The sequence below is a fragment of the Arvicanthis niloticus genome, chromosome 9, assembly GCF_011762505.2.
Source record: "Arvicanthis niloticus isolate mArvNil1 chromosome 9, mArvNil1.pat.X, whole genome shotgun sequence".
NCBI classification, from domain to species: domain Eukaryota; kingdom Metazoa; phylum Chordata; class Mammalia; order Rodentia; family Muridae; genus Arvicanthis; species Arvicanthis niloticus.
In genome coordinates this window covers 61,553,434-61,697,612 of record NC_047666.1, presented here as the reverse complement: position 1 = coordinate 61,697,612, position 144,179 = coordinate 61,553,434, and the positions used below count along the sequence as shown (strand labels likewise).

At 38.6% G+C, this 144,179-nt stretch overlaps 2 protein-coding genes and 1 pseudogene across 2 annotated transcripts; 2 read left to right on the top strand and 1 right to left on the bottom strand.

Annotated features, from left to right (window-relative positions):
• The first annotated feature begins 2,984 nt into the window (after positions 1 to 2,984).
• Positions 2,985 to 40,662, top strand: LOC117715317 (vomeronasal type-2 receptor 26-like). The gene is made up of 6 exons (XM_034512076.1): positions 2,985 to 3,190; positions 4,262 to 4,559; positions 8,621 to 9,430; positions 21,989 to 22,213; positions 35,347 to 35,470; positions 39,770 to 40,662. The coding sequence occupies exons 1-6, from the start codon at positions 2,985 to 2,987 to the stop codon at positions 40,660 to 40,662; spliced, it is 2,556 nt and encodes an 851-aa protein (XP_034367967.1).
• Positions 40,663 to 96,654: 55,992 nt separating this feature from the next.
• On the top strand, positions 96,655 to 135,503 carry LOC117715363 (vomeronasal type-2 receptor 26-like). Its single transcript, XM_034512141.2, has 6 exons — positions 96,655 to 96,879; positions 98,110 to 98,407; positions 102,968 to 103,777; positions 116,592 to 116,816; positions 128,087 to 128,210; positions 134,611 to 135,503. Exons 1-6 carry the CDS (start codon positions 96,683 to 96,685, stop codon positions 135,501 to 135,503), a joined length of 2,547 nt encoding a protein of 848 aa, XP_034368032.1. The 5' UTR covers positions 96,655 to 96,682.
• Positions 130,983 to 131,102, bottom strand: LOC117715870 (small nucleolar RNA SNORA17; annotated as a pseudogene).
• Positions 135,504 to 144,179: the final 8,676 nt, after the last annotated feature.

Genomic DNA, 144,179 nt, shown 5'->3' with positions numbered 1-144,179 from the left:
ATGTGCTCCAAAGGGGTGTGCTGTTGCTTAGTGATTGTTACATATGTTTAATAATAATAATAATAATAATAATAATAATAATAATAATAATAGGAAACGCATATTAATAGCAGGAATCTTTCCTAAAATTATGTCTCCACAGCCTTGCTGGATGGAGCACACTCGTTGCAGATTATATAATAATCCGAGGCAAGCATTTCAGGATGATCATCTGCTAATTATTAGTTGTCCCATTATGGCCCCTGACAGGTTTCTTTCACTTATCCACAGACCCTCCCAGAGAAAGGTTTGTGGCCTTAGGTCACATAGCACAGGTAGCAAAAGTAGAGGGCATGACTACAGGTCACAGAGCCTCAAGAGATCTCCTTATTAATGAGATACCTAAAGGCCAGAGTGTGTAGCTAATTAAGCATTCCTTTTTACACCCCCTCCTTGCAAAAGCTATTTAACATCAGGCCCACCCTGAGGACACAGGGTACTTCATCCACTTTCCGCCATGACAATAAACCTTTTAAAACCATGGACTTCCTTTTATACTTGGGACCTTCCTTAAAGAACCATAGAGGGGGCCCTCAAATCATGAGCTGCCACCTAATCTCCTGCTGGAGGACTTCTCTAGGTTCCAGCCATGGAGGCCCACCAACTCAAGCAAGCTAGTGGAGCCAGCCATGACCCAGCCAAGCAAGTCACTTCGACCAATAGTCTCATCAACTCCTTGGGGGCACCATTGGAGCTTCTCCCCCTCGCCCCTTTTGGCTACGGGCTGGTCTAGTCCATTTGTTCCTCATCTCAGTCCTTCTGCGGTTTCCCAGTGGTGCCTGGGTGCCCAAGGCCTGGGACCACCTGACTCCTGCCAGCTGCCTTGGCCCAGAGACCTCTGACCCAAGAGCTCTGCCTCAGCTGGACCTCAGACTGAGATCTCCCTGTGCCTGGAGTGGAGATTAGTGAATTTTCATAGCCCAGCCTTAGAAATTTGGATACAGTACTACTTGAGGTCCCAGCTATTCCATTCCAGGGCATATACTCAAAAGATGCTTCAACTTATAACTAAGACACATACTCTACTTTGTTCATAGCTGCCTTATTTATAATAGTCAGGAGCTGAAAACAACCCAGATGTCCCTCAACAGAGGAATGGGTACAGAAAATGTGGTGCATTTACCCAACAGAGTACTACTCAGTTATTAAAAACAATGAATAATGACATTCATAAGCAAATGCATGAAACTAGGAAATATTATTTTGGGTGAGGTAACACAGACATGGTATGTACTCACTTATATGTGTGTATTAGGAAAAATGCTCAGAATACCCATGATATAACTTACAGACAATATGAAACTCAAGAAGAATTAAGAAACAGTGTGGATGCTTCAGTCCTTAGAAGGTGAACAAAGTAATCACAGGAATTGAGATTGGGAGGGACTTGGGAGGAAGTGAGGAGGAGGAGAGGAAGGGGGGCAGGATCACATATGAGAGGAAACAGGGGAGACCTACAGAGTGTCAAGAAATTGAACAGAGGTGTATAGCAATGAGGGATGGGGAACTGGGGGTAGCCACCAGAAAGTCCTAGATCCCATGAAAACAAGAGGCTCCCAGGACCCAATGGAGATGTCATTAGCTGAAATATGCAACAAAGGGGAGAGAGAACCTGTCCAGATCATATTCATAGGTTAGGCATGGACCTCGGATGAGGGATGGGTCCACATACTCTTCTTAAAAACTTTAACCTATAATTGTTCCTGTCTAAAAGAAATACAGGGAAAAAGAGTGGAGTAGATACTGAAGGAAAAGCCATCCAGAGACTTTCCCACCTGGGGATCCATTCCATATGCAGCCACCAAATTCAATCACTATTGCTGATGCTAAGAAGTGCTTACTGTCAAGAGCCTGATATAGCTGTCTCCTGAGAGGCTCTGCTAGAACCTGAGAAATATAGAGGCAGATACTCATATTCAACCATTGGACAGAGCACAGGGACCTCCTCCATGGAGGAGTTAGAGAAAGGACTGAAGGAGCTGGATGTGTTTGTAATCCCATAGAAGAACAACAATACCCACCAACCAGACTTCCCATAGCTCCCAGGGACTAAACCACCAACCAAAGCATAGAGATGGAGGGACCCATGGCTCCAGCCACATATGTAGCAGAGGACGGCATTGTCTGGCATAAATGGGAGGGAGGCCCTTGGTCCTGTGAAGGCTAGTTTTCCCAGTGTAGGGAAATGACTTGTCAGTGAGGTGGAAGTGTGTGTGTGGGTGGTGAAGCACCCTCATAGAAGCAGGGGAATGGGATAGGGAGTCTCTGGAGGAGAAACCAGAAAAGGTGATAACATTTGAAATGTAAATACATAAAATATCCAATAAAAATACACAAGTTGATATTTGATCCAATATAGTGATGAGAAATAATGTTTTCTAATGTAAGGCTTTGGCTTTGCCTCACAGAAATACTCTAAAATGACACTTATGTTAAATGATTAAGGGTCCAACCCTTCCCCCCACAAACACTGAGTCTGTTGATGCTTCCTTCAAATGACCCTTCATGACTTAATTGTGCTTGAACTGGTCAGTCTCCCTTTACCTTGGACCTTGAGAAGTCTCAGCTCCGTGAGTATACACACACACCCTGCAGGTGTTTTAGAGGACTTCACACTTTTTCTAATTGTGTGTTTTCCTGCTGAGAATCAGGATTCCCAGGTGCCAAGTGAGAGGTTCCTGAGCCCTTTGAGACTCACAGTGACTCTGTGATGGGGACACAATATCTAGGGCTAAGTATGTGCAACACAGATTATCCTCCCAGGAACTGAGCGAGTGTTTGGTACTGGTGGGTCTGTACTGGACAAAACGATGCTTTATAACCTTGATTCACACTGACCAGACACACACGTTTTATCAGGTTGCTGATGTGCTGTTGGGTTGATTAGTCCAAGATTCTCAACTGAACAGATCTCTGGGTTTTATTAATTATTTATCAATGTTAGTATGAAATTACTCTCTCTCCTGATTGTTCTCATTATATTCCAGGAACAAATTTTTTGTTTCTCCTTGAATATACCTGCTTCTCCTGGCTACTATCAAGATGGGGATTTTGTTATTGGAGGACTCTTTTCCCTTAGAGTGACCTCTGGAGACAATAGATATACATGTAACTTTAATGATACATGGTATTTTCCAGAATTTGTTTATGAGTAAGTGTTTGGCTTCTCTAAGGATTTTCTACATGTATACAATGTATGTTGATCTCACCCACCTCTACTGCTTCTCCTCCCATGTCTACTGTCTTAAACTTTATGGGGTCTTTTTGTCTCTGTGCCTCTCACAGTCTTGCACACTTTCTTACCTTTTAATCTCCTGAGTTCCTTTAGACATGCCAGTAGTGCAGGAGTATAGGACATCATATAGAGTATAGGCAAGCTACTAGGGCAACCTCCTAAGGAAACTGATTCTCCCTTCCCCAGTAGCCTCCAAATGCCAAGAACTACTCAGCCATGATGGGCTCTCTGTGTGTCTCTCCCCTACTCACTCTGAGTTTTCTTAAATATGTAAGAAGGTTTTGAAAGCACTTTGCAGTCAAAAATAGTTTTTCTTTGTAGTTATTTAGTGTATTGTACTGAGAACATTTTAGTTTTCCTGTTTTGATGTATTTGACGCTATTTTCTTTCAATTGCTATGGTTGATCAAGCACTGTGAGTTTTCCTGAGGTTTATCCTATTTCAGAAGACCACATGAAATACGAAGTTTTAATGTTTGCTATTTCCCACATGCTTTACTCCTCCATTTTTATTTCTCAGACACAAATTGCACAGTAAAAAGTAAAAATTGTACATTTGATAGTATATGGTGGTGCAAACCTTTAACCCCAGAACTTGAGAAGCAGAGGCAGGTGGATCTCTGTGAGCCTGAGTTTAACCTATTGTACATAGTGAGTTTAAAGTCAGTCTGGGTTGAATAAGTGAGATCCTGTCTCAAAAAAATTAAAAAAAAATATTTTGAATTTGATAGTAAGTTGTACTATGAATCTTCTTTTTTATGACTCTTTTCTTTTAAATTTTAAATATAGAATATCTTGCTTGTATCTTGGAATATCATGAATATTCTTATATGACTTAGACTGTTATAAAAAATCCAGAATTTGGGAGATAGCATGGCAGGAACTGCATGGAGAAAAGAGAGGAAGGTAAAGGATGTAATTATCATCTAATTACAAATTCATAATAATAATATAACATAAAAATGGTCTTTCCATTTTTTCCTCCTAGGGATCTCACTAAAAATTATCAGCACATGTTGGCAATGGTTTTTGCTATAGAAAATATTAACAAGGACCAAAATATTCTATTCAATATGTCCCTGGGATTTTATCTCTTCAATGTTGACTTTATTGAGGTGAAGGCTGTGGAGAGTTCTCTGGCTCTGCTCTCAGGAGAGAGCCCCCCAGTTCCTAACTACAGCTGCAGGCCTGAGAAGACTGATAAGCTGGTTGCTGTGATAGGAGGCATTTCAACAGGAATATCAACTCAGATCTCCCTAGTGCTAAGTCTCTACAATGTCCCACAGGTATGCAAAGCATCATGGTTCTTTAGGTCAAACATAATAGCATAGTAATCAATGCTAATTAATTCAATCATTGTTTAGTGATGAGGTGCTTAATCACTTACTTTTTAGCTATCATTTTAAGTGTGAAGTATAATTCATTTATAAGATGAAATCATGTTTATATAATAAATGTAATTTCAAAACTTCAAAATTGAAAAAGTATAAATCAAAGTAATGACAGCCTGTATTCTTACCCCTCCAAGAAGAAATTCCCTTTGCTTTTTACCATTGTTAAAGCTGTCTTTCTGTTGTATCCAATTTTAGAGCATCACAAAGCACGAGAACTATAATAATTCTACTAACATATCTTCACAGTAACTACTATGGACATATTTCTGGCTATTTTACTGTTGTATTAGCTCAGTATTCATAACATTCATTTTTACAAAGAACCATGGGTCAGACTTACTCTGACTCGATGTTGGGGCTCTTTGTAATTTTCACCTGTTGGCAGGAAAGTTTTATGGTTTTGTATTTGTTTAAAAATCTCTCTGTTGATCAGTAAGGATTTCTTAGAGGCAATGCTAGACAGCTAGCATTTACAAGTCAGATTCATCTTAATTATAACAAAATTGAAAAGGGCTACTAGAAATCTACTAATTTGCAAATAACTGTGACCCAGCATGAACTGTTTCCTGATATTCTCAGTGAAGTTACTTAACTCTTAGTAAATGAACTAGGCCCCCATGGTGGTTTATATTTTTTATTTTTGATTTTTACCTATTTGTTCATTTCTGAGACAGGTTCTCATCATGCCAACTTACGTGGCCTTGAACATCCTATGTATCCCAGGATAGCCTTACAGCGATCCTCTGCCTTTGCTTCCCAGGCATGCACCATTATGCTCTATCTAGATTTTTATATTTATGAGATTTTATGAGTTAATTTTAAAAAATTAGTTATTTTATTTGTTTACATTTCAATGTTGTCCCCCTACCTGGTCTCAGCTCCCTCAAACCTCCATTCCAATGCCCCTGGTTTTGACTCTAAGAAAGTACTTCCCCAAATATACATGCCCTCTTGCCTCACCCCTCTAGCATCCTCCTTTGCTGGGACAACAAGCCTCCACAGGACAAAGTGCTTCCCCTCCCTTTGGTGCCAGATAAGGCAATCCTCTGCCAAATATGTGGCAGGAGCCATACATCCTCCAACGTATACTTTTTGTTTGGTGGTTCAATCCATGGGAACTGTTTTTCCTATGGGGCTTCAATCACTTTCAGCTCCTTCTGTCCTTTCTCTATCTCTCCCACTGGGGTTCCCAGGCTCAGGTCAATGGTTGGCTGTGAGTATCTGCATGTGTCTCAGTTAGGTGCTGGCAGAGGCTCTCAGCTTCTGTCTGCAAGTATTTGGCATCAGTAATAGTTTCAGTGTTTGGTATCTACAGATATGGTAGACTCCAAGGTGGGGCATCCTCTGGATGGCCTTTTTTTCAGCCCCCGTTCCATTATTTTGTCCCCAAGTTTCCTTTAGATGGGAACAATCCTGTGTTAAAAATTTTGAGATGGATTTGTGGCCTATCCCTCAACTGGTGTCCATTCTGGAGGTGTTCTCTTCAGTTTCTATCTCTCCTCTGTTGGTTATTGCAGCTAATGTCATCCCAATTGGGTGTTTGGAGTTTCTCACATCCCCTGCATTTGTACATATTATGGATGTTCTATTCTTTTCTCCAGCCTGAGTGCTGTATGTCTGTTCTCAATAAGTTCTGTATTTAGGTCTTCTGTTTGCAAAGTCAGACATCTTTGTTTCTGGATTCATTTTCATATTTTTCAGAGTGCATCCTTGATTTGAAGAAAGTTTATAAAGGTTGTTCAGTGGTGGTTTTTCATTTGACTGACTTGGATTTTAATTTTCAGCAAGTTTATTTGGTTATCTTGGTTTTTTTCCAGATTTTTTCCTCCATATTTTAAAATTTCTCCAGCAAATACCTGTTTGATAAGTTCTATTTAGATTCAGAATTGATTCTCTTATTGTATCTACATGCTTATGTGAGCTGTGCTTTTGATTATTTGTGAATATTGATTACTCTACACAACAAAGCAACTCTGGCATCTGCTTTCATGTCATTTTTTTATTCTCTTTGATATCTGGTACTGAGGAATTAACACTTCATGGAGGTGCCATAGTTGTTTGTTTTTTCTCTCTCTTAGTCTCCCTCCCCCCTCTCTGTCTATGTCTCTGTCTCTCTCTCTCTTAGCCTCTCTCTCTCTCTCCATGTGTGTACCTTCGTGTATGTGATTGTGTGTGCATGTGTGTGCATGTGGGCACACATGTGTGCACTTGTGGGTGGACATAAGTGTGTGTGTGCCCATTTGTGTATGGTTGTGCATGTTTGTGTGGTATGTGTGGCATGTGTGGTATGTGTGTGCAGGAATCATGTCAGTACACATGGATGCCAGATATTATTACTTTATCACTTTCTGCACTGCTGCCTTGAATCAGAGTCTTTTACAGAACCGGAAGCTTCAAATTTTGAGCTGACTAGTCAGGAGGCTCTAGGGATTTACAGTCTCTGCCCTGCTATGTTAGGGTATAAGCACACACAGCTGTGTCTGACTTGTTATGGGGATGCTGAGGATTCTAATGCAGGCCTTGAGCCACCTCCTCAGCCTCATGATTATATAATGCATGTATCTTACAAAAAAATGGACTTGTCAGACATCTTCAGGCATGCATAGCTCTATAGTTTACTTTTCAGTCCCCTCAGACTTGGGCCTATCAGAATCCACAGTTACAGTCTGATTCTGAGGTTAGTTCCTAGTCAGCAAGTTAGTGAACTAAATCCTCCTCCATAAACTGCCTGAGCCAAGCCTCCTCCTAACTCTTCAGTTTGTTATCATTGTGATTTTCCATTTCTTCTCCTCACCCACCCCTCTCCCCACAATCAGTTAACATATATTGAATGTCTGTATTCAAGTATCATGATTTTGGATCCAATAAGTGAAATGTTCACTAAAGATCTATACTTAGATGCCTGGGGAGAAAACAGTGCATAAACCCAGGGTATGAACTGTGCATGAGTGCATGACCTAGTGGGCATCTGATTTTAGGAGAATATTATTTAGGGAATATGTGTGGAAAGGGGATCAAGTCCCAATCTGAACCATGGGACACAAGGATATTCTGATACCACCAGTGTAGAGAGAGATGGAAAATTCAGTAAGGCAGACTGATAGTGTCGTCCAAACCTTGGAAATTCATTCCTTTACTAAAAAAGATTCCTGGAACTCATTAAAGAGCACATTTTAAGGAAAAGGATTGTTTCATGCCAATACTAGATTAAGTGAAGTGAATTTGGTAATTTGTCATTGGATATAGCAGATTAGGTAATTAATGATCTAGTCTATCCCCTCATCCCAAAGGAGATGCCCTGAAGTATGTAGGAATGACATTGTAGACAACTCAACTCAAGTTTTCTGTTAAAAAGGATAGCAATGTGATGGGAGTGACCAGAGGTTCCTGTTAAAAGAGAGACTTTACAACAAGCATTGTGGTAGATAGTCAGCCTTCCAACCTAAGCAAGCTTATTTTAGTTGACTATGCAATAAGCATTACAGAAAGACAAATACATAGGAACTTCTAGCCAAATATAGACTTCACTAGAGGATTTTACAATGCTTCTTAGATTTTTGTTTATTGATTAATTAGTGATGGATTTGTGACTTCAAGTGAAAGGGCCTTTTTTGTTAATATTTTTCCACTTTCATTATCAGGAAGATGAATGTTTTGGTATGGGAAGTGACAGATTGGCAAATTCTCATGTTTAGCTTGTAATTACCTTAACTGAGATCAGGAGATAGACACTCCGTGTCCCTTTTTGATATATTCTATAAAAGTACAATGATTAAGATACATTTCATGTACACAGTGAGTAGCAAGTGACATAAGTAACAAATTGGTATTTCTTAGTAAAGTTATTTAACTGTTTAATTTCTCCTAGAGTGAATAAACAGAAAAGGTAAAGCAAATCACAGGACGATAAATTTAATTGTCTTGACTTGAGTTGTAACTTTTTTTCTCTTTAGATCAGCTATGCTCCTTTTGACCAGAGTCTTGGGACCAGAGTCCAGCTCCAGTCTCCTTACCAGTTTCCTTCGCCCACTACAGTTCTGTATCAGGGAATTATTCAACTGCTGCTATATTTCTCTTGGGTCTGGGTTGGTCTGTTGGTTCCAGATGATATAAGGGGAGAAGTCTTCATTAGGGACATCACAGAGGAGATGACCAACCATGGACTTTGTGTTGCATTTGCAGAAAAGGGCGAATTATATAATGCAGAGGACATAGAATACTGGAAAACTTTTTTGAAAAGAGTCCCATTGCCACGTGTGATGCTTGCATTTGGTGTCACACATGATTTTCATACGTTTTTCCCTATCCTCAGTTTGTATAGTACTTTTGATAATGTGTGGATCACAACCTCTGATTGGTATATCACTGCATTACCCTTTGAACAAGATCTAGTTTATTCATACTTTAGTGCAGGATTATCATTTTCAGATCACATGAATGAAATTCTGGGATTCAAGGATTTTCTTGGAAGTGTTCAACCTAGAAAATACCCTCATGATATCTTTATGCAGGATGTGTGGTCGATCATATTTGAATGTCCACGTTTTTCTGAGGACAATGTCACGGAACTAAGTCAATGTGAGCAAAATGGCAGCCTGAGCACCCGTCCTCTGAATGTTTGGGATATGAATACCTCACCCCCGAGCTACAAAGTCCATGCTGCTGTACATGCCATTGCCCAGGCACTCCATGAGGAGCTGTCACTCAGAGTGGAAGGAGGCTCACTTGATAAAAGTGTCCTCCAGGCTCCTCTCCCATGGAAGGTAGTAGTAGTTGTTCTTATAGTTTCCTAGAGTGTTGGACCCTGGCTTGTAATTTCTGCATTTTGATTCATGATCTATCATAGTGTTAGAAAAATATTTCTTATGCTACCATGTTTCTTTATGCTACTATCTCTTTCCTCAAAGAATTCATGTTTATTTCAGTAGCATAAACTAGCATATAGATATAGAGTTAGAAAAAATACAATGTAGTGTTTAAAGTTGATCTAAAATTTATTTTTTCCTTTTATTGGATAATTTCTTTATTTACATTTCAAATATTATCTTTTTCCAGGTTTCCCCTTAAGAACTCTCTATCCCAATACCCCTTTCCCTGACTCTCCACCACCAACCTGCCCACTCCAGCCTTCCTGCCCTGGCATTCCTCTCCACTGTGGTATCAAGCCCCCCCCTTCCCAGGGACCACTCTTCCCACTAATGTCCAATAAGGCCATCTTCTGCCACATATGTGACCAGAGTCATGTGTCCCTCTATGTACACACTTTGGTTGGTGGTCTAGTCCTCAGAAGTTCTGGGGGTCTGGCAGGTTGACACTGTCGCTCTCTCCATGGGGCTGCAGACCCCATCAGCTCCTTCAGACCCTTCTCCATCTCCTCTATTGGGGACCCCACACTCAGTCTAATTGTTGGCTGTGAACATCTGCCTCTGTACTTGTCAGACTCTGACAGAGCCTCTGAGGAGACAGCCATATTAGGCTCCTGTTAGCAAGTACTTTCTGTCATCCAAAATAGCATCCAGGTTTGGGGACTCTATATGTGATAGATCCCCAGGTGGGGCAGTCTTTGGATGGCCTTTCCTTTGGTTCCTGCTCTACACCTTATCTCCATAATTCCTCCTGTGAGTATTTTGTTTCCCTTCTAAGAAAGAATAAAGCATCCCCACTTTGGTTTTCCCTCTTCTTGAACTTCATATGGTCTGTGAATTTTATCTTGATATTTCAAACTTTTGGGCTAATATGCACTTATCAATGAGTGCATATCATGTGTGTTCTCTTAGTGACTGGTTTATCTCACTCAGGATAATATTTTCAAGTTTCATTCATTTGCCTGTGAATTTCATGAAGTAGTTTTTAATAGCTGAGTAGTACTTCATTACATAAGTGCAGCACATTTTTCTGTATCCATTTTTATGTTGAGAGACATGTGTGCTATTTCTAGCTTCTGGCATTTATAAATAAGGCTGCTCTGAACATAGTGGAGCATGTGTCCTTATTACATGTTGGAGCATCTTTTGGGTATATTCCCAGGAGGTGGTATAGCTGTGTTCTCAGGTAGCACTATCTCCAAATTTCTGAGGCACCATCAGACAGTTTTCCAGAGTATTTCTTCCAGCTTGCAAACCCAACAACAATAGAGTTTCTCCACACCCTTGCAGTATCTGCTATTACCTGAGTTTTTGATCTTAGCAATCTCAGTGGTGTGAGATGGAATCTCAGGGTAGTTTGATTTGCATATCCCTGATTACTAAAGATATTAAACAGCTCTTTAGGTACTTCTTGGTTATCCAGTTTCCTCAGTTGAAAATTCTCTGTTTAGATCTGTACTCCATTTTTAAATAGAGATATTTGGTTGTCTGGAGTCTAACTTCTTGAGTTCTATGTATTATTGGATATTAGCCCTGTATTGGATGTAGAATTGGTAAAGCTCTTTTCTCAATCTGATGGTTGCCTTTTTGTCCTTTTGATGGTGTCCTTTGCCTTACAGAAGCCTTGTAATTTTATGAAGTCTTAGTGTCTATTGTTGTTTTTACTGCATAAGGCATTGGTGTTCTGCTCAGAAAAATTTCTCCTGTGCCCATGTGTTCAAAGCTTTTCCCCATATACTCTTCTATTAGTTTTGGTGTGTCTAGTTTTATGTGTAGGTCCTTGATCCTCCTGGACTTCAACTTTGTACAGGGAAATAAAAATGGATCATTTTGCATTCTTCTATATGTTGAACTCCAGTTGAACCAGCACCATTTGTTGAAAACTTCTCTTTTTTCCACTGTATGGTTTAATTCTTTTGTCAAAGGTCAAGTGATGGTATGTTCATTTTCTAGGTCTTCAATATTAGACCATTTATCCACCTGCCTGTCACTGTACCAATACCATGCAGTTTTTATTACCATTGCTCTGTAATATAGCTTCGAATGGTAATTTTCCCAGAAGTTATTTTATTGTTGAGAATAGTTTTCGCTATCCTGGGTTTTTTGTTATTCCAAATGAATTTGAGAATTACTCTTTCTAACTCTATGAAAAATTGAATTGAAATTTTGATGGAGATTGCATTTAATTTGTAGATTGCTTTCAGCCATATGGCCATTTTTACTATATTAATCTTGCTAATCTATGAGCATGGGTGATATTTCAATCTTTTGAGGTCTTCTTCAATTTCTTTCTTCAAAGATTTCAAGTTCTTGTTGTATAGATCTTTCACTTGTTTAGTTAGAGTCACACCAAAATATTTTATATTATTGTTTGTGACTATTGTGAAGGGTGTCATTTCCATTTCGTTCTCAGCCCATTTATCCTTTAAATAGAGGAAGGCTACTGATTTTTTTGAGTTAATTTTTTTGTTTGGCCACTTTACTGAAATTGTTGATTAGGTTTAGGGGTTCCTTGGTGGAAATTTTGGGGTCCCTTAAGTATACCAGATATCATCTAGAAATAGTGATATTCTGACTCCTTCCTTTCTAGTTTGTATTTTGTTGGCCTTTTTTTCTTGACTAATTGCTCTGGCTAGGCCTTCCAGTACTATATTGAATAGGTATAGAGAAAGTGGGCAGCCTTGTCTAGTCCCTGGTTTTAGTGGGATTGCTTAAGTCTCTCTCCATTTAGTTTGATGTTAGCTACTGGCTTGGTGTGTATTGCTTTTACTGTTTAGGTATGGGCCTTGAATTCCTGATCTTCCCAAGACTTTTACCATGAAGGGCTGTCGAATTTTGTCAAATCATTTCTCAGCATTTAATGTGATAACCATGGTTTTTTCTTCAGTTTCTTTATGTAGTAGATTACATTGATTGATTTTTATATATTGAACCATCCCTGAATCCTTGGGATGAAGCCTACTTGATCATGTTGAATGATCATTTTGATGTTTTTTAGGATTCAGCTTGTGAGAATTTTATTGAGTATTTTTGTATCAATATTCATAAGGAAAATTGGTCTGAAGATCTTCTCTTTCTTTGTTGGCTCTTTGTGTCATTTTGGTACCAGTGTAACTTTGGCTTCATAGAACAAATTGAGTAGTGTTCCTTCTCTATTTTGTAGAATAGTTTGAAGAGTATTGGTTATTAGGCCTTCTTTGAAAGTCTGATAGAATTCTGTACTAGACATGTCTGGTCCTGGGTGTTTTTAGTTTGGGAGACTTTTAATGACTGCTTCTCTTTCTTTAGGGGTTTTGGTACTGTTTAGATGGTTTATGTGATCCTGATTTAACTTTGATACCTGGTGTCTGTCTGAAAAACTATCCATTGTATCCAGAATTTCTAGTTTTGTTGAGTATAGTCTTTTGTAGTAGGATCTGATGATGTTCTGAGTTTCCTCAGTTTCTGTTCTTATGTCTCCCTTTTCATTTCTGATTTTGTTAATTTGTATACTGTCTTTGTGCTCTCTGGTTAGTCTGGCTAAGTGTTTATCTCTCTTGTTAATATTCTCAAAGAACCAGCTCCTGGTTTTGTTGTTTTTTTGTATAATTCTTTTTGTTTCTTCTTGGTTGTTTTCAGCCCTGTGTTTTAGTTCCTGCTGCTTACCACTCTTGGGTGTATTTGCTTCTTTTTTCTAGAGCTTTCAGGTGTGCTGTTAAGCTTCTAGTGTATGTGTATGCTTTCTCCAGTTTCTTTTTAGAGGCAGTGAGAGCTATCAGTTTTCCTCTTAGCATTGCTTGCATTGTGCACCATAACTTTGGGTATGTTCTGCCTTCATTTTCATCAAATTCTCAAAAGACTTTAATTTCTTTTTTTATCTCTTACTAGACCAAGTTATCATTGAGTAGGGTGCTATTCAGCTTCCATGTTTATGTGGGCTTTCTGTTGTTTTTGTTGTTACTATAGATCAGCCTTAGCCTGTGGTGATCTGATAGGATGTGTGGGACTATTTCATTCTTCTTACATCTTTTGAGACCTGTTTTGTGACTGATTATATGGTTTATTTAGGAGGAGGTACCATGAGATGCTGAGATTAAGGTATATTCATCTGTTTTAGGATGAAAAGTTCTATAGATATCTGTTAAATCCATTTTGTCTATTACTTCTGTTAGTTTACAATGTCTCTGTTTAGTTTCTTTTACTGTGATCTGCTCATTACTGAGAGTGGCATATCAAAGTCTCCCAGTATTCAGTGTCTGAGGTGCAATATGTGCTTTCAGCATTGTGAAGTGTTTTTTGAATGTGGCTGCCCGTGCATTTGGAGCATAAATGTTCAGAATTGAGATGTCTTCTTGGTAGATTTATCCTTTTATGAATATGAAGTGTCTTTCCTTATTTTTTGATAGTTTTGTTTGATAGTTGATTTTATTCAATATTAGAATGGCTATTTCAGCTTGTTTCTTGGGAACATTTGCTTGGAAATTTGTTTTCCCAACCTTTACTCTGAGGTAGTTTCTGTCATTGACTCTGAGGTGCATTATCTATATGCAGCAAAATGCTATGTGTTGCTTATATATTCAGTCTGTTAGTCTATGTCTTTTTATTGGGGAATTGTGTCCATTGATGTTAAGAGATATTAAGAAACAATGATTGCTACTTCCTGTTATTTTTGTTGTTAGATGCAGAATTATGTTTATGTGGCTATCTTCTTTTAGGTTAGTTGAAAGATGATTACTTTGTTGCTTTTTCTAGAGTGTAATATCCCTCATTGTGTTGGAGTTTTCTATCTATTATTTTTTGTAGGGCTGGATTTGTGGAAAGGTATTATATAAATTTGGTTTTTGCCATTGAATATCTTGGCTTCTCCATCTATGGTAATTGAGAGTTTTGCTGGGTATAGTAGCCTGTGCAGGTCTTTGTGTTTTCTTAGGGTCTGTATCACATGTGCCCAGGATCTTCTTGCTTTCATAGTCTCTGGTGAGAAGTCTGGTGTAATTCTGATAGGTCTGCCATTGTATATTACTTGACCTTTTTACCTTAGTGCTTTTTAGTATTCTTTCTTTGTTTTGTGTATTTGGTGTTTTGACTATTGTGTGACGGGAGGAATTGCATTTCTGGTCCAATCTATTTGGAGTTCTGTAGGCTTCTTGTGTGTTTATGGGCATCTCTTTCTCTAGATTAGGGAAGTTTTATTCTATAATTGTGTTGACAATAATTATTGGCCCTTTAATTGGGGGATCTTTGTTCTCTTCTATACCTATCAACCTTAGGTTTGTTCTTCTCATTGTGTCCTAGATTTTTTTTGGATGTTTTGGGTTAGGAGCTTTTGGCATTTTGCATTTTTTGACTGTTGCATCAGTGTTGTCTCTGGTATCTTCTGCACCTGAGATTTTCTCTTCTATTTCTTGTATTCCCTGGATGATGCTTGCATCTCTGTCCCTGATCTCTTTCCTAGATTTTCAATCTTCAGTATTGTTTCCTTTTGTTATTTCTTTATTGATTCTATTTCCATATTTTAGATCCTGGATAGTTTTGTTTAATTCCTTCACCTGTTTTGTTATGTTTTCCTACAATTCTTTAAGGGATTTTGTGTTTTCTCTTTTAACTTCTACATGTTTACTTGTGTTCTCTTGAATTTCTTAAAGGGAGTTATTTATGTCATTCTTAAAGTCCTCTATCATCATCATGAGATGTGACTTTAAGTAAGAGTCTTGCTTTTCTGGTGTGTTGGGGTATCCAGGGCTTGCTGTCTTGGGAGGAGTACTGGGTTCTGATTATGCCAAGTAGTCTTGGTTTCTGTTGCTTATGTTCTTGCCCTGCCTCTTGCCTTCTAGATATCCCTGGTGTTAGTTAGTCTTGCTATCTCTGACTGTGTCCTGACCCTTTTTCAAGCCTGTGTGTCAGTACTCCTGAGTGACCAATTCTTTCCTGGATGTATTTGGATATGGGGAGCTATGGTACAGGGTCAGCTCTGAGGGGCAGATGGAAAGTTGAAGGATCCTGTCTCTGGATGTTCCTTGTTTCCTGTGTCCTGATGACTCTGAACGTGTCCTTCTTGGGCCAGAAATTTGAACAGAAATGTTGGTATTACCTGTGCTCACAGATGTACCTGCACATCTGGGAGATGAGCTCTCTCCCAGAGATATTTGGGTATGAAGCAGTGTGGCACAGGATCAGCTCCAGGCACAGACAGAAACCAGAAGGATCCTTGAGCTAACATTTCTTTCAGAAAACAATATGTGAATGATGTTGAAAAGTGGCTTCCTAGTTTAGGCACATTCAAACAATAATATTTATGCTATTTAACCATCCCATCTTTTTCATTACTGATCTTAATGTTTTGTGATATAATTATAATACACAATAAAAGAGACTTGTACAAGTTTAAATATGGCATATTTTAAGGGATTTCAGGTACATTTGAGGTCAAAAGCTTGTTTTGTTTTGATCAACAAATCCTAGAAGAACACATAGCTTCTATCAGGCTAGACAATATCATCCATGACTGTTCTCCAGCCTATGGGTAGAGAAAGATCATGAGTTTGAAGACATCAAGGCTGTAGAGGCTCCCCTCAGTTGCAAGATGAAATCTTTCTAATGAACACTGGATTAGGCACTGCTTTATGACTTTATCAGAATATCCTTAGGAATTTGATCTTTGACTTGTTCCAGTTGTTGTGTTCTTTTGTATTTGTTTCTACCCTAGGTCTCTGAGCCACCCAGCTTCATGCTCATGGCCATCCAGGGACTGTCTTTCATGGGTTGCCTCTCATGGCTTGAGCCTTAAGTTAGACCAGTGCTTTGTCACTTTCACAAATTTGGAGCCCACTTGCACCAGCACATCTTGTAGTCAAGACAGCTTGTGGGTCCAAGGTTGTGTGAATTAGTTGGTGTCCCAGGTGTACCACTGGGAGCCTTGCCTGGTTACAGAAGATGGCCAGTTCAGGTTTCATATCCTTTATTACTATTTTAAATAGAGCCACTATGAACTAATTGAACAAGTGTCCTTGTGGTAAGATGTATAATTTTTTGTCTATATGCTCAAGAGTTTTATAGGTGGGTCTTGAGGTAGATTGATTTTCAGTTTTCTGATGAGCCATCTTATTGATTTCTACAGTGGCTGTACCATGCCATGTTACACTCCCTCCATCAATGCAAGAGTGTTCCCTTGCTCCACATCCTTGCCATCATGCGCTGCCACTTCTACTGTTTATATTAGTCATTCTGACATGTATAAGATGAAAGCTCAAAGTAGTTTTGATTTGCATTTCCCTAATGGATAAGGATATTGGATATTATTTTTAAATGTTTCTCACCCCTTTAAGATTCTTCTATTGAGAACTCTCTGTTTAACTCGAAACCTTATTTTTAAAATTGGATTGGTGGTTTGTTGATACCTAGTGTCTTCATGTCTTTATATATATTTTGGGTATTAGCTCTCTGTCAGATTTAGAGTTGGTAAAAAAAAAATTTCCTTTCTGTTGACTGCCATTTTAACCTATCGAAGTTGTCCTTTCTTTGAATAAGCTTTTCTGTGTCATGAGGTCCCATTTATTCATAACCTATCAGTGTTCTCTTTAGAAAGTTGTCTCCTGTGCCAGTATGTGTAGAATTAAATAAATTTTGACAGCTAATTCCACTCTACCTTTCCCAAAGCTCTGGGTTCTCAACTGAAATTTACACACTCAGCCTTTATATTTTAATATGACTTAAACAGCTCAATGGTTGTGCTACCTCCTAACCTCCATTTGGATAATCCACCTCCTTCAGATTATCCTGAGTTTTCCTTTATTACATTTTGTATTTTACCTTGGCTGTTCTGGACCCAGTTGGGTACACTTCTTTGGCTTCACTCTCTCTGACACCTACATGGCAGCTCTGTCTCCATCCTGAAACTTCTCAGTCAAGACATTTTTTCTTCTCTACCTCTCCTGTCATTGTGGCTCTCTTTCTCCTTCTTTTTCCTCCCTATCCCTTGCCAGGGAATCATAAAAGTCTTAATTCTCTCTGACCTGCTCTGACATGGGCTCTCAGCATCTTTCTTTACCAATCAGAACCAATTGGGGACAGGTTTTCAGAAGCTGTTTGCATGTCATATTCTCATGTAAACAGTCTTTTTTTGGGGGAATGTAATTAGCATTCATAATATAGGCAGTTATAAATATTTTCAAGGCCATTTTCTATGTTTTCTTCCATCAAGTTTAGTGTTCCCTCAAATCTGTTTTAATGTTGTGATTTTCATTTGGCCTTGAGTTTTGCACAGGGCTATCATAGCTCTATTAGTATTCAACATGGAGACATCCATTTAGACCAGCTTCATTTTTGAAGATGCTATCTTTTTTCTATTGTGTATTTCTGGCTTCTTTATAAAAAAGTAATGTGTTCAGAGCTGTGTGGATTTAAGTCTGGGTCTTCAATTTGATTCCATTGTTCAACATGTCTGTTTTAATGAGAATACTTTGTGGATTTTATTAGTACAACACTCTGGTACACTTTCAAATTAGGGATGGTGGTATGTATGTTTGGAAGGTTTTTGTTTTTTTTTTTTTTTACTTTTTATTATGTCAATTCTACTGATCCATGTGCATGGAAGATATTTTCACCTCTTGATATCTTCTTTAGGTTTTTATACATTTTTTAGACTTAAACTTCTTTTCATACTAGTTTTGCTTCCTTGATTTAGGTACCCAAAAATATTTTACATTCTTGTAGTTATTTGTATATAGGAAGGCTACTAATTTTTTTTTTGAGTTAATCTTGTATCCAGGCACATTGCTTACAATGTTCATCAGTGATATGAGTTCCCTGGTAGAATTTTGGTGTTTGGTTATGTACACTATCATATAATCTGTAAATAATGATATCTTGAATTTTCATTTTCTTATTTATATTTTTTCTCTCCTTCTGATATCTTATTGGTGTAAAGTCCAATTTGTTTATAACATCTCTTAGCTCCAGTATTTACTGTGTTTTTGTGTGGATATGTCATTCATTGGTGACAGTAGGGTATTATAGTCTCCCACTATCAATGTGTGCGATTGATGTGTGATTTTAGATTTAATTGTGTTTCTTTAGCAGGCTTGTATATATATGTTTGTGGCATATATGTTAACAATTGAGATGTCATCTTCATGGATTTGTCTTTTGATGAGTATAAATGTTCTTCCCTATCGCTTTTGATTAATTTTTATTTGAAGTCTATTTTCTGAGATATTAGAACATCTACACTACCTTGATTTTTAGGTTCATTTTCTTAGAAACTCTTTCCCCAACCCTTTACTCTGAGGTAACAACTATTTTGGATATTGAGATGTATTTCCTATGTGCTTTGGAAGGTTGGATCCTGTTTTCCTATCCATTCTGTTAGCTGTGTTTTTTATTGAGGAATTGAATCTATCGATATTGAGCGATATCAATAATGATTTTGTAATCTAGTTCTAGAAGTGGTGGTATGGGTAAGTGTGTGTTTACAACCATTTTTTGAGTTTGTTACTGTGATACTGTGTATTTTCTGTGTTTTCAAGGATATACTTTGCCTCCCAGTGTTGGAGTTTTCATTTTAGAACCATCTGTTGTGCTGGATTTGTGGATAGATATTTAAATTTTGATTTTATCATGGAATATCTTGTTTTCTTCATCTATGGTGATGAAAAGTTTGCTGGGTATAGTGATCTGGGCATCTATGGTATCTTAGAGTCTGCAGTGGAATTTCCAAGACCTTTCTGGCTTTTAGTGTCTCCACTGAGAAAGTTGAGCAATTAGAATATATTGAACTTTATATGTTACTTGGCCTTTTTCCTTTGAAACATTTATTATTTTTTCTTTATTTTATATGTTTAGTGTTCTAATTATTATGGTGCGAAATGAGTTTATTTTCTATCCAATCTATTTGGTGTCTGTATACGTTTGTATGAATTTGTATAGGAGGAGTTAGGATAATTTTCTTTTTTGATTGTGTTAAAAATAAGCCTTTGAGCTGGTATTTTTTCTATTTCTATTATCCCTATTTTTATTTCTATTAATTTTGTTCTTTCCCAGTGTCTTATATTTCTTGGAAGTTTTGTGTTAGGAACACTGAGATTCCCTGTGGATTTTGTGCTAACGAGCATACAGTCAGGTCTTAGGTCTTAGCAGATTTTTGTTGCTCTGGTTGAGTATAGTGTTTTACTGAATTTGTTCTGTTTCTCTTTTCTATTTGTTGTAACAGTTCTGTAAAATGTTTCATTTATCTAAAAACATAGCCACATGGTATTGTATTTATTTTGTGGTTCTGAGCAGAGTTTACTCTACTAGAGAAATTAAAAAAAACAAAATTCCCAATTTTACTACGGTATTCTGCTTCATTGCAATTCTTATCTCTATGTCAGTTTCATTTACTTGCTTATACAATCTTCCTTTTCTCTGAAAGTTTCCTTTAACATTGCTACAAGACTGGAACATGAACAAAATTTTATTGCTGTTTATTTTAAATCTCAGATCATATTCATTTTCTCTTCACTTTAAGAGGACAATTTTGTTGATTCAATCTCAAAAAGTAAATCATCCTCCTCTCTAAGGAAGGAATATTTTTCACTTATTTTTTTCAGAGAATTGTGGGGTTTTTGCTTTGTAAAACTTAAATGATTAGGTCAGACATAGTCATTTTTATATCTATCCTATATGGTCTATTAAAATAATGTATACTTTGACAGTAACATATAAGCATACCAGTACATAATAACTTCTGCTCATGCCCATTTCCCTCAGTCCCTTAGCTCTCTCCATCTTCACAGATCCTCCATTCTCCCACCATGTCCCTATCCTATAGTCATGTCTTTTGTTTTTTAATGACTGACTAGATTTATGACCCACAGGGTCTTCCATGTGGGCATGAATATTCAGCTATCCAATGAGGCAGAAGGAATAAAAAATGATGGCATTTTTGACCACAATGACTTCTTTTCCTTCAGAATCCTTTAGTTTCTAAGATTGCTCTTGTGAGGGGCTAGACTCCATAAGCCCCCTTTCTCCTCTGTGGTTTAACATTTTTATTGGCTCAGTCTTGTGCTGATCTTATAGAGGCAAACTTAACTGCATAAACACATGAGTTCCATAACCATGTTACACCTAGAAGACAGCATTTCATGGACCTTTTCCCCAGCATCTTTCTCCTGCATTCTCTTCATTCCTTCTTTCACAATGTCTCCTGTGCTTTGGGAGCAGCCACATGGCTGTCTCATTTCAATATGAGCCCTCAATAGTCATTTTTTCCCTCTAGCACTGATATTTCTGGCAAAGAGAAGATTCTCTGACAATAGGACTATTCTATGTATGTAAATATTCATGAGTCAATTCAATAATGTGTCTTCTTAGCTGAACAAAAGAAGTAGGCTCAGCCATAGGACTTCTGATCTCCCCAGACATGGATATTGAATAGGTTTGCAGAAACAGGCATGAGTCTCCTTTATAAAGAAGTCCTCAAATGTAATCAGTTAGCAGTTGTTTATTCCCATGATTATTGTGCTAGTAGTTTTTCAGTGTGCACATTGTATCTGGGAAGTTGGTATTATAGAATTCAAGGTCCATAGTTGGGAGAGGCCTCTGCTGAGTTTTCTTCCCCAGCAGCTTTCAGTTCAGCTTCTGCCAGTGTGAAATGTGCCAGACAGACAGACAAGCAGAACAGACAATGGGGAGAAAGTTTTCACCTTATTTCCAGCCTCACTATTGGATCCTCAAGTCAAGGTGTGTGGTGTCTTCAGCAATAAGGTCTTCCTATCTGATTTTTCTGTGTAACCCAGGGCAATGATCATAACCTGCATAGTGTTGGGGTCTTTTGGTGGCTTCCTAATGGCCACAGGGATATTTTATATAAAATAAACCGTAATAACTCTGTTCAAATTCTTTTTAAATTATATTGTTCTTTCTAACTAGCTTAAAGATGTAGCTATATGTATGACTTCTTTATATATTTTCAGGTTTGGTTAACCTTGTCCACTCTATTCTCTTTGACTCCCATCTGTCTTTGACACCCTCCATCACATGATCCTCTGCTTTTCTATACCCCATGTGTTCTCCTTTTTCTTCCTTCTTTAGTTACAACTTTCATATTTTAAAATCTGAAATTTTTATCTTATTAGAACTTTCTCAAGTAATTTATAGTTGAAAAAATATTGTAATTTTTCTGAAAAAGCTCTTCTGCAAATGTTTAAAATACTGCATTTAAATTGTTCTTACTTTTCATAAATATTAGACTCTGGTGGCCAGAGTATCTCTTTCATCACTGAGTGACTGAGAAAAGTTCAGTTTTCAAATTTGAATAGTGATAATAGTGTTGGTAAATAGCATCCATTAGCCTTACAATAAATGTTTTATTAATGGAACAAAAATCAAAGCCACAGGAACATACAGTGAGTGAAAGACGTGGCAGTTAAAGTAACCAGGTTTACTTGCCTCTCAATGACTTATACTGCAAGTTTTGAACATTATTTTCTCTTTCAGCTTCATCCATTCTTACAACAGGGCCAACTTGGGAGAAGCTCTAATACAGGGAACATTATGAACAAGGAGGTTTCAGCAACCAAGCTTGACATCTTTAATTACCAGTCTCTGACAAGTGGTACCAAAGCTCAAGTGAAAGTTGGCGAGTTTGTCTTTGAATCTCACAGAGTTCAGCGTCTTTCCTTAAATGAGGAACTCATAACTTGGGGTGAAAACCTCAGTCAGGTGAATATCTTTAAAGTCAGCACTGTGTGTTGTGCTCAGAGTAGAATTCTGCAGAGAACAGGGTTAAGGGGACTGCTGAGTGCCATCAGGCTGAGAGTGCCCTTACTTTGTCTTTTCTAATTCTAATTTCCACAACTTTCTGCCTGCAGATTCACTGTAAGAATTATTGATACGTTTTGGATTAATGCTTTAGATGGTTTTATCTTTATAATGATCAAATATACACATGGCCTACCTTGAATGAAAAAAGAAAAAAAGAAATATCTTGGGTAGTTTCTGAAAGGATCATAGTGATCAAGACTTTAGTGGAAGTAACTGCCTTTGGTAAATAAATAAAGATGTGTGGATGAAGCTAGTGTCTGCAAATAAGGATTTGTTAATATAACTTTGATTTTCATGAAGTTAATTGTCATCTCTGAGGCTTACTGCCTTTATATGCTAACCTAAGCCTATTTGTTGATGCATCTAGGCTCATTACAATCTATTCTAGAATGTTTTCAGCATTGAGACAGTTTTTGGATGCAATCAGCAGAGGTTTATTGGGGAGAGTTGGCTAGCCAAGGTCAAAACTGCTCATCCATGCAGGAACAGAATTTTGACAAAAGGCCAGCAAGCTAAGGGTTTTTTTTTTTTTTTTTTTTTTTTTTTTTTTTTTTTTTTTTTTTTTTTTTCAATAGCATGGGGTGGGGAAAAGAAGGAATTTTTTTGCAGTTACACATGATTGGTTGTATTTTCACGTGGTTACACATGATTGGTTGTTTTACAAATTTTGAACATCAGCAGGCTGTAACACTGGAAAAAACACAAAGGGGCGGGGTAACCAAGAAGAGTGGAAGATTTCAGAGGAACCCATCCTAAATGATTTAGAGCCACATGAAAATCACTCTGCATACTCATTCTTCTCAAAAATGTAGTTTTACCATGTCACTGTGCCATACCCTGTCATTACCAACTATTTCAAGTTAACTATTTCTCACTTGCCATAGCCCCACCCTGAGGCTTGAGGAATGTTAATCCAGCAAGTGTCCTCTGATTCAGCGATAATGCCCTCCACCCGGAATGTGTCCTGGGGCAGTGAAAGCCCGAAATCTTACATCTAGTTCCACTTTCTGGAACTTGCATTCTTTTGCTCAGGTTTAGGGTAAAGAAAAAGCCTATATATATTTTATAAAATGGTCTTTATAATTTTTCACTCTACATCCCCCATTTTCTGATTAGGTTAGCTTTTTAATCATAAAAACTCAATTATTAATAAGCCCATTCTCACCCCACTTTGTCTGATGTGGATCTTTACAAATGTTTAAACTCCAGTGTCATCATAATTATCATTTTCTTGACCTAAAGCTCTATATTGATGGTGTAACACAAAAAGCTGAACAGCACTCATCCTTCCTCTAACAAAAGTTACTAATCTATTTAAAATGCAAGGACCTATGGTTCACAAGTGGTCCAGCAAGGGAGGATAATAGGGTCGTCATCCAAGGGGACTTATTGAACCAACTCTCAAATCAACTTTGCTGCACCTATCTTTCTGTCTCTAGTCCAACCTTAACATTCTTCTCTTAGAGCAGCACACAGACCTTCTTCTTTAAGAAACAGCAAGTCTAGTCCTCTTAGCAGCACCTGTCTCCATACATGCGACTACTCCTAGTCTCAATGTAACAGCTAGAGTCAAGGAAAATAGGCTCTCTTCAGAAGCATCTAGGGTGCATCTCAAACTCATGTTCGAGAATACCTGTAGGGTTGTAGAAAACCTGGGGAACTAGCTGGACAGGTACACAATAATTTTGCTCTCATCAAAGATAGCAGTGGAGACACATGGTGTTAGCCCAGAGCTGCAAGCCTACCATTTATCTATCTTAGGCACTAAGTATCTGTTAGTAGGGGTCCTCAGGCTCTATTTTATTGACTAGGGGGTCTCAAAAAGTTTCTATTTCTTTCAAACACACTTTTAAAGTTGTCCTTTGACTTTTACATATTTGGTGACACATAGTTGTCTACATATACATAAAATCACATATATAATAAAGAGAAATTGCAAAAAGGAACAAATCTATATAACTGTAGATTCACATTTCAATTTCAATCTTGGAATCACAAGCTGTCATTTAACTTTGGGTGTATACACACTAAGCCCCATCCTCTAAGGTGGCATTTCCCCTGTACCTCCAGAGTGGGGATGTCTCAGGAGTCAAGTCCTGCTGCTCTTTGGCCTTGTAGAATAGCAGGTGACCTTGAGCTGCTCAGGCATCTGGATGTTCTCCAGTTGGCATCAGGCACAGGTGTTGGTGGACTTCAAGGAGGTCAGATGGTGACCAGCGCCAGGAAGTCTCTTAGTAGCATGAAAAATCATTTCTCACACAAAAGGGACATTCTGGGTGTGGAACAAGAACAAGGGACACTCTAGCCAGTGCCAGTTCCCGAGGGCAATTTAGTTTTAGGATTCTGTATATTCTTGCTACCTGTCTTGAGCTTTGGAGACAGTATAAACAGTGGAGCTTCTAATATTTCCAACAATTCCTGACTTACCTTAAAACTGCTATCTGATCTAATTACCTACGACACTTGAAACCTCAGGAAGGTCCCTATTCTAGGCTGTTTTCTCCTAGGTATTTTCTTATTTATTCTAAGTCTCACAAGTGTTTGCTTGCTGGCATATCTTACACTGTCTTATCATTTCTCTGGCCCCAAAACTGAGGTCCATTATATGCTTTAAATCTCTTAGCAGCTTGGTTGCACTCATATCTTAAGAGTCCATCTGTGCATTTAGTCTGGTAAGTCTTTTGTTTTCTGGGGAGTATAGTTCTCCCTTCTTGTGTGCACCATTGCCTCTTTTCCTCTAGATAGTAGCTGGCAGGATGGCTAGCAATCTGAGTTCTTTCTCTTACTCTGTGTTTCAAGTGAGGCCATCTCTTAGGCCCCAAACTGGAAAGGGCTCCTGTATCAAGCCACTTGATCTGTCCGGTTATTGCCTCAGGCCACCGAGTCTCCTCCCTTTTGGCATCCTGGGCAAAGAATATTTACAGCTGCTGACTTCATCAGGGTTTCCTCTCTTGGTATATAGCCCTGCAGTCATAGGCTGTGGCAAAAGCATACCTGCTTGTCTGCCCCAGGTTCCAAGGTTGCTCTCTGCACCAACGATCTCAGGGGTGGGGAGTCAGCCCAGATGACGTTTGTGTCCACCACAGTAGTGGTGCCTTGTCTCTGACCAGCATGGAGAAAACTGTTCCCATCTCTAAAACAGGTTTCCTTAGCTCTCAGTTGGAGTCAGTAGGAGAAGCCTTTCCTCTACCCTTGAGTTCTTGTCAGTTAGTTGCAGCTCTTCGGGTAGGAAGTGTATCTGGACGCCCATCCTGGGGAGTAAGTCTCAACCCAACAGAGGGTAGGAGCAGTCTAGGATGACCATAAATGAATGGGACATCCAGCCCATCTCTTAGTTCACCATTTTTCAGGTAGTCCATGAATACATTTTGGCCCATTGGCCTGGAGGAGGACCCTGTGTCTATCAAGAGTTGGGTGGCTCCAAGCCGCCCCATCTATCTCAATAGCTGTCTTCATACAGACCTAATATCTTCACCATTTGGGGTGTTTTTCAAGTCCTGGGATTTCCTGGCCTTGGCTTCTATTTGTTGGGGCCCTCTTGGACCATGATGCTGGCTCCCTCACTTGCAATGTGCACACTGGTCTTTTTAAAGGAGTTTCTCATCTTCCTTTGATTGGAGTCCCTCTTCTCTGCTTTCTGTAAATTCTTTTCCTGTTACCTTTCTTTTTCTTCACCTCTCTCTATTCTCAGCAACTTACACTAGACCTTTTATCTTACACTAAACCTTCTAATGACTTATCTTGTAGTCTCTCTACCCTCCCTGTTTAACCTCATGTACCTTGGTCAAAATTAATGGGGTCTCATGTAGCTTGCTCTTTCTCTCTCAAGATCTATCAATGGGATCTGGTGTGGGCCTTTGGGTGTCCCTTACCTTCTGTAACCTGCTATTGACCATGGCCTGATCAATTGATGGGGTCCCCATGTCTGAGGGAACATTCTTTTTCCAGTGTCTTCTCTTGTTCTTCACTCCTGAAGACCAGAACCTACAAGGGTCTTGCAGAAGAAAGGCTTTTTATGGGGGGAAGGGGATTCTTCTACTAGATTTATCTAGGTGACTATATTGGGCACTAGATCTAGGTGCCTGAGGCATCATGGCCTATCTATTGCTTTGATAACTAACTTACTTTTTACTATAAATTTGTATCTGTGCCAAAATGGAGGCCTATTCTTTTGGCTCTCTGACTCAGGACAGCCTGTAACTTCTTGTAGTAGGCATCCTGCCTGACCTGTCTGACCTGTCTGCAGGCAGGTTTGTTCATTCAGTGTTAAGCTGGAGACACATCATGTGACTTGTCTTAGTGCTACTTATTCATATTTTTCTTTTTTCAAAATTTCAGAGCTAGTCATTCACTATATTTTTGATTAAAAAAATATATAAATATAACTCTCAGGTGAATAATCTTTCTGGGACTGTTTGTCTAGTTGCCCTGGCTCCACTGTCAGTTTTTTTTTTTTTTTTTTTTTTATCACTTGGGCCCTATCTAACTTCATAGGTGGCAGGTGGAAAACCACCGAATTGTTACAGCAGTGACCCCAGGTTCCAAGTACAGTTATACAAACCAAATTAGGTGGTGGCCAACTTTCGTGGCTGGGTGGGTCAAGGGGGCTGTGCTGGGGAACCATGAGCTGTCGCCTGCCAAGTGCGGGCTGGGCAAGGGCACCCTCCATGTGGTGTTACCTGGAGGATACCCTATATGCGGTAGGCAGGCTTTCTGAACATGAACCTTGAACATGAACTGTGGTGGGTGCCCCTTACTAAAGGACATGCCTGCCTCTCTGCAGCAGTACTCTTGCACCATCGGCTTCATCTCTTTATCTGCCAGTGATCATGTTATCTCTTTTTAACTCAGGATGTTTAACACAGTAGATTCACAGCTAACACACAGACAATTTGCCAAGAAAACACACACACAAACAAACAAACAAAAAAAAAACCAACAGAGATAGCTCACCCCTCCCACAGGTGGCACATAAACCAGGTGATATAGACAGTTCTCGCCCCTGCCACGGGCGCAGAGACCAAGTTACACAATAAGGGCATAGAAAGATAGCCAGAAATCTGCCTGCCTCTGACTCTCAAGTAAGACTCTAATAACCAGACAACGTGGTCAGTCTTCACAGATTTAGATTTAACAGATTCAGACGACTTGGCCAGCCTATGCTGGACTAAGTCTAACAGATTTCTAACACACCAGAAATGAACAACCCAAAAATAGACACACCAGCATTGAGACTTAATGCTGAATAAGCTCACCCTCTCTACCTCTTTCTGAGCTCTGGCTGGCTGCTTCAACTTGGCTATTGTGGCTCAAACTTTTCTCCAAGATGACTAACTGGTTAAATCTGACTTCTCTCAGTTTCTGACTGGATTTGCTCTGCTTGCCTTAATAGTAATTTTGGTAATATGTTCTAATCTTTTGGCTCCTTTTCAAGTTCTGGCTTCTTTTGTCTTTACCTGTGGCTAGCTTGTTCTCTCTGCAACCTGTCTCTATACAACTGTCCTAGTAATACTCCCTGCATGCTCTGCCCCCAGACTTTATGCCCTGTTCCCTTAAGTTGCTGTCAGAAGTCATCTAGGAAAGGCTCTGACAAGGAAGTAAGATTTCTGGAGATATCCCACAAGTTTGGGTGGCTGCAATGGGTGCACTCTGAGAAGCAAAGATCCCAGAGATTTTGACTCAGATATTGCTTTTGTTTCTTCTCACGATTACATAGCTTCATGATTTTCTGGGTATTTACCCACTCCATTGGGTCAATTTCCTGAAGAATCAGTATGAAGGTGGACTTTTATGTAGTAATACTGTTTAAATGAATTGACTATTTCCTAATTTCTGATCATCACTTTATAGAGCTCCTTAATTGATACAAATATTCTCAAGCACCCTATAGAATAAAAGTTGCAAATAGAACTTTATATACCTTTATGTGTTATGGACTAATTGTACTAGGGAAAGAAACAGGATTTGAAGAAATGAATGAGCAATGAGAAAACATTTATTCTACAGTTGATCCAAGAAATAGGCCACAGGTGTTCACTGTGGAAAAGCAAGGCCATATGAAACTGCTGCTTTGAACTTATATTGAACTCACACAATGAAACACTGCTTTGAACTTAGAATATCCTTTGTGCTGTAAGCCATTTTCTTTAACATTTTATGGATGAGGTAATTTTTTTCTTACATAGAAGTTTTTTTTTTTTTAACTAAAAAAGCTATACAAACCTGGAACCAAATAAATAAATAAAGGCTTGGAGTAATCTTTTTCTGCTGTAGGATGCCAATCAATAGTGTCTCTTCATGACTACTCTTATGAGAGCCTATGGGTATCCTATCTCTGACTGATTCTGTCAAATCTTTCTCTGATTTGTCCTTCCATTTTCTGCCTCTTAATTAGGAGTTACTTTCAATCATGGATATTTCATTCTTCAAGCTAACTGTACTTTCTTTATTTGGAATTAAGGATGTATTCTAGAGCTGAGCCATACCACAACTAGAAACAGATTTTTTCAGTAAATAAAATTATCTCAGGGTTCACAGCATGATTAAATATCCTGTAACAGGCATTTTTGGATTTGAATTTTAAATCTATATGCACATTTACATTCTTTTTGTTGGATTTGCTCACCATGAACATCTCTGTGATTTGATAAGAAGAGGTAATACATAGTAATGCAGAACATTATGGTCTTCACAAGACCTGGTAAGTTTTCACCAATGTAAAACTCTGGGTACATCAACCACGCCAAGGTAGGACTCATGTTCAGTAGTAGTTGGACAGCACAAGAAGGGAATCCACAGTATATAAATATTTGGTTGTACTTTGGTGAGCTTTGTTTTGCTTTGTTTATCTTTCTGTGCTTTTATATTTTATTTTCTAGGAGTTAGGTAATTTGTTATGTGTAGGGAGCCGACAGAAGGCGGCTATCATCCTTGCAGCCATCTTGAGTCATATACCCTGATAAGAGACTTGGTTACATTAGCCTGCAACAGCTGAGCACACTCTGATAACATCTTGCTTTAGATACCCAGGATTTTCCCTTGGGTGTGTGAGACTTAAAGGTGTGTGACTTAAGATTGTGACTTAGAGATCAGATTTAGAGACAAGACCTAAGGGCATGATTAAAGACGTGACTTAGAGGCATGGCTTAGAAGTGAGACATATAAAAGGTGAGAGGCAGACAGGAGAGTTCAGAACAATTTGGAACAGAGAATCAGACACTTCAGAGAGTAAAACTTGGAGTAGGAATTAGGCATTAGGACAGTACAACTTGGAGTACAATTTGGAATTAGACATTAGGCACTTAGCACTTGGAAGAAGAAACTTGGAACTTGGAGGCACTAGGGACTAGGAACTAGGGACTTGGAGAGAAGAAGAGAGACTGAAGAATAAATGGGATTGAATCACACTCTGTCTGGTCTCCATTCTTCAAGTCTGTTCTCACTCTCTCTCTTGCTGAACCCTGACCCACAGACTGGAGCAGCTTTCGGCAGTAGGGTTCTAACAATTTAGCCCCCAAGGCTTTTGGCTGTGTGGTTTCAAACACTGACAGAAAGGACGGAGACATTTTGGCCCCCAAATGTGGGATAGTACAGTTCTTAACATTTCTGGCCCCCAAGTGTAAGGTGGCTTGGGCCGCGACATTTTTGGTGCCTAATGTGGGGCAGCAAGAATGAAAGACCCAGTGAAGGACTTTACAGAAAGAAGAATCTGAAAATTCAGAAGTGAAACAAAGGTGATCACTGCAAGAATCTGTGGCTTCGAGAAAGGTAAGTCATGTTAATGAAAATGGGTCAAGAAATAAGTCAGCCTGAACTCAACTCTCTGTTTTTGTTTTGTTGTTTGCTGCTCACGTGTGTTAATTGTTTGTTTTTGCTTCGTTGTTTGAATGCTGTCTTTCATGTTCAAAATAAAAAGAAACGTAAAATAGAATCTAAAATACAACTAAAGGTTGATGACAAATTCTTAGAGCCAGATTGTGCTGACCTAGAGGAAGAGGCAGCCGAATATTACAACCCTGAATGGCCCTCTTCTGGAAGACCCCCTCCCTATGTGCCTCCCCCTCCAAAATGCTCCCACAATGGAGACGGTGGTAATAGATCCCATAAGGGAGTTACAGGAAAAGATATCTGTTCTTAAACAACAAGTACAGTTAGAAAAAGAGTATCAGGACTTAAGTAATTGGCTACAAAAATTAAAGACAGGGAAGATGTCTCGAGAGGTAAACTGCGAAAATCCCCCAGCTTTTTGTGTTCCTCAACCAGGAGTCCAACGGAAGTCCCTGTCCCCTAGCTTAAGATTAGCCACAGATCATCCAGAGAAGGGAGATGCTCAGGCTTTCCCTGTATCAGAGACCAGAGACAATCAAGGGGTTGCTTGGAGACATCACACAGGATTTAATTTTCAAATTATTAAGGAATTAAAAAATGCAGTATCACAATACGGTGCCACTGCTCCCTTTACTCTTGCAATTTTAGAGTCTGCCCCAGAGGTGTGGCTGACTCCTAGTGATTGGAATACATTAGTGAGAACAGTTCTTAGTGGTGGTGACTATCTTATTTGGAAATCATAGTATCATGAGAATTGTAGAGAAACAGCTAGGAGAAACATTCAGGCAGGCAATGGTTTGTCCTTTGATGCCTTAGTAGGAGAAGGGCAATTTGCTTCTAGTGATAACCAGATGCAGTGTGACCCAGGATTATTTGCTCAAATTCAAAACGAAGCCATAAAGGCTTGGCGCAAAATCCCGGCAAAGGGAGACCCTGGTGCATCCTTAACAGCAGTCAGACAAGGACCTGATGAATGATTTTCTGATTTTGTTCATCGATTAATGACAACAGCAGGGAGGATTTTTGGTAATGCAGAGGCAGGTGTAGATTATGTGAAACAACTTGCATATGAAAATGCCAATCCTGCCTGCCAATTGGCCATTAAACCCTATAGGAAAAAGACAGACCTTAGAGGGTATATCAGACTCTGTTCTGACATAGGGCCCTCCTACCAACAGGGCTTAGCTATGGCTGCTTCCATGCAAGGACAATCAGTAAAAGATTTTTTGGCTAGTAGAAACCAAAAGGCCTGTTTTAAATGTAGCAAGCCTAGACACTTTGCAAGAGATTGTGAGGCAGAAAATGAGTTAACCCAGAGACAGCCCAGAAAACAGCCTGGGCTCTGCCCACTTTGCAAACGTGGAAGGCACTGGGCTAGTGAATGTAGGTCCAAAAGAGATGCACAAGGAAACACCCTTTTCCATAATCAGGGTAACGGGAACAGGGGCCAGCTTCAGGCCCCGAACCAATGCAAGCCAAAACAGGCTTATGGAGCAGCCAGTTTCATACCAACAAACAACAATCCCTGTCTGAACTTAGTTGAGCAACACCAGGAAGTGCAGGACTAGACCTCAGTTCTGCCACCCACATAGTATTAACTCAAGAAATGGGACCTCAGGCCTTACCCACTGGAATGTTTGGTCATTCTATCCAAATGTGTTTGATCTGATAGTGGGAAGAAGCAGTACTATTATGCAGGGACTGCAAATTTTTCCTGGAGTTATAGACAATGATTATGAAGGTGAGATTAAGGGAATGGCACAGGCAATTCAGAATATAGTCACCATTCCTACAGGAAGAAGGGTAGCTCAACTATTGTTACTTCCATTGTATGCTACTAATCAAAAATATAAGAATGCTAAAAGATTGGATCAAGGCTTTAGTTCCTCTGATGCATATTGGGTACAGCCTATAGTTAAACAAAAACCTATGATGACACTATGGCTGGATAGAAAGGCATTCCAAGGCTTGGTTGACACAGGAGCTGATGTTACTATCCTAAAACAAAGCAATTGGCCTGCTACGTGGTCTGACTCCAATCTTAACCAACCTAAGGGGTATTGGCCAAAGTCAAAATCCACAACAAAGCTCTAAGGTACTGACATGGAAAGATAAAGAAGGTAATACAGGGAATATACAACCCTATGTCATCAGGGGTCTTCCTATTAATCTCTGAGGCAGAGATCTGTTATCCCAGTTGCCATTGATTATGTGCAGCCCTAATGAAGTAATCATGGCTCAAATGACAAACTCTGGATTTTCCCCCAGGGAAAGAATTAGGAAAAAGTGAAGAAGGGATTATCTAACTTGGATCAGGCCATAAAGGCTCATGAGTTACATCACCTCAATTCTAAAACTTTAGAAAATTATGTTTAAAATTACCTGAGAAGAAGCTAGACAAATTGTTAAACAATGTGAATCATGAATTACACTTTTACCAGTTCCTCATTTGGGCCTAAATCCAAAGGGTCTGATACCAAACAGTCTCTGGAAAATGCATGTTACTCATTATAATGAATTTGGCAATCAAAAATATATACATGTATGTGTAGATACATACAGTGGTTTCATTTATTCAACATTACAATCTGGAGAAACAAGCAAGCATGTGATCACTCATATGCTTGCTACAATTGCTGTATTGGGTGTGCCTAAACAGATAAAGACTGATAATGGCCCAGGTTATACAAGCTCCAGTTTCCACCAATCCTGTGAAAAATTGGGAATACTACATAAAACAGGTATTCCATATAATCCACAGGGCAAAGGTATGGCAGGAAGGGCGCATTGAACCATTAAATGTCAATTTGAAAAAATTAAAAAGGGGAAATTGTACCCTACCAAGGGATCCCCAAGAAATATCCTTCATTACATGCTCTTTATTTTAAATTTTTTAACTTTAGATTCTGAAGGAAAATCTGCTGCAGATAGATTCTGGCATCCTGATACCAAATAGAATTTTGCAACAGTCCTCTGGAAAGACCCATTAACTGGAACCTGGAATGGGCCAGATCCAGTGCTTATCTGGGGAATAAGTTCTGTCTGCATATATTCCCAAACTGCAGATGCTGCACGCTGGCTGCCAAAGAGATTGATTAAACAAATAGACAACAATAACAAATCCAGGGAGAAGAACCCCCCTGAGAAGCATAACTTTTCTTTGCAGGAAACATGAAGATGCTTATCAATTGCCTTTAAAGTGGAACAGATCAACCAGCAAACCTGACTTGGGAAGTCCCCAGTGTAAAAGGAGACATCACCACCTGTACCTCCAGGGTGGCTCTATTGGACTCTTAGTTCCCCAACTTATGATTTAGTGGAGAACATTGTTTAGACCTAGGAGAAAACCCACTATCACAGTCACTATAGTTGTTTTTTGGGTTTGAGATTGACTAGAACAGGAACAGGGATTTCTCTACTTGTTTTGTTCAGATCAAAGCTATGATCAGTTTTGTATTTCTATAGATTTAGATTCTGATATAACACATTTGTAGACAGAATAGAAGAGAGTTATGTGTTGCCCTTAAAAAAGAATGTTGCTGTTATACTGACTGTTCAGGCATTGTTAAGTCACTTGTCTCTCGGGTCCATGCTGTTCACAAACTGATGGCTTTTGTTTCAAATGAAACCCACACAGGTCTGTTATTACAGGCTGGAAGTAGGGGATTTTAAAACTTCTGTCATCAAGAATAACGAGGTATATCCCCTAAATTACCCGCTAAGCCGGATAATCAATGACGGGTAAAAGAACACTTCAAGACCCTTGCCCCTAAAAATGTAGGCTTCACAATCCTAAGACAGGAGCTCAACCAATGGCTGTTGAGTCATCCAAAGACGGGAAAGGGAGGCTGGGGTCATTTGTTCCAACCAAAGACAGGCACGGTCTCTGTAAGTTTCCCCAGCCTTCCCTTTTGAAAAGGTATGGTGGTGCACGCCTTTAATCCCAGCACTTGAGAGGCAGAGATAGGCGGATTTCTGAGTTCGAGGCCAGCCTGGTCTACAGAGTGAGTTCCAGAACAGCCAAGACTACACCCTGTCTCAAAAAAACAAACACCTTTTGAGACCCTGTCTCAAAAAAACAAAACAAACAAACAAAAAAACAACAAAAACCAAACAAACAAAAAAAAGAGAGATCAGATTTAGAGACAAGGCCTAAGGGCATGACTTAAAGGCATGACCTAAAGACGTGGCTCAGATGTGAAACATAAAAGGCGAGAGACAGACAGAAGAGAGATCAGAGAATCAGACATTTCAGAGAGTACAACTTGGAGTAGGATTAGGCATTAAGACAGAACAACTTAGAGTACAACTTGGGAGTAGTTATTAGACATTAGAGAGAACAATTTGGAAACAACTTAGAGTACAACTTGCAGTACAACTTGGAACTAGAAATTAGGTTAGAGAGTACAACTTATAGTATAACTTGGTTAGCTATTAGACATTAGACACTTAGCACTTGGAAAAAGAAACTTTGAAATTGGAACTTGGAGGCACTAAGGACTAGGAACTAGGGACTAGGAACTCAAGACTTAGGACTTGGAGAGAAGAACAGAGACTGAAGAATAAATGGGATTGAATCACACTCTGACTGGTCTTTATTCCTCACATCTGTCCTCACTCTCTCTCTTGCTGAACCCCAACCCACAGACCAGAGCTGCTTGGGGCAGTGCGGGCTAACAAGTTAGTCCCCAAGGCTTTTGGCAGTGCGGGTTCCAACACTGACAGAACAGTCCTAGACACTTGGGCCCCCAAATGTGGGGCAGCTCAGGGTGCAACATTTTTGGTGCCCAACGTGGGACAGTGCAGTTCTCAACATTTCTGGCCCACAAGTGTAACAGTCATGTTTTTTGTGTTTCAGTTTTATTTTTGAGAAAGAACATAAATTTTGGTGGGTTGGGAGAGAGAGAGAGGACCTGTACAGACATAGTGTAGGGGATGTACTTGATATATGTAAACTTTAAAATTGTATCAAATATAAAGCAGGAGAGAGAGAGAGAGAGAGAGAGAGAGAGAGAGAGAGAGAGAGAGAGAGAGAGAGAGAGAGAGAAACACACTTTGTCTTCACGCTCTCTAAAAGGATGGTAAAAGGATGGTAGTTCGTGGTTGTCACAGTATACAGTTGTCCTGTTGAAAATTACCATCTGGATGCCAATACTGAATGTCATGTGTTGACTGCATTCCCTCCTCTCATGTCCCCTACACAGACTCCTGTATCTGTTTGCAGTCAAAGTTGTCCACTTGGATTTAGGAAAACACCTGTTGAGGGGAAACCATTTTGTTGTTTTGATTGTGCCCTATGTCCAGATGGAGAGATTGCAAATGAAACAGGTATTTATAAAATGATTCTTAATGTGAAAATTTCTAGAAATGTTTCTGAATGTGGAAATTTCTAGAAATGGTTCTGAATGTGGCCACTTATAAAAATGAGTCTGAATGTGGAAATGAGGTACACACAGGGTAAGGCTGAGTAACACAACACCTGAAGACACAGTTATATTTGTGTAGCTAAGTCCCAATACTTTAAAACATGTTCTTGTGAGGTGTAAGTGGCAGAGGCTTTAATCACAACTCTCAGTATGTGGATGTCTGAGTTCATGGCCAGCCTGATCTACAGAGTGAGTTTCAGGATAGCCAGGGCTACACAGAGAGACTGTGTCTTGAAAAACTCACCAAAAACAAACAAAAAAATCTTGATTTCAACCCAGACATTTTTGTTACTGATGTTTGTTTATCTGATTGTTTTATTTGACATGGTGTGTGTATTGGTCTCAAACTCCTGGGCTCCAGCAATCCTTCAGGCTCAGCCTCATGACTGACTAAGACCACAGGAATGTGCTCCTGCATAAGACTTTGTCTTCTGCACATCTGCAATGAGTTTAAGTTTCTTTTCTTTGTATTCCTGCTTTTAACTAATGGTTCAATTCCAGCTGTAGCAGTATTAATGAGTGAAGTTAGTGCTCTCTGTATATTGTAAACAGTTAGTGCTCCCTGTGTAGCCTAAACTATGAGATACATTATAAAATATGACCTTATCTCATGCTAGAATTAATAACTAAAAATAACCAACATTTTATTCACAGAAAAATTACATTTCAGAGAAACTCTATAAATTGCTATGATCATACTGTCCTCTTACTGCCTGGCTGTCACTTCTTCCTCAAAATGATTCTAATTTCATAGTCTCTCCAGAGTACAGCAACAAAATTTTCTTCCAGGTTTTTTGTATCCTTACTTCACATAAACATCTATTTCAAAGTAGATATGTTGTCATGACCATGTTATTTTCCCAAATGAAATCATTACTTACCAAAGTCTATGTAAATGATGTTCTTTGCCTTTTTTAGTAGCAAGGTAATGGGAGGCCAGACTATCTAGGTCCTGAGTCCTGGGCTTATAGATAAGCACTGCCAAGTCCTTATTCTTCATACTTGTTTTTTTAAAAAATAATTTTGTATTGGATCTTTGTGAATTTCACATCATACACCCTCATCCCACTCATCTTTCCATCCCTCCCTCATGCATGTCACTTCAGGGCAGTCAAGAGCTTTTCACTCTGCCATATTCTTGCCCTTGTGGATGGGCTCAGTTGTGCCCCACATCACATCTCGATGGTCAAATCTATTGTGCTGCTCACAAGTACAACAGGCTCTTTTTCCTGAGTGCTGCAGCTGCTGAAGGACAAAAGTGGGGACAAGTATCTCCCATCATCTACCCATTGCAGAGACAAGAGGTAGGGCTAAGTCTCCCATGGCGGGGTGCATGACTCCCCTGTTACTCCAGAGGTCTGTAGGGACCACCATCCTGAGTAATGCATCACTCCAGTCAGCTCTCCTGCTTTCATGTCCCCTGAGCCAGCTCTCCCACCATATTCAGGTAAGGGATGGGGCCATCATTACACAGCCCTCAGACATCAGCATATCTCTAGGTGGCAAGCCAGACCAGGGACATCCACCTGGCCTTGGTAACAGACTCCTGCTGCAGCAGGGTCACACAAATGGATGTGGCCTCCAGTGGCAGCACAGGCCAGGACCCAATCAGAGTCCCAGTTGGGACCTTTTCCTTATGGCTGTTTCTAATTACCCTCAAGGCTCCAGTTCTGCCTAAATTCCTTGTGTCCACAGCTATTTTTGTCTTTGTTTTCCATTTCTTCACCATTTCAAATACCACCATTTTCTTAGAGATACGCTGGTAGAGTAAAAAGACAAGAAAAGGTGTCTTCCTCATACTCCCTAGAAATAGCATCTCTTTAAGGTGCCTTTAGTTTACCTAATATGCTGTGGAATGTTTCCCTTTTTACCCCAAAGCAGTATTTTCTGAGCCATCAACAGAAGGCTTGATGTTTCCAAGAATATGTGACTGAATATCTTTTTTCTTCATAGTCTTACATCTACCAAATATTGATGTACAATTTCCTAGAACTTCAGTACTTTTAAATTCATAATCTGGAACAATAATTTTTGTGCTCTGCCTTAAAACATTAATTTTCAAAAAGCAGTTTGAAAGTATGCATGTTTACATTTACTGAAAATCAGGATTTTAGTTGGGTGATATAATCCCAGTTTACTAAATGAGTCTGAGAAAAATATTTTTATTGTCATCATGCATTTAACACTTTTTTGTGCTGGGAATAGAACCTAAAGCCTTATATATGCTAGGCATGAGCTCTAGACTCAGCTGTTTCCACAGATCATGCAATTATTGCCAGAAAAATGTTTCACTTCATAAACTAAATTCAATTGGATTCACCATATACTTTTTAAAATAGATCCAGTGCTGGTTCTTGGCCCGCTGACTTTCCAGTGGCTGCTAATACTCCACTATATTCCTTGTAGAACATTGCATCTATTCTCCTGTAGGAGTCCAACCAGTTTTATTCCAGTGTATCATTTTTCTTCAAACCGCCAATGTCTACCTTCTTATATCAAATGAAATGTTCTTCAAAATCAAAGAGGACAATGAGCAGAATTGATAGCCAAACACATAGACTTTGGATCATGACCATAAAGAAACCATTATCCCTGAAAACAATCTGTCTATAACACTGAAAAATCCTGGTTTGAATTCCCCTTTGGAAGAGGAATTAACAGTATAGAATGATCAATTCTTTGCTGGTATTTTAAAAAATATTTTGGGGCATATAAACTCAGTTGAATATGCAATAGTTTTTGGTCCTTCCTTTTTTCTTTTCTTTTGTTTCCTTTTCTTCCATTTTGTCTTATTTTGAGACAGGGCCTCACAGTAAAATCTTTGTGGTTTTGCCAGGCCTGTGGTGTGTAAACCAGGCTGGCTGTTAGACCTCCTGAGTGCTAGAATTACAGGTGTGCAGTATGGTGCCTTGCTGTAATTATTTTTCTAATTAACAATGGATCCCTGCAAGTGTCTTCAGAGTGGATGAAGTCTAAGGTTAGTGAGTAAGGCTTCCCATTCCACTGCATTCATCTTAAATATTCAAGACTTAGCTTTACCTGCATCCTTTTAAAAAAGACACTATGTGAAGAAAATTCCTAAATATTTATGTAAAAGTACAGTAAACTCAGGTAATTTAAATATAGGTAATAAATATTTATTGAAAACTAAGTGCAAAATTATTTTTCTTTTAATAAACTTATAATCAGTGTTCAATCAAAGATATTAAGGAACTCACCAAAGCAAGCAGGGTTTTTTTCCTAAGAAAAACTATTCAATTAAAATGTATTTCCCCTAGCACTATTTCTCAAACAATGATGTATCTTCTGGTAAAAATCAAAATGCAAGAATCAAAAGAAAATACCCAGTTTAAACATAGATGTCAGTAAATATTAGGAAGTTTTAGTTACTAGGCCTTCCTGTCCGAGGCCTGCTTTGAGAGTCTAGTTCTCTCTTGGAGGTAGCTGAGTGGGGAAAGAGTGTTGGGGAGGGGGGAACACTTGGTTTAAGAGATATTTAGGATTTCTGTTTAACAATGAAACATATCCCTGTCTTAAGTCTAAGTTACTTTGCAGTGGTAGCTGGCCTGCCTCTCTCAGTTCCTCTTGAGGAAAGAAACTGTAGCTTCTGACATTTAGCACCTCATAGCAGTTGGGGATTAAATAAAGTAGCCTTTGTTTTTATCTCTACAGGAACTTGGAGGCTGGGACTCCCAGCCTGCTAGGGAAAATCTCAGAAAGAAAATGGGACATTCTTCAAAGGGATTTTAATCTTTAGTTCTAAATTCTTCTCCTAATATTCTCTCTTCCAAAAACTCTGTCTCCAAAATTTTCTTCTGAATTTCTAAGTTCCCTTTTAATTAGTAAGTTATTCTACTCTGCTGTCCTTCTCCTTCCTGTCCCATGATTACATCCAAGCAGGAGAGAATGTAATCATGGCCTACAAGGTATTCATTCCTAGTATGTTGCAGTTTCTAGGGGAATAGATATTAGATCACATGGTTTTTCCAACCATGATTATTTTTTTTTTAACAAAAGTTCTCTAAAAGTACAAAAATAAATTCCAATCATAAGTGGAATGAGAAGTTTACAACAGAGATTGTTTACATATGTATCCATTTCCTTTCTAATACAACAATTGTTCTGCACAAGATATATGTCCCATAGGTTTATCTGGAGAGTGACTGGTGGAATGTAATAAACCAATCTGCCTCCCTTTCAGATATGGATCATTGCATCAAGTGTCCTGAAGACCAGTATCCAAATAAGCAGAGGAATCAGTGTCTCCCTAAAATTAAGGCATTTTTGTCCCATGAAGATACTCTGGGAGCTGTTTTGACTTCTGTGGCCATTAGTTTAGCTGCCTTTTCAGCCATGATTTTAGGATTATTTATCCGCTATCAGGACACACCCATTGTCAGAGCAAATAACAGAAATCTCAGTTATCTCCTCCTAGTTTCTCTAATGTTCTGTTTCTTTTGCTCATTAATATTCATTGGTCAACCTAGCACAGTCACTTGTGTCTTGAGACAAGTGATTTTTGGGGTTGTATTCTCTGTTGCTGTTTCTGCTATCTTGGCAAAGACCTTCATTGTGGTTGTGGTCTTCAAAGCCATCAAACCAGGAAGCACCTTACGAATGTGGATGGTGACCCGACTCTCAAATGCTATAGTCTGCTGTGGTTCCATCATTCAAGTGTGCATCTGTGCAGTCTGGCTGGGAACATATCCTCCTTTCCCTGATGTTGACATGCAGTCAGAGTTTGGGCAAATCATCCTGTTGTGTAATGAGGGGTCCACCCTTGCTTTCTATTGTGTTCTGGGGTACTTGGGCTTTCTGGCCAGTCTGAGCTTGCTTATTGCTTTTCTGGCAAGAAGGCTACCTGACAGCTTCAATGAGGCAAAAACAATCACATTCAGCATGCTGGTTTTCTGCAGTGTGTGGATTTCTTTTGTCCCCGCTTACCTGAGCTCCAAAGGCAAAACCATGGTGGCTGTGGAAATTCTTTCAATTCTGGCCTCCAGTGCTGGCTTACTGGGCTGTATATTTCTTCCCAAATGCTATGTGATCCTTCTAAAGTCAGGTGGCCATTCTAGAAAGAAGCTCCTTAAATGACTTCTTTAAGATGACGGAATTCATTGTGATTTGTGTGAAATGAACCATGTAGGAATATTCAAAAGAGTGGTGTATAGTCAATGTGTTTTACTAAATAATGGCAACTGCAATGGAGACAACTAGACATAGTAAATCAAGGCACCACAAATTAGATAGTTGCCACCTACAGGTAAATTTTTGGTGTGTCTAGTAGATGTTTTCTAAAACCCAGTTTTAACATCTTTTAAAACATAATGTAACAGGACTGAAAAGATTAAGTTTAAGAATGAGTCCATCATTAGTCTGAAAACAAAGTAACAGATGTTTACAAATGTGCTTCCTCGTTGTAAGTCATATGCAGGGCAACCCTTTGTATTCCACACAAAATAATTTCAATAAAATCACAATGCTACAACAAAAGTTTCATGGTCTTTTTCTCCATTTTGAAGGTACTCCCAAACAAGAGAAAAGAGAATGTAAATTTTGTAGTCTTGGGAGGATTCTGTGCTCTTCTCTATGCTCAGGTGGAATAACATGGATGAGAGCTTAGGCAGAGTCCCAGGGGAAACACAGACATCTTTACTTTGATGATATTCAACACTTCAGTAGATAGAGAGTCTCCCAAGAGAGCAAACAGCCTTCATGAGAAGTGCTTTTCTCTATTAGAGTTAGGAGTTTCATATTGTCTTCTTATAGTGAAAGTCATTTGCACATATTAGAATCTACTCTCAAGGAGGGAATGTATATGATGGTAAATGTGAGCATGGAGAAGTGGTATAAGGCCAGGGATTCAATAGGACATGGAGAATTCTGGAATCATGCGTCCTAGACCATGAGGATTTTCAGGATTTTACTTTTCTCTAAAAAATTTGCTGTACACATGATTACCAGATTATACCAAGGGCAAACTCAAGTTGGACTTGCAACATTTGGAGAAATCACTGTTCAACCATGGTCAAAAGCAAGCTCAGAAATGGCTACATGAACAAATTGGTTTTGTTTATGCTTTAGAACAACTTAGTTATATCTCCCATAGTTTTTAACTCCAGAGTATCTGAACACTATAACATTGGACACAGAACCATAGTTAGACCAAGAAACATTTAGGTATTCTGAGGTTACTTTGAGTCTCAATTATTGCTTATCTTTCACTTATGCAAACATTTCATATTAAACTGAGTTGCTTCAATTTGCCATAAAAACAGCACAGAATGTTCCATGGAATCTGCTTTGACACAGTTAAAATAAACTTTGCTCCAGTTGTATTACTTGATGGGCTTAGAAATACTTATGTTCAAAGCATCTGAAACTATGCACTCATGGGGTCTTACCACCTTAAACAGAAAGATACTTCACTCTGAACTGCTGCCAGGTAGATTGACATTATGAATATAAAGAAATCCCTGTTCACTAGAGCCAGTTTCTCTTCTGTAGCTGGGGACCATTATGTTACAAGCCAAGTAGAGGTGTGAGAGTGAGAGAGATAGAATTCTACAGGGGGCAGTTCTAGGTGGCTGGCAGGAATCTTACACCCTGGTTTGAGTATTACTGAAAGATTAAGTAACTATTCATCAAATATATGTTGCTCACTAAATGTTCAGACAATCAAGTGTGTTGTAAATGGGTACACTGTGGCAATCACTGTATGGTTAATGGAGACTATTCATTATCCAGTAATCTCTCAAAAGCAATACAAGTTTATTACTTAATTTTGACTTATGAGTACATGGAGGAATATCATCTTAAAATTTCATAAATTCTTTTGAAACTTTACATTATTTAAACAATCATTGTGTGCCACTTTCCCTAAGAAATATTACCACGATTGAAGCCACCTGTTTCCCCCCTTTAACCATGTTCCGGTCATTGCAGTTCTTCATAGGGAAGCCTCATTGAACCTTTGTGTTGATTTTTTTGCTCTGTCTTAGATATTAATTTCCATTCTTAAGTGATACATTGTAAAATTGCCAGTTTTCAGTGTTAAGTAAATATGGCATACTTTATGCATTCTCTGATTTACCACTCGTCTTAAGTCAGCGTTAGGAGTTTACACATGTAGTCATCTATAATGTTGCTATATTCAGTCTTCTCCACAGATGAGTATCAAATCTCTGTACATACAATTATTTGAATAGGTACCAGATTCTCCTCATGATACAAATTGTAACTTTTATCATTTTCCTATTGCTAGTGAAGTTTTTTCCATTTCTAGATTAGACTACTGGTATATAGGTATACAGATTATTTAGATTATTTAGAATTTTAATTTATGATTATTATTGTAGTGATAAATATTAATTTGTCAGTACCTACTGAATTATTTTCTAAATTATATTTGAATAATTGGGGCCTCAATACAGTGTCTAAAATATGCAATCTGTACAAATTTCTTACTCAATGTCAAACTTAACTTTGGTCACATTGGGATTATAAAATGATATTTCATTTTGTTTTAACTTACACTTACATAATGAATAATCAGATTGCTATTTGGAAATTCTAGATTTCTATTTGGAAAGTCTTCAGTTCCACAATGATATAAAAATAGTTTTTGTTTTCCATTCCATTTAGGAGTTTTTGGGCTTTCTCAATATCTAGACTGATGTTCTCTTTTCATGTCACTTAAATTATACTTTGTATTTCATTTGAGGATAAGAGCACATGATTATCTCAATGTATTTGCTGCTAGTTATAGGAGATAACAATTTCTTTAATATCATGTTTGTATCTTGATACTTTGTTGGACTTTTTAGAAAATGTGAATGGGGTGGAATTTTAGAATCTTCACTCACAGAACCATGCCATCTGAAAATAAAGACAAGCTGGCCTCTTCCTTACTTATTTATATTCTTTTAATTTCTGTCTCTTGTTTTATTGCTAAAGCTCTTAATTCAATGTGAGTAGAGATGACAGACACCCTTTTTTATTCTTGATTTTATGAGAAATCAAGAATAAATTTTTTGATTACCTCACATTCAGTATGATCTATGAATGATTAGCTGTGTATTTGTTAACTTTAGCCTTTTTTTGAGAAGTTTTTCTTCTCTTTTGAGTGTCTTCAGAGCTTTTGCCTTGAAGGAGTATTAAGTTTTATTAGTACCCTTTTTGATCTAATTGATGATTATGTGATTTTTGTGCTTGAGTTCATTTATTTCATTTCCTGGGGATTTGACACCCTCTTCTCACCTCTGTGGGAAAAAGACATACGGGCAGGCAAACACACACACACACACACACACACACACACACACACACACACACACACACACCATAAGAATAAATTAAGATTCGCAAGAGAAAAATCAAGATATGGTGGTGCACACCTTTTTTCCAGCACTTGGGAAGAAGAGGTACATGAATCTCTATGAATTCATTGCCAGAAGGTTCTCTATAGTGAGTTCTAGAACAGCCAAAGCTGCACACTGAGACACTGTGAGATATTTGGGTATCACTCTCATTTTCACATAGCTTTTACTCAGTTTCTTCCTTGCTGTATAGCAGACAATGCCAGTGTGGAGACTGCTTGCTTGAAAGCTCATCAATATACTTTTTAAAAGGAGAAAATTTATTTTGAAACAATGTATTGCCATAATGAGTATCATTGGCTAGCCTGGAACTCACTATATGAATCAATCAGCCTTAAACTCACAGACAGCTGCCTGCCTCTGCCTCCTAAGCCCTGGGATTGAAGGCATTTATTATGAAGAGAGAAAATACCTAGAAGAATAGCAATTGTAGAAGAAGATACAGAATTACCTCTATTGATAAATTATATAACCTTTAATCCAGAAAATCCAACATAAACTGTGATAAGATAATCAACAATGGGATACAAATAAAAAAAATCAAAGTGTCTCTATTTGCAGATGATATGATAGTATAAAATAGGGACTCCAAGTATTCTCTGAGAGAATAGTAGCAGCTGTTAAACAGCACAAGTAAAGTGGCTGGAAACAAAGCTAACTCTAAGAAATTGATTGCCCTCCATTATATAAATAATAAACTGGCTGAGAAAGAAAGAAATTAGGAAAACAACACCCTTTACAATAGCCACAAATAACATAAAATATCTTCTCTAACTCTAAGACATCAGAAGATGGAAAGGTCTCACATGCCCATGCATAGGTAGGATAAAATAGTGACAATGACCATCTTACCAAATGCAATCTACTGATTAAGTGCAACACCCATCAAAATTCTAAAGCAACTTTTTATAGACCTTGAAAGAGAAATTCTCAATTTCACATGGCGCACTTTTGCCTTTTGCACCTGCGCAGTTAGTTGTTTACTTGTGGGAGCACAGGATGCCCGCGCCATCTTGTAATGGTGAATGTTGTCACGCTCACTGTAACTCCTAACAGGGTCTCAATGGTAAAACACTGAAACAGAAAGCTATAAGATATTGTAAATAGTCAGTGTTGGTGGAAATTCACCAGCCTGAATAAGAACAAGTATTCATAGGTCTTGTGGATAGTCCTAGACCTTGGGTAACCTTGGTAGATAGTACCAACTTAGATAAGGACAAGTGAAACATAGGTGAAGTTATAGTGACCTGTCCTATGAACCTTCACCCAGCTGATACCTTATTCTGGAAGATATCTGTACTCCCCCTGAACACCTATGCTCCTGTGCCATCCCCCTCCCCACATCCTGCCTCTATGTGCATATAACCCTTGTGTGAAAAAAGTAAAATCATTGGTTTGATCAGACTAAAGACAAGCCGTGGTTCTTGGTATCTGCTTGTTTCCCCCATTCTCTCTTTCAAGTGACCTCCAAGGACCCTTGTTTAATGCCCCAATGGAAGAGTTAGTAGAAGAACTGAAGGGGCTGAATGGGATTGCAATCTTATATGAAGATCAGCAGTATCAACTAATGGGATCCATGCGAGCTCACAGGGACTAAGCTACCAACCAAATAGTATACTCTGTCTGGTTGGTGGTCCCTGCTACATATATAACAGAGGACTGACTTGTCAGGCTTAGTGGGAGGGGATGAACTTAGTCCTGTGGAGGTTTAATGCTCCAGAGAACTTGGATGCTAGAGAGGTGATTTATGAGTAGGGGAGTGGGGGAGTACCCTTTTAGAGGCAAAGGGATGGGCAAGAACATGGGGGGTTCATGGAGAAGGGACCTGGAAGGGGGAGTACATTTGAAATATAAATAAATAAAATTAATAATAAAAAAGAATCCTTATTTATGTGCACATCAGAGCTATCTCCCCTTAAGAAAGGATTTATGACATTCACCTTGAGCCATTTCCTTTTCTTTTTTTCTTTCCAATTTCTTCTTTTATTCTATATTTTATTTATTTACCTTTTAGATGTTATTCCATTTCCCCATTCCCCGCCTCCCAATTAAGCCCCTATTCCATCCCTTCTCGTTTTTCCCTTTTATACTGTTTACATTGCATGCAAATATTAAAGTCAGTTCTAGGGTGAGGAACTAGCAATACCATAGATGCAAATAGTCAAGGAACAAGCAAGACAATAAACCCAGATAGTAAAAGAACAAGCAGGACAATAAAGAGAGTCCTGTGATCACTATTTCTAAGGGCTTATTAAGATGACCAAAACATCTGAGCCTGCTTTCCTGTCCTAGCCCATAGTGATTTTCATGCCTGAAGCCTACTTCTTTCTTCTCGCCTAAGATTTAGATTTATGCCTGAAATTACTTCTTTGTTCTAGCCTAATGTCACATTCTTGCCTGCAGTTCATTTCCTTGTCCTTTACCAATGTTAGATTCCTCCCAGGCAGCCCCAAAAGCTCTCTACATCTCCCCCTTTTTATTGCATAAACCATACTGAGCCTGTCTTAGGTGGTTCTGACAAGAATTCCTTTCTTTCCCATCATGGAATATGCATTATCCAAAGCAATGTACTTAGGTTGTTAAGGGTCTGTGCAAAACTTACCCATCCTTGGCTTGCCAGCCTGTTAAATTAATAACTCTGTCTGAGGGTCCATTTTTCACTTCAAGTCATGTACTTTCCAACATGTTAATGTTGTTAGAGAGAAGCTTTAACAAGATGGGCATAAATAAAAACATTCCCAGGTCAAAAAGGGTTAGCATGATAAAGCTATATATGCCATTTCTGAGGTTTGACCAAAATGGAAATACTTACCTCAAGCCATAGATCATTTTATCTTCATTATCTGCAGCATCAAAGATCAGCAGAGCAGCATTCTTTAAATTCATAATCTCACTATGCAAATTTAACACCCAGAGAGGTGTTAGAATTATGCCAAATACCCTACAAGTGTCTTTAAACTTTTTTTCTAAATTATAATGATTATCATTGTAAATTTTAGGAGTAACACATCTCCAGTGGTATTTGTCACGACACTCGAGATGGCTCCTAACTCTTAAACCCTGAACCTTTTTCTGATAATTTGAGTTGGATATAGAGTAACAAACAGTTTTTCCAAGCACCTATATAAATCCTCTTGTATACTCAACACAGTAGTCAATTTTTTTGCTAAATGTTTAACAAAAGTAGCTGTCTTAACTTCCTGTGTCAAAGCTGTTGCATAAGCAGTGATGCTAGCAATTAATGTAATCAAAGCTATTATATCAGCAATAATCAAGCCCCACTACCCTCTTGCTTCTGCTTTAAGCTTAACTTACTTCTTCCAGCACTTGCAAGTTTTTTGTCAGAAAATCAAGGTTTTTTAATGCTCAGGGCAGTAAGACAAAATCTAATTGATAGACCCCCATAACAGACATGCCAGGTTTCAACACACTAACACATAGAAAGTGTACAGCCAATGTAACATACAATAAATACCATAGAAGAGAAAAAAGTAATTTTAATGTGACAATTAAAAGAGTCTTAACACATGCACTAACACTTGTTTGAAATCCAGATCCTGTCCCAACTTTATCTCTTGCTATCATAACGTCATAGAGAACTGCAGCTGATTTCCAAATATGTCTCTGAAAATGTCCAGATCCAGCCTTCCAAATGAAGACTGCTATTTCCAATATTGGATTGATTCCTAGTCCAATACATGATTGAGTCCAAATAACTGGTCACCTTTACGAAAACTACAAGAATCATTATCACTTGTCTTTTTGATTCTCTGTCTCTCAAGGTCTAAACACTTGGGACAAGGAAGGTTGTCCCATCTGAGATATAGGCAAGCAAAGGTGGGACAGGAACATATGTCCAATACAGCTTCCCAGTCACCCTTGTCAGGGCACTCAGTAAGCTCACAGGTCAGCATTATTATTCTTTTTCTAAGCAACAGCATGTCTCACCAATCATTCTGGCAGACACAATTATCCTTCAGCATCCTGCAGACAAAACACATAAATGCCCTCTTCCCGATATTATATACCTGGTCAGGATCATGCCGTATGCTAGTAAGTGGATCCTTCCTTTTCACATAGGCATAAGTATTCCTATTCACATAGGCATAAGTTATAGGGTGCCATAGACACTCAGCAAAAAGTTCCCTGGCATCCAAATTTTTAAACAATTTAAAATAAATAGAGTATGATTTAAGTAAATTTGTGATATATGGGGAATACCTCATCCTTTTGTATTTTATGAAGATATTGTTTTAAAGTTCCATGGGCCCGTTCCACCATACCTTGTCCTTGAGGATTATCAGGACTCCCTATAATAAATGGTTGACAAAAAGTCTCAAGTGCTCGACTACAACCAGTTTAATTACCTATTTTTTATTGGATATATTATGTATTTCCCTTTTATATGTTATCCCCTTTTCCTATTTTCCCCACAAACCCCCTTATCCCATTTCCCCTCCTCCTACTTCTATGAGGGTGTGCCCCCATCCATCCACCCATTCCTGCCTCCCTATTCTCAAATTACCCAGCACTAGGGCATCAAGCCTTCAAGGGACCAAGGCCCTCTTCTCCCACTGATGGCTGACAAGGCCATCCTCAACTATGTATACAGGTGGAGCCATGAGTTCCTTCCTTTGTGTTCTCAGGCTGAAGATTTAGACCCTGGGAGCTCTGGTTGGTTGGTATTGTAGCTCTCCCCATGGGGCTGCCAGCTCCTTAAGTCTTCTTTCTAACTTCTCCATTGGGGACCTTGTGATTAGTTCAATGGTTAGCTGTGAGCAGCTGTCTCTGTTTATGTCAGGCACTGGGAGAGCCTCTCAGGAGACAGGTATGTAAGGCTCCTGTCAGCATGTACTTCCTGGCATTCACAACAGTGTCTGCATTGGCTGACTATATATTTGATGGAAACTCAGGTGGTGTCTTTTCCAGAAAGTCCTTCCTCCAGTCTCTGCTCCATACTCTGTCTTCATACTTGCTACCATGAGTATTTTGTTACTCTTTCTAAGAAGGACCAAAGTACCCACACTTTAGTCCTTCTTCTTCTTGAGCTTCATGTATTCTTTGAGCTGTGTCTTAGGTATTGTGAGCTTTTGGGCTAATATCAACTTATCAGTGAGTACATATCATGTGTGTTCTTTTGTGATTGTGTTGCCACACTTAGGATGATATTTTCCAGTTCCATCCATTTGCCTAAGAATTTCATGAATCCATTGATTTTAATAACTGAGTAGTACTCCATTGTGTAAATGTACCATGTTTTCTGTATCCATTCTTCTGTTGAAGGACATCTGGGTTCTTTCTAGCTTCTATTATAAATCCAGCTGTTATGAACATAGAAGCACATGTGTCCTTGTTATATGTTGGAGCATCTTTTGGGTATATGCCACAGACCACCTAATGGGTCTCAGCATCGATTTAGGGAATGGGAAGATACTCAGGTGAGGGAACGGATTTGGCGCGACAGACAACACGAATACATGAAGGGTTTCGATGTTGTAAACTTTATTAGTTTCAGGCAAAAATTTATATATTCAAATCAGGAACTGAAAGGCTTGGTATTGTGTCAAGTCAAAGTATCAGCAATTTCTCTACAAAATGTATTGTATAAAAAATCATAACATCATGAACAACAAAAATATATTGTCTTGTCAACATGTCAGACAGTGGTCAGCCTATGTAGACAGCCTCAAAGTCTATTTATAGTTTGTGGGTATTTGTGGGCACAGGGTCTCATGACCAGTCTGTCTGTATCCTCTCTAATAATTGTGCCACTTCTGTAATGGTTGTGCACATTATTTTTGGACTAGGTGGCCATGTTCTGCACCACCTGTTCTCTGTATGTTTGTTGGTGGCATCAGTAATATCTCTCAGGACTTCTTCCTTTTCTTGGGGTTTTAACATACACCAAAGTGGCCTAAATCATTTTATTTTTTCTCACTGGCTTAAGGAATGAAATCAAATTATCTTTCTCCTGTATATTATCCATCTCTGTATATCTCTATCATATCTTCCTATAAAAATTTTAGGGGTGGCACTATAATAAGAAAACTCTATAAGGCCCTTTATTTTAAAAAGAGGAAAACAAAACAAAAAAAAAAGAATTATAGATAATACCCCTAGCATTAAGATATATTTCCCAATCTTCCCAGGAACGTGAGGCACTCGTCTCTATAAATATCCAGGCTTCTGCTCAACACTCATGCCCAAACATGGGTGTAAGTTTAGTGTTTTTGTAACACTGGAACTCCCCAGTAGCCTCTGCGTGCGCATTTTTGTCACACTGATGCCATAGTCAGCGTGGATGGCAAGGCAGGTGTGGCAGTTCTCGGTTTTTTGTTTTTAAGATGAATTTCCTCAAGATCTCTCCGGGCATGATATAGGGAAATTAGAATCAATCTAAAAAGAAAAGGAAATATCATAAACACCACAACCAAAACTAAAAGTAAAAATCTTCCTATAACCACGTAATGTCACCAATCGAGAGGATTAAGAGATTTAAGATTGGAGTACAAATTCTGGGCTAAGTCTTCAAAACTATAAGAGTCCAATTGTTGTTTACTCATTATTGATATTTGTTTTTGTAATGTCTGTAAATCATATGTGATATTAGCATCTCGCCAAACTCTCAACAAATGTGTCTTGGTTTTATTCCAATCATCTGAAGCATTATAAACCGTAGGAATCACATAAATATATTTAAAGGAAGCATGGCACTTTGTTGACATCTTGGTCTTGAGATTAGCCACATCCTGCCCCAGAGAAAGTACCACATCCTCTAATGTATTAAGCTTTGCCTCGAGCTTCTTATCAATAATATGTTGTTCTGTTAAGGCTAAGGTAATATTTTTATGTATATCATTTACAAAAAAAAATGCTGTCTGTACATTTCTAACCAAAGTGGCAACAAACACAGCAAAAGAAGTAAGAATAGCAATTAAGGCTGAAATTCCTAAAATCAAAGAAACAACAAATCTTTTAGGCTTGATCAATTGATTCAACTGTTTCAAAGTTTCTAACCCAGTATCCTCATACCAATGTTCATTCTCTAAATCTACAGGCAACATAATATATGGGGGTCTCTTAACTATAAAAAGAACATTAAAATCTTTATTCAAATCATTATTAGGACAGTTTGTCAACATACATGTAGAACATATAACATGAAAAGAACCAGAAGGCAATTGAGTAATATTTAAAAATCTCTGTCTTCCCATAAGAATTCCATATGGATAGCCTACACAAGCAGAAGCAGCTATTGGGGAAGGTTTAATTTCCTTAGGTTTTTGTAAAAGTATAATATCTGTGGCAGCCGCAAGGTGAAACAAACCATAATGAGGATAGGTAAGGTTATCTCCATCCTTTCCTGTCTAAATAGGCTCTACAAAACCTGCAGTAAAATGTCTATGTATCTTAGAACCTAAGGAGGGCGTATAGCCATTAAATTTATTTCCTTGAATCTTATTTTTAAAATTGGCACTGTAATTATAATTGGGAGAAGAAACAGAAAAATCTCAAACCTTTTCAGTGGTATCAGTAATGGGAAAAGAGATGTCTTTGTCTTTAAATCTACAAGGCAACCAGGTAGGTTCCTGGTTTTTATTTACCCACGGTCTATCTTGATTTCTGTACTTCTTTAAGCAGTCTAAGTATGGAAGCGGCTCTGTTTTTGTGGTAGTTTCATTTTCTTGAAACCATCTTAAAGTTTTAATCTGTAGTTTCCAGACTAAGCTCTTTCCTGTAGAGTCCTTTTTCCCAGAGGACTTGTGCTCTGGGGCGTCTGTCAAGAAGGTGCGGTAGCTTATAGGCAAGCATCCAGGCACCGAAGCGCCTGATAAACTAAGACAGATGGGGGCGGAGTCGGCCCTCCCCTCAAAGGAAACCACAGAAGATTGATTAACATTTAACATGAATGTGGGAGATCCCCCCAAAACTTCAGTGACATTTGTCATAACCTTAATATGAGTTTTTTCCTGTCGGGTAACTGGATGTAACGTAAGCCCAATATATCTCACCCTGAACCGGGGTACAAGAGAGTAGGGTCAAACATGCAAGAAGCAAAGTGACGGGTGACAAAGGTTTTCCCGCTGAGTTAACCACTTTCATTGCTTCAGCAACCAAGCTAATCAGCTGTGTCGATGATGGAAGTCCCCTCTCTCTGTCTTCTTCTCCGAGATCAGCAGAGCAGGAACTTTCATCTGAGAAGTTTCATTCTCTTGTAAATGTGTCTCTTTTTCTGACTCTTGGTTAAAGGGGCGGAGGAGGCGATCTGGGATCCAGATGGGTGAGTCTTCATCTTGTGGGAAAACACAAGCATATCTCCTGTCCGAGGTAATTAGAGGATCTGGTCCCCTCCATTTTCCTGTTAATAAATCTCTCCACCGGACCAGGGGTTTAACCCCTGAATTTTCTGGGGTCCAAGAATTTTCTGGGGTCCAATGTTTCAGCATCCGGGTCATTCTGGACTCTGATACATTGATATGATTCAAGATAAATAATGTATGTGTCAAACATGATGAGGAGTTAAATATTATTTGTTTCTCTCAACCTTTGTATTTGTAGTTTTAATTCTTGATGAGTCCTTTCTATGATAGCTTGTCCCTGTGGATTATAGGGAATGCCAGTAGTGTGGACAATGTTCTACTGTCAACAAAAGGAAGCAAAAGCTTGCGAAGTGTAAGCAGGGCCATTATCTGTTTTAATTTTTATAGGCTTCCCCATCATCAGAAAACAAGCAAGCAAATGTTGTAAAACATCTTTAACAGCTTCTCCAGTCCTAGCTGAGGCGTAAATAGCGTGTGAATAAGTATCCACACAAACATGTACATAAGACATTTTTCCAAATTCTGGCACATGTGTAACACCCATTTGCCATAAAGCATTTGGCTTTAGGCCTTGCAGATTTACTCCCATTTTGGTCCCATGATTACATGGTGGACAGGCAGAACAGTTTTTAACTCTCTGCTGAGCCTGGTCTCTGGTTATCTTATACTGTAACCTTAATGCATTAGCATTCTGATGATGTAGGGCATGGCTCTCCTTAGCTTCCTCTAGTGCTGTGGCAACAAGAATTTTTGTATAAAAATCTGTCATATCATTTCCATGTGCAAGTGGGCCTGGGAGGCTGGAATGTCCCCGAATATGGCCCACATAAAATTTTTCTGTTCTTTTCAAAATTTCTTGTTGTAATTCTATCAATAAAGTGGAAACACATGAAGAGCTGGAAATTAAAGCTGTCTCAATGGTAGGAAACAGTCCAGCAACATATTTTGAATCTGTATAAAGGTTAAAGGGTTGCATGTAATGTCTAAAGGCTAACAAAACTGTAGTCAGCTCAGTTTGCTGAGCAGACATTTTATCTGTTTGAGCCACTAAAGGGGACTTCCCTTTTGTCCAAACCACAGATTAGAGCCGTCTGTGAGCAGCAGAATTGTATTTTGTAAAGGTTCCATAGAACACTTTGTTGGGAAAATCAAGGGAGTTTCCTTAACAAACTCCAACAATGGATGTTTAGTAATGTGATACAAAATTTGACCCACATATCTAATTAAGGCAATACCCCAATCTTCATCTTCCTGTAATAAATATTCAAATTGTTTTCTAGTAAAGGGAATCATAATATTATTTACATCTCTGTCAAATATTTCTTTTGAACGGTTGTGTGCTTTCACAATTAAAAGTGCACACAGAGTAGCATAGGCCAACAGATTTTTGTGTAGGGAATGGGGAAGATGAATCCATTCTAACACTCCCTCCCGCCACAAACATCTTGTAGGAGTATATTTGGTTTTGAGGATCAACAGATCCCATGGTTTACTGTAACTGACTTGAGTCACTTTGGCCTGAGTAAGAGCTTGTTGTACTTTCTGCAATGCTTTCTTAGCCTCAGGAGTAAGTTTCCTAGGGGACCTTGGATGGGCATCACCAATTAAAATAGAAAAAAAGAGGACTTAATTCTCCCATTGATAATTTTAAATATGGTCTGATCCAATTAATATTTCCCAATAATTTCTGAAAATCATTTAATGTCTATAATTTGTCTACTCTAATCTGTAAGTGTTGAGAAGTAACATAAGAATCTATAATTGAATGTCTCAAATAATTCAAGGGTCTATTTTGTTGTATTTTGTCTGGAGCAATCAATAATCTGTAATGGGTCAGGCTCTCTGTCAGTTTTATTAAGATTAGTTGACCAATCTCTCTAACAGCATGTCCAATTAAAATATTATCCATATAATGGATTATATATGTCTCGGGAAATTCCTGCCTAATGGGTTGGATAGCCAAATCCACAAATTTTTGACATAACGTGGGGCTATTTTTCATCCCTTGCGGCAAAACTTTTCACTGATACCTCTTATAGGGCTTCTTATGATTAACAGAGGGTATGCTAAAAGCAAAACGTTTGCAATCTTCTGGATTCAACTTAATGGTGAAAAAACAATCTTGTAGATCTATTACTATAATATAATGTTCTTTAGGAATGGCCACAGGGGATGGGAGACCTGGCTGCAGGGCTCCCATATCTTTCATAGTCAAATTAATTGTCCTTAAATCTTGTAGAAGTCTCCATTTTCCTGACTTCTTTTTAATTACAAAAATAGGAGTATTCCAGGGACTAGAGGTCTCCTCAATATGTCCCTTGTCTAATTATTCTTTAACTATTGCCTCTATAGCCTGTATTTTCTCTTCTGTCAGGGGCCATTGATTCAGCCATACAGGCTCATCATTTTTCTAAATTATTTTGTCAGCATAATAAGTGCTGCCAATGACCCCTAAGTAAAATACTGCTCAGTCACAGGGTCTGTGGTAATAATGACATTTAATTCCTGCATTATATCTCTCCCCCATAATGAAAAAGGAAGCGAGGGGATCACATAGGGCTGAATATGGCCAGACTTAGTGCCTGAGCTCCAAGGTATCAAACCAGAGCTTTTAGCAACATTAGATGCCAACCCCAAGCCGGCCAAGGAGAAAGCTGTCCTAATGACTGGCCAAGATGATGGCCAATCCTTACCAGCAATGTATGTCTTGTCAGCTCCAGTGTCCAAAAGACCCTTGATCAATTTTCCATTTACCCTAACTTCTAGAAAGGGTCGTTCTGCAGTAACTTCCTGGGTCCATGTCACTATATCTGAAGAGCCAAACTGACCTTTCCTGTGGGGCATTAAAACTGGGTTTGGTGTTTTAAAATATGGCGATAAAAGCAGTTGGGCAATCCTTTGGTCCTTCCCCAGAACAACTGTATCTTTATTTGCTGTAACTACCACCTTGACAGTGGAGGTAGTATCTGAATCCAGAACTCCTGGAATAACTTCAAGCCCTAAGCCAATGTTAGAGCTTCTTCCTAATATTAGTCTCAACATTCCTTCTGGGAGTTTACCCAGGACTCGGGTCTCTATTAAAACTACCCCCTCCAAGGAAGAAATAACAGCATCTCTGCTTGCAGCAAGGTCCAAACCTGCACTCCCTGGAGAGGCCCTGGGCAAATCCTTGATCTCGAATTCCGGGGCTCCAGGGTTGAGTTCTGACTGAGGCTCCTTTTCCTTTCTTGGTGTGGGGCTAAGAGGACGCCCCTGACCTAGTTTTTTGTTTCCTCCTCTGTTTCCTGTCCAACAGGGGGCAACGGTGTGCCATCTTTATGGAATTTAGACTTACATTCATTTTTCCAGTGTCTTCCTTTATTGCATCTGGGACATGGTCCTGGGGCCGTTTTGGCCTTTCCTTTTCCTTTTGTTTTGGGGCAGTCATTTTTTACATGTCCTGGTTGGCCACAGCCATAACAGGTGGGGGACCTGTTACCTCCCCTATACGTCCTTTTAATGAATTTGCTCATAGGCTGCCCCTGCATGGCGGCAGCATAGGCCATTCCCTGCACTATGGCTCGTGAGGCGTCTATACAGGCTTTGATATAATCTTGCAATGATCCAGACCTCCTGATGGGACGAATCAAGTCTTGGCATAGGGAGTTAGCATTTTCCCACGCCAATTGTTTAATCAGCAGGTCTGTCCCCTCACTGGGAGGCATCATTTTATTGATCGCCTTTTCCAGTCTGGAGATGAATGTCTGATATGGCTCCTCTAATTGTTGTCTAATGTGAGCTAAGGTGGTCCCTTTCACTCCAGGAGGAGGAATAGCTCTCCAAGCCAGTACTGCATTTGTAGTAACTTCTTTAAGTATTTGCTTAGGGATTTTTATTTGACTTTGTTGATCAATATATTCACCTGTGCCCAGAAATATGTCCATTGTAGGGGGTTTAGGTCCTCTTCTATTAGCACTGGTTCCCAGCAGGTTCTTTCTCAAAGACTCCTTACTCCTTTCTTCATAATCTGTCCTCCACAGTATGTAGTCCCCTGGGGACAATGTGGACCGAGCTGTCTGATGCCAGTCACTTGGTGTTAACCATTGACTAGCCACAAGGTCAACCAGCTGCAATGTGAAGGGAGCTGAAGCCCCTGAGGACTTTACAGCTGATTGTAATTCCTTTAAAATTTTTAGAGACAATGGCTCCCACTGTGGTTCATCATCATCAAAATCAGAAATAGTAACCACTGGACATACCAAGGATAAATCTCCCTGTCGTCAGGCCTCCTGCACTGTGGCTTGAAACCCCATTGGTGGTAACAACTTTCGCCGCAGCTTAGGGACTAGAGGAGGTTTTTTCCCTTTCTTTGGGATAGCGGTCAGATTCACAGCTTGTACACGCCCACCATGGTGATCTCGTTCCTCTGGGTACATAGCTTCGTCATACTGCCTCTCTTGCTCCTCCAGGTCTCCCTCTTCATCATCATTATCTTCTATTTCTGCATAAGTAACCTCTGCTGGGTTATTAGTCCCATAGCCTCCAGAACCAGTAGACACTAAGGGGCGGCTCTCTTGCTCACTTAATGACTGTACCTCCTCAGCAAGTAACTCAAGGTCAGACTTGTCAGTTAAGGCGTCCCTTATCTGCAACCACGTAGGAAACATCTGTCTGGGCACTGGCTCCTCAGCGTGATTAGTGGCATACCGCTTTAAGTCCTTCCCCAAGCGCTTCCAGTCTGGCAAGGAGAGAGTCCCCTCCCGAGGGAACCAAGAAGCTGCCTTCATCATATACTCAAAATTCTCCTGCAATGTCATCAGACACTTTTAAGCCTCGCTCAGCCACCATATGTCTCAACACGGACAAGAACATTTGCTTGCCCTTACTATCTGACTGCCCCATTTTGTCCTTGTTCTGATTACCTGCCCTGTAACCAGTCAGCCTTTACCGGCGGGTCTGCAGAACCCTCAGCAGGAGTCTATCAGTTCCTGAAAGAAAGAAGGGAAAATTCTCACCTGTCTTCAAGTCCCTGTTCGGGCGCTAGCTGCTGCGGACCACATAATGGGTGTCAGCATCGATTTAGGGAATGGGAAGATACTCAGGTGAGGGAACGGATTCGGCGTGACAGACAACATGAACACACGGAGGGTTTCGATGTTGCTGCAAACTTTATTAGTTTCAGGCAAAAATTTATATATTCAAATCAGGAACTGAAAGGCTTGGTATTGTGTCAAGTCAAAGTATCAGCAATTTCTCTACAAAATGCATTGCACAAAGAATCATAACATCATGAACAACAAAAATACATTGCCCTGTCAACATGTCAGACAGTGGTCAGCCTATGTAGACAGCCTCAAAACCTATTCATAGTTTGTGGGTATTTGTGGGCACAGGGTCCATGGCCAGTCTGTCTGTATCCTCTCTAACAATCGTGCCACTTCTGTAATGGTTGTGCACATTATTTTTGGACTAGGTGGCCATGTTCTGCACCACCTGCTCCCTGTATGCTTGCTGGTGGCATCAGCAATATCTCTCAGGACTTCCTCCTTTTCTTGGGGTTCCAACATACACCAAAGTGGCCTAAATCTTTTTATTTTTTTCTCACTGGCTTAAGGAATAAAATCGAACTATCTTTCTCCTGTATATTACCCATCTCTGCATATCTCTATCATATCTTCCTATAAAAATTTTAGGGGTGGCACTATAATAAGAAAACTCTATAAGGCCCTTTATTTTAAAAAGTAAAGAGGAAAACAAAACAAAAAAAAAGAATTATAGATAATACACCTAGCATTAAGATATATTTCCCAATCTTCTCAGGAACCTGAGGCACTCGTCTCTACAAGTATCCAGGCTTCTGCTCAACACTCATGCCCAAACATGGGTGTAAGTTCAGTGCTTTTGTAACACTGGAACTCCCCAGTAGCCTCTGCGTGCGCATTTTTGTCACACTGATGCCATAGTCAGCATGGATGGCAAGGCAGGTGTGGCAGGTATATACCCAGGAGTGGTATAGGTGGGTCCTCAGGTAATACTATGTTGAATTTTCTGAGGAACCACCATACTGCTTTCCATAGTTGTTGTACTAGCTTACAATCCCACCAACAATGGAGGAGTGTTCCTCTTTCTCCACATCCTCTCTGGCATCTGCTGTCACCTGAGTTTTTGATATCAGCCAGTCTGACTGGCATGAGATGGTATCTCAGGTTTATTTAGGTTTGCATTTCACTGATGACTAAGAATGTTGAACACTTCTTTAGGTGCTTTTTGACCATTCGAATTTCCTCTGTTGAGAATTCTTTGTTTAGCTTCATACCCTATTTTTAATCAGGGTATTTGATTGTCTAGATTCTAATTTTTTTAATTCTTTGTATACATTCATACTAGCCCTCTATCAGATGTAGGATTGGTAAAGATCTTTTCCCAGTCTGTTGGTTGCTGCTTTATCTTATTGACAGTGTCCTTTGCTTTACAGAAGCTTTGCAACTTTATGAGGCCCCATTTGTCAATTGTTGATCTCAGAGCATAAGCCTCACCTTTGCTATTATCTTTTGTAATGCTGGGTTTGTGGAAAGATATTGTGTAAATTTGGTTTTGTCGTGGAATATTTTGGTTTTTCCATCTATGGTAATCGAGGGTTTTTCTGGGTATAGTATCCTGGGCTGGCATTTTTGTTCTCTTAGGGTCTGTATGACATCTGTCCAGCATCTTCTAGCTTTTATAGCATCTGGTGAGAAGTCTGTTGTAATTCTGGTAGGTCTGCCTCTATATGTTACTTGGCCTTTTTCCCTCACTGCATTTATTATTCTTTCTTTGTTTTGTACACCTGGTGTTTTGATTATGTGATGGCAGGTATTTCTTTTCTGGTCTAGTATATTTGGCATTCTATAGGCTTCTTGTATATTTATGGGCATCTCATTCTTTAGATTTGGTAAGTTTTCTTCTATAGTTTTGTTGAAGATATTTATTAGTCCTTTAAGTTGGGAATTTTCACTCTCATCTATACCTATTATCCCTAGGTTTGGTCTTCTCATTGTGTCCTGGATTTCCTGGATGTTTTGTGTTAAGAACTTTTTGCATTTTGAGTTTCCTTTGAGAGTTGTGTCAATATTTTCTATGGTATCTTCTGCATGTGAGATTCTCTCTTCTACCTCTTGTATTCTGTTGGTGATGCTTGCATCTATGACTCCTGATTTCTTTCCTAGGCTTTCTATCTCCAAGGTAGTCTCCCTTTGTGATTTCTTTATTGTTTCTACTTCCATTTTTAGATCCTGGATGGTTTTGTTCAATTCCTTCACCTGCTTGGTTGTGTTATCTTGTAATTCTTTTTTTATTGGATATTATATTTACATTTCTGATTTTATCTCCTTACCTGTCGCTGTTACTCCTCTCTGACCAGCAGAAAGTAAACGTGACTCCGAGTTCTTCCCCAAGCAGTTTAATCAGGTTTTTGATACAAAGAATAATGGCTCCCTTTCCCCTTCCGCGTCTGGCTTATATCCCCTAAAGGCCAGCCAACAATTCTCAGCCACGTGGCATAATACTATGGGCACTCTACCAGAGAAAGCTGCATATTGTTTATATATACCTTATAAGGCTTGTTTATAGGTTCAAGCATTTTTGCCTGGCTGCCTGCTAGGCGCCATCTTCTGAGAGCAGCTCTCCACACTTACCCCATTTTCCTCATCTCTCAAGAACCTCTTATCTTATCCCCCTTCTCCTGCTTCTATAAGGATGTCTCCCCTACCTCCCAATCCCTCCTTCCCACCCTCGAATTCCCCCCCCCCACACTTGGTGTTCAGCCTTCATGGGACAAAGGATCTCTTCTCCCACCTATGCCTGACAAGGCCATCCTCGCCTACATATACAGATGGAGTCATGGGTCCCTCCCTATGTTCTCCCAAGCTGGTGGTTTAGACCCTGAAGAGCTCTGGTTGGTTGGTATTGTTGCTTTCCTCATGGGGCCACCAACCCTTTCAGCTCCTTCAATCTTCTCTTTAACTTCTCCATTAGGAAACCCATGATCAGATAAGTGGTTAGCTGTGAGCATCTGCCTCTGAATATGTCAGACTCTGGCAGACCTCTAAGGAGACATATATATCAGGCTCTTGTCATTATGTACTTTCTGACATCCACATTAGCATCTAACTTTGGTGACTGCACATGGGATGGATACCCAAGTGGAATGGTCTCCAGATGGCCCCTCCTTCAGTTTCTGTTCCACACTTTGTCTCCATATTTGCTCCCTTGAGTATTTTGTTACTCTGTCTAAGTAGGACTGAGGCATCCACACTTGGTCTTCCTTCTTCATGACCTTCATGTGGTCTGTGAGTTGACTCTTGGCTATTTCAAGCTTTTGGGCTAATATCGCCTTATCAGTGAGTAAATATCATGGGTGTTCTTTTGTGATTGGGTTACCTCATTCAGGATGATATTTTCTAGTTCTATTCATTTACCTAAGAATTTCTTGAATTCATATTTTTAATAGCTGAGTAGTACTCCATATTGTAAATGTACCATGTTTTCTGTATCCATTCCTCTGTTGAAGGATATCTGGGTTCCTTCCATCTTCTGGCTATTATAAATAAGGCTGCTATGAACATAATGGAGCATATATCTTTGTTATATGTTGGAGCATTTTCTGGGTATGTGCTCAGGAGTGGTATAGCTGGGTCCTCAGGTAGTGCTATGTCCAAATTTCGGAGAAACTGCTAGACTAATTTCCAGAGTGACTGTACAAGTTTGCAATCCCGTAAAGAATGGAGGAGTGTTCCTTGTTCTCCACATCCTTTCCAGCATCTACTATCACCTGAGTTTTTGATCTTAGCCATTCTGACTGGTGTGAGGTGGTATCTCAGGGTTGTTTTGATTTGCATTTCCCTGACGACTAAGGATGTTGAGCATTTCTTAAGGAGCTTCTCGGCCATTCGTGTTTCCTCAGTTGAGAATTCTTTGTTTAGCTCTGTACCCCATTTTTAATAGGGTTATTTGGTTGTCTGGAGTATAATTTCTTGAGTTCTTTGTATATATTGGATATTAGCCCTCTATCAGATATAGGATTAGTAATGATCTTTTCCCAATCTGTTGGTTGTCGTTTTGTCTTATTGACAGTGTCCTTTGCCTTACAGAAGCTTTGGAATTTCATGAGGTCCCATTTGTCAATTCTTGATCTTAGCGCATAAGCCATTGGTGTTCTGTTCAGGAAATTTCCCCTGTGCCTAGGTATTCAAGGGTCTTCCCCAACTTCTTTTCTATTAGTTTCAGTGTATCTGGTTTTATGTGAAGGTCCTTCTATTTATACACTTGGAGTTGAGATTTGTACAAGGGGATAAGATTTGCATTCTTCTACATGCTGACTTCCAGTTGAACCAGCACCATTTGTTGAAAATGCTGTCCTTTTTCCACTGGATGGTTTTAGCTTCTTTGTCAAAGATCAAGTGACCATAGGTGTGTGTGTTCATTTTTGGATCTTCGATTCTATTCCACTGATCTTCCTGCCTGTCTCTATACCAATACCATGCAGTTTTTATCACTACTGGTCTGTAGGACAGTTTGAGGTCAGGGATGGTGATTCCCCCAGAAGTTCTTTTATTGTTCAGAATAGTTCTTGTTATCTCGGGGTTTTTGTTACTCCAAATGAATTTATAAATTGCTCTTTCTATCTCTATGAAGAATTGATTTGGAATTTTGATGGGGATTGCATTGAATCTGTAGATTGCTTTTGGAAGGTGGCCATTTTTACTAAATTAATCCTGCCAATCCAGGAGCATGGGAGATCTTTCCATCTTCTGAGATCTTCTTTGATTTCTTTCTTCAGAGACTTGAAGTTCTTGTCATACAGATCTTTCACTTGCTTGGTTAGACTCCAAAATATTTTATATTATTTGTGGCTATTGTGATGTGTGTCATTTCCCTAATTTCTTTCTCAGCCTGTTTATCCTTTGAGTAGAGGTAGGCTACTGATTTGTTCGACTTGATTTTATATCCAGCCACATTGCTAAAGTTACTTATCAGGTTTAAGAGTTCTCTGGTGGAAGCTTTAGGGTCACTTAAATATACTATCATATCATCTGCAAATAGTGAAATTTGGACTTCTTCCTTTCCTATTTGTATCCCTTTGAATTTCTTTTGTTGTCCAATTGCTCTGGCTAGGACTTCCAGGACTATATTGAAGAGGTAGGGTGAGAGTGGGCAGCATTGTCTAGTCCCTGATCTTAGTGGGATTCCTTCAAGTTTCTCTTCATTTAGTTTAATGTTGGCTACTGGCTTGCTGTATATTGCTTTTACTATGTTTAGGTATGGACCTTGAATTCCTAATCTTTCCAAGAGTTTTAACATGAAGGGATGTTGAATTTTGTCAAATGCTTTCTCAGCATCTAGTGAGATGATCATGTGTTTTTTTTTCTTTGAGTTTATTTTTGTAGTGGATTACGTCGATGGATTTCTGAATATTGAACCATCCCTGCATTCTTGGGATAAAGCCTACTTGATCATGGTGTATGATTGCTTTGATATGTTCTTGGATTCAGTTTGCAAGAATTTTATTGAGTATTTTTGCATATTCATAAGAGAGATTGGTCTGTAGTTCTCTTTCTTTATTGGGTCTTTGTGAGGCTTAGGTATGTGTGTAATTGTAGCTTCATAGAACGAATTGGGTAATGTTCCTTCTGTTTCTAATCTGTGGAATAGTTTGAAGAGAATTGGTATTAGGTCTTCCTGGAAGGTCTGATAAAATTCTGCACTAAAACCATCTGGCCCCAGACTTTTTGGTGGGGAGACTTTTAATGACTGCTTCCTTAGGGGTTATGCGGCTGTTTAGATGGTTTATCTGCTCCTCGTTTAACTTTGGTACCTGATATCTATCTAGAAAATTGTCCATTTCATCCAGATTTTCCAATTTTGTTGAGTATAGGCCTCTGTAGTAGGATCTGATGGTTTTTTTTAATTTCCTCAATTTCTGTAGTTATGTCACCCTTTTCAGTTCTGATTTTATAAATTTGGATACTGTCTCTGTGCCCTTTGGTTAATCTGGCTAAGGGTTTATCTATCTTGTTGATTTTCTCAAAGAACCAGCTCCTGGTTTTCTTGATATTTTGTATAGTTCTTTTTGTTTCTACTTGGTTGATTTCAGCCCTGAGTTTGATTATTTTCTGCCATCTACTTCTCTTGGGTATATTTACTTCTTTTTATTCTAACACTTTCAGGTGTGCTGTCAAGTTGTTAGTGTATGCTCTTTCCAGTTTCTTTTTTGTAGGCACTTAGAGCAATGAGTTTTCCACTTAGTACTGCTTTCATGGAGTCCCTCAAGTTTTGGTATGATGTGTTCTCATTTTCATTACATTCTAAAAAGTCTTAATTTCTTTCATTATTTCTTTTTTGACCAATTCATCATTGGGTAGAGTGTTGCTCAGTTTCCACATGCATGTGGGCTTTTCATTGTTTTTTGCCAGCTTGTTTTTTGGGACCATTTGCTTGGAAAATTGTTTTCTATCCTTTTACTCTTAGGAAGTGTATATCTTTGTCACTGAGGTGTGTTTCCTTTATGCAGAAAAATGCTGGGTCATGTTTATGTATCCAGGCTGATAGTCTATGTCTTTTTATTGGAGAATTGAGGCCATTGATATTAAGAGATATTAAGAAAAAAATGATTGTTGCTTTCTGTTATTTTTGTTATTAGAGGTAGAATTATGTTTGTGTAACTATCTTCTTTTGGTGTTGTTGGAAGACTACTTTCTTGCTTTTTCTATGTTGTAGTTTCCCTCCTTGTGTTGGAGTTTTCCATCCATTATCCTTTGAAGTGCTGTATTTGTGGTAAGATATTGTGTAAATTTTGTTTTGTCATGGAATATCTTGGTTTCTCCATCAATAGTGATTGAGAGTTATGCTGGGTATAGTAGTCTGGGCTGGCATTTGTGTTCTTTTATGATATCAGTCCAGGATCTTCTGGCTTTTATAGTCTCTGGTGAGAAGTCTGGTGTAATTCTTATAGGTCTGCCTTTATATGTTACTTTACCTTTTTCCCTTACTGCTTTTAGTATTTTTTCTTTGTTTTGTACATTTGATGTTTTGATTATTATGTGACAGGAGGTATTTCTTTTCTGGTCTAGTCTACTTGGCGTTCTGTAGGCTTCTTGTATATTTATGGACATCTCTTTCTTTAGGTTAGGGAAGTTTTCCTCTATAATTTTGTTGAAGATATTTATTGGCTCTTTAAGTTGGGAGTCTTCCCCCCTCATCTATTCCTATTATCCTTAGGTTTGGCCTTCTCATTGTGTCCTGGATTTCCTATATGTTTTGGGTTAGTAGCTTTTTTCATTTTGCATTTTCTTTGACAGTGGTGTCAATGTTTTCCATGGTATCTTCTGTACATGAGATTCTCTCTTCTATCTCTTGTATTCTGTTGGTGATGCTTGCGTCTATGACTCCTGATCTTTTTCCTAGGTTTTCTATCTCCAGGGTAGTCTCCCTTTGAAATTTCTTTTTTTAAAAAGAGGCTGACATTTTATTAAAGATGTTGGTTCTAACAGCTTTTCTTCACCCCCTTTTTTTATTGGATATAATATTTACATTTCAAATTTTATCTCCTTACCCCATTCCCCCCACCACCCAGGAATCTTTTATCCCATCCCCCCTCCTCCTGCTTCTATGAGGTTGTCCACCCACCTACCCTCCACTCTCACCTTCCCACCCTCAGATCCACCCCCACTCAGTGTTCAGCCTTCATGGGACCAAAGATCTCCTCTCCCACCTATGCCCAACAAGGCCATCCTCTCCTACATATACAGCTAGAGTCATGTGTCCCTCGATATGTGCTTCTAGGCTGGTGGTTTATACCCTGGGGAGCTCTGGTTGGTTGGTATTTTTGCTCTCCTCATTGGGCTACCAACCCTGTCAGCTCCTTCAGTCTTCTTTCTAAGTTCTCCACTGAGAAACCCTTGATCAGATCAGTGGTTTGCTGTGAGCATCTGCCTTTGGATATGTCAGACTCTGTCAGACCTCTAAGGAGACAGCTATATCAGGCTTTTGTCAGCATTCACTTCCTGTCATCCATATCAGCATCTATTTTTGGTGACTGCACATGGGATGAATACCCAGGTGGAATGGTATCCATACAACCTCTCCTTCAGTTTCTGTCCCACACTTTGGCTCCACATTTGCTTCTTTGGGTATTTTGTTACTCCTTCTCAGAAAGACCTAGGCATCCACACTTGTTCTTCCTTCTTCATGAGCTTCATGTGGTCTGTTAGTTGAATCTTTGTTGTTTCAAACTTTTGGGCTAATATCCGCTTATCAGTGAGTAAATACCATGTGTGTTCTTTTGTGATTGAGTTAACTCACTCCGGATGATATTTTCTAGTTCCATTCATTTACCTAAAAATTTCTTGACTTCATTATTTTTAATGGCTGAGTAATATTCCATTGTGTAAATGTACCACATTTTTTTTTTTTTGTATCTATTCCTCTGTTGAAGGGCTTCTGGGTTTTTTCCATCTTCTGGCTATTATAAATAAGGCTGCTATGAACATAGTGGAGCATATGTCTTTGTTATATGTTGGAGCATTTTCTGGGTATATGCTCAGGAGTGGTATAGCTGGGTCCTCAGGTAGTGCTATGCCCAATTTTCTGAGGAACCCTAGACTGACTTCCAGATTGGTTGTGTCAGTTTTCAAGCCCACCAACAATGGAGGAGTGTTCCTCTTTTTCCACATCCTCGCCAGTATCTACTATCACCTTAATTTTTGATCTTAGCTATTCTGACTGGTGTGAGGTGGTTTCTCAGTGTTGTTTTGATTTGCATTTCCCTGATGACTAAGGATGTTGAGCATTTCTTAAGGTGCTTCTCGGCCATTTGTGTTTCCTCAGTTGAAAATTTTTTGTTTAGCTCTGTACCCCATTTTTAATGGGGTTATTTTGTTGTCAGTGTCTAATTTCTTGAGTGCTGTTTATATATTGGATATTAGCCCTCTATCAAGTCTAGGGCTGGTAATGATCTTTTCCCAATCTGTTGGTTGCTGTTTTGTGTTATTGACAGTGTCCTTTGCCTTACAGAAGCTTTGGAATTTCATGAGGTCCCATTTGTCAATTCTTGATCTTAGAGCATAAGCCATTGGTGTTCTGTTCAGGAATTTTTCCCCTGTGCCTAGGTATTCGAGAGTCTTCCCCAACTTCTCTTCTATTTGTTTAAGTATATCTGGTTTTATGTGAAGGTCCTTTCTTTATCCACTTGGAGTTGAGATTTGTACAAGGGGATAAGAATGGATTAATTTGCATTCTTCTACATGCTGACCTCCAGTTGAGACAGCACCACTTGTTGAAAATGCTGTCCTTTTTCCACTGGATGGTTTTAGCTCCCTTGTCAAAGATCAAGTGACATTAGGTGTGCGGGTTCATTCCTGGGTCTTCAATTCTATTCCATTGATCTTCCTGCCTGTCTCTATACCAATACCATGCAGTTTTTATCACTACTGGTCTGTAGGACAGTTTGAGGTCACGGATGGTGATTCCCCCAGAAGTTCTTTTATTGTTGAGAATAGTTCTTGCTATCCTAGTTTTTTTGTTATTCCAAATGAATTTGTAAATTGCTCTTTCTATCTCTATGAAGAATTGATTTGGAATTTTGATGGGGATTGTGTTGAATCTATAGATTGCTTTTGGCAGGATGGACATTTTTACTATATTAATCCTGTCCATCCAGGAGCATGGGAGATCTTTCCATCTTCTGAGATCTTCTTTGATTTCTTTCTTCAGAGACTTGAAGTTCTTGTCATACAGATCTTTCACTTGCTTGGTTAGATTCACTCCAAGATATTTTATTTGTGGCTATTGTGATGTGTGTCATTTCCCTAATTTCTTTCTCAGCCTGTTTATGCTTTGAGTGGAGGAAGGCTACTGATTTGTTTCAGGTGATTTTATATCCAGGTACTTTGCTGAAGTTGTTTATCAGGTTTAGGAGTTCTCTGGTGGAAGTTTTAGGGTCACTTAAGTATACTATCATATCGTCTGTAAATGGTGAAATTTGGACTTCTTCCTTTTCTATTTGTGCCCCTTTGACTTCCTTTTCTTGTCTAATTACTCTAGCTAGGACTTCCAGTACTATATTGAATAGGTAAGGTGAGAGTGGGCAGCCTTGTCTAGTCCCTGATCTTAGTAGGATTCCTTCAAGTTTCTCTTCATTTAGTTTGATGCTGGCTACTGGCTTGCTGTATATTGCTTTTACTATCTTTAGGTGTGGGCCTTGAATTACTGATCTTTCCAAGAGTTTTAACATGAAGGGATGTTGAATTTTGTCAAATGCTTTCTCAGCATCTAGTCAGATGACCATGTGGTTTATTTCTTTGAGTTTATTTATGTAGTGGATTACATCGTTGGATTTCTGAATATTGAACCATCCCTGCATTCTTGGGATAAAACCTACTTGATCATGATGGATAATTGTTTTGATGTGTTGTTGGATTCAGTTTTTGAGGATTTTATTGAGTATTTTTTATCAATATTCATAAGAGAGATTGGTCTGTAGTTCTCTTTCTTTGTTGGGTCTTTCTGTGGTTTAGGTATGAACGTAATGGTAGCTTCATAGAATAAATTGGGTAGTGTTCCTTCTGTTTCTATTCAATGGAATAGCTTGAAGAGAATTGGTATTAGGTCTTCCTTGAAGGTTTGATAGAATTCTGCACTAAAACCATGTGGCCCCAGCCTTTTTTTTGGTGGGGAGACTTTTAATGACTTCTTCTATTTCTTTAGGGTTATTGGACTGTTTAGATGGTTTATCTGCTCCTAATTTAATTTTGGTATCTGGTACCTGTATAGAAAATTGTCCATTCCATCCAGATTTTCCAATTTTGTTGAGTATATGCCTTTGTAGTAGGATTTGATGATTTTTAAAATTTCCTCAATTTTTGTTGTTACGTGTTGCATTAAATCTCTTGCCCATAGGAAGTCCATAGAAGAAAAGACACAAGTCAGTATATATCAAATGAATGCTGCATGCCTAGATTGGGCAGATTTACCATTAAACTACACTATTCCCCAGCTAAGAGAGCTCTTAACAACTTGTGGTTTCCTAGGTCAAGGTCTTGTCTTCTCCCCTTCCACCAACTGCCCACTCCTCCAACGGCTCTTATCCTCTTTTCCACTTTTTCTGCCTCTGGCTCCTCCCACTCCTCTTCTACTGCCCAATCACTGGCTGTAGCCTTTATTTAACAAATTTGATTGGACAGAAGGTTTACAAGATTCACTTCTCCTTCATAGCCCCTCCCAGGAGTGGAATTACCAAGACAACAAGAGGCTAGGGCTATCCACCACAGTTATGTCTACTTTCTCAGTTCTGATTTTATTGATTTGGATACTGTTTCTGTGTCCTTTGTTTAGTCTAGCTAAGGGTTTATCTATCTTGTTCATTTTCTCAAAGAACCAATTCCTGGTTTTGTTGATATTTTGGATAGTTCTTTTTGTTTCTACTTGGTTGATTTCTGCCATGAGTTTGATTATTTCCTGCCGTCTACTCCTCTTGGGTATATTTGCTTCTTTTTGTTCTAGATCTTTCAGGTGTTCTGTCAAGTTGTTAGTGTATGCTCTTTCCAGTTTCTTTTTGTGGGCACTTAGAGCTATGAGTTTTCCTGTTAGTACTGCTTTCATGGAGTCCTGCACGTTTTGGTATGCTGTATCCTCATTTTCATTAAATTCTAAAAAGTCTTTAATTTCTTTTTTATTTCTTCCTTGACCAAGTCATCATTGAGTAGAGCATTGTTCAGTTTCCACGTGTATGTGGGTTTCCATTGTTTTTGTCCATATTAAAGATGAGTCTTTGTCCATGATAATCTGATAGGGTACAAGGGATTATTTCAATCTCTTTGTATCTGTTGAGGCCTGTTTTGTGACCAATTATATGGTCTATTTTGGAGAAGGTACCATGAGGTGCTGAGAAAAAGGTATATTCTTTTGCTTTAGGATGAAATGTTCTATAGATGTTAGTTAAGTCCAATTGGTTCATAACTTCTGTTAGTTTCATTGTGTCTTGGTTCAGATTTTGTTTCCATGATCTGTCCATTGCTGAGAATGGGGTGTTGAAATCTCCCACTATTATTGTGTGAGGTGCAATGCATGCTTTAAGCTTTAGTAAAGTTTCTTTTATGTATGTGGGTGCCCTTGCATTTGGGGCATAGTTGTTCAGAACTGTGAGTTCCTCTTAGTACATTTTTTCTTTGATGAATATGAAGTGTCCTTCTTTATCTTTTTTGATTACATTTGGTTGAAAATCGATTTTATTTGATATTAGAATTGCTACTCCAGCTTGTTTTTTGGGACCATTTGCTTGGAAGATTGTTTTACATCCTTTTACTCTGAGGTAATGTCTGTCTTTTTCACAGAGGTGCGTTTCTTGTGTGCAGCAAATTGTTGGGTCGTGTTTATGTATCCAGTCTGATAGTCTATGTCTTTTTATTGGAAAATTGAGGCCATTTATATTAAGAGATATTAAGAAGTAATGAATGTTGTTTCCTGTTATTTTTGTTATTGGCGGTGGAGTTATATTCATGTAGCTATCTTCTTTTAGGGTTGTTTGAAGATTACTTTCTTGCTTTTTCTAGGTTGTAGTTCCCTCCTTGTGTTGGAGTTTTCCACCAATCATCCTTTGAAGTGCTGGATTTGTGGTAAGATATTGTGTAAATTTGGTTTTGTCATGGAATATTTTGGTTTCTCTATCAATATTAGTTGAGAGTTTTGCTGGGTATAGTAGTCTGGGCTGGCATTTGTGTTCTTTTAGGGTCTGTATGATATCAGTCCAGGATCTTCTGGCTTTTATAGTCTCTGGTGAGAAGTCTGGTGTAATTCTTATAGGTCTGCCTTTATATGTTACTTTACCTTTTTCCCTTACTGCTTTTAGTACTTTTTCTTTGTTTTGTACATTTGATGTTTTGATTATTATGTGACAGGAGGTATTTCTTTTCTGGTCTACTCTACTTGGAGTTCAGTAGGCTTCTTGTATATTTACAGACATCTCTTTCCATAGGTTAGGAAAGTTTTCCTCTATAATTTTGTTGAAGGTATTTACTGGTCTTTTAAGTTGGGAGTCTTCCCCCTCATCTATACCTATTATCCTTAGGTTTGGCCTTCTCATTGTGTCTTGGATTTCCTGTATGTTTTGGGTTAGTAACTTTTTGTATTTTGCATTTTCTTTGACCGTTGTGTCAATATTTTTCATGGTATCTTATGCACACGAGATTCTATCTCTTGTATTCTGTTGGTGATGCTTGCGTCTATGACTCCTGATCTTTTTCCTAGGTTTTCTATCTCCAGGGTATTGTCCCTTTGTGATTTCTTTATTGTTTCTACTTCCATTTTTAGATCTTGGATGGTTTTGTTTAATTCTTTTACCTGTTTGGTTGTGTTTTCTTGCAATTCATTAAAAGATTTTTGTGTTTTCTCTTTAAGGGCTTCTATCTGTCTACCTGTGTTCTCCTTAAATTCTTTGAGAGTGTTATTTATTTCCTTCTTAAAGTCCTCTATCATCATCATGAGAAGTGATTTAAATTCTGAATCCTGCTTTTCCAGTATGATGGGGTGTTCAGGATTTGCTGTGATGGGGGAAGTGGGTGGTGATGATGCCATGTAACTTTGGATTCTGTTGTTTACCTTCTTACACTTGCCTTTCACCATCTGGTTAACTCTAGTGCTATCTGTACTTACTGTCTCTGACTGAAGTTTGCCTTTCCAGTTATCTTCCATGTGTCTGATCTCCTCGGGGTTCAGATGTCTCTGTGATCTTCTCTAGCTGCTCTGAGTACAGTGGTACCTCTAGGATGACTCAGGATAAGGTGTCTCCAAGGTAGCAGACAAGCTAAGTGCCCGCTGTTCTGGGTGCAGTGTCTACTCTAGGATGTCTCAGGATAAGGTGCCCACTGTTCTGAGTGCAGTGGCTCCTCTAGGGTATCTCAGGATATGTTGTCTTTCACTCTGAGTTCAGTTGTTCCTCTGCCGCTCTGGGTTCAGTGGTATCTCTGCAGCTCTGGGTTGAGTGGACCTTCCAGAATGTCTTGGGCTGAATCCAGTGTGCACACAAAAGCAGACTGGGAAGAGGTCTGCTCCAGGCCTCAGATCTGGGAGAGGGGCTGAAGGGGCTTGCTATTCTGCAGGGGTGGGGATTTGGGTATCTGCTGGTATCTGAGCGCTCCCAGCACCCAGCTATGGGCATAGGGCAGTGTGTGGGTCTTCCTACTTATGGCTCTGGGATCAGTAGAGCTTCCAGGGTGTCTCCGGTGGAATCCCTTGAAATTTCTTTATTGTTTCTACTTCCATTTTTAGATCCTGGACAGTTTTGTTTATTTCCTTCACTTGTTTGTGTTTTCTTGCAATTCTTTAAGGGATTTTTGTGTTTCCTCTTTAAAGGCTTCTACCTGTTTCCCTGTGTTCTTCTCAAATTTTTTGAGAGTGTTATTTATGTCCTTCTTAAAGTCCTTTATTATCATCATGAGAAGTGATTTAAATTCTGAATCCTACTTTTCCAGTGTGATGTGTTTGTTCAGGGCTTGCTATGATGGGAGAACTGGGTTCTGATGATGCCAAGTAACTTTGGATTTTGTTGCTTGTGTTCTTGTGCTTGCCTTTCGCCATCTGGTTCACTCTAGTGCTACCTGCACTCACTGTCCCTGACTGGAGCCTGCCTTTCCAGTTATCTTGCTTGTGCCAGAACTCCTCAGGGTCCAGATGTCTCTGTGATCCTGTGATCCTGAGCTCTACCTGCTCTGAGTACAGTGGCTTCTCTAGGATGTCTCAGGATATGGTGTCTTCACGGGAGCAGTCCAGCTAGGTTTCTGCTGGTCTGAGTGAGTGTAGTGGCTCCTCTAGAATGTCTCAGGATATGGTGTTCTCTGCTCTGAGTGCAGTGGCTCCTTTAGGATGTCTTGGGATAAGGTTTCTTCACGGGACCAGACCAGCTGGGTGTCTGCCCCAGCCACAAGGACCAGGCAAGGGAAGGAAGGGGAGTGTTATTCCACAAGGGGGAGGGGTTTGGGTGCCTGGTGGGTCCTAAGTGCTCCCTCCTCCCAGTTGTAGCTCTGGGGCATAGGTCAGTGGGCGACTGTTCTTACCTGCCACTCTGAGGTCAGTGGCCTCTCTAGGATGTCTCAGGATACGGTGTCCACATGGGCGTAGACCAGCTGGGTGTCTGCTCCAGCCACAAAAACCAGGTAAGGGGCAGAAGGAAAGTCTTTAATTTCTTTATGTCTTTGCTGACCAAGTTATCATTGAGTAGAGAGCTGTTCAGTTTCCACATGTATGTGGGCTTTCCATTGTTTTTGTTGTTATTGAAGATCAGTCTTAGTTCATGGTCATCTGATAGGATGCATGGGATTCTGTCAATTTTCTTGTATCTCTTGAGGCCTATTTTGTGACTGATGATATGGTCAACTTTGGAAAAGGTACCATGAGGTTCTGAGAAGAGGGTGTATTCTTTTGTTTTAGGACAAAATGTTCTGTAGATCTGTTAATCCATTTGGTTCATAACTTCTCTTACACTATGTCTGTGTTTAGTTTCTGTTTCTCTGATCTGTTCATTGCTGAGAATGGGATGTTGATGTCTCCCACTATTATTGTGTGAGGTACAATATGTGCTGTGAGCTTTAGTAAGGTTTCTTTTATGAAAGTGGGTGCTCTTGTGTTTGGATCATAGATGTTCAGAATTGTAAGTTTATCTTGGTTAAATTTTTATTTGATGAGTATAAAGTGTCCTTCCTTATCTTTTTTGATAGCTTTAAGTTGAAAGTTGCCTTTATTAGATATTAGAATGGCTACTCCAACATGTTTCTTGGGACCATTTGCTTGGAAAATTGTTTTCCAGCCTTTTACTCTAATGTAGTGTCTGTTTTTGTCACTGCAGTGTGTTTTCTATATGCAGCAAAATACTGGGTCTTGTTAACACATCCAGTCTGTTAGTCTATGGTTTTTTTTTTTTTTTTTTTTTTTTTTTTTTTAGAATTGAGTCTACTGATGTTAAGAGATATTAAGAAAAGATGGTTGTTGCTTCCTATTATTTCTGTTGTTAACAGTGGAATTATGTTCATGTGGCTATCTTTTTTTGGGTTTGTTGGATGAGCAAGATTACTTTCTTGCTCTTTCTAGGGTATAATTTCCCTCCTTGTGTTAGAATTTTCCTTCTATTATCATTTGTAGTGCTGGATTTGTGGAAAGACATTGTGTGAATTTGGTTTTGTCATGAAATATCTTGGTTTCTCCATCTATGGTAATTGAGAATTTTCCTGGATATAGTAGCCTGTGCTGGCATTTGTGTTCTCTTAGGGTCTGTATGACATCTGTCTAGCATCTTCTGGCTTTTATAGACTCTGGTGAGAAGTCTGGTGTAATTATGACAAGTCTGCCTTTATATGTTAGTTGATGTTTTTCTCTTACTGCTTTTAAGATTCTTTCTTTGTTTTGTACATTTTGGGTTTTGATTATTATGTAACTGGAGGATTTCTTTTCTGGTTTTGTCTATTTGGGATTCTGTAGGCTTCATGTATATTTATTGGCATCACTTTTTTAGGTTAGGGAAGTTTTCTTCTATAATTTTGTTGAAGATATTTATTGGCCCTTTAAGTTGGGAATTTTCACTCTCATCTACACCTATTATCTTTAGGCTTGGTCTTCTCATATTGTCATGGATTTCTTGGATGTTTTGGGTTAGGAGCTTTTTGCACTTTGCATTTTTTGACAGTTGTGTCGATATTTTCTTTGGTATATTCTGCATCTGAGTTTCTCTCTGCTACATCTTGTATTTTGTTGGTGATGCTTGCATCTATGACTCCTGATCTGTTTCCTAGGTTTCCTATCTTCAGGGTAGTCTCCCCCTTTGATTTCTTTATTGTTTCTACTTCTACTTTTATGTCCTGGATGCTTTTGTTCAATTCCTTTAACTGTTTGGTTGTGTTTTCTTGTAATTTCGTAAGGGTGTGTGTGTGTGTGTGTGTGTGTGTGTGTGTGTGTTTCCTGTTTAAGGGCTTCTACCTGTTTACCTGTGTTCTCCTCTGTTTCTTTGAAAATGTTATTTATATCCTTCTTAAATTCCTCAATCATCATCATGATCAATGATTTGAAATCTGAATCTTCATTTTTCCTTGTGATGGGGTATTTGGGACTTGTTATGTTCTGAGAACTATGTTCTGAAGATCCCAAGTACTACTCTTGGCTGCTGATACTTATGTTCTTGTGCTTGCCTTGTGCCATTTGCTTTTCTTTCTGCACTTACTGTCTCTGACTGAAGCTTGTCTTTTCTGTTATCTTGGTTGTGTCAGAACTCCTCAGAGTCCAGCTGTATCTGTAACCCTGTGATCCTAAGATCTCGGCTGTAAGAGCTCCCAAGATTCATTCTGCCTCTAGGATCCTGAAATCCTGGTTTGAATAATTTCCTGAGATCCAGTGATCCTATGATCCTATGTTTCTGAGTTGTTAGAGCTCCTGGGAGTCCAGCCCCCTCTGAGTTTTGTGGGGTTGGATGCAGATCTGACACTCAAGATTTTCAGTGCTGAAGCACAGACAGGAAGGAACTGGTACCCCTGGGCAGGTGTGAGTTCCTGGGTCCCTGTGTGTCCCAGTTACTCCCTGTTTGGGGAGAGTGTTGGTGCTATCTTATCTAAAATCCTAGGCAGGTTAGAACTCCTGGGAGTCCAGCCTCCTCTGGGTTTTGTGAGATTGAGTGCAGACCTGATACTCAAGATCTGCTCAGTGCTTAGGCACAGACAGGAAGGCCTTTTTTATAGGGCAAAACCACAAAATGGGAGATCCTTTCATGCAAGCCTGGTTACAGAAACAAGACTAGGTGGTTAGGATTTTACAAAACAGTCAAGAAATATTTTTGGCGTGTTTGTTACAGAACATTTCATGGTTACAATGTGTGGTGGAGCTCAATTACCAAACAACCTAGGTTATTGCCCAGACAGTACTTTGCTCTCCACAAACTGACAGCAAGTCCCTAGTGCAAAACCCAACACTTACACAACTCACTGAACATGGAGAAGTTAAGGATGTGTCTTCATAAAGCAGGAGGATCCTCTGCACATTCTCAAAAGAGGTACAAAATTGGCCACAAATCCTTTTGCTCTACAATGGTGTCCTACCTGTAAGATATGTTAGGGCAATACTGGCACAAAACTTGTTGCTGTAAAGAAGTAATAACTGATTTGATGTTCCCCAAGGTAGAATCCATACTTGACATTGCTTGTGTGACCAAGATCCTGAGAGTAGAATGCCCAGGTGCCTAAGGGGAAAAAACTAACAATAGTAGTCAAATCCTACTAATAAATGACCTCTAATGATAATCTTTTATAATTATATATCAGTGCCTTATTCAACCATCATTAGAGATGCTTCCTCCTCAGCAGATGGGAACAAACATAGAGACTCATGGCCATACATTACTCAGAATGAGAGTCCTTGGAGCACTCAGCTCTAAATGAGATGTCTTTATAAAATCCCTTTTCTTGGAGCTCAGGAAACACTTCAGAAGTGGAGGCAGAAAGAATATAAGAGCTAAAGAGGGTGAAAAACATCAAGAAATACCAGTACTCGAAATCAACTGAGCAAATTTTATATGAAATCACAAAGACTAAAGCAGCATGCATAGGGCTTTCTTGGGTTAAAACCACATCCTGTGTGTATGTATCATGGCTTCTAGTTTAGTGTTTTTATGGGGTTCATGAGTTTGCAATCTTGGTTTCTGATTGTTCTGCAGTCTCTTTGTCTCTTTTCTTCTGTTGGTTTGTCTTGTTCAACTTTGATGTTTTTATTTTATCTTACTTATTTTATTATAAAAGTAAAAGCAAAAAAGTCATGTATGTAAGAGTGAAGATTAAAAAAAAAAGTCAAGAATAACAAAAAAGATAAGCAAATATTATACTGCCAGTCAGCATATTTTTCATAGTAGGATGATTTCAAATTCCTCACCACATTGTGATGTGTTATGGAACAAGCGGTTCTGATGGAAAGGTGTAGTTTGTGGCTCCAGTTTCAATCTGAAAAATAGGAATGATCTTTGTGCAGTGTCCCAGAGAATGTGAACAAATAGATTGCAGTGAGTTCCAGCTTAAAATCAACAGCAAGTGTCAGTCTTTTCTCAAGTTTGCCCAGCCCTCTCATGAAATGTTTCCTTTTGGAAATTTCAACATACTCTTGTTTGTTTTGAGTATATTGAGAGTAATGAGTCTGCCTACTGCCTGGGTTTCTAAAGACTGAAAAAAACAGGTTTGACTGTGTCCATGTCCATGCCTGTAACCATGCCAATGTTGATGGTTTGCTTGTTTTACCTTCTCTGCTGTAAAGTTTCTCTTACCAAGACACTGCCTGCCTTTGCAGGAATCCACTTCAATAGTTTCCACAAGTGCTTTTTTTAGGCATCAAATCCATTTATTAAGTGTTGGTCTTTTTGGAACACCCAATTCTAAATAGGTTGCATTCCTCAAACCTGTCCCCTTGAAGCTCAGGGATTTATGAAGATTGTGAGAGCCAAAGGTGTGGGATGATTTGGAGTAAAAACTGTGCTTTCCAGAGAGAAGGGATTGGTGTGCACATACGTAAACTCACAGAGACTGTGGCAACATGTACTAAACCACTATAGGCTCAAACAGCTAGAACTTAAGCACTGAGAGGAAGAAGTGAACACTCAGTCCTACCCCCTAATTGAGAAGCCATTTGCAATTGATACCTGAAGGCTAAGTGAAAATCAGTTTTATTCAATGGGGCATCTAAAGCCACAGAGCTCTGTAAGGGTACAAGTCATGCTTGGCACCTATGTGACCTTCTGATAGGCAACACATCTAAATGTGAGGGTGAGTGTGGCTCTGGCTGAGTCTGCTGGGTTTGTATCCTAGTGTCCTGGGCCTTGAAGGGGAGTGTGCTGAGTTGCAGCTCTGTCTGTACAGCCTTCCTGGACATCCTGCCAATGGGCAAATCTTCTAAATTGAGAATGCCCAAGATCTGTCTGTCTGCTCTTATTCTGAGATAGAAGGAGAATTCAGATCCATACCATCTTAATTTTCCTGATACCCTTTAATTATTATATTCCACCATAGAGCCTACAGTCTTTAGAGACCATCTAGGGAAAGAAGAGTTAATAACACTGAACAGCTGTAGAATAAGGACTACTCTCTGTCTTCCTACCTAACAAAGCTTTGAAAAGAGCCTGGAAAGGTGCTGGGACATGTTGGTGGCTGAGTGTTTGCTGGGCTTGTCTAGACCCTGGATCCTATCTCCAGTGCTGAACATACAAAGTGAAACAAGAAGTAATTTACTGTCTAAAAAGTTATTCAACTTCTTTTTCCCTCTGCTTAGAGTAGACTCAGTTATAAAAAACAAAATTGCAGCTTGGTAAGTGATAAAAGAAAATAAATATCCAAGAATGTAGTAAAACTACAGATGTGCAGGGAAAGAGATGGAACAGAGTTGGAGGGAATGGCCAACCAATGACTGCCCCAAATTGAGACACATCTTATTGGCAAGAACCAATCTCTGATACTATTAATGGTAGTGCTTTATGATTGCAGACAGGAACCTAACATATCTGTCCTCTGAGACATTCCAACCAGCAAGAAATTAAAAGAGATTCAAAAACTCACCACAAAACATATGATAGATCTCAAGGAATTTTATGGAAGAGTTGGGAGAAAGACTGAGGGACCCAAATAGGATAGGGTCTCCATAGTAAGAACAAAAATCAACTAACCTGGAGCACTGAAGCTCCCAGAGACTGAATCACCAACCAGAGGGAACATTGGCTAGATCTTGGCTCCCTGAACACATGTAGCAGATGAGCAGCTTGGTCTTCAACAACTGAAGCAGGGGCTGTCCCTTGTCTGTTACCTTCCTGCCTGCCTTTAGACCCTGTGGCCCTAATGTGTAGCTTTTTCTGGCCTCAGTGGGAAAGTATCTGCAGAGCCCCAAAGTGAAGTCAGGGGACATGAGGAGTGTTGACACCCAGTGTGGCTTCCCCTTCTCAAGGGAGAAGGAGGAGAAAGGGGAATGGGGAAAGAACTTGTATGAGGAAATCCTGGAAGAAGAATTGGGGCTGATATTCAGTTATAAAGTGAATTCATAAATATGTTCAATTAAAAACATTTTAAGTAGTCATGTAGTATATACTTATACCTACTATATACTTACATATACATTTATACTTGCATACTATGAGAAATTGGCTAATGTTCTGTTGGTTTTTCCTTTACATGTTTTTTGTGGGTTTTTGTTGTTATAGTTGTTGTTGCTATCAGCACCCTCTCTGTTCTATATATTTGATGTTTGGTTGTAATATGCCTTGTGGATTTTCTTCTCTGGTTCTGTCCAATCAATGTTCTTCATGGATCTGTACAGTTGGATCTGTATATTTGGGAAAATTTTCTTCTATTATCTTGTTAAGTATTTGGTCTATGCTATTGAACTGGGGTTGTTCTTCCTCTGTGCCTATAATTCAAAGATTTAGTCTTTTGATAATGTCTCACATTCCAGATTTTTTTGTGTGTTTATGTTTTCTCTGTTCTTGCCTTGATTGGTCCAATTGTAGCTTAGATTTTAGTCCTGATATTCTATCTTAATTTTTATCAATTTGACTTGTAAGGCTTTCCATTCAGTGTACTAAATGAATGTTGGGTGACTATATTCTATCTTCATTTAATCTTGAATTTTCTTCAATAAGTCTATCTCTTTTCTGAGTTCAGTTTTCACATCTGGAATTGAGGTCATCATTTGGTTCAGCTGCATATTGTGTTTCCTTGAAAATAACTCAGGCAATTTATTCTTATTGCTTTGAAGATTATTGAGATTCTTGTTCATTTCTTCTTTTCTTCTTTAAATTCTAATTTGATGATATTTGTGATTGTTCTTTAAATTCTTGTTCCTAAGGTTCAGTGACATTTTAGTTGTGGGCATTTCTATAAGTCTAGTGTGTTTGTGAGAGCACATACTGCCTTGGTCATTCACATTGTGTGTGTGTGTGTGTGTGTGTGTGTGTGTGTGTTTAGTGACACCATGTAAGCATATATTTCTGTCCCTGGATTTTGTCTGGTGTCATATTCTAGACTGCCTCAGGCTGTTTTCCTACCAATATATTTTCAAATTACCTTAATCTATGTTTTGTTGTTAGCATTGTTGTACTTATATGACTGTAAATGTTCATATCATCACTTCCATGAAGAAATACATTATTTGAGGGCAAATTGAATTCATGTTCCTAGGGTACAGCCACTCATATTTGGATTATAATAAATTATTTCTTATTCCCTTTGAGATGAAAGATAGTTTACCTTGAAGGTTTCTATTCTTGTTTCAAGATATATTATAGAGTCATAGTCACAAAAACAGCATGGCAGTGGCAAAAGATATATATGGAAATCAATGGAACATATTAGGAGATCCAAATATGGACCCATGGAGCTACAGCCACCTGATTTTTGGCAGATACATAAACAATACTTACTGGAGAAAATGTACATTTTTAATAACTTGTGTTAAGAAAACTGGATATCCATGTGTAGAAGAATTAAACTAGATATATATGTCTCACTCTGCAAAAATCAGTTCCAAGTGGATCAGACACCTCAACTCAAGCCCTAACATTTGCAAACTGCTACAGCAGAAAATGAGTAGAATTTTCAAGATATAGGCTGCTGTCCCAGGCATGTGTTCATACACCTGGACTTAGTATAACAGCCTTTGAGTTTTTGTTTTCTTATCATTTTATTTAGTGCTTATAGTTATAGGTGAGAGAAACTGTGTTTTTTACCACCAGATGTAAAGTCCATAAATAAATTCTTGAGGACAGTTTGCTGTACCCTGAAGCTGAGAGTGTCATCAGATAACACTTGAAACCTGTTACAGGATTTTCTCTGCTTTGCTGTAACAGGTCTACATGGTTTTCATATATATATATATATATATATATATATATATATATTACTGAGGGCAGGTATTTATATAATTCATAAATACAAAATTTGTGGAGGAAAAAGAGTGATGCCCATTATATTCAAATATAGACAACATATATTCAGAGCATAATGAATGAAAATATATACCGTAGTTCATATTTTACCCTTGTTATCTAGTAGCAATAGTGGTTAGAGTTTTAAACCTTAAGTGATTAACTGCACTGGACTCCTTATGCTCTGTACTAATTAGGTACTGCTAAAAATCAAAATTAAAAAGACTTCTTGTTGCTACTCTTTTCTATAATTTAATTCTAAACTTTCTGACTGCATTTTCACATTGCCATGATCAAGTACTGTATTTATAATTAAATTATCAAGTGAAGGGAAAAATCAGGTTCATTTACACTTTAATCTTCACTAATGTGTTTCTAAGAATGTCCAGATCTCTGCTTGCTTTTATTTTGTAGTTTTAGTGCATATAAGACAATGCAATACCATGCAACATATTTTCTTCATTCTAGGTAGCACATGCCAGGGAATAATAAAATAATCTGGCATACATAATATTTTTTCCTTTCTTTATTTTTTATTTTTTTTTCCATTTTTATTAGATATTTTATTTACACTTCAGATGCCATCCCTTTTCCCCATTCCCCCCTTAGAAAACCCCTATCCCATTCCCCCTTTTCCTTTTTGCATTTATACATTTTTTAAAAAATGTTAATCATAGGCTTTATAAGTTTGGTATTGTTCAATCAGAGGTGTAACCCACTACCCAACCTAGATATATCAACTATCTTTGACTGGTGGAGAGACATGAACATCTGCCTCCCTGTCTCCCCCCTCTTTCTCTCTTTCATCACCTAACTTCTCCTCTCCTGCTTCTCCTCCTCTTCTTACTCCTTTTCCTCTTAGTACTCTTCCCACCTTAGCTCCTCCTACATATCACCCTTCCTGTTAAAATGAAACTTTTCTCTCAAAATACAATTAGAGCATAATTATGCCAATTTATACCAGTGAGGTACAAGATAGTCCTAATACCCAGTCCATCCTTTTGTTGACTAACCAGCACCTCTGTTGTCTATCCTAACTAAAACATTTAGTTCTGAACCTGGCTTTAGGATGAATGTCAGCTGACGACCACCCACTCAAATCTTTTCTCTCAAGGTAAATAGCCAGGATTGGCTATGAGGCTATAAGTTTTCAACCCCGTCAGAAATCCAGAATGACTGAGTTAACTATAATTGTGACCAATATATTTTAAAAATGCCTTGATTTGATTCATTGTTTGGTGTTTTTCTCATTGTTATACTAATTTTTATTAAATTACCTTCATGTAGAGATCTATACATCAGAGGACAATCTGAAGTCATATCTATCTATCTATCTATCTATCTATCTATCTATCTATCTATCATCTATCTATCTATCTATCTATCTATGGAGATAGTTATAAGAGAAACACATAAAATCATACACAAATACATTTAGTTTCACAAGACACAAGGTTATTCAGAAATAAAGAAATGGAAATCTATGTTTTGCTTAGTCTGACAATGTGTTTGATAATCCCGGAGGTAGGGAGCAAAATGTGTAATTTAGGAAACAAAGCAAAACCTACTGCTCATAAAGTAGGGGAACTTATAAGGCCTGCACAGTTGTTTTTCACGAGTAGAGCCCTTGAAACTTGGGAGTCTTGATGGGATAAGGGGGCAGAGGTCAGGGTTTTGGCTTCCTTTAGGGAAGAAAGGCAGGTAGAAGGCAGGCATGACCACCCTGCTTTTGGTACTTTCTGATTTTCTGAGGTGCCATATTGGTATTTTTAAATTATTATTATTATTATTATTATTATTATTATTATTATTATTATTATTTACTTATGCACTTTATATTCTGCTTACTGTACTCTTGTGGTCACCCCCACCCACAATTCTTCCCCTATTCCATCTCCCCTTCTTTTCTGAAAGGGTGGGTTTCCATACTAAATCAAGTCTCTGAGAGGCTAGGCACATCCTCTTCCACATAGGCTGAATGAGGCAGCCCAGATTCAAGAACATATCCAATAGACAGGCAACAGGATTTTTCATAGCTCCCACTCCATTTGTTTGGGATCCACATGAAGACCAAGACAAAGTTGTACATTATTAAGTATGTTCTGGGAGGCCTAGGTCTAGCCCCTATATGTTCTTAAGTTGTGGTTCAGTCTCTGAGAGCCCCAAGAGTCCAGTTCAGGTGATTCTCTTGGTCTTCCTGTGGAGTTCCTATTCTTGTGAGTGCCCCAATATTTCATTCTACTCTTCCATGTGGTTGTCTGCCTCTATCTGAGTTAGTTGGAGTGTGGGGCCTCTCAGAGACTCCTGTCTACAAATATAACAGAGTATCATTAATATTGTCAGGGATTGGTGCTTGTCCATGGATGGATATCAAGTTGTGCCAGTTAATGGTTGGCCATTCCCTCAGTCTCTGCTCTATCAAGAATCTCTGCATTTCTTGTAGACAGGATACATTTTTCGGTTGATGTTTTTGTGGGTGAGTTGGTGTTCATATCACTCCATGAGGGTTACTGCTTGGCCACAGGAAGTAGCCTCCCTAGGCTCTATAGATCTAATGCTATGAGTAACAGCTAAAGACACTGCCCACTTATTCTTTGGCACCTCCCCTATCTCTGGTCACTTTCTCTTCCTTGAGATGCAGTCTACACTCCCCTTCATCTCTTGATGAATTATATTCATTTTCACCACTTCCACTCTGCCCCTCCTCACATCTGCCTCCAAACCACCCAATTCCCTGCACATCCCTGGTGCTACCCAGGTCCTTCCCACCCTTGGCCTTCCACTATATTTTTATTCCTAATTCCAAGTGAGTTACAACCATCCTTGCTTGTGCCCTCCTTCCTGTCCAGACTCCTTGGGTCAATGGAGTGTAGCATTGGTGTTATTACTGTATGGCTAATATCCACTTATAAGTGAATACATATGATGCATGTCATTTTGGGACTGGGTTACCACATTCTAAATGTTATTCTCAATATCCATTCATCTGCCTGCAGAATTTATGATGCCCTTGTTTTTCTTAGCTGTATAGTATTCTATTGTGTAGATATACCACATTTCTTTATCTATTGTTCAGTTGAGGAACACCTGAGTTGTTTCTAGTTTCTGGCTATTATAAATATAGATGAGAAAGTATCTTTGTGGGATTATGGAGCATTTTTTGGGTATATGCCCATGAGTGGTATAGCTGGGTCTTGAGGTAGAACTATTCCCACTTTTCTGAGAAACTGCCAAACTGATTTCCAAGGTGTCTGTACAAATTGGCACTCCCACCAGCAATGGAGGAGTGTTCTCTTGATCCACATCCTTGCCAGCATGTGCTATCCTTTGAGTTTTTAATCTTAGCCATTCTGACCAATGTAAGATAGAATCTCAGAGTTGTTTTGATTTGCATTTCCCTGATGACTAAGGATTTTCATTGTTTCTTTAACTTTTTCTTGGCCACTTGAGATTCCTCTGTTGAGGATTATGTTCCACTTTTAATTGGGTTATTTGGGTTGTTTAACTTCTTGAGTTCTTTGTAAATTTTGGACATTAGCTCTTTGTCAGATGTAGGAGAGGTAAAACCACTTTCTTAATCTGTTGGCTGCCATTTTGTCCTATTGACAGTGCTCTTTGCCTTACAGAAGCTTTGTACTTTCATTAATTTCCATTTATCGATTTGTGATCTCCGAACCTGAGCCACTGGTATTCTGTTCAGGAAACTGTCTCCTGTACCAATGCACTCAGTGGTATTTGCCAATTTCTCTTCTATGAAGTTTAGTGTACCTGTTTTTATGTTGAGGTCCTTCATCTACTTGGATGTGGGTTTTGTGCAGGATGATAAATATGAATTTGCTTTCATTCTTTTACATGTAGACATGGTTGCACCAGTAGTATTTATTGAAGGTGCTTTCTGCTGTCCATTGTATGGCTTGAGCTTCTTCATCTATAATCAAGTGTGATAGGTGTGTTGATTTATTTTGGGGTCTTCGATTTAATTCCATTGATCAATGTGTCTGTTTCTGTACCAATACCAGGCAATTTTTATTATCAGTATTAATCTGTAGCACAGGTTGAGGTCAGAGATTGTAATTTCTCCCTATGGTCTTTTATTGTTCAAGATTGTTTTTGCTTTCCTGGGTTTATTATTTTTCCATATAAAGTTCAGAATTGCTCTTACAAGGACTATAAAAATTGAGTTGGAATTTTTATGGGGATTGCATTGAATCTGTAGATTGCTTTTGGTAAGATGGTCATGTTCACTCTTAATCTTACCTTTATATGATCATGTGAGATCTTTTCATCTCCTGATGTCTCCTGTGATTTCTTTCTTCAGGGACTTAAAGTTCTTATCATAGAGATTATTTACTTTCATGGTTAAAGTTACACCAAGGTATTTCATATTATTTGTGGCTATTATAAAGAGTGGTGTTCCTTAATTTCTTTTTCAGTAAGTTTATCATTAATATACAGCAGGGCTACTGATTTCTTTGAGCTAATTTTGTATGCAGCCACTCTGCTGAAGCTGTTTTATAAGCTTTAGAAGTTCTCTCGTAGAATTTTTTGGGTCAATCATGTATACTTTCATATCACCCACAAATAGTGATCCTTTGATTTGTTCTTTTACACGTTGTATCCCCTTGATCTCTTTTAGTTGACTTATTGCTCTTGGAATGTCAAGTAGTATATTGAATAGAGAGGGAAACAATTGTAGGCCTTATCTTCTCCCTGATTTTAGTGGAATTCCTTTAAGTTTCTCTGCATTTTGCTTAATGTTGGCCTTTGACTTGCACATTATTTTCATTATTATTAGATGTGTGTCTTTTATCCCTGATGTCTGTGATACTTTTAACATGAAGGAGTGTTAAATTTTTTCAAAGGCTCTTTCGGCATGTAGTGAGATGATCATGTAATTTTTCTTTCACTTTGTATGGTAGATTATTCATGAATTTTTATATATTGAGTAATCTCTACATCCCTGGAATGAAGACTACTTGATCATGATGAATGATGTTTTTTACATGTGCCTGGATTGGGTTTGCATCCCTGCAATGAATCCTATTTGATCTTGATGGATTGTGGTTTTTATGTGTTTGTGGATTTGGTTTGCTAGTATTTCATCAAGTATTTTTCCATCAATGTTCATAAATAAAACTGTTCTGATGTTCTTTTTCTTTGTCTTGTAGGCTCCTTGTTGGCAGGTCAAGGCAAGAAGAGAGAGGTCCCTGTTATGCCAAGTTTTTCTGGGACTTAGCTGGATGGCAAGTTTTGAAGTCTCAAAAGAAACACACCGGGCCAGGAGTCTTGTCAAAACAGGAACTCAACTTTATTGCATCAGCCTCTCACTTATATAAACTTGGAGCATAGGGAGGGGGATTTTTGGTGGGGTGAGATGATGTAGGAGGCATGGAATGGTGATGGAGGGTATGAGGTGACTGACAGGGCCAGTGTCAAAACTTTACATTAGCAAAGGTGGGGCATAAGCAAGGCCAAACAGGTCTTGTTGAGTCACTCCAGTAAGGATGTGACTAATACAGGTCTCAAATGCTAACCAGGCTTAGGACTTCTCACAAGGCCGCAGAAACCCAAGCAAGGCTCTGGTTTGTCCTCCAGGCCCACACCAGGTGAAAATGGGCCCCAACAGAATCTTTGTCTGTGTTTAGGTATTAGAGTGACTGTGGCTTCATAGACTCAGTTTACCAATATTTCTTCTGTTTCTTTTCAATGGAATAGTTTGTGGAATCCTAGAATTAGCTTTCTTTAAAAATCTTGTAAAATTCTGTGTTAAAACCAACCCCCTGTGCTTTTCTTTGTTGGGAGACTTTTAATGATTGCTTCTATTATTTCAGTGGTTATAGGGATATTTAACTAGTTTACTTGATCTAGATTTAACTTTAATAAGTGGTATTTGTCTAGAGAATTATTTATTTTATCAAGACTTTCCAATTTTTGGAGTACAGGCTTTTGAAGTAAGATATAATGATTCATTGAAGTTTTTCAGTGTCTATTGTTATGTCTCCCATTTCATTTCTTATTTTGTTTGTTTGTTGTTTGAATGCTGGCTCTCTGTCTCTTGGTTATTTTGGTTAAGAGCTTAACTATCTTTTAGATTTTCTCAAAAAATAAGTTCTTGTTTTCTTTGATTTTTTAAAATTTTTTTAACAAATTGATTTCAGTCCTGATTTTTTGGTTATTTCCTAGCTTCTACTTCTATTTGGTATTCTAGCTTCTTAAACTGCTGGTATGGGAAATTTCTAATTTCTTTTTGGGAACACTTTATAGGAGCTCTGAACATTCCTTTTAGCAGTGCTTTCCTTTCTTTTTCCCATTATTTTATTTGTCTTGTGACTTTATTTTCTTTTTTTAATTTTAAAATTATTTTATTATTTTTTCTTTTTTATTAATCATTCCATTTGTTTACATCTCAAATGAAATCCTACTTCCTATTTACCTTGACTCACATACCCTTTCCACACCAGCCCTCTTCTTTTGCTTCTATGAGAATGTTCCCCCACACACTCACCCTCTCCTGCCTCACTGCTCTATCATCCACCTATGATGGAGCATCAAACCTTCACATGAACAAGGGTTTCCCATGCCATTGATGTCAGACAAGGACATCCTCTGCTATATTTGTGTCTAGAGCCATAGATACCTCCCTGTACACTCCATGGTTTGTAATCTATTTACTGGAAATACTTGGTGCTCTGGTCAGCCAACATTGTTCTTTCTAAGGGGTTGCAATCCACCTCTGTTCCTCCAGTCCTTTTGCAAGCTCCCACATCAGGGTCCCAGAGCTCAATCTGAAGGTTGGCACCAAGCATCCACATCTGCATTGGTGAGTTGCTGGTAGAATGTCCCTAGTAAAAGCCATACAAGGTTCCTGTCAGAAAGCACCTCTTGGCAACTAGTGTCCATATTTGGTGCCTGCAGACAGCATGGATCCCCATGTGGAGCAGTTCCTAGAAGGCCCTTCCTTCAGTCTCTGCTCCATTTGTGTTCCTATCTTTTTTTTGGACAGTAAGATTCCTGGGTTAAAAACTTTGAGCTGTGTGTGTCCCCATCCCTCAACCAGGGGCCATGCCTTCTACTGGAGGTGGTCTCTATAGGTTCTACCTCTCCTTTCCTGTGCATTTCGAATAAAGTCATCCCCATTGGGTTCTGGCAGCCTCTCAATTCCCTGATGTCTGGGATCCTCCAGTGTTGTGCCTTCATTTTCATTGAATTATAGAAAGTCTTTAATTTATTTATTTTCCCCCTGAACAAGAGGTATTGAGTAGAGAGTTGTTTAATTATTAACAGTGTATAGGCTTTCTAGTGTTTCTATTGTTGTTGTAGTCCAGATTTAATCCATGATGGTCTGATAAGGTACATGGCATTGTTTCAATTTTCTTCTATCTGTTGAATCTTGCTTTGTGACAAACTATAAGGTTAGTTTTGGAGACAGATTTATGAGATGCTGAGAAGGTTTACTCTTGGTGTTTGAGTGAAATTTCCTATAGATGTCTGTTAGGTCCATTTAATTCATAATTTCTTTTCATTTCATTATTTCTCTGTTTAGTTTTTGTCTAGATGACCTGTCAATTGGTGAGAATTGGGTGTTGAAGTCTCCCATTATTAATGTGTTGAGTTCAATATGCAATTTAACTTCAGCAATGTTTTCTTAAATGTGGGTACCCTTGTGTTTGGGGCTTTGATGCAGAATTGAGATATCATCTTGGTGTATTTTTCCTCTGATGAATATGAAGTATCCTTCCCTATCTCTTTTGATTAATATTGGTTTAACGTCTATTTTGTTAGATATTAGAATGGCTATCCAGTTTGCTTCTTGGGTCCATGTGCTTGGAAAACTTTGTTGCAGCTCTTTACTCTGAGGTAATGTCTATAGTTATTGGTGAGGTATGTTTCTTTTATGCAGCAGAATGATTGATCCTTGTTTTCATATCCATACTGTTAGTCTCTGTCTTTACTGGGAAATTAAGTCCATTGATTTTGAGAAATATTAATGACCAGTGACTGTTATTTCCTGTTATTTTGATATTTGTGGCATTAGTTAGTGTGTATATGTATGTGTGGCTGTGTTTGTTTATGCTTCCCTCACTTTTGCTTGTATAAAATTACTAATTTACTGTGTTTACTTGGATGCAGCTATCCTGCTTGGGTTGGAGTTTCCCTTCTAGTATTTTCTGTAGTGATCATTTGTGGATAGATACTGCTTGAATTTAGACTTGTCTTGACATATCTTGCTTTCTCCATCTATGGTGATTGAGAGTTTTGATGGATATAGTAATCTATGTGGATACCTGTTGTTTTTTAGAGGTCCTTCTAGTTTTTAGAGGCTCTGTTGATCACTGTGGTATAATTCTGATAGGTCTGTCTTTGTATGATACCTGCCATTTTCCCTTACTGCTTTCTTTGGTCTGTTCATTTTAAATTTGGTTTATTATGTGGCGAAAGGATTTTCTACTCTGTTCTAGTCTTAATTGGTGTTCTACATGATTCTTGTATGTTTATAGGCATGTAATTTGTTGAGAAGTTTCCTCTATTTTTTAAAAATATTTTCTGGGCCTTGGAGCTGGGATTCTTTAACTTCTATTCCTATTATTCTTAGGATAGGTCTTTTTATGATATCCTAGATTTTCTAGATGTTTTGTGTCAGGAATGATTTAGGTTTAACATATACTTTGACTGATGTATCAGTTTCTTTTATTGTATCGTTTATGCCTTAAATTATCCCTTTCATTTTCTTATCTGTTGCTGATGCTATTGTTCCTGCTCTTGTCTGTAGGTTTTCCATCTCCAAGATTTTTGCAGTTTGTGTTTTCTTTATCATTTCAATTACCACTTTTAGTTCTTGCACAGTTTTATTTATTTTTTTCAACTATTTAATTGAATTTTCCTATATATCTTTAAGGATTTGTTTCCTCTTTAATCAACTCAAGTTCCGTCCATTTGCCTGTGAATTTCATGACATCATTGTTTTTAATAGCTCAGTAGTACTTCATTGTGTAAATGTACCACATTTTCTGTATCCATTCCTCTGTTGAGGGATATCTGGATTGTTTCCAGGTTTTGGCAATTATAAATAAGGCTGCTATGAACAGAGTAGAGCTTGTGGCCTTGCTATATGTTGGATCATCTTTTGGGTATATGCTCAGGGGTGGTATGGCTGGGTCCTCAGGTAGTACTATGTCCAATTTTCTGAGAAAATGCCAGACCAGAATGCATGTTTTTGACTGTTCTTAATCCTTCCTGCCAACTTGGGCAGGTGCTGGGTAATAGGAAGCACCATGACACTGCTCCAGTAGGAATGCTCACCCTGAGTTATGGGATGATCTGGACTGGCTTGAGGGTCTTGGGCCTTCATAGAAGCTGGGACTAAGATATTCACAGACAGTTGGACATCCAGGCACTTCTGGGAGTCTAGAAAGCATAGAGAATATAGAAGGAGCCCAGATGCCTGTGGACAGTTTCTATCCTGTGGCCAGGGGAAAACTGGAGATCCTGCTTGTCCCCTGTCCCCCATGGATTTTTTACCTTTTTAGAGGCAGGCTTGGTGGTTATTGTGGCTAGAAGTACAGAGAGGCCTTCTACCAGAGATTAGGCTGCTGCTCTGTAGGCAAAGGCCCTATTCATTGCTCTCTACAGAAAATTCTGGAAAAAACAGACAATCTAAGGTTTGAAACAGTTTATTGTCATGGTGGAAAATGAATGTGTAAAATGATACCTGACTTCTCAGGGTTGGCCTGAGATTAAATACCTTTTGCAGGGAGGAATAGCTGGGAAGGGAAGCTTATTGACTAAGCCCTCTGGGCCTTTAGATATCTCATTAGCATAGAGAACTCTTTCTTGAACCTACATGGCCAAAGGCCATGTTTTTTTCTATATGAGAAGCATAGCAAGTGTTCTCAGTTAGGAGTCTTACAGGGAGCTGTGAGTCACCTAAACCTCAGGTGTGTGCCCACTGAGTCACTCTGTCTCAATCTGCTCTACCTTACCAAAATTCTGGCATGGTTTTATATCCCACATGTTCTCATAATTTTAACTGTTCTTTTAAATATTTGTTTAAGTTTGTTCAACTTGTTCTCATTGGGAGCAATTAGTCTAGGATGTTTTTGTTGATGATCCTTCAAAAAATTATCTATTTTTCAGTCAGGTATTTGCAATGTTCATAAAGTTCACAGATTTCAGTTAAGACTGAGCTCTGCTTTTCTTCCCTGGGAATGGTATTTAAGGATCCAAACTCTACCTCTATTTTCTCTCTGAAGTCAGCTACTGTCTTGTATCAGTTCTACTCTCCTTCCTGATTCATAGTTTCTGGCATTAACTGTGGACCTCCCTGTGCCTGGGTACCTCGTTCAGCTTTAGACTGTATCTCCCCTTTGGTCCAGAGCTTCTGCTATGATTTGTCAAAGTCCATGAATCTGTGTGCCTATACCCGGGTCAACTTGTCTCCCTCAGTTCAAAATTTGTGGTCTGAATTATAAACTTTTCCAGCCCTGTATGCCCTTCCCTGAGTCAGACTCAGTTTTCTCCCTGGATCAACAGTCAACTGTGAATTGTGGACATTCCCATACCTCTGAAGTCCTCACTTTTGGTCTACTCATTACCCTCTGCTTCCTTGACATCTTCTACAAATTTTGAAATCATCATTCCTAGATTCCTTACTCTGGGATCAATTCTCCTCCCTAGGCCTGCAACTTGTGTCATTTGTTATTGAACTCCCAAACTCTGACACCTGTGCCCTTTACATTAGGCCAGCACCTTTTCCTTACTTGGGATCATAGGTTATGCCTGTTATTTTGGAGGTTCCCTTACATGGGTGCTCTATTCTTGGTCAGGTCTGAACAGTCTGAGTTGTAGAGCACTCTCACCAAGATCTTTGCTCTGGATGGTCTCTGGTCTCTTCCCTGGGTCTGTAGCTTTTCCCAAGAGTTGTATTCCAGAAGCCTAGCACTTTATCCTAGATCATTTCTCATTCCTTCATGATTTTTTTAGTATAGACATTTGTAGCTATAAACCTTCCTCTTAGAACTATGTTCATTATATCTTGTCCTGTCCAGCAGGGCATTAAACAGAGTCCAGGGAGATCACCTAAGAGAGAATGGGGGAAAAACGGGCAAATGCAAAGAACCACAGCTTGTCTATAGGCTGATCAAACTGAAGTTTTTAACCTTTTCACACAGGGTTATATACACAAAAAGGCAGGATGTGGGGGAAGGGGATGATGCAGGAATGTAAGTATTCAGGGGGAGTACAGACATTTTCCAGAACAGAGTATCAGTAAAGGTTCATGGGACAGGTCACTATGACTCCGCCTATGATTCACTTGTCCTTATCTAAGTTGGTACTATCCACCAAGGCTACCCAAGGTCTATGACTATCCACAAGACCTTGACTACTTGTGCCTATCAACCCTGGTAAATATTTATGCTGGTAAATTTCCACCAAAGCTGCCTGTTTACAATATCTCATAGTGATCTGTTTCAGTGTTGTTCCACAGATACCTGAGACTTTGTGTTAGTAGGCTGACTTATGCCTATGGTTGATGTTAGGCCTTCAGTGTATAAGCAAAGCAGCCCCTGACAATATCTTATAGGTTTTGGTACAATTCACTTTCCTCTCCATCCACTTATTTTTATTGCGTTCCTTTTCATGTTCAGTTTTTTTTTCCTAATTTATTTCAGCTTCCTATTGGTGCCCTTATTAATTCCTTTGAACACACACACACACACACACACACACACACACACACACACACACACACACAACTATCTATCTATCTATCTATCTATCTATCTATCTATCTATCTATCTATCTATCTATCTATAATTCTTCCTTTATTTATGATGAATTTCTTGTCTAGCATTTTGTCTAATCCAGTCTCATCTTACGTGTGCTTTTCATTGGGATTTTTGCCTCTGGATAGTGGCTGGTTTAGTCATTGTTCATCTCCCAGTGGCAATTTTTGCAATGTTCTGCAAAGAGAAATATGACATTGAGAATAATGGGAAGGGCAAATATTAAAAAGGGAAGTCAAACTATCCATATTTAAAGATGACTTTATTCTTTATCTAAAAGACCCCAAGACTCCTCTAAAACTTTTAGATCTGATAATCCCACTAACTAAATTATCAGAGTTTAAAATCAGATTTTTACACTTTATTATCATTATGTTATGATTATAAGCATATATGAGAGAGGAATAATTCAAACAATCTTAAAATTGTTTCAAAATAAACATGCTAAAATCTTTTTATATAAAGGCACTAGATGCAATAAGAAAATGTTGTGCATTTAGTGTTTTATTTAATCAGTTAATCATTCTACATCAATTTCCCTCCTCTCCCAGTTCCCTCCACCCCTACTTTTATCCACCCCTCCTTCATTTCTTTCAGAAAAAGGCAGGCCTCCCATGGGTATCAACCAGCCATGTCATATCAGGTATAGTAAGACTAGGCACTTCCTCTTCTACTAAGGCTATACAAGGCAATTCAGAAGGTGAAAGGGTCCTAGAGGCAGGCAACAGAGTCAGAGACAGCTCCTGCTCTTGCTGTTAGAAGTCCAGAAGATGACCAAGCTACATAAGTGTGACATGTGCAGACAGCCTAGATCAATTTCATGCAGGTTTCTTGGTTTCTGGTTCACTGTCTGTGAGCCCTATGTTATTTGATTCTGTGATGTTTTTCTTATGTTGTACTTGTTCCCTGTGACTTACAATTCTTCTTTCCCCTCTTCTTCAGTATTCATCAAGCTGTTCCTAATCATTGAACTTGGATCTCTGCATGTGTTTCCATTAGGTACAACCTGAAGCCTTTCTCATGAAAACTGGAATAGACATGAATCTATGAATATAGCAAAATATCATCAGGAATAATTTTATTGACTTTTAATTTTGTTGTTGTTGGGGTTTGTTTGTTCTGTCATTCATATTTGTTTTTATTGTGGGCCTCTGGGCTATACACAATCTAGATCCTGTCCTTCCAGGATGTGTCAGGAATGGCTCCCTCTCATGGCACAGGTCATTGGTTGGAACCTGGACCAATCATTGGTTGTTTCCTCCCACAATTTCTGTGCCACCCTTACCCCAGACAATAGTTTGAAAGACTTGTGGCTTTGTTGGTGCCCTAATCCCTCACTGTTGAAGTCTTGTCTTCAACATGGACATCTTGTTCAAAAGATGTCCAGTTCAGGCTTCATATCTCCCATTGCTAGGAGTCTTAGCTAGGGTCACCCTTACTGAATTTTGTGATTGTTCATTGCCCTTGTTTTATAGTTTCTCTCAGAGACACTCCTCCTATTCACTTTTACTTTTTCTTTTACTGTCTTCTTTTGTGGTTCCACAGATAATCCCTCCTATTCTACTTAAATAGGAAATTATTAAATCCCTTAAATATATCCAGCAAAATACAAACAAATAGGTGAAGGAAATTAATAAAGCTGTTCAAAACCTGAAAATGGTAAGAAAACCACAAACTGGAGGAATTCTGGAAATGGAAAAACTAGATAAGCAAGCAGGAATTACAGATGCATGCATCACAAATAGAATACAAGAAATGCAAGAGAAAATCTGAAGCATAGCATTTACAGTAGAAGAAATTGACACATTTGGTCAAAGAAAATGTTGAATCTAAAAAGTTCTTGACACAAAACTTTGAAGAATTCTAGTAGACTATGAAAAGAGAAAACCTAAGAATAATAGGAATAGAACAAGGAAAGTTTTTCATATCAAAGGCCCAGAAAATAATTTCAATAAATTCATGAAAGAAAATTCTTCTTACCTAAAGAAAGATGTGTAAAATGTATAAGGAGTTTACTGAACATTATGTAGTTTGGGCCAGAAAAGAAAGTCTCCCTATCATAACAATCAAAACAGCAAATATACCATACAGATAAAGAATATTAAAAGCAGCAAAGAAAAATTGTCAGGTCACATAATGACAGAGCTATTAGAATTATACTTGACTTCTTAACAGAGATTCTAAAAGCCAGAGGAACACTGATGTCTTTCAGATTCTAGGAGACCACAGATGTTAGCCAAGGCTCCTAAACCCAGCTAAACTTTCAGTCCCCACAGATGCAGAAAACAAAATAATCTATGAGAAAAAGTAAATTTAAACATTCATTCATAAATCTTATCCTAGAGAATGTGTACACACACACACACACACACACACACACACACACACACACACTATCATCACCAACATCAAAACAGATATTAACAATCATTGTTCATTAATATCTGTCAACATTAATGGACTTGATTCCCTCATAAAAAGACACAGGCTAACAGAATGGATGTGAAAAATGTATTCATCATTATGCTGCATACAAGAAACACTCCTAAATGTCAAACATGGATATTTCCTCAGTGTAAAGGGATGAAAATTGATTTCCTAAGCAATTGGACTCAAGACACAAACTGGGATAGCTGATCTAATATCTAACAAAATAGCCTTTCAACCAACATTAATCAAAAGAGATGGGGAAAGCCAATTTATATTCATCAAAGGAAAAATCTACCAAGAATGGTGGTTACATTCTCATCATTTATGCCCCAAATTCAAGGACTCTAACATTCATAAAAGAAACATTATCACAGTTCACAGCACATATTCACCCTCTCACATTGATAGTGAGATACTTCAACACCCAAGTCTTACCAAAGGAATGGTCATCTAGACAGAAACAGAACAGAGACATAATGGAGCTAACAGGTGTATGATTCAGATATATACAGAATATTTCACATAAACACAGTAGAAATACCTTCTTCTCAGGACATTATGGAAACTACTCCAAGATTGAGAAGTGACAAAGCAAGGCTGAACAGATACAAACAACTTTGAACATAATGGCTCTCCCTCAGGACCCAGCTATACAGTTCCTTGGCATATACCTAAAGAATGCTCCCCTGTACTACAGGTACAGTTGCTCAACTCTGTTCATAGCAGCTTTATTCATAGAAGTAAAAAAAAAACTGAAAACAACATAAACGTCCCTCAGCTGAAGAATGGAAAAAGTAAATGTGGTACATTTACACAATGGCATACTACTCATGAAAATTGCAGGCAAATAGATGGAAGTAGAAAATATCATCTAGAATGAGATAACAGAATCCCAGAAAGACAAAGGTGGTATGATAGCACTTATATGTGGATATTAGCTGTAAAGTAAAGATAACCATGCTGCAATCCTCATACCCAAAGAAATAAGCTGAGAATAAGCTGTGATTTTTTTTAATGTTCTAAGCCTCTGTACACATTTTTTTTCTACAGGTACTTACCATCTTAAGGGTTTTGATGAAGTGGATTTTTCATGTGAATGTATTTAATATGGTTTGAACAAAACATATGACATATCTCAGTACACATCTGAATGTGTTATTACAAATGTGTATTTTTTATATCAAAATATATTAACAGGATTGTTGATGCACACATGTAACCTCATCTAATCAGAAGACTGAGACAGGATGGACAAAAATTCAAGGACAACCTGGGAAATGTTGTCTTTTGGAGATTTATAAAGGCTAAAGATGTGACACTGTGGTAGAATACTTGCCTAGCATGTACCATGCTCTAGTGTCCATCTCCCACAGTGTCTGCACTGAAAAATGAATGGAGGGACCCATGGCTCCAGCCACATATGTAGAAGAGAATGGCATTGTCTGCCATAAATGTGAGGGAGGCCCTTTGTCCTGTGAAGGCTAGATTTTCCAGTGTATGGGAATGACTTGTTGGTGAGGTGGAAGTGTGTGTGTGGGTGGTGAAGCACCTTCATAGAAGCAAGGGTAAGGGGAATGGGATAGGGAGTCTCTGGAGGGGAAGCCAGGAAAGGTGATAACATTTTAAATGTAAATACATAAAATATCCAATAAAAAATACACAAGTTGATATTCGATCCAATATAGTGATAAGAAATAATGTTTTCTAATGTAAGACTTTGGCTTTGCCTCACAGAAATACTCTAAAATGACACTTATGTTAAATGATTAAGGGTCCAACCCTTCCCCCCACAAACACTGAGTCTGTTGATGCTTCCTTCAAATGACCCTTCATGACTTAATTATGCTTGAACTGCTTAGTCTTCCTTTCCCTTGGGACCTTGAGAAGTCTCAGCTCAGTAAGTGTACACACCCTGCAGGTGTTTTAGAGGACTTCACATTTTTTCTAATTGTGTGTTTTCCTGCTGAGAATCAGGATTCCCAGGTGCCAAGTGAGAGATCCCTGAGCCCTTGGGGACTCACAGTGACTCTGTGATGGGGACAAAATCTAGGGCTAAGTAGGTGCAACACAGATTTTCCTCCCAGGAACTGAGCGAGTGTTTGGTACTGGTGGGTCTGTACTGGACAAAACAATGCTTTATAACCTTGATTCACACGGACCACACACAGACATGTTTTATCAGCTTGCTGATGTGCTGTGTGTTGATTAGTCCAAGATTCTCAACTGAACAGATCTCTGGGTTTTATTGATTATTTATCAATGTTAGTATGAAATTACTCTCTCTCCTAGTGGTTCTCATTGTATTTCAGGAACAAATTTCTTGTTTCTCCTTGAATATACCTGCTTCTCCTGGCTACTATCAAGATGGGGATTTTGTTATTGGAGGACTCTTTTCACTTAGGGTGATCTCTGGAGATACAAGAAGTACGCTTATCTTTCATGATATTCAGGACTTTGTTTCTGGGTAAGTGTTTGGCTTCTCTAAGGATTTCATACATGTATACCATGTATGTTGCTCTCACCCATTTCTACTGCTTCCCCTCCCATGTCTCCAGTCTTCAACTTTATGGGGTCTTTCTGTCTCTCTCTGTCTTACACACTTTCTCAATTTTTAATCCCCTGAGTTCATTTAGACATGCCAGTAGTGCAGGAGTATAGGACATCATCTACCGTATAGGGAAGCTACTAGGGCAACCTCCTAAGGAAACTGATTCTCCCTTCCCCAGTAGCCTCCAAATGCCAAGAGCTACTCAGCCATGATGGGCTCTCTGTGTGTCTCTCCCCTACTCACTCTGAGCTTTCTTAAATATGTAAGAAGGTGTTGAAAGCACGTTGTAGTCAAAAATAGTTTTTCTTTGTAGTTATTTAGTGTATTGTACTGAGAACATTTTATTTTTCCTGTTTTGATGTATTTGATGCTATTTTCTTTCAATTGCTATGGTTGATCAAGCACTGGGAGTTTTCCTGAGGTTTATCCTATTTCAGAAGACCACATGAAATACGAAGTTTTTTTTTTTTTTTTTTTTGGTTTTTCAAGACAGGGTTTCTCTGTATAGCCCTGGCTGTCCTGGAACTCACTCTGTAGACCAGGCTGGCCTCGAACTCAGAAATCCGCCTGCCTCTGCCTCCCAAGTGCTGGGATTAAAGGCGTGCGCCACCATCGCCCGGCGAAATACGAAGTTTTAATGTTTGCTATTTCCCACATGCTTTACTCCTCCATTTTTATTTCTCAGACACAAATTGCACAGTAAGTAAAAATTGTACATTTGATAGTATATGGTGGTGCAAACCTTTAACCCCAGAACTTGAGAAGCAGAGGCAGGTGGATCTCTGTGAGCCTGAGTTTAACCTATTGTACATACTGAGTTTAAAGTCAGTCTGGGTTGAATAAGTGATATTCTGTCTCAAAAAATTTAAAAATATTGTTAATTTGATAGTAAGTTGTACTATGAATCTTTTTTATAACTTCTTTCTGTTACATTTTAAATATAGAATATCCTGCCTGTTTCTTGGAATATCATGAATATTCTTATATGACTTAGATGGTTATAAATAGAAATCCACTATTTGAGAGATAGCATGGAAGGAACTTCATGGAGAAAAGAGAAGGAGGTAAAGGATGTAATTATCATCTAATTAAAAATTAATATTAAAAATATAACATAAAAATGGTCTTTCCAATTTTTTCTCCTAGGTATCTCACTAAACATTATCAGCACATGTTGGCAATGGTTTTTGCTATAGAAAATATTAACAAGGACCCAAATATTCTATTCAATATGTCCTTGGGATTTTATCTCTTCAATGTTGACTTTATTGAGGTGAAGGCTGTGGAGAGTTCTCTGGCTCTGCTCTCAGGAGAGAGCCCTCCAGTTCCTAACTACAGCTGCAGGCCTGAGAAGACTGATAAGCTGGTTGCTGTGATAGGAGGCATTTCAACAGGAATATCAACTCAGATCTCTCGAGTTCTAAGTCTCTACAATGTCCCACAGGTATGCAGAGTCACATGGTTCTTTAGGTCAAACATAATATCATAGTAATTAATGCTGATTAATTCAATCATTGTTTAGTGATGAGGTATGAAACTGCTTAATAATTCACTTTTTAGCTATCATTTTAAATCTGAAGTATAATTTATTTATAAGATGAAATCATGTTTATATAATTAATGTAATTCCAAAAATTTAAAATTGAAAAAGTATAAATCAAAGTAATGACAGCCTGTATTCTTACCCCTCCAAGAAAAAAATTCCCTTTGCTTTTTACCATTGTTAATATTGTCTTTCTGTTGTATCCAGTTTTAGAGCATCACAAAGCATGAGAATTATAAGAATTCTACTAACATATCTTCACTGTAACCACTATGGACATATTTCTGGCTCTTTTACTGTGGTATCAGCTCAGATTGCCACAGAAGATTATTTTTACTAAGAACCACGGGTCAGACTTATTCTGGCTGGCTGTTTGTAATTTCCTCTGTTGGCAGGAATGCTTTTACTTTTGTTTTTGTTTAAAATGTTTCTGTTGATCAGTAATGAATTTTTATAAACAATCCTAGTGTACTAGCATGTATAAGTCAATTGCGTCTTATTTAGTAATAAACTTGGGAAGGGCCACTTAGAAATATCGTAGTTTGCAAATAACAGAGATCCAGCTCTTAATGTTTCCTATCATCCTCAGCAAAGTAACTTAAATCTTAGTTAAATGAATTAGGTTGCCATGTTGATATATTTTTATTATTAATTTTTACCTATTTGTTTATTTTTTCCCATTTTTATTAGATATTTTATTTACACTTCAGATGCCATCTCCTTTCCCCATTCCCCCCCTTAGAAAACTCCTATCCCATTCCCCCTTTCTCCTTTTTGCATTTATACATTTTTTAAAAAAATGTTAATCATAGGCTTTATAAGTTTGGTATTGCTCAATCAAAGGTGTAACCCACTACCCAACCTAGATATATCAACTATCTTTGACTGGTGGAGATACATGAATATCTGCCTCCCTATCTCCCCCCTCTTTCTCTCTTTCATCACCTAGCTTCTCCTCTCCTTCTTCTCCTCCTCTTCTTACTCCTTCTTTTCCTCTCAGTTCTCCTCCCACCTAAACTCCTCCTACATATCACCCTTCCTGTTAAAATGAAACTTTTCTCTCAAAATACAATTAGAGCATAATTATGACGATTTGTACCAGTGAGGTACAAGATAATTCTAGTACCCAGTTCATCATTTTGTTGACTCACCAGCACCTCTGTCATCTATCCTAAGTAAAACATTTAGTTCTGAACCTGGCTTTAGGATGAATGTCAGCTGACGACCATCCACTCAAATGTTTTCTCTCAAGGTAAATAGCCAGGATTGGCTATGAGGCTATAAGTTTTCAACCCCGTCAGAAATCCAGAATGACTGCTTTCATGTCAGTTTTCTTATTCTCTTTGATATCTGTTACTGAGGAATTATCACTTCATGGAGGTGCTGAAAGATACTGAAAACTTATGAAAAATATAAAATGTTTTTATGACCCCTAGACCTGAGCAAAAGAAGGCAGGTTCACTAGTTCAAGGAAGCAGAACTGAATGTAAGATTTTAGGCCTTTACTGCCCCGGGATACATTCCAGGAGGGGTACATTATCCCTGAGTCAGAGGATACTTGCTGGATTACATTCCTCAAACCTCAGGGAAGAGAACCCACCTATGGGTGGGGAAGGCCCAAAGCAGGAAGACACATCCTTACCACAAAGAAAGATGCAAGTCATCCGGGTGGTTCCAGGAACTAGCTGATTTTCCACTGTTTTTATGTTATGTTTCCTTGGTTACTCCTTCACCTCCTCTCCCATTTGTGGGTTCCCCTATATAAGACTGCCCCTGACCAGGCTGCCTTGTCAATTCCTCTGCCCCTGCATGAGTTATGAATTGACCATCATTCAATTGATCCTGAAATATACCTCTTGCTGTTGCATCAAGAATGGTGTCTTGTGAGTTATTGGGTGGCCACAAATTCTGAGGGAGGTCCTCCCTTGGGGGGGTCTTATAGTGCCATAGTTGTTTATTCTTTCTCTCTCTTAGTCTTTCTCCTTCCTCTTTGTCTCTCTCCATGTATGTGCCTTCGTGTGTGTGAATGTGTGTGTGTGTTTGTGTGTGTAGGCACACATGTGTTCACTTGTGTGTGGACATAAGTGTGTTTGTATGTGTGTGCCCATTTACTTGTGTGTGTATGTTTGTGTGGTATGTGTGGCACATATGGTGTGTGTCAGGACTGTGCAGGTAGGCATGTCAGTACACATAGATGCCAGACATTCTTCCTTCGTCACTTTCTGCACTGCTGCCTTGAATCAGAGTCTTTTACTGAAACAGAAGCTTCAAATTTTGAGCTGACTAGTCAGGAGGCTCTAGGGATTTACCCATCTCTGCCCTGCTATGTTAGGGTACAAGCACACACAGCTGTGTCTGACTTGTTATGGGGATGCTGAGGATTCTAATGCAGGCCTTGAGCCACCTCCTCAGCCTCATGATTATATAATGCATGTATCTTACAAAATAATGGATTTGTCATGACATCTTCATGCATGTATAGCTTTATAGTTTACTCTTCAGTCCCCTCAGGCTTGGGCCTATCAGAACCCACAGTTACAGTCTGATTCTGAGGTTAGTTCCTAGTCAGCAAGACAGTGAACTAAATCCTCTCTAAATAAACTGCCTGAGCCAAGCCTCCTCCTAACTCTTCAGTTTCTTGCCATTGTGATCTTCCATGTCCACATCTGTCCCCTGAGTCAGCCTCACACAGGCCTGTTCAGGCTCTGCAGACTGTGTGATGTGCTGTTACTTCCATTCTGTGCCTCCAGAGTAGGTCAGTGTTAGACAATCAGTTCTCTCCTGAGTCATACAGAGGAACAAACTAAAGCTCTTCTGCTTTGTCACCCCATCTCCTTGAATAACAACATCTGAGAGCAACAACTGGATTGAGGGCAGGATGAACCCTGGATTTGTCCTGTCTCCAGGACAACAGGTCTCTCCACCACAGACCCTTGCCTTATCTTTTGAATGCAATTTGTCATACTTCAGATATAAATTTTTTAATTTATGGTTTAAAAGTAGTCTGCTCAGATTTTTAGATATATTTTGAATTAACATATTTATGTTAGTTAATAAAACATAATTTAAATTATGTTTTTACTACTTAATTTAGTTTCATGGGATGCATGAACCCATCATCAGAGTTTATTAATATAAAAACTGTATTGTCATGTATCATCTATTTAAAGTGCTTACTTTTGTGCATTTACTAAATATTAAGTATTCCTTATGCTACTATTTTCTTCCTCAAAGTATTCATGTTTGCTTCATTTCATGATTTTTTGCTTCCTATTTTTTTCTTCTATTCATCCACCCCTCTCTCCCAATCAATTTACATCTATTGAGTGTCTATATTCAATTATCATTATTTTGGATCCAATAAGTGAAATGTTCACTAAAGATTTAAACTCAGATGCCTGGGGAGAAAACAGTGCATAAACCCAGGGTATGAACTGTGCAACAGGGCATGACCTAGTGCGCATCTGATTTTAGGAGATTATTTTTTATTTAGGGACTATGTGTGGAAAGGGGATCAACTTCCAATCTGAGCCATGGGACACAAGGATATTCTGATACCACCAGTGTAGAGATAGATAGAAGATTCAGTAAGGCAGACTGATAGTGTTGGCCAAACCTTGGAAATACGTTCCTTGACTAAAGAAAGAATCCTGGAATTCATTAAAGAGCACATTTTAAGGAAAAGGATTGTTTCATGCAAATATTAGATTAAGTGAAGTGAATTTGGTAATTTGCCATTGGATATAGCAGATTAGGTAATTAATGATCTAGTCTATCCCCCCTCCCCCATCCCAGAGGAGATGCCCAAAAGTACATAGGAATGACATTGTAGACAACTCAACTCAAATTTTCTGTTAAAAAGGATAGCAATGTGATGGGAGTGACCAGAGGTTCCTGTTAAAAGAGAGACTTTAAAACAAGCATTGTGGTAGATAGTCAGCCTTCTAACCTAAGCAAGTTTATTTTAGTTGACTATGGAATAAGCATTACAGAAAGACAAATACATAGGGACTTCTAGCCAAATATAGACTTCACTAGTGGATTTTACAATGTTTCTTAGAGTTTTGTTTATTGATTAATTAGTGATGGATTTGTGGCTTCAAGTGTCAGGGCCTTTTTTTTGTTAATGTTTCCCCACTTTCATCTTTAGGAAGGTGAATGTTTTGGTATGGGAAGTGACAGATTTGCAAACGCTCATGTTTGACTGGTGTTACCTTAACTGAGATCAGGAGATAGACACTCTGTGTTCCTTTTTGATATATTCTATAAAAGTACAATGATTAAGATACATTTCATGTACACTGTGAGTAGTAAGTGACATAGGTAACAAATTGGTATTTCTTAGTAAAGTTATTTAACTGTTTAAGTTTTCCTAGAGTGAGTAAACAGAAAAGGTAAAGCAAATCACATGACGATAAATCTAATTGTCTTGACTTGAGTAGTAACTTTCTTTCTGTTTAGATCAGCTATGCACCTTTTGACCAGAGTCTTGGGACCAGAGTCCAGCTACAGTCTCCTTACCAGTTTCCTGTGCACACCACAGCTCTGTATCAGGGAATTATTCAACTGCTGCTATATTTCTCTTGGCTCTGGGTTGGTCTTTTGGTTCCAGATGATATGAGGGGAGAAGTCTTCATTAGGGACATCACAAAGGAGATGACCAACCATGGACTTTGTGTTGCATTTGCAGAAAAGGGTGAAGTATATACTTCTGAGGACCCAGCATCCTGGCAATCTTTTATGAAAAGAGTCCCATTGCCACGTGTGATGCTTGCATTTGGTGTCACACATGCTTTTCAAACGTTTTTCCCTATCCTCACTTTGTATAGTACTTTTGATAATGTGTGGATTGCAACCTCTGATTGGTATATCACTGCATTACCCTTTGAACAAGATCTAATTTATACATACTTTAGTGCAGGATTATCATTTTCAGTTCACATGGATGAAATTCTGGGATTCAAGGATTTTCTTGGAAGTGTTCAACCTAGAAAATACCCTCATGATATCTTTATGCAGGATGTGTGGTCTATCATATTTGAATGTCCACGTTCCTATCAGTACAATGTCAGGGAACTAATCCAATGTGAGCAAAATGGCAGTCTGAGCACACGACCTCTGCATGTTTGGGATATGAACACCTCACCCTCGAGCTACAAAGTCCATGCTGCTGTGTATGCCATTGCCCAGGCACTGCATGAGGAGCTGTCACTCAGAGTGGAAGGAGGCTCACTTGATAAAGGTGTACCCTGGGCTCCTCTCCCATGGAAGGTAGCAGTAGCTGTTCTTATATTTTCCTAGAGTGTTGGGCACTGGCTTGTAATTTCTACATTTTGATTCATGGTCTATCATAGTGTTAGAGAAATATTTCTTATGCAGCATGTTTCTTTATGCTACTCTTTCCTCAAAGAATTCATGTTTATTTCAGTAGCATAAAATAGCATAAAGATATAGAGTTAGAAAAATACACATTGTATTGTTTAAAGTTGAGCTAATATTTGTGTTTTTTCCTTTTATTGGATAATTTCTTTATTTACATTTCAAATGTTAGCCTTTTTCCAGGTCCCTACTCTAGAACTCCCTATCCCATCACCCCTCCCCCTGACTCTCCACCACCAACCTGCCCACTCCAGGCTTCTGCCCTGGCATTCCTCTCCACTGTGGTATCAAGCCCCCTCTTGTCTAGGGGCCACTCTTCTCACTAATGTCCAATAAGGCCTTCTTCTGCCACATATGGGACCAGAGTCATGTGTCCCCCTATGTACACTCTTTGGTTGATGGTCCAGTCCTCAGGAGCTCTGGGACGTCTGGCAGGTTGACACATCCACAATAGCATCCAGGTTTGGGGATTGTATATGTGATGGATCCCCAGGTGGGGCAGTCTTTGGATGGCCTTTTTCCTGTCCCTGCTCTACACCTTATGTTTATTATTCCTCCTGTGAGTATTTTGTTCCCCTTTAAGAAACAAGAAAGTATCCCCAATTTGGTTTTCCTTCTCCTTGACCTTCATATGGTCTGTGAATTTTATCTTGATATTTCAAACTTTTGGGCTAATATCCACTTATCAATGAGTACATACCATGTGTGTTCTTTTAGTGACTGGGTTACCACTGAGGATGATATTTTCAAGTTTCATCCATTTGCCTGTGAATTTCATAGTCACTGTTTTTAATAGCTGAGTAGCACTTCATTGCATAAATGTATCACATTTTCTGTATCCATTCCGATGTTGAGAGATATCTGTGCTGTTTCTAGATTCTGTCAATTATAAATGAGGCTGCTCTGAACATAGTGGAGCATGTGTCCTTATTACATGTTGGAGCATCTTCTGGGTATATGCCCAGGAGTGGTATAGCTGTGTCCTCAGGTAGCACTATCTCTACGTTTCTGAGGCACTTTCAGACAGATTTCCAGAGTATTTCTTCCAGCTTGCAATCCCAACATTTGAGGAGTATTCCTTTTTCTCCACATCCTTGCCAATATCTCCTATCACCTGAGTTTTTGATCTTAGCAATTCTGAGTGGTGTCATGTGGAATCTCAGGGTAGTTTTGATTTGATCATATCCCTGATGACTAAGGATGTTGAACAGTTCTTTATGTGCTTTTTAGCCATCAAGTTTCCTCAGTTGACAATTCTCTGTTTAGCTCTCTACCCCATTTTTAAATAGGGATATTTGGTTGTCTGGAGTCTAACTTCTTGAGTTATTTGCATATATTGGGTATTAGCCTGGTATTGGATGTTGAATTGGTAAAGCTCTTTTCTCAATCTGTTGGTTGCCACTTTGTCTTATTGATGGTGTCCTTTAGCTTACAGAAGCTTTGTAATTTTTATGAAGTCTTAATGTCTATTGTTGTTTTTACTCCAAAAGGCATTGCTGTTCTGCTCAGAAAAATTTCCCCTGTGCCCATGTGTTCCAGGCTTTTTCTCACTTTCTCTTTTATTAGTTTCAGTGTATCTAGTTTTATGTGTAGGTCCTTGATCCACTTGCACTTCAACTTTGTACAGAAAGTTAAGAATGGATCATTTTGCATTCTTCTATACATTGACCACCAGTTGAACCAGCACTATTTGTTGAAAACTGCTATTTTTTTTCCACTGCATGGTTTTAGCTCCTTTGTCAAAGGTCAAGTGATGGTAGGTTCATTTTCTAGATCTTCAGTGTTATACCATTGATCCACCTGCCTGTCACTGTACCAGTACCATGCAGTCTTCATCACTATTGCTCTTTAGTACAGCTTTGGATGGTGATTCCCCCAGCAGTTCCTTTATTGTTGAGAATAGTTTTTGCTTTCCTGGGTTTTTTTTTTTGTTGTTGTTGTTATTCCAAATGAATTTGAGAATTACTCTTTCTAACTCTATGAAGAATAGAGCTGGAATTTTAATGAGTATTGCATTGAATTTGTAGATTGCTTTCAGCAAGATAGCCAATTTTGCTATAATAATCCTGCCAATATATGAGCATTGGTGATCTTTCAATCTTTTGAGGTCTTCAATTACTTTCTTCAAAGACTTCAAGTTTTTGTTTTACAGATCTTTCACTTGTTTGGTTAGAGTCACACCAAAATATTTTATATTGTTTGTGACCATTGCGAAGGGTATCATTTCCATTTTGTTCTCTGCCCATTTATCTTTTGAATATAGGAAGGCTACTGATTTGTTTGAGTTAATTTTTTATCTGGCCACTTTGCTAAAATTGTTGATCAGGTTGAGGAGTTCCCTGGTGAAAGTTTTGGGGTCCCTTAAGTATACTAACATATCATCTGCAAACAGTGATATTTTGACTTCTTTCTTCGTAGTTTGTATACCTTTCAACTTCTTTTGTTTTCTAATTGCTCTGGCTAGGACTTCCAGTACTATATTGAATAGGTAGGGAGAGTGTGGGCAGCTTTGTCTAGTCCTTGACTTTAGTGGGATTGCTTAAAGTCTCTCTCCATTTAGTTTGATATTGGCTACTAGAGTGCTGTGTATTGCTTTTACTGTTTAGATATGGGCCTTGAATTCCTGATCTTCCCAAGACTTTTACCATGAAGAGGTGTTGAATTTCATCAAATGATTTCTCAGCATTTAATGAGATGGTCATTTTTTTCTTTTAGTTTGTTTATGTAGTAGATTACATTGATTGATTTTTATATATTGAACCATCCCTGAATCCTTGGGATGAAGCCTACTTGATCGTGTTGAATGATCATTTTGAGTTTTTGTAGGATTCGGTTTGTGAGAATTTTATTGAGTATTTTTGTATCAATATTCATAAGGAAAATTGGTCTGAAGTTCTTCTCTTTCTTTGTCGGCTCTTTGTGTGGTTTTGGTACCAGTGTAACTTTGGCTTCATAGAACAAATTGGGTAGTGTTCCTTCTGTTTCTGTTTTGTGAAATAGTTTGAAGAGTATAGGTTATTAGGTCTTCTTTGAAGGTCTGATAGAATTCTGCACTAAATAAACCTCTCTGGTCCTGGGTTTTTTTTTTTTTTTTTTTTTTTTTTTTTTAGTTTGGGAGACTTTTAATAACTGCTTCTCTTTCTTTAGGGATTTGGGGACTGTTTAGATGGTTTATCTGATCCTGATTTAACTTTGGTACTTGGTGTCTGTCTAAAAAACTGTTCATTTTATCCAGAATTTCCAGTTTCGTTGAGTGTAGTCTTTTGTAGTAGGATCTAATGATTCTTTTGACTTCCCTCAGTTTCTGTTCTTATATCTCCCTTTTCATTTCTGATTTTGTTATTTTGTATACTGTTTTTGTGCCCTCTGGTCAGTCTCCCTAAGGGTTTATCTATCTTGTTTATTTTCTCAAAGAACCATCTTTTGGTTTTGTTGATTCTTTTTTTTTATTGGATATTATATTTACATTTCAAATTTAATCCTTACACCCACCACCCAGAAACCTCCTATTCATCCCCCCTCCTCGTGCTTCTATGAGGATATGCCCCCACCTACTCCCCCACTCCTACCTCCCCATCCTTGAATTCCCCCCCTCCCCATTCTGTGTTCAGCCTTCATGGGACCAAGGATCTCCTCTCCCACCTATGCCCGACAAGGCCATCCTCCCCTACACGTACAGATGGAGTCCCTCCTTATGTGCTCCCAGGCTGGTGGTTTAGACCCTGGGGAGCTCTGGTTGGTTGGTATTGTTGATTTCCTCATTAGGCCACAAACCCTTTCAGCTTATTCAGTCTTCTCTCTCACTTCTCCATTGGGAAACCTTGATCAGATCAGTGGTTAGCTGTGAGCATCTGCCTCTGAATGTGTCATGAGACCTCTCCTTTGAGGTTTTGTTGATTCTTTGTATAGTTCTTTTTGTTTCTACTTGGTTGATTTCAACCCTGAGTTTTATTTCCTGCTGTATACCTCTCTTGGTTGTATTGGCTTCTTTTTTTGTTGTTGTTTCTAGAGCTTTCAGGTGTGGTGTTAAGCTGCTAGTGTATGCTCTCTCCAGTTTCTTTTTAGAGGCAGTGAGAGCTCTGAGTTTTCCTCTTAGCATTGCTTGCATTGTGTATCATAAGTTTGGGTATGTATGCCTTCATTTTCATCAAATTCTCAAAAGACTTTAATTTCTTTTTTTAATCTCTTACTAGACCAAATTATCATTGAGTAGGGTGTTGTTCAGCTTCCATGTTTATGCGGGCTTTCTGTTGTTTTTGTTGTTACTAAAGATCAGCCTTAGCCTGCGGTGATCTGATAGGATGTATTGGATTATTTTATTCTTCTTATATCTGTTGAGACCTGTTTTGTGACTGATTATATGGTTCATTTTGGAGGCTGTACCATGAGGCGCTGAGATGAAGGTATATTCATCTGTTTTAGGATGAAATGTTCTATAGATATCTGTTAAATCCATTTTGTTTACTACGTCTGTTAGTTTTACTGTGTCTCTGTTTAGTTTCTGTTACCATGATCTGTCCATTACTGAGAGTGGGGTGTAGAGGTCTCCCAGTATTCAGTGTCTGAAGCGTAATGTGTGCTTTAAGCTTCAGTAAAGGTTTTTTTTTTTTTTGAATGTAGGTGCCCTTGCATTTGGAGCATAGATGTTCAGAATTGAGAGTTCTTCTTGGTAGATTTTTGGCAATATCAAACTTATTATCATTTTTAAAAAATTGTATAAAAGCAAAAAGGAAAAGAGGGCATGGGATAGGGGTTTTCTAGGGAGGGGAATTGCGGAAAGGGGATGGCATCTGAAATGTAAATAAAATATCCAATAAAAAAAGATTCTTGGTTTTCTATTGTGTTGGGGTATCCAGGACTTGCTGTCATGGGAGGAGTACTGGGTTCTTATTATGCTAAGTAGCCTTGGTTTCTGTTGCTTGTGTCCTTTCCCTTGCTTGTCGCCATCTGGATATCTCTTGTGTTAGTTAGCCTTGCTATCTTTGTTTGTGTCCTATTTTTCCTGCAAGCCTGTGTGTCAGTACTCCTGGGTGACCAATTCTTTCTTGGATAAATTTGGATATGGAGAGCTATGGTACAGGGTTAGATCTGAGGCATGGATGGAAAGTTGAAGAATCCTGTCCCTGAGTGTTCCTTGTTTCCTGTGTCTTGATGACTCTGGGCTTGTCCTTGTTGGGCCAGAAATTTGAACAGAAATGTTGGTGTTACCTGTGCTCACAGATGTGCCTGCACACCTGGGAGATGAACTCTCTCCCAGAGATATTTGTGTATGCAGCAATGTGGCATAGGATCAGCTCCAGGCACAGACAGAAACTAGAAGGATCTTTGACCTAACATTTCTTTCAGAAAACAGTATGTGAATGATGTTGAAAAATGGTTTGCTAGTTTAGGCACATTCAAACAATAATATTTATGTTATTTAATCATCACATCTTTTTATTACTGCTCTTAATGTTTTGTGATGTAATTATAATACACAATACAGGAAACTTGTACAAGTATAAATATGGCATATTTTAAGGAATTTCAGGTACATTTGAGGCCAATAGCTTGTTTTGTTTTGATTAACAGATCCTAAAAGAACACATAGCTTTAATCAGGCTAAACAATATCATCCATGACTGTTTTCCAGCCTATGGGAGGCTGAAGGAGAAGGATCATGAATTTGAAAACATCTAGGCTATACAGGCTCACCTCGGTTGCAAGATGAAATCTTTCTAATGAACACTGGACTAGGCACTGCTTTATGACTTTAGCAGAATATCCTTAGGAATTTGATCTTTGACTTGTTCCAGTTGTTGTGTTCTATTCTATTTGTTTCTACCTTAGGTCTCTGAGCCACCCAGCTTCATGTTCCAAGCCTTACATGCATTGTCTTTCATGGGTTGCCTCTCATGGCTTGAGCCCCAAATTAGACCAGTCATTGCTTGGTCACTCCCACAGATTTAGAGCCCCATTGCCCCAGCACATCTTTCAGTCAAGACAGATTGTGAGTCCAAGATTTTGTGAATGGGTTGGCATCCCAGATGCATCACTGGAAGCCTTGCCTGGTTACAGAAGATGACCAGTTCAGGTTTCATATTCTTCATTACTATTTTAAATAAAGCCACTATGAACTAATTGAACAAGTGTCCTTGTTGTAAGATGTAGTATTCTTTGGGTACATGCTCAAGAGTTTTATAGGTGGGTCTTGAGGTAGATTGATTTTCAGTTTTCTGATGAGCCATCTTATTGATTTTTACAGTGGTTGTACCATGTTACACTCCCATCATCAATGCAAGAGTGTTCCCTTGCTCCACATCCTTGCCATCATGCACTGCCACTTCTACTGTTTATATTAGTCATTCTGACATGTATAAGATGAAAGCTCAAAGTAGTTTTGATTTGCATTTCCCTAATGGATAAGGATATTGAATATTATTTTAAAATGTTTTTCACCCCTTTGAGATTCTTTTATTGAGAACTCTCTGTTTAACTCCAAACCTTATTTTCAAAATTGAACTGGTGGTTTGTTGATACCTAGTGTCTTCTCAAATATATATATATATATATATATATATATATATATATATATATATATATATATATATATTGGGTATTAGCTCTCTGTCAGCTTTAGATTGGTAAAAAAAAAAAAATTCCATTCTGTTGACTGCCATTTTAATCTATTGAAGATGTTCTTTGCCTTGAAGAAGCTTTTTGGTGTCATGAGGTCCCATTTATTCATGACTTACCAGTGTTCTGTTTTGAAAGTTGTCTCCTGTGCCAGTATATGTATAATAAAAAAAAAAATAAATTTTGACAGCACATTCCATTCTACCTTTCCCAAAGCTCTGGGTTCTCAAATGAAAGATACATACTCAGCCTTTATATTTTAATATGCCTTAAACAGCTCAATGGTTGTGCCACCTCCTAACCTCCTTCTGATTATCCTGAGTTTTCCTTTATTACATTTTGTATTTACCTTGGCTGCTGTGGACCCAGTTGGGCAGCCCTCTTGGGCTGCATTCTCTTTGACTCCTACATGGCTGCTGTGTCTTCCTCCTGAAACTTCTCAGTCAAGGCATCTCTTCTTCTCTACCTCTCCTGTAATGGTGGATCTCTTTCTCCTTCTTTTCCCTCTCTATCCCTACCCAGGAATCCTAAAATCTCAAGTCCGTCTGCCCTGCTCAGACATGGGCTCTCAGCATCTTTATTTACCAATCAGAACCAGTTGGGGACAGGTTCTCAGAAGCTGTTTGCATGTACATATTCTCATGTAAACAGTCTTTTTGGGGGGAATGTAATTAGCATTCGTAATATAGGCAGTTATAAATATTTTCAAGGCTATTTTCTACGTTTTCTTCCATCAAGTTCAGTGTTCCCTCAAATCTGTTTTAATGTGATTGTCATTTGGCCTTGAGTTTTGCACAGGGCTATTATGGATCTATTAATATTCAACATGGAGACCTCCATTTAGACCAGCTTCATTTTTTAAGATGCTATCTTTTTTCTACTGTATATTTCTGGCTTCTTTATAAAAAATATTGTGTTCAGAGCTGTGTGGATTTAAGTCTGGGTCTTTATTTCAATTTCATTTTTTAACATGTCTTTTTTATGTGAATATTTTGTGGTTTTTATTACTATAGCACCATGGTACACTTTAAAATTAGAGATAGTGGTACTTCTGGAAGTTATTTTGTTTATTGTTTATTATGTTAATTCTACTGATCCATGAGCATGAGAGATATTTTCATCTTTTGATATCTTCTTTTTTTTATCCATAGACTTAAACTTCTTTTCCTACTCATTTTTCTTCCTTGATTTGGCTACACAAAAATAGTTTATACAGTTGTGGTTATTGTGAAGAGTGCTGTTTCTCTAATTTTTTCTCTATTTGTCATTTGTATATAGGAAAGCTACTAATTTTTTTTTTACTTAATCTTGTATCCAGGCACATTGCTGACAATGTTCATCAGTGATACAAGTTCCCTGGTAGAATTTTGGGGTTCGCTTATGTATACTATCATATAATCTGTAAGTAGTGATATATTGAGTTTTTATTTTCTTATTTATACTTTTTGATCTCTTTCTGCTATCTTACTGGTGTAATGTCCAACTTGTTTGTAACATCTCTTACCTCCAGTATTTACTGTGTTTTTGTGTAGATCAATCATCCATTGGTGACAGTAGGGTATTATAGTCTCCCACTACCAATGTGTGAGATTGATGTGTGATTTTAGATTTAGTTGTTTCTTTAACAGACTTCTCTATAGATGTTTGTGGCATAGATGTTAAGAACTGAGACATCATCTTAGTGGATTTGTCCTTTGATGAGTATGAATGTTCTTTCCTATTTCTTTTGATTAATTTTCATTTGAAGTCTGTTTTCTGAGATATTAGAATATCTATACTACCTTGATTTTTAGGTTCATTTTCTTAGAAACTCTTTCCCCAACCCTTTACTCTGATGTAACAACTATTTTTGATGTCGAGATTTGTTTCATATATGCTTTGGAAGGTTGGATCCTGTTTTCCTATCCATTCTGTTACTGTGTCTTTTTATTGTGGAATCGAATCCATTGATACTGAGAGATATCAATAACTTTTTTTTTTAAAATCAAGTGGTAGAGTGGTGGTATGTGTGTGTGTGTGTTTACAACCATATTTGGATTTGCTACTGTGATATTATGTATTTCCTGTGTTTTCAAGGGAATACTTTGCCTCCCAGGGTTAGAGTATTCATTTTTAGGACCATCTGTTGTGCTGGATTTGTGGATAGATATTTAAATTTGACTTTATCATGGAATATCTTGTTTCTCCATAAATAGTGATTGAAAGTTTTGTTGGTTATAGTGATCTGGGCATCCATGGTATCTTAGAGTCTGCAGACCAATTTCCCAGACCTTTCTATCTTTTAGTATTTCCACTGAGAAGGTTGAGCAATTTAAATACATCTACCTTTATACATTACTTGTTTTTTTCCATTGAAGCATTTATTATTCTTTCTTTGTTTTATATTTTTAGTGTTCTGATTATTATAGAGCAAAGTGAGATTATTTTCTAATCCAATCTATTTGGTTTTCTGTATACTTCTTTTACCTTTATATGATTTTTGGGGGGGAGTGAGGAGAATTGTATTTTTTGATGGTATTAAAAATGGGTCTTTGAGCTGGTATTTTCTCTGTGTTCTATTCCTATTATCCCTATTTTTATTTCTATTAAATTTGTTCTTTCCCAGTGTCTTATATTTCCTTGATATTTTGTGTCAGGGACAATGACATTCCCTGTGCATTTTGTGTTAACTAGCACACAGTCATGTCTTAGCAGCTTTTTATTGGTCTGGCTGAGTATAGTGATTTATTCTAATTTGTTTCTGTTATAAATTCATGCATTTAGTGAGCTCATCTTAAGTTGATTATTGATCTTTATAATAATGAATATAATGTGAGAATTTTCTCTTTGGGGACAGTTGACTTCTTTTTTGACATCTTAATCTGACTTCTTTCGATTTAACTGAATATTCCTATTCTACTTTTTGTCATAGAATATCAGCTATACTTAAAATTTTTTGGTAGTTTTCAAATATGTTCAAGACATAGTTCAAAATATTGTTTGTCAGCAATGCTGGCAGATTCTCAAACCCTTGTGTTTCCTCTTTTCTATTTGTTGTAACAATGCTGTAAAGTGTTTCATTTATCTAAAGACATAGTCACATAGTATTGTATTTATTTTGTGGTTTTGAGCAGATTTTACTCTACTAGAAAAATAAAGAAAATACAATGCCCAATTTTACTATGGTATTCTGCTTCATTGCTATTCTTGTCTCTATGTCAGTTTCATTTACTTGCTTATACAATTTTCATTTTCTGTAAATGTTTTCTTTAGCATTGCCACAAGAATGGAACATGAACAAAATTTTTGTTGGGGGCCCACTTTTAGCAGAAAGCAGCTATCAGCTTTGCAGCCATCTTGAGCCATATACCCTGACATGACACTTGGATTACAATAGCCTACAACAGCTGAGCACACTCCAATAATCTTGGTTTAGATACCTTGGGTGTGTGAGATTAAAGGTGTGTGAGATTAAAGGTGTGTAACTTAAGAGTGACTTAGAAGTGTAGAGATCATATTTAGAGACAAGACCTAAGGGCATGATTAAAGGTGTGACCAAAAGGCATGGCTTAGAAGTGAGACATATAAAAGGCAGAGACAGAACAGAACAGAGAATCAGACACATCAGACATTAGGGAGACACAGAAGAGAGAAAGAGACACTTCAGAGAGTACAACTTGGAGTACAACTTGGAGTAGGAATTAGGCATTAGGTAGCAGGCACTTGGAAGAGAACTTGGAAGAAGTAACTTGGAACTTGGAGGCACTAGGGACTAGGAACTAGGGACTAGGAATTTAGGACTTGGGACTTGGAGAAAAGAAGAGAGACTGAAGAATAAACGGGATTGAAACACACTCTGTCTAGTCTCCATTCTTCGAGTTCATCCTCACTCTCTCTTGCTGAACTCCGACCCGCAGACCAGAGCAGCAGCTTGGGCCAGGATACAGTGGCCGCCAAACTCGGGGCAGCCCGGGCCTCAACATTTTGCTCGGGTCGCAACATATTTTGGCCGCCCAAAGTGGGCCAGCCTAGGTCTCAACATTTTTTACTCTTGTTTATTTTAAATCTCAGATCATATTCATTTTCCCTTCACTTTAAGAGGACAATTTTGTTGATTCAACCTCAAAAAGTAAATCATCCTCCCTTTTAAGGAAAGGATATTTTTCACTTATTTCATTTCAGAGAATTGTGTTTTTGCTTTTTTAAAATTTAAATGATCAGGTTAGATGTAGTCATTTTTATATCTATCCTATATGACCTATTAAAATAATGTATACTTTGACAGTTACATATAAGCATACCAGTACATAATAACTTCTGCTCACGCTTATTTCCCTCAGTCCCTTAGCTCTCTCCATCTTCACAGATCCTCCATTCTCCCACCATGTCCCTATCCTATAGTCATGTCTTTTTTTTTTTTAATGACTGACTAGATTTATGACCCACAGGGCCTTCCATGTGCGTACGAGTCTTCAGCTATCCAATGAGGCAGAAGGGAATACAAAAATGATGGTATTTCTGACCACAATGACTTCCTTTCCTTCAGAATCCTTTAGTTTCTAACATTGCTCATGTGAGGGGATGGACCCCATAAGCCCCCTCCCTCCTCTGTAGTTTAACATTTTTATTGGCTCAGTCTTGTGCTGGTCCCTATAGAGGCAAACTTAAGTGCCATAAGCTCATGACGATGTCACATCTAGAAGACAGCATTTCCTGGACCTTCTCCCCAGCTTCTTGCTCTTGCATTCTCTCCATCCCCTCTTTCACAATGTCTCCTGTGCTTTGGGTATAGTCTCATGGCTGTCTCCTTTCAATATGAGCACTCAGTGATCATTGTTTCCTCAAGCGCTGATATTCCTGGCAAAGAGAAGATTCTCTGATATAATCTGACAATAACAGGATTCTATGTATGTAAATATTCATGAGGCGATTCAATAATGTGTCTTCTTAGCTGAACAAAAGAAGTAGGCTCAGTCATAGAACTTCTGATCTCCCCAGACATGGATATTGAATAGGTTTACAGAAACAGGCATGAGTCTCCTTTATAAAGAAGTCCTCAAATGCAATCAGTTAGCAGTTGTTTATTCCCATGACCATTGTTCCAGTAGTTTTCCAGTGTGCATACAGTTTCTGGGATGTTGGTATTATAGAATTTAAGGTCCATAGTTGGGAGAGGCCTCTGGTGACTTTTCTTCCACAGCAGCTTGCAGTAAAGCTTCTGCCAGTGTGAAATGTGCCAGACAGACAGGCAAGCAGAACAGACAACAGGAAGAAAGTTTTCCCCTTATTTCTAGCTTCACTTTTGGGTCCTGAATTCAATGTGTGTGGTGTCTTCAGCAATAGGGTCTTCCTATCTGATTCTTCTGTGTAACCCAGGGCAATGATCATAACCTGCATAGACTTGGGGTCTTTTGGTGGCTTCCTAATGGCCACAGAGATATTTTATATAAAATAAACTGTAATAACTCTGTTCAAATTCTTTTTAGATTATTTTTTTCTTTCTAAATAGCTTAAAGATGTAGCTATATGTATGACTTCTTTATATATTTTCAGGTTTGGTTAACTTAGTCCACTCTATTCTCTTTGAATCCCATCTGTCTTTGACGCTGTCCATCCCATGATCCTCTGCATTTCTATACCACATGTGTTCTCCTTTCTCTTCCTTATTTACAACTTTTATATTTTAAAATCTGAAAATTTTAATTTATTAGAACATTCTCAAGTAATTTGTAGTTGTGAAAATATTATAATTTTTCTGAAAAAGGTATTTTGCAAATGTTTAAAACACCCTATTAAAAGTTTTCATAAAAATTTACTTACTTTTCATAAAAATTAGAATCTGGTGGCCAGAGTATTCCTTTCATCACTGAGTGGCTGAGAAAGTTCAGTTTTCAAATTTGAATAGTGGTGATAGTGTTGATAAATAACATATGACTATGCTAATGTCTACATATGGCATCCAATAGCCTTACAATAAATGTTTTATTAATGGAACAAAAATCATATCCACAGGAACATACTGTGAGTGAAAGTGAGGGCAGTTAAAGTAACCAGGTTAACTTGACTCTCAATGACTTATAGTGCAAAATTTGAACATTGTTTTTTCTTTCAGCTCCATCCATTCTTACAACAGGGCCAACTTGGGAGAAGCTCTAACGAGGGGAACACTGTGAACAAGGAAGGTTCAGCAACCAAGCTTGACATCTTTAATTACCAGTCTCTGCCAAGTGGTACCAATGCTCAAGTGAAAGTTGGCGAGTTTGTCTTTGAATCTCACAGTGTTCAGCATCTTTCCCTAAATGAAAAACTCATAAATTGGGGTGAACACCTCAATCAGGTGAATATCTTCAAATTCAGACTGTGTGCTGTGTTCAGAGTGGATTTCCTCAGAGAACAGGGTTAAGGGGACTGCTGAGTGCCATCAGGCTGAGAGTGCCCTTACTTTGTTTTTTGTTTTTGTTTTTTTTAAATTAATTAATTAATTAATTAAAAATACATTTCAGATTTTATCCCCTCACCCAATTCTTCTCCCCAACCAGGAATCCCCTATCCAGTCCCCTGTCCTGCCTCCACAAGGGTATGCACTCACCAACCCCTCACTTGCACTCCCCACCCTCAAATTCCTCCCGCTCGGTTTTCAGCCTTCATGGGACCAGGGATCTCCTCTCCCACCCATGCCTGACAAGGCCATCCTCCCCTAAGTATACAGCTAAAGTCATGGGTGCCTCTCTTTGTGCTCCCAGGCTGGTGGTTTAGACCCTGGGGACCTCTGGTTGGCTGGCACTGTTGCTCTCCTCTTGGGGCCACCAATGCTTTCAGCTCCTTTAGTCCTCTAACTTCTTCATTGGGAACCCTTGATCTGATCAATGGGTAGCTGCGAGCATCTGTCTCTGGATATGTCAGACTCTGGCAGACCTTCGAGGAGACAGCTGCATCAGGCTACTGTCAGCTTGCACTTCCTGACATCCATATCGATGTCGATCTTTTGTGACTGCACATGAAACAAATATCAAGGTAGAGTAGTCTCCCTATGGCCCCTCCTTGACTTTCTGTCCCACACTTTGTGGCCTTGTTTGCTCTCTTGAGCATTCTGTCACTCCTTCCAAGAAGGACCAAGGCATCTACACTTGCTCTTCCTTCTTCATGAGCTCCATGTAATCAGTTAGTTGAATCTTGGCTATTTCAAGCTTTTGGGCTAACATCCATTTATCAGTGAGTAAATACCATGTGTGTTCTTTTGTGATTGGGTTACCTCACTCAGGATGATAATTTCTAGTTCCATCCATTTATCTAAGAATTTCTCAAATTCATTATTTTTAATAGCTGAGTAATAATCCGTTGTGTAAATGTACCACATTTTTTGTATTCATTCCTCTGTTGAAGGACATCTGGGTTCTTTCCAGCTTCTGGCTATTATAAATAAGGCTGCTATGAACATAGTGGAGCATATGTCCTTGTTATATGTTGGAGCACCTTCTGGGTATATGCCCAGGAGTGGTATAGCTGGGTCCTCAAGTAATGCTATGTCCAATTTTCTGAGGAACCACCAGACTGATTTCCAGAGTAGTTGTACCAGCTTGCATTCCTACCAACAATGGAGGAGTGTTCCTCTTTCTCTACATCCTCGCCAGCATCTACCATCACTTGAATTTTTGATCTTAGCCATTCTGACTGGTGTGAGGTGGTATCTCAGGGTTGTTTTGATTTGCATTTCCCTGATGACTAAGGATGTTGAGCATTTCTTAAGGTTCTTCTCGGTCATTCAAATTTTCTCAGTTGAGAATTCTTTGTTTAGCTCTGTACCCCATTTTTAATAGTGTTATTTGGTTGTCTGGAATGTAATTTCTTGAGTTCTTTGTATATATTGGATATTAGCCCTCTATTGGATGTAGGATTGGTAATGATCTTTTCCCAATCTGTTGGTTGCTGTTTTGTCTTATTGACAGTGTCTTTTGCCTTACAGAAGCTTTGCAATTTTAAGAGGTCCCATTTGTCAATTTTTGATCTTAGAGCATAGGCCATTGGTGTTCTGTTCAGGAACTTTTTTCCTGTGCCTAATTATTCAAGGGTCTTTCCCACCTTCTCTTCTATTAGTTTCAGTGTATCTGGTTTTAAGTGAAGGTCTTTTATCCACTTGGACTTGAACTTTGTACAAGGGGATAAGAATGGATTGATTTGCATTCTTCTACATGCTGACCTCCAGTTGAACCAACACCATTTGTTGAAAATGCTGTCCTTTTTCCATTGGATGGTTTTAGCTCCTTTGTCAAAAATCAAGTGACCATAGGTGTGTGGGTTCATTTCTGTATCTTCAATTCTATTCCATTGATCTTCCTACATGTCTCTGTACCAATACCATGCAGGTTTTAATCATTACTGCTCTTTAGTTCAGTTTGAGGTCAGGGATTGTGATTCCCCCAGAAGTTCTTTTATTTTTGAGAATAGTTCTCGCTATCTTGGGTTTTTTGTTATTCCAAATGAATTTGCATATTGCTCTTTCTATCTCTGTGAAGAATTGATTTGGAATTTTGATGGGGATTGCATTTAACTTGTAGATTGCTTTTGGCAAGATGGCCATTTTTACTAAGTTAATCCTGCCAATCCAGGAGCGTGGGAGATCTTTCCATCTTCTGAGATCTTCTTCGATTTCTTTCTTCTGAGGCTTGAAGTTCTTGTCATACAGATCTTTCACTTGCTTGGTTAGATTCACTCCAAGATATTTTATATTATTTGTGACTATTGTGAAGGGTGTCATTCCCCTAATTTCTTTTTCAGCCTGTTTATCTTTGAGTAGAGGAAGGCTACAGATTTGTTTGAGTGGATTTTATATCCGGCCACCTTGCTGAAGTTGTTTATCAGGTTTAGGAGTTCTCTGGTGGAAGTTTTAGGGTCTCCTAAGTATATATATATATATATATATATATATATATATATATATATATATATACATATATATATATAGTGAAATTTTGACTTCTTTTTTCATTTGTATCTCTATGACTTACTTTTGTTGTCTATTTGCTCTGGCTAGGACTTCTAGTACTATAATGAAGAGATAGGGTGAGAGTGGATAGCCTTGTCTAGTCCCTGATCTTAGTGGGATTGCTTAGAGTTTCTCTCCATTTAGTTTGATGTTGGTTACTGGCTTGTTGTATATTGTTTTTACTATGTTTAGGTATGGGCCTTGAATTCCTGATCTTTCCAAGACTTTTAACATGAAGAGATGTTGAATTTTGTCAAGTGCTTTCTCAGCATCTAGTGAGATGATCATGTGGTTTTTTTTTCTTTGAGTTTATTTATATAGTGGATTACATGGATTCATTTTCGAATATTGAACCATCCCTGCATTCCTGGGATAAAGCCTATGTAATCATGATGAATGAATGTTTTGATGTGTTGTTGGATTCGGTTTGCGAGAATTTTATTGAGTATTTTTGCATCAATATTCATAAGAGACATTGGTCTGTAGTTCTCTTTCTTTGTTGGATCTTTGTGGGGTTTAGGTATGAGCGTAATTGTAGCTTCATAGAACAAATTGGGTAGTGTTCCTTCTGTTTCTATTCTGTGAAATAGTTTTAAGAGAATTGGTATTAGGTCTTCTTGGAAGGTCTGATAGAATTCTGCACTAAAACCATCTGGCCCCAGACTTTTTTTGGTGGGGAGATTTTTAATGACTGCTTCTATTTCTTTAGGAGTTATGTGACTGTTTAGATGGTTTATCTGCTCCTCGTTTAACTTTGGTACCTGGTATCTGTCTAGAAATTTGTCAATTTCATCCAGATTTTCCAATTTTGTTGAGTATAGGCCTTTGTAGTAGGATCTGATGATTTTTTGAATTTCCTCTGTTTCTGTTGTTATATCTCCCTTTTCAGTTCTGATTTTATTAATTTGGATATTGTTTCTGTTCCCTTTGGTTAGTCTGGCTAAGGGTTTATCTATCTTGTTGATTTTCTCAAAAAAAAAAAAAAAAAAAAAAAACAGCTCCTGGTTTTGTTGATATTTTGTATAGTTCTTTCTTTTTCTACTTGGTTGATTTCAGCCCTGAGTTTGATTATTTCCTGCTGTCTACTCTTCTTGGGTATATTTGCTTCTTTTTGTTCTAATGCTTTCAGGTGTGCTGTCAAGTTGTTAGTGTATGCTCTTTCCAGTTTCTTTTTGTAGGCACTTAGAGCTATGAGTTTTTCTCTTAGTACTGCTTTCATGGCATCCCACAAGTTTTGGTATGATGTATCCTCATTTTAACTAAATTCTAAAAAGTCTTTAATTTCTTTCTTTATTTCTTCCTTGACCAAGTCATCATTGAGTAGAGCATTGTTCAGTTTTCATGTGTATGTGGGCTTTCCAGTGTTTTTTTCATTATTAAAGACCAGCATTAGTCCATGGTGGTCTGATAGGGTACAAGGGAGTATTTCAACCTTTTTGTATCTGTTGAGCCCTGTTTTGTGACCAATTATATGGTCTATTTTGGAAACGGTACCATGAGGTGCTGAGAAAAAGGTATATTCTTTTGTTTTAGGATGAAATGTTCTATAGATGTCAGTTAAATCCATTTGGTTCATAACTTCTGTTAGTTTCATTGTGTCTCGGTTTAGTTTTTGTTTCCATGATCTGTCCATTGCTGAGAGAAGGGTGTTAAAATCCCCCACTATTATTGTGTGAGATGCAGTGTATGCTTTGAACTTTAGTAAAGTTTCTTTTATGTATGTGGGTGTTCTTGCATTTGGGGCGTAGATGTTCAGAATTATGAGTTCTTCTTGGTACATTTTTCCTTTAATGAGTATGTAGTGTCCTTCCTTATCTTTTTTTATTACTTCTGGTTGAAAATCAATTTTATTTGATATTAGAATGGGTACTCTAGGTTGTTTCTTGGGACCATTTTTTGGAAGATTGTTTTCCAACCTTTTACTCTGAGGTAGTGTCTGTCTTTGTCACAGAGGTGCGTTTCCTGTATGCAGCAAAATTCTAGGTCCTGTTTATGTATCCAGTCTGTAGTCTACCTCTTTTTATTGGAGAATTGTGTCAATTGATATTAAGAGATATTAAGGAAAAATTATTGTTGCTTCCTGTTATTTTTGTTATTAGAGGTGGAATTATGTTTGTGTAACCATCTTCTTTTGGGGTTGTTGGAAGATTACTCTTTTGCTTTTTCTTGGTTGAAGTTTCCCTCCTTGTGTTAGAATTTTCCATCCATGATCCTTTGAAGTGCTGGATTTGTGGGAAGATATTGTATAAATTTAGTTTTGTCATAAAATATCTTGGTTTGTCCATCAATAGTTATTGAGAGTTTTGCTGGGTATAGTAGTCTGGGCTGGCTTTTGTGTTCTCTTAGGGTCTATATAGTATCATTCCAGGATCTTCTGGCTTTTATAGTCTCTGGTGAGAAGTCTGGTGTAATTCCGATAGGTCCGCCTTTACATGTTACTTTGTCTTTTTCCTAACTGCTTTTTAGTATATTCCCTTTGTTTTGTTTATTTCATGTTTTGATTATTATGTGATGGAAGGTATTTCTTTTTTGGTCTAGTCTATTTGCGGTTCTGTAGGCTTCTTTTATATTTAAGGACATCTCTTTCTTTAGGTTAGGGAAGTTTTCCTCTATAATTTTGTTGAAGATATTTACTGGCCCTTTAAGGTGGGAGTCTTCACCCTCATATATACCTAGTATCCTTAGGTTTGGTCTTCTCATTGTGTCTTGGATTTTCTGGATGTTTTGTGTTAGGATCTTTTTGCATTTCACATTTTCTTTGACCATTGTGTCTATATTTTCTATGGTGTCTTCTGTACATGAGATTTTGTCTTCTATCTCTTGTATTTTGTTGGTGATGCTTGCATCTATGACTCCTGATATTTTTCCTAGGTGTTCTATCTCCAGGGTAGTCTCCCTTTGAGATTTCTGTATTGTTTCTACTTCCATTTTTAGATCCCGGACAGTTTTGTTTAATTCCTTCACCTGTTTGGTTGTGTTTTCTTGCATTTCTTTAAGGGCTTCTACCTGTTTACCTGTGTTCTCCTCAAATTCTTTGGGAGTGTTGTTTATGTCCTTTTTAAAGTCCTCCATCATCCTCATGAGAAGTGATTTTAATTCTGAGTCCTACTTTTCTGGTGTAATGTGGTGTTCAGGACTTGCTATGATGGGAGAACTGGGTTCTGGTGATGCCAAGTAACTTTGGTTTCTGTTGTTTACATTCTTTTTTTTCCGTTTTTTATTAGATATTTTAATTACACTTCAGATGCCATTCCCTTTTCCCATTCCCCCACCTTAGAAAACCCCTATCACATGCCCCCTTTTCCTTTTTGCACTTATACATTTTTAAAAAAACGTTAATCAAAGGCTTTATAAGTTTGTTAATGCTCAATAAGAGGTATAACACACTACCCAACCTAGATATATCAGCTATCTTTGACTGGGGGAGATACGTGAACACCTGCCTCCCTGTCTCCCATCTCTTTCTCTCTCTCATCACCTAGCTTCTCCTCTCCTTTTTCTCCTCCTCTCCTTACTCCTTCTCTTCCTCTCAGTACTCCTCCCACCTTAGCTCTCCTACATATCATCCTTCCTGTTAAAATAAAACCTTTCTCTCAAAATACAATTAGAGCATAATTATGCCAATTTGTACCAGTGAGGTACAAGATAGTCCTAATACCCAGTCCATCATTTTGTTGACTAACCAGCACCTCTGTCATCTATCCTAACTAAAACACTTAGTTCTGAACCTGGCTTTTTCCTTGGCTTTAGAATGAATGTCAGCTGAAGACCATCCACTCAAATATTTTCTCTCAAGGTAAATAGCCAGGATTGTCTATGAGGCTATAAGTTTTCAACCCCATCAGAAATCCAGAATGACCGAGTTAACTATAACTGTGGGAAGCACAAAGCATAGCTTCTAAGACTTAGCCAATTTATAGACACCTCTGAACACCTGGACACTCCCTCTACTACAGAACCTTGGAGCATCTGTTCTTCTGCCTTCTGGCCCAGGATCATCTGACAGACCTTAGTGCTGCAGGACTCTTAAGGGCTGATTACTCTGTCTAGGCAGATATAATCAGTCGACTATTCTGCAAGTGTGTCCTTTTCTGGACAGTAACTTGTCTGTAGATGGAAAGAAGCAATTCTTGTCTAGTGGCTGTCTTACCACAACTGGAGTAACTCCAAAGATGCTTAATTTCTTCTTAGAATTCAATACAGGAAGCTGTCAGGAGCAAACAGGTCTCTAATCAAAATGAACATTAATACAGAAAAGTTTGTCACGTCAATTCTGTGGACTTCTGACGTTTTGCAAACCAACTATCCATGTAAGGTAATCTTGACTGTTGTCTGTTAACTCCACTCAGCTATTTCTAAATAAAAACTCTAAATAAAAAGCTATTTCTAAATAAAAAAAATAATAAAGAAAACACTCTAACAATAAACTCCAAGCCATGAATTTGCTATAGTCCCTTAACTCACAGGCTAACCATCTCAAATCAGTTAAACAATTTAAAGAAGGACTGGGTCTAAGCCTTGTATTCCTAAATGTGTTATACTGGTACAATGCCTATGACAGTAACAATATGCATCTTACTTTTATATCAATAAGAAGCTCGTACCAATGAAAACCTTAAGATTTGTAATCAAAATAAATTGGTTCCATTTAAGAATTTATATCTTCATCTTGATAGTAATTGTACAGATTTCTACTAAAAGGTTATGGATATGCAATAAATCCTAGCTAATCCTCTCTATTCCCACAAAACCACTACTTTTCCCTAGAAAGACAGCCTAACATTTACCACCTTAGTCCCCAAGCCCAGGGAATAGGGATGCTGACTCTTCATTAGCTTCTTCAAGCTGATTATGGGCGTTGAGATATTAGAAGAGGAGTGGGGGGAAGAGTAAATTGATAAGCCTCTGATGCTGTGTCTTCACTGCATCCAGATGGAATTCCAGGACCTCAGAGGTTTCAGCAGGTCTGCCCAGCTTGCTTCATGAGTAGATACTCCAAGGCTGATCATTCTGCAATATACAATTCTCAAAACAAATTTTAGTATCAAGATAATTTTTTTAAGAGCAGTGATATTTTATTAAGGAAGTTGGTTCTAACTGCTTTTCTCCCCCCCCCCCTTTTACTGGATATAATATTTACATTTCAAATTTTATCCCCTTACCGAATTCCTCCCACCACCCAGGAACCCCTTATCCCATCCCTTCTCCTCCTGCTTCTATGAGGGTGTGCACCCTCCTACACCCCACTCCCCCTCCCCACTCTCAGATTCCCCACACACACACACTCAGTGTTCAGCCTTCATGGGACCAAAGATTTTCTTTCCCACCTATGCCCAACAAGGCCATCTTCCCCTACATATACAGCTGGAGTCATGTGTTTCTCCATATGTGCTCCTAGGCTGGTGGTCTTTCTCCATTTGGTTAGCTCTAGTGCTACCTGCACTCACTGGTTCTGACTGGAGCCTGCCTTTTCAGTTATCTTGGTTGTGTCAGAATTCCTTGGGATCTGGATGTCTCTGTGATCCTGAGCTCCAGTTGTTCTGGGTACAATGGCTCCTCTAGGATGCCTCAGGATATGGTGTCCCCTGCTATGAGGACAGTGGCCTCTCTAGGATGTCTGCAGCTCTGAGGGCAGTGGCCCGCTCTAGGATGCCTCTGGACACAGTTTCCACAGGGGAGCAGATAAGCTGGGTGTAGGCTCCAGTCACCAGGATCTGGGCGAGGGCACTTTGTTTTTTCTAATGCTAATTACCAGAACTTTCTGCCTGCAGAATCACTGTAAGTATTATTGACACATTTTGGATGAATTCTTTTAATGGTTTTATTCTTATAATAATCAGATACACCCATGGCCTACCTAGAAAGAAAGAAGACAAAAGAAACATCTTGGGTAGTTTTCTGAAAGGATCATAATGATCAAGACTTTAGTGGAAGCAACTGCCATTGGTAAATAAATAAAATAAACATGTCTGGATGAAGCTAGTCTCTGCAGATTTGTAAATATAACTTTTATTTTCATGAAATTAATTGTTATCTCTGAGGTATTCTGTGTCTGTTAGCGAATGCTTATTTCTGGAACTTTCTAAACTCATTACAATCTATTCCATTTCTAGAATGTTTATAGCATTTGAGACTTAATGCTGAATAAGCTCACCCTCTCTACCTCTTTTTGAGCTCTGGCTTGCTGGTTCAACTTGGCTATTGTGGCTCAAACTTTTCTCCAAGCTGATTGTTTCAATCTGACTTCTCTCAGTTTCTGACTGGATTTGCTCTGCTTACTGTAGTAGTAACTTTGGCAATATGTTCTAATCTTTTGGCCCCTTTTCAAGTTCTGGTTCTGTCTTTACCTGTGTCTAGCTTGTTCTCTCTGCAACCTGTCTCTATACAACTATCGTAGTAAAACTCACTGCATGCCTTGCCCCCAGACTTTATGCCCTGTTCCCTTAAGTTGCTGTCAGATGCCATCTAGGACAAGCAAGTAAGATATCTGGAGACATCCCACAGTTTTGGGTGGCTGCAATGGGTGCACTCTGAGAGGCAAAGACCCCAGAGATTTTGACTCAGATATTGCTTCTCTTTCCTCTCACTTTTACATAGCTTAATGATTTTCTGGACATTTACCCACTCTATTGGGTTGATTTCCTGCAGAATCAATATGAAAGTGTACTTTCGTGTAGTGAAGCTGTTTAGTTGAATTGACCATTTCCTAATTGCTGATCATCATTTTATAGAGCTGCTAAATTGATATAAAAATTCTCAAGTATCCTATAGAATAAGAATAAGTTGCAAATAGAACTCTATATATCTTTATGTGTTATGCACTAGGGGAAAAAACAGGATTGGAAGAAATTAATGATCAGTGAAAAAACATTTTACTACATTTGATCCAAGAAATAGGCCACAGGTGTTCACTTTGGAATAGAAGGCTATATGAAACTGCTACTTTGAACTTATAATGAACTCACACAATGAAACCCTGCTTTGAACTTAGAATCTCATTTGTGCTGTAATTCCCTCTTGTTTAACATTGTATGTTTCAGGTAATTTTTTTCTTAAATAGAAGATTTTTTTTTTTAAACTAAAACAGCTATAAAATATTGGAAGCAAAAATAAGGGTGTGGAATCACCTTTTTCTACTTCTCCCAATATGTGTTTGTCTGTCTGTGTCCCTTACTAAGACTTTCTTCTGTTCCTTATTTCTCTCTCTCTCTCTCTCTCTCTCTCTCTCTCTCTCTCTCTCTCTCTCTCTCTCTCTCTCTCTCTCTCTTTCTTCCTTCTTTCTCTCTTTCTTCCTGGCTCAGGAAGTATTAACAAACTTTGAACCTCTCGCCTAGCTAGCAAGAGGCCCCTGAATCAATGACTAATGAGTTCAATAACTAAGTTTCTTTTCTTAATCCCCTCCTGCTATCAACAGGAGTCAATTGCAAGAAGTCATCAGCTTTTGGCCTAGGATGATCAAAACCAAGTTAATTGCCAAAAGCCATCAGCTTCTACATCCAGGTAGAGAGATAAGTAGTCATCAGTTTCTCAGCCCCAGAACAGTAAGAAAGTGTTAATGGCCAGAGGCCTTCAGCCTTTGTCCTTCATCTGTCCCTGTGTTTCACCTCAGTACCTGAGTGTAGAAGCTAGGACCCCAGTCGATTGCATCTCTTCATAAGTACTCTTATGAAAGCTGGGTATCCTATCTCTGACTGATTCTGTCAAATCTTTCTCTGATTTGTCCTTCCATTGCCTGCTTCTTAAGTAGGAGTTACTTTCAAAGATTGTTGATTCATTCTGCAAATTAACTGTATCTTCTTTATTTGGAATTATGGATATATTCTAGAGCTGAGCCATACCACAACTGGAAACAGATTTTTTTTCAGTAAATAACATTATCTCAGGGATCATAGAGTGATTAAATATCCCATAACAGGTATTTCTGTATTTGAATTTTAAATCTATATGCACATTTATATCCTTATTGTTGGAATTGTTCACCACGAACATCTCTGTGGTTTGATTAAAAAAAGGTAATACATAGTAAGGCAGAACATCATGGGCTTCACAAGACCTGATAAGTTTTCACCAATGTAAAACACTTGGTACATCAACTGCGCCAAGGCAGGGCTCATGTTCAGTAGTAGTTGGGCAGCACAAGAAGGGAATCCACAGTATATAAATATTTGGTTGTAGTTTGGTGGGTTTTGTTTTGCTTTGTTTATATTTTTGTGCTTTTGTATTTTGTTTTCTAAGAGTTGGATGATTTGTCATGTTTTGTGATTTCAGTTTGTTTTTTGAGAAGAAACTTTAATTTGGGTCTGTTGAGGGAGAGAAGACCTGGACAGACATAAGGGAGGAGAGAGACATGATATATGTAAATTTTAAAATTGTAAAAATTGTATTAAATATAAAGGAGGAGAAAGAAAAAGAGGAGAGAGAGAGAGAGAGAGAGAGAGAGAGAGAGAGAGAGAGAGAGAGAGAGAAACAGACACCTTGGCTTCACATTCTCTAAAAGAATGGTAAAAAGATGGTAGTTTGTGGTTGTCACAGTATACAGATGTCCTGCTAAAAGTTACCATCTGGATGCTAATATTGAATGTCATGTGTTGACTGCATTCTCTCCTCTCATGTCCCCTACACAGACTCCTGTATCTGTTTGCAGTCAAAGTTGTCCACTTGGATTTAGGAAAACACCTGTTGAAGGGAAACCATTCTGTTGTTTTGATTGTCTCCTATGTCCAGATGGAGAGATTGCAAATGAAACAGGTATTTATAAAATGATTCTCAATGTGAAAATTTCTAGAAATGTTTCTAATGTGGAAATTTCTAGAAATGGTTCTGAATGTTGAAATTTCTAGAAATGGTTCTGAATGTGGCCACTTATAAAAATGAGTCTGAATGTGGAAATGAGGCACACACAGGGTAAGGCTGAGTAACATGGCACCTGAAGACACAGTTATATTTATTTATCCAAGTCCTAATACTTTAAAACATGTTCTTGTGAGGTATAAGTGGCAAAGGTTTTAATCCCAACTCTCAGTATGTGGATTTCTGAGTTCGAGGCCAGCCTGATCTACAGAGTGAGTTCCAGGACAGCCAGGGCTGCACAGAGAAACCCTGTCTTGAATAACTAACCAAAAACAAACAAAAATCTTGATTTCAACCCAGACATTTTTGTTACTGGTGTTTGTTTATCTGATTGTTTTATTTGATATGCTGTTGTATTGGTCTGAAACTCCTGGGCTCTGGCAATCCTCCAGGCTCAGCCTCCTGGGCAACTAAGACCACAGGAATGTGCTTCTGCATCTGTCATTGCTTTGTCTTCTACACATCTGCATTGAGTTCAAGTTTCTTTTCTTTGTATTCCTGCTTTTCACTAATGGTTCATTTCCAGCTGTAGCAGTATTAATGAGTAAAGTTAGTGCTCTCTGTATACCAAAACAGTTAGTGCTCACTGTGTACCCTAAACTATGAGATGCATTATAAAATGTGACCTTATTTCATGCTACAATAAATACTAATAATAATCAACATTTTATTCACCAGGAAATTAAATTTCTGAGAAACTCTATAAATTGGTATGATCATACAAGCTAGAGAAAGCTGAGACAAAATTCAGACTTTTCAAGTGAGAGGAACTGCTAAAAACTTTGTATCAGAGTGACATTGATGGCAGATACAGCACTCTTTTTCTGGAACCCAGAGACCACTTTCTTAAGTGAATAGTAGAATATCCATAAGTATTTGTTTATGACTAAATAAGCATATCCTGTATGATTTAAAAGTTTTCTTTGTAATTACTTTGATTCTTGTGGGAGCTTTCATTGTGTGTTCCCTGGTACTGCAAGCTAGCATGAGACCACTGTACAACTAAACACTGAGAGATCCCAGAGGATGAGTGATATGCAGGGTATGAGTGATGTTTGTGTCTGTGAATGATGTATGGGGCTCTGACTGATGTGCAGGGATGTCTTGCCCACTGTCCTTTTACTTCCCTGCTGTCACTTCTTCCTTAAAATGATTCTAATTTTTAAGCCTCCCCAGAGTTCAGCAGCAATGCTTCCTTCCAGTTTCTTTTGTATCCTTACTTCATATAAACATCTATTTCAAAGTAGATATCATGTCATGACCATCTTTTTTCCCAAATGAAATTGTTACTTACCAAAGTCTATGTAAAATGACTTCTTTGCCTTTTTAGTAGCAAGGTAATGGTAGGCCAGACTAATTACTTCCTGAGTCCTGGGCTTACAGACAAGCACTGCCAAGTCCTTATACTTGTTTTTTAAAAATTAATTTTGTATTGGATCTTTGTGAATTTCACATCATACACCCTCATCCCACTCATCTTTCCATCCATCCTTCATGTATGTTACTACATGGCAGTCAAGTGATTTTCACTCTGCCATGTTCATGCTCTTGGGGCTGGGCTCAGTTGTGTCCCACACCACACCACCAGGTTCAACTCTATTGTGTTGCTCACTGGTAGAACATGGCTCTTTCTCTAGAGTGCTGCAGCTGGTCAAGAGCAAAATGGAGGATTTTCTCATCTACCCATTGCAGAGACAAAAGGTAGGGCTAAGTCTCCCATGGTGGGGTGCATGACTCCCCTTTTACCCAACAGGTGTGCAGGGCCCACAATCCTGAGTAATGAGTCACTCCAGAGGGTGGATTCAGCTCTCTTGCTTTCATGTCCTCTGAGCCAGCTCTCCCACCATATCCAGGTAAGGGATGGGGCCATCATTGCACAGCCCTCAGACATCAGCATATCCCTAAGTGGCAAGGCAGATGATGGACATCAACCTGGCCTTGATAATAGACTCCTGCTTCATCAGGGTCACATAACTGGACATGGCCTTCAGTGGCATTACAGGCCAGGACCCAATCAGAGTCCCAGGTGGCGACACCTTTTCCTGGTGGCTGTTTCTAATTACCCTCGAGGCTCCAGTTCTGCCTGAATTCCTTGTGCCCACAGCTATTTTTGCCTTTGTTTTCCATTTCTTCACCACCTAATTGTTCCTCTTTGTGGTGCGCTGGGTCTCTGAGTGTCTGAGGTTGTCTCAGGAGTATTCTCAGGAGCTATTTCCTGCTCATGCTTTATAGTGCCAGGCAAACATTATCTCTGGCAAGGTCTGCCCTTCCTCCCCAGCCCTGCACAGTGCTTGTTTCATGGTCATCTCATGGTCGACAGGCTAGCTCCTTGTCCAGGCCCATGGGCACTGGTCTCTTGGTCTTCCACCTCATCTGGACTGTAGCCTTCAGTCCCAGAAATAGTTCTCCTAGTAACTGGCTTACTCCAGGTCCTGGGAGCCATTGAGGCCTCTGTGGCACTGGACTGGTTGTCTCTTAACCTCTCTTCTTTTGAATATGCAGTTGTTTGTTCTTCTTTATTCTTTTTCTTTCCTTTGCTTTCCTTTCCTTCTTTTACCTTTCTTTCCTTTTCCTTTATTTTGTTTTATTTTGAGACAAGGCCTCACTGTAAAATCTTTCTGGCCTGCCCAGGAATGTGGTATGTAGACCAGGTTGTTGGAAATGCTCCTGAGTGTTTGGCTACTAATCATAAGTTGGAACTCTGAAGGTAGCCTTTGCCTGTCTCCTCTCTGCCACCTACTGATACAGATGTGACACAGCAGGTACACCTGAAACACTTGTAAGTGCAGGCTTTGCTCATAGTATGATAAATTTCAAATACCACCATTTTCTTAAAGAAATAATACTCTGATAGATTAAAAAGACAAGAAAATATGTCTTCCTTATACTCCCTAGGAATAGCATCTCTTTAAAGTGCCTTTAGTTTACCTAACATTGCTTTGGGAATCTTTTCCTTTTTACGCCAAAACAGTATTTTCTGAGCCATCAACAGAAGGGTTGATGTTTCCAAGAATATGTGACTGAATCTCTTTTTCTTCATAGTCTAGCATCTAGCAAATATTGATGTGCATTATCCCTGAACTTCAGTACTTACAAATTCATAATCTGGAACAATAATTTTTGTGCTCTGCCTTAAAACATTAAATTTTGAAAAAGCAGTTTGAAAGTATGCATGTTTATATTTACTGAAAATCAGGATTTTAGTTGGGTGATATAATCCCAGTTTACTAAATGAGTCTGAGAAAAATATTTTTTATCATCATCATGCATTTAACTCATTTTTGTGCTGGGAATAGAACCTGAAGCCTTATATATGCTAGGCATGAGCTGTAGACTCAGCTGTTTCCACAGATCATGCAATAATCACCAGAAAAATGTTTCATTTCATAGACTAAATTCAATCCGGATCACCATATACTTTTTCAAATAGATTCACTACTGGTTCTAGACCCACTGACATTTCAGTGGCTGCTAATACTCCACTGTATTCCTTGTAGAACACTGCATGTATTCTCCTGTAGGAGTCAAACAGTTTTATTCCAGTGTATCATATTTCTTCAAACCGCCAATGTCTACCTACTTATATCAAATGAAATGTTCTTCAAAATTAAAGAGGACAATGAGCAGAGTTGATAGCCAAGCATGTAGATTTTGGGTCATGATCATGAAGAAACCATTATTCCTGAAAACAACCTTTCTATACCAAGGGAAAATCCTGGTTTCAATTTCCCTTTGGGAACTTAAGTCTAAGTTACTTTGCAGTGGTAGCTGGCCTGCCTCTCTCAGTTCCCCTTGAGGCCAGAAACTGCAGCCTCTGGCTTTTAGCACCTCATAGTAAAACAGCTGGTGATTAAATAAAGCAGCCTTTGTTTTTATCTCTCCAGGAACTTGGAGGCTGGGACTCCCAGCCTGCTAGGGAAAATCTCAGGAAGAAAAAGGGACATTCTTCAAAGGGATTTTAATCTTTAGTTCTAAGTTCTTCTTTTAATATTCTCTCTTCCAAAAATTCTCTCTCCAAAATTTTCTTCTAAATTTCTAAGTTCCCTTCTAATTACTAAGTTACTCTACTCTGCTGTCCTTTTCCTTCCTGTCTTACTCTCCCCTCCTGCTTTGATGTAATCATGGCCTACAAAGTATCCATTCTTAGTTTGTTGCGGTTTCTAGGGGAATCAAAAATAGGGGAATCACATGGTTTTTCCAATCATGTCCTTTTTTTAAAGTTCTCTAAAAGTACAAATATAAATTCCAATCATAAATGGAATGAGAAGTTTATAACAGAGAGTGTTTACATGTGTATCCATTAAAATGCAGCATATATTACCTGTCACTAGTACTACAGGTTCATTGACATTTAAAATCCATAATTTTTGTGACTAAGTTATTATTGAAGTTTTATATAAATAAACCCAGTAGTATTTTATTTTCTGTCCTTGCACTTACACTAAATCATTAGTTCCGTTTTCATGACCTTTGATTTATTGTTTTACAACCTTTTGGAATGTGTTCTAAGTTGCAGATGCCTGCTTTGTATCTCAGAATCAATTTACTGGTGACAGTTGAAGACTGGTAGAGTTCTCATTTCAGTTTTAATATCAGAGAGGACTTAATAGCAGTCATGTTATAGCGGACTTAATAATTATGTGTATAAATTTAGTGATCCTTACAGATTCAGCATTAAGAAATATAAATCATCTATTTGTCTATATAAAAAAAGTACAAGAGTATAGATATTTGTTGATTTCTAGAAAGCTTCCCAAAATTGCTAATACCTGATCTGCATAAAGCTCCCCCAAATTTCTGTTTTTCTTCCTCCCTTTCTCTGTCTCCCTCTCTGTCTCTTTCTCTATGTATGTATGTATGTATGTATGTATGTATGTATGTATGTGTGTATGTATGTCTAATAACAGAAAAATCATATTAGTAGCAGGAATCTTTCCTCATTCCTTCAGTTTTGCCTAAAAGGGTTTCTTTGTTAGGATTTTACTGCTTTGAACAGATACCATGACCAAGGCAAATTTTATAAAGGACAACATTTAATTGGGGCTGGCTTACAGGTTCAGAGGTTCAGTCCAGTATCATCAAGGTAGAAACATGGCAGCATCAAGGCAGGCTTAGTTCAGGAGGAGATGAGGGTTCTACGTCTTCATCTGAAGGCTGCTAGTGGAAACCTGACTTCCAAGCAGCTAGGGTTCAGGTCTTAGAGCCTAAGCCCACAGTGATACACCTACTCCAACAAGGCCACACCTCTGTATAGTGCCATTCTCTGGGCCAAGCATATTGAAACCATGACAAAGGGCAAATCTATGTTGACTTTACAGTCCATGAAAAAAACCACCTTAGAAGGTCACCTGCTAGATTTTAGCTTCTCCTAGATGCCTCCCAGATGGCACCTTTCATAATAACAACCAAAAGCCTGCAGGGACAGGAGCACTAAGGATCATTGTGGTAGAGAAGATAGAAAGGTCATAAGAGCCAGAGAGGGAACATCTTTAGGGAAACAGAATTTGTCCAGCATGACAGGATCCTTAAGCACACAAACTCACAAAGGCATGCACCAGATCAAACCAGATAAAGGAAGATCAAGCCAGACAAAATCAAAGCATGGATGGAGGTCAGGATCACAAGCTCCCACCCCTATTTAGAAGCTATTGGCAGTTGATAGCTGTTGGAGATAGACAGGTTTGTTTGTTTGTTTGTTTTCATATATGTGATCCCAATAGGCTGCCCATGTTATAGTAAATGGCCCTATAGTGATATGCATACAGGCAGGATTAAATAAAGTCAGTGGGCTAAAATAAAAAAAAAAAGAGCAACTAAAGTTGGGAGAAAAGAGGGAAAGAGACAAGGAGTGGCAGGGGGAATATATTGGTGGTAGATTTGATCAAAATACATGATATGTATGTATGATGCTCTCAAGTAACAAAAATTTTAATAAACAAAGAAAACAAAAAGAAAAATAGAAAAAGGTTCAAAATGAACTTTCTCATTCATTCATAAATAATCAAATACAATTTTCATATTGTCTGATTTCCCCTCAACATCATTTCTACATTTTTGATTCTCCCATATTGTTCAGATCTGCTCATTTAGGAATATATTATGAATACAGTATATCTGTATTTTTCTCTCATGTAAAATTTAATTTATTCATCTACTGTTTTCCAATATTATGTCTTAGTGAATATAACCAGGTATTTTCTTTAGAATTCAACAACTGTTCTGCACAAGATATATGTCCCATAGCTTTATCTGGAGAGTGACTGGTGGAATGTAATAAACCAATCTGCCTCCCTTTCAGATAAAGATCAATGCATCAAGTGTCCTGAAGATCAGTATCCAAATAAGCAGAGGAATCAGTGTATCCCTAAAATTAAGGCATTTTTGTCCCATGAAGATACTCTGGGAGCTGTTTTGGCTTCTGTGGCCATTACTTTGTCTGCCTTTTCAGCCATGATTTTAGGATTATTTATCCACTATCGGGACACACCCATTGTCAGAGCAAATAACAGAAATCTCAGTTATCTCCTCCTAGTTTCTTTAATGCTCTGTTTCTTTTGCTCATTAATATTCATTGGCCAACCTAGCACAGTCACTTGTGTCTTGAGACAAGTGATTTTTGGGGTTGTATTTTCTGTTGCCATTTCTGCTATCTTGGCAAAGACCTTCATTGTGGTTGTGGCCTTCAAAGCCATCAAACCAGGAAGCACCTTACGAATGTGGATGGTGACCCGACTCTCAAATGCTATAGTCTGCTGTGGTTCCATCATTCAAGTGTGCATCTGCACAGTCTGGCTGGGAACATATCCTCCTTTCCCTGATGTTGACATGCAGTCAGAGTTTGGGCAAATCATCCTATTGTGTAATGAGGGGTCCACCCTTGCTTTCTACTGTGTTCTGGGGTACTTGGGCTTTCTGTCCAGTTTGAGCTTGCTTATTGCTTTTCTGGTGAGAAGGCTACCTGATACCTTCAATGAGGCAAAAACTATCACATTCAGCATGCTGGTTTTCTGCAGTGTGTGGATTTTTTTTGTACCTGCTTACCTGAGCTCCAAAGGCAAAACCATGGTGGCCGTGGAAATTCTCTCAATTCTGGCCTCCAGTGCTGGCTTACTGGGCTGTATATTTCTTCCCAAATGCTATGTGATCCTACTGAGATCAGGTGGCCATTCTAGAAAGAAGTTCTTCAAATGACTTGTTTAAGACAAAGGAATTCATTGTGATTTGTGTGAAATGAACCATGTAGGAATATTCAAAAGAGTGGTGTGTAGTCAATGTGTTTTACTAAATAATGGCAATTGCAGTGGAACCAACTAGACACAGTAAATCAAGCTACCACAAATTAGGTAGTTGCCACCTACAGGTAAATTTTGGTGTGTCTAGTAGATGTTTTTTAAAACCCAGTTTTAACTTTGTTTTTAAGATAATATGAGAGGACTGGAAAAGATTAAGTTTAAGAATGAGTACATCATTAGTCTGGAAATAAAGTAACAGATGTTTACAAATGTGCTTCCTCTTTGTTAGTCATATGCAGGGCAACATTTTGTATTCCATACAAACTAATTTCAATATAATCACAATTCTGTAACAGAAATTTCATGGTCTTCTTCTCCCTTTTGAAGGTACTCCCAAAGAAGACAATATAGAATGTAAGTTTTGGAGTCTTGGAAGGGTTTTGTGTTTTTCTCTATGCTCAGGTGGATCAACATGAATGAGCACTTAGGCAGAGTCCCAGGGGAAACACAGATATCTTTACCCTAAGTGTACCCTTCCCCCACCCTTGAGTAGGCCTGAAGGAGTTGTTTACCATAGTAGATTAAACAATAGGACCCAGCCTGCTGAGCTTGCCTTGACATACCTCCAGCAGTGATTAAGGATGGATTCCCCTCACTCAACCTGGTTGAAGCAACAAGGGGTTCTGGTGGTTGTAGTGGGGCTCCCCCTTTTTATTTGAAAGCAGAACATTAAACTTCAAGCCTCGATCAGAGAACTTTCTCCTGGCTTCTTCTCTTCTTGCCCTTCCATCCCTTCTTCCATTCCCAGCCTTTCTTTCAGGTGAACCCAGTTGTTTCCATGGCTGCAGATGGCCACAAAATGGCACTGCATTGAGGACCCTGAGAACAGGAGACCAGCTGAGGAACACTCTCTTGAGTAGAGCTCTATGGAAAATGGAACAATGCCGAGAACTGCACTAGCCCACATTTGGGGGCCAAAATGTCACGAACCGCTCTATCAATGTTGGAAACCACACTGCCAAAAGCCTTGGGGGCTAAGTGTTAGAGCCCACACTGCCCCAAGCTGCTTTAGTCCGAGGGTCAGGGTTCAGCAAGAGAGAGAGTGAGGACGGACTGGAAGAATGGAGACCAGACAGAGTGTGATTCAATCCTGTTCATTCTTTAGTCTCTCTTCCTAGTCCAAGTCCCAAGTCTTGAGTTCCTAGTCTCTAGTTCCTGGTCCCTAGTGCCTCCAAGTTCCAAGTTCAAAGTTACTTGTCCTAAGTCTCAAGTGCCTACTAACTAATACCTAGTGTCTAATTCTCTGTTCTTCCTCCAAGTACCAAGTGCCTAATAATAATCTGTTGCTTTCTTCTGTCTGCCTCTCGCCTTTTATATGTCTCACTTCTAAACCACACATCTAAGTCACGTCTTGAATCATGCCCTTAGGTCTTGTCTCTAAATCTGATCTCTAAGTTATGCCCTTAAGTCACACACCTTTAAGTCTCACACACCCAAGGGAAAATCCTGGGTATCTAAAACAAGATGTTATCAGAGTGTGTTCAGCTGTTGTAGGCTATTGTAATCAAGTCTCTTGTCAGGGTATATGGCTCAAGATGGCTGCAAGGATGATAGTCACCTTCTGTCGGCTCCCCACAGAACAAGAAGGAGAGTATCACATGCACTTGGTAAGCAGCAACCAATATGAATAATAGCACAAATTATGGTTATTCTTTGAAGGCTGTGTTTGCAGGAAGTGTGTTTAAGCGGATATAGTCTAGGTGGAATAGGTGTTATTCCAGTGCCAATTTTGTCTAGGAGTTGACAGCGGATTATGGGTCAGGAGAATTCTAAACAGGCATTTGTCCACAGCCTGCAAGAGCTGCTCCAGGCAAAAGGAGCAGGGTTTTCAAATAGTATGTTAGAAAAATTCTTGCCAGAAATAAATTCATGTTGCTCATGGTTCCCACAAGAAGGAAGTTTGAATAAGAAAACCTGGAAAACAGTCGGGGAAGTTTTGAGAGCCACAAAGGCAGATCCTAACACCATCTGCCTCTAAGAACTCATAAAAGATGCTATTGATAATAAAATAGATAAAGAAACCTGCAGGCATTAGCTACTGCCCAGGCACAGCTTGGAGAGTTCCAAGAATGCCTATCAGAGAGTGCTTTTACAAAAAGAGGTCCACTCAACTCTAAATCAGAGAAGTGTAGACCTAGTACACCTTTTACAGCTCACATAAAAAATTGGAGATTCTGATGATGAATCAGATCTAGAGGAAGGAGCTGATGTAAAAAAAAAAAGGGGGGGGGCTGCCAAATATCACAAGGATTGGCCTCCCTATGCACCTTTCACCCTACCTATGGTCCTTGACGCAGCAGGAGCTGCCCAGATGGACATGAATGTATATAAATTAGAAATAGAAATTAATCTGCAGAAATTGACTAATGAGCTATAGGAGTTAAAGTATCTGTCAGGTGCACAAAAGAGCAATGATTTTGAGATGCACCAATTGCAGTTAGAAAGAGCTGTGAATCAGGCTCGCAGGGATGGGCAAGATACATCTAATGTGTTAGCTTTTCCAGTAGTTTATGTAATTGACCAGCAGAACAGAAGAATTAGACAATATCAGACATTGGAGTTCAAAGTGATAAAAGAATTGAAAGCAGCTGTGGCTCAGTATGGGTCTACTGCTCCCTTCACACAAGCTTTATTGGATACTGTGGTAGAAGAAAATTTAATGCCCCAAGATTGGAAAACTATATGTAAGGCTACTTTGTCAGGAATAGATTACTTGCTTTGGAGCTCAGAATGATGTGATACCAGTAAGAAAACCACCATGATGAATGCTCAGGCAGGCAATGCAGACTGGGATGCTTCTAGGAGAAGTTCAATATGAAGGTAATGCTAATCAGGTTGAGCTGCCTGCAGAAGTATATGCACAGATTGCAATGGCTACTTGCCATGTTTGGAATCAATTACCTACTAAAGGGGATCTTAGTGGAAATTTATCCAGTATTAAACAAGGTTCTAATGAATTATTTCAGGAATTTGTAGACAGGCTGCTAAAGGCAGCTGGTAGAATTTTTGGAGATGCTCAAGCAGGAATTCCTTTTTTTACACAATTGGCTTATGAGAATGCTAATGCAGCTTGCCTTGCAGCCATCAGGCCATACAAAGCAAAGACAGACTTATATGTATACATTCATCTTTGCGCTGAAATTGGGCCCTCTTACCATCAGGGTCTGGCCATGGCTGCTGCCTTACAAGGGACCACTGTACAAGCAATGCTTGCACAGAATTGAAAAGATAAAAGATGTTTTAAATATGAAGATTCAGATCATTTTAAAAACTGATTGGCCCCCCCCAAAAAGGCACAGCAAACAGTGAGGTCGCATGCCAAAAATTTGTTCTCTGTGAAAGAAGTGTTATCATTGGGCTAAGGAATGTAGATCTAAAACAGATAATCAGGGCAATCCCTTGTTGGGAAATGAGTGTTGGGGCCAGTCCTAGGCCCCCAGGAATCCACAGCCAACAGCTTATGGGGCCATGAAGCTGTTGCCAAGCCAGGGAAATCCATTTCAGGACTTATTAAAACAACTCCAAGAAGTGCAGGACTCAGTTCCACTACCTATATGGTACTGACACCAGAAATGGGAGTTCAGATACTGCCTATAGGAGTTTTGGGGCACTTGTCTCCAGGAACATGGGGATTACTTCTGGGCTGAAGTAGCAGTATTGTAAAAAAATTACAAATTTATCCAGGTATTATAGATAGTGATTATGAGGGAGAAATTAAAATTATGGCTGCTTCCCCCTATGGTGTTACAACTGTATCTGCTGACAAAAGAATTGCTCAACTTGTTTTAGTTCCTTTGCACCTTCTTCCTTCCAAATTTGTTAAGAATGAGAGAGGATAAGATGGCTTTGGTTCCTCTGATGTGTATTGGGTTCAATCTATTACTAGCAAGAGACCTAATCTTAAGTTAATAATTGAAGGAAAAAGTTTTGAAGGATTAATAGATACTGGAGCTGATGTAACAATTATTAGAGGACAGGAGTGGCCTTCAGCCTGGCCTTTCTCTGATACTCTCACTTACCATAAGGGAATTGGTTATGCCAATAACCCAAAACAAAGTTTTAAACTTCTAAATTGGAGAGATGAAGAAGGCAATTCAGGACAAATTCAGCCCTATGTCATGCTGAATTTGCCTATAATCCTCTGGGGAAGAGATCTTTTGTCACATATGGGTCTGTGATGTGCAGCCCTAATGAAGTAGAGCCTCATTCTAACACTAGAGGCTTGGGGTATTTTCTATAATAGCCACTGTCTTGCCCGCATCCTATGCTGATAAAAATTCAATGGCTTAATAATGTCCCAGTGTGGGTTGATCAGTGGTCTTTGTCTAAGGAAAAAAAGCTGCTTCGTTGCTTGTGCAGGAGCAATTAGAGACAGGGCACTTAGTAGAATCTTAGTCACCTTGGAACACTCTAATATTTGTTATCAAGAAAAAATCTGGAAAATGGCAATTGTTAGAAGATCTAAGAAAAGTTAATGAAACCATGGTACCTATGGGAGCTTTACAACCTGGGCTTCCATCTCCAGTAGCCATTTCTAAAGGATATTATAAAATAATAGTAGATTTGAAAGATTGTTTCTTTACCATTCTGTTGCATCCTCGGGATTGTAAAAGATTTGCTTTCAGTGTTCCTTCTATTAATTTTAGAGAGCCAATGAAAAGGTATCATTGAGTAGTTCTTCCTCAGGGCATGGCTAATAGTCCTACATTATGTCAAAAATTTGTGGCACAAGTCATTCAGCCAGTAAGACAGCAATGGCCAATGATGTACATCATACATTACACAGATGATAATCTTTTAGGAGGAAAAGATCCTCAGGACTTGTTATTATGTTATAGAGATTTACAGCAGGCATTAGCTGATAAAGGACTACAAATAGCTCCTGAAAAGGTACAACTCAGGAGTCTTATAATTATTTAGGTTTTAGGCTTACAGATCAAGCCATTTGTACCCACAAAATATTCATCCACAGGGACAGTTTAAAAACTTTAAATGATTTTCAAAAGCTGTTAGGTGATATCAGTTGGCTTTGTCCCTATTTAAAGCTTAAAAGACAGGGGAATTGAAACTTCTATTTGATATTCTCAAAGGAAGTGGTGACCCTACCTCCCCTCTATCCTTAAGCCCAGAAGGATTGTTGGCCTTACAACAAGTAGAAAGAGCCATTGAGGAACAATTTGTTACTTACATAGATTATTCCTTGCCTCTACATTTGTTAATTTTTAATACAACTTATACACCTACAGGGAAGCCTACAAAAGGCTTCCCTCATGTGGATACATTCGAAGATATCCCCTAAACATAACATCCTACCACATTATGAGGCAGTAGCCCATATGATTGTACTTGGAAGAAAACAGGCATTAATTTATTTTGGCAAAGAGCCAGATGTCATTATTCAGCCTTTTAATGCAGATCAGAATACTTGGTTAAAGCAGCATAGTACAGATTGGTTGCTCAATCAGATAGGGTTTAATTGCATTATAGACAATCATTATCCTCCAGATGGATTGATACAGGTTTTTAAATGTACATGAGGTTATATTTCCTAACATGACTTCTTTGCAGCCTCTACATGATGCTCTTTTAATCTTTACTGATGGCTCCTCTAAAGGATAAGCAGGGTATCTCATAAATAATCAACAGGTAGTCAAAGAGACTCCTGGAATCTCTGCTCAGCTAGCAGAACTGACAGCAGTTCTGAATGTTTTTCAATCTGTAAATGATGCTTTTAATCTTTTTACTGACAGCCTATATTTGGCTCAGTCTATCCCCTTGTTAGAAACTTGTGGTGTATTCAGTTCAATACTCCAGCTGGATCTCTGTTTTCTCAACTCCAAAAGCTCATTCTTGCCAGAAAAAAATCCCTTTTATATTGGCCATATAAGAGCTCATTCTGGTCTTCCTGGACCTTTATGTGCAGGTAATGATCATAATGACAGAGATTTAATAGGAGAAGCCTTAATTTTGGATCCTGTTGCATTGGCTAGATGAGATCATAATAAGTTTCATCTCTGTCATCACACTTTAAGGCTCCAACATAAGATCACTAAGGAGCAGGCGAGAATGATTATAAAACAATGTCCTAACTGTCTTACTTTATCTTCAGCTCCCCATTTAGGCATTAATCCAAGAGGCCTTATGCCTAATCATATTTGGCAAATGGATGTAACTCATTATGCAGAATTTGGAAAATTGAAATATATATACGTCTGTATTGACACTTGCTCAGGATTCCTTTTTGCTTCTCTACATTCTGGAGAAGCCTCTAGAAATGTAATTGATCATTGCTTACAAGCCTATAATGCAATGGGATTACCTAAAGTTCTCAAGACAGACAATGGGAGAGCCTATACTGGTAACAACTTTACATTATTTTGTAAAGAATTTGGTATTGAACATAAAACTGGAATTCCTTATAACCCAATGGGACAAGGAATTGTTGAACATGCATATCACACTCTAAAAATTGGCTCATTAAAACTAAAAAGGGGGAATTAAACCCCCAAGGTCACCAAAAACACACCTTGCTTTTGTCTTATTTTTTTTTTTTTTTAATTTTCTGCAAACTGATACTAAAGGTCAGTCTGCAGCAGATTGCCACTGGCATCCAGTCACTTCCAGCTCATTTGTCAGGGTCATATGGAGAGACTCCCTAACTAATATATGGTGTGGTCCCTACCCTGTTTTAATTTGGGGCCATGTCTCAGTCTGTAGTTTTTCAGAAAAAGGGAATGGAGCCTGATGGCTACCTGAAAGATTGGTCTGTCAAGTAGACACAGATCTTGAGCCTAATAATTATAATTCTAATGATGAAGATGGCTCAAAATCAGTCAGCTGATTTAACATGGCATATAGTCTCCGCTCTTACAGGAGAGTAAGTGTTTTATATCAATTCTTAAATCCACCCACCATATACCTGGTGGCCAGACTTTGGGTCTGATCCATGCTAATTAGCAGTTGGATTAGATACTGGAACATTTCCACTGTTAACCTTATTTTCTACATTGTTTGGATAATCATGTTGCTTTTAACCTTTGAACCTAGTATTTTAAGCAGATTGATTGCCCTCACACAGGATTGGTCTCAGCAAACTCAGCTATTCATCATGGCAGTTATCCATTGCCATGAAGAACTGCATCTAGTGCATGCCCACATGTCCTCTGGTCTGAATGTAGCTTGGCCTATATGGGAAAAAGTGTTCCAATGATGGCCTATTAGTCAAAGGCGGGTAAGAGTATTCTTGAGTTCCTATAGACCTAAGATAGAGGCATACATCAATATGCTATGTATTGTTTCCTCGAAGATGGGTAATATAGGAGCAATATAGACACTGACCTAAGCCAGGCGCAGTTGCCCAGCCACTGGATACCCTAGATGGGATGAAATCTTGTGCCCAGTCCAGCTGTTGGCACTACCATCCTAATAAACTAAAGGGGGAAACTGTACCCTTCCCCCACCTTTGAGCAGGCCTGAAGAAGTTGTTTACCACAGTAGACCAAACAATAGGACCCAGGAGGCACAGCCTACAGTCTGCTACAGGAGCTGAGAAGAATAGACTACCTGTGGAGTTTGCCTTGAGATACCTTTGGTGGAGATTAAGGATGGATTGGGAGGAGGCTCCCCCTTTTTATTTGAAAGCAGATCATTAAACTTTGAGCCTTGATCAGAGAACTTTGTCCTGGCTTCTTCTCTTCCTGCCCTTTCATCCCTTCTTCCATTCCCAACGTCCCTTTCCTGAACCCAGTTGTTTCCATGGCCACAGGCAGCCACACCTAAGGATAGTCAACACATCACTGGACAATGAAATAAGTTTCTTAAATGATTTCCTCCTTAAAACAAAGGAATTTATTGTGATTTGTGTGAAATGAACAATGTAAGAATATTCAAAAGAGTAGTGTGTAGTCAATGTGTTTTACCAAACAATGACAACTGCAATGGAGCTAACTAGACACAGTGAATTAAGCCATCACAGTTTGATTGTTGCCACCTACAGGTAAATTTTGGTGTGTTTACTAGATGTTTCTTTAAAACGGAGTTTTAACATTTTTTTTAAAACATAATATAACAGGACTGAAAAGATAAGAATGAGTACATCATTAGTCTGGAAACAAAAGTAACAGATGTTTAAACATGTGCTTCCTCTCTGAGCAGAATTTTAGCTTCAACTCTGCATCCTATCCCACAAAAACACAGAGGAGTCTGGAAACCCAGGATCTCCAACCACTCCTGTCTTTCTTAGGATCTTAAGTAACGAGGCAGCAACAACTGCCCAAAACATGGAGTAACTGGAACCCAGGCACTCATTCCTGGCCAGGGGGACCGGTTCCTTCCAGTCTGTACCTGAGAACTGAGAAGATCTTGAACATCAGCTCTGTATCCTATATTCCAAAAGCCAGAGGGGACTGGACTCCCAGGAGCTCTAACAGGTTCAGAAACATAGGATCATAGGATCACAGGATCTCAGGAGATTGGTCACACCAGGATTTCAGGATCCCAGAGGCAGCCTGACTCCCAGGAGCTCTAACATGTAGGACCTCAGGATTATAGGATCACAGAGACAGCTGGACTTTGA

Excerpts from the sequence above, each read along its gene's own strand:
- LOC117715317 (XM_034512076.1), top strand. The coding sequence starts at position 2,985 with ATGAAATTACTCTCTCTCCTGATTGTTCTCATTATATTCCAGGAACAA. Across the intron at positions 3,191-4,261 it reads TTTCCAGAATTTGTTTATGA|GGATCTCACTAAAAATTATC; the intron begins GTAAGTGTTTGG and ends TTTTCCTCCTAG. Across the intron at positions 22,214-35,346 it reads GGGGTGAAAACCTCAGTCAG|ACTCCTGTATCTGTTTGCAG; the intron begins GTGAATATCTTT and ends TCCCCTACACAG.
- LOC117715363 (XM_034512141.2), top strand. The coding sequence starts at position 96,683 with ATGAAATTACTCTCTCTCCTAGTGGTTCTCATTGTATTTCAGGAACAA. Across the intron at positions 96,880-98,109 it reads ATTCAGGACTTTGTTTCTGG|GTATCTCACTAAACATTATC; the intron begins GTAAGTGTTTGG and ends TTTTTCTCCTAG. Across the intron at positions 103,778-116,591 it reads GGGCTCCTCTCCCATGGAAG|CTCCATCCATTCTTACAACA; the intron begins GTAGCAGTAGCT and ends TTTTTCTTTCAG.